This window comes from Anabrus simplex, chromosome 8 (genome assembly GCF_040414725.1).
Source record: "Anabrus simplex isolate iqAnaSimp1 chromosome 8, ASM4041472v1, whole genome shotgun sequence".
Taxonomy (NCBI): Eukaryota; Metazoa; Arthropoda; class Insecta; order Orthoptera; family Tettigoniidae; genus Anabrus; species Anabrus simplex.
In genome coordinates, this window is record NC_090272.1 from 221,698,756 (window position 1) to 221,842,934 (window position 144,179).

A 144,179-nucleotide genomic window follows, 5' to 3' on the forward strand; every position below is an offset into this window, starting at 1 on the left:
TACTACTTGTTCATCTATTGTCCCATTTAATATCACGGGGCGAGTTGGCGGTGCGGTTAGGGGCGCGCAGCTGTGGGAGATAGTGGTTTTGAATTCCGCTGTTGGTAGTCCTGAAGATGGTTTTCCGCGTTTTCCCATGTTCACACCAGGTAAATGGTGGGGCTGTACCTTAATTAAGTGCACGGCCTCTTCCTTCCCATTCCTCGGCCTTTCCTATCACGTCGTAGCCATAAAAGCTACTTGTGTCGGTATGACGTAAGGCCAATTGTAAAAAGAAAAGTAAACTATTTAACTATTCCCACTCAGTGGTATCAATGAACGACTGCATGAATTGGTGAGAGAATTATATCATGATAGAATTGCGTCCGTGCATGAATAAAGAAACACTCTTCTCACCCAGTGACGGATAGCCACCAACTGGGGAGAGAGCGTTAATTAATACACTTCTCACCCAGTGACGGATAGCCACCAACTGGGGAGAGAGCGTTCATTAATGAATGAATGAATGAATGAATGAATGAATGAATGAATGAATGAATGAATGAATGAATGAATGGATTCAAGTATAATATTATTATACCCTCTACATAATATTGCTTACAACTTTAATAGAAACACCACCAAAATATCCACTGACTTATATTACGTGTTAAAATTCGCCCACTGAAAAAGAGTAAAAATCTAGATTTACTGGGAAAACCGCCGTGTTTGCAACACTGGAGATGAAGCGTGGATATGTTCTTCGAGTAAGCGGAACGTAAATTTTAATGAAATAAAAATACATAACCAGGAAAGAATACTAATCCTGTTTATGCAAAAGAGCTGGACAAAATAATAATAATAATAATAATCATAATCATAATAATCATAATAATAAATAACGTAAAATAATGAGAAAATTCATAGGACACAGAATCAAAGATGGAGTATATTTTCTACAACCAAATGCGGAAATATATACGAGATTCTTCAAAATTACGGACACAACGCGCATGCGAAGAAAACAATTCCTGGACACTTAGAAACAATGGACACAAACAGACTGACTCGCACAATTTACACATTCTTAAAGAATAAAACCACTGGATCAAATTTAAAAAAAGAAACAGAGAAAGGCTTGAAGGAATTAGGATGACCAACTCTACTGCACCGAGATGAAATTAGGAAAATCACACTCACGCGGGTTTTTCAGGATGAAAGACTAACCGACATGTATGGTCCCTGCAACGAAAACACACCCATTCATTACGTATGAAACAATACTGGGCTAAAATAAAAAGCTGACAAATTGTCATTCCGCCTAGTCCTAATTGACCCATTGGCGAATAATAATAATAATAATAATAATAATAATAATAATAATAATAATAATAATAATATTTCATGGTGTGGGTTACTGTGGTCTCGTCCTAGTTCGTGAACCATGGGCAACGGCTGACTGGCCTAGTAAGTGGTCCTGAGAGTCGGGATACCAGTTGCTACGGAATGGGAGTGGGCGGCTCGGACATATTCTGAATCATGGCCCTCCTTGGGTTCAGGGTATGCCATTCGCCGATGGTCCCTAACCTGTTAGAGGAGATCTCCTCACTTGGATTACAGCATGTGTAAGTAGGGTAGCATCCTGCTTCATGAATTTATACCGAGCTCAAAACGTCTCTCCAGATCTTCTGGAGCCTCTGATAGAATAACCATGTCACTGCCAAATCTCAGGATTTTGATTTCCCACCCTTCCATTGTGATTCCCTTTCCAAATTCCTTTTTTTTTTTTTTTTGAGAAATTGCAGAATGCTATGGAAAAAATATTGGGGAAGGAGTACAGCATGAAAATAAATAAGTCCAAGACGAAAATAATGGAGTGCAGTCGAATGGAGGAAATTTCACATTAGGAAATGAAGTTGTAAGGAAGTAGATGAGTATTGTTACTTGTGTAATAAAATATTCAATGATGGTAGAAGTAGGGAGGACATAAAATGCAGACTATCAAAAGCAAGGAAGGCCCTTCTTAAGTAAATAAATACCGAGCTCGATAGCTGCAGTCGCTTAAGTGCGGCCAGTATCCAGTATTCAGGAGATAGTAGGTTCGAACTCCACTGTCGGCAGCCCTGAAGATGGTTTTCCGTGGTTTCCTATTTTCACACCAGGCAATTGCTGGGGCTGTACCTTAATTACGGCCACGGCCGCTTCCTTCCTACTCCCAGCCATTTCCTGTCCTATCGTCGCCAGAAGACCTATCTGTGTCGGTGCGACGTAAAGCAACTAGAAAAAAAAAAACCTCTGCTCACTTCGAACAGTGATATAGGAATCAGAAGGTTATGTTTTCTATGACTTTCTCCTGAAGCATAGCAGTGTATGGGAGTGAAACATGGACGATAACTAGCTCAGAAAGGAAGAGAATATAAGCTTTTGAAATGTGGTGTTACAGAAGAAAGACGAATGTGACGTGGTTAGATCGAATCACGAATGAAGAGATACATGAATAGAATTGTTGAGGGAGATTATTTGGACTAAATTTGAACAGACGAAGATACAGAATGATAGGACATATCTTAAGACATCCAGGACTTCATTAGTTAGTTTTTGAGGGAAGTGCAGATGGTAAGAAAGGTAGGGGTATACCAAGGTATGAATATGACAAGTAGATTATAACAGACTAGCAAGATACCCGTGCTTCGCTACAGTATTATACTGAAATTTATAATTGAATGCTTACTGTTTTAGATATATAATCCGCCGAAATTCGCGATCTGACTCGTTTTCTGCGAGAATCCACCAAAATTCCCGATCTGACTCGTTTTCTATTATTTTACAGCACGTTTCCTTCCATTTTTCAATCTTCCTTTCCAGCAATCGATTTCGTACTTCCCGGGCTAGGCTCAGGTATTTCTCCCGGTCAGTTGGGTCCGTACATCTTTGCCATCCTTTCCTTTAATAATTTTTAATATGGATAAAATCCTTTAGGAGATCCGGCGTGGTGTCATATTGGGTGCCTTGGCGGCACTGAACCCGCGGCCGGACTGCATTCTTAGTCATTACCCGTCCAGGAGCCGTTACCAGCGCGGTCCGCACATTTGACGACGGTCCGGAACATTATTATTATTATTATTATTATTATTATTATTATTATTATTATTATTATCACTATTATGTGTTGCTGGAATGGCTGATGACAGGGACAACCGGAGTATCCGGAGAAAACCTGTCCCGCCTCCGTTTTGTCCAGCACGAATGTCACATGGAGTGACCGGGATTTGAACCACGGGACCCAGCTGTGAGAGGCCGGCGCGCTGCCGCCTGAGCAACGGAGGATCCTTATAAGTACATTAATAACAGTAAAATCAATTGGTCTCACCTCCTTCTACACCTCACCACCGTTAAGTTTATTTACCGCCATCCCCCCCCCCAAAAAAAAAGATAATTAAAAGAAGGCTTGTTTCTTTATGTTTAAGGGAGATTCCAAACACCAATGTTCACGTCTATTACCTTCAGTTTTGAGATATAAGTATCCCCATAAAAGTAATTTACTTTTTTCACTTCATTTCACACTATTCCCCCCCCCCCTAAGTGAACTTTCCCGCAAAAAATATTCGTTTCTTTAATAGTAAAGGATCTTCTAAATACCAATTAGCACGACTCTAACTTCTTCAGTTTTTGATTTATGTGTCCTCATGAAAGGAATTCAACTCCTTTACACTCCCACCCTCCGAGATGGTTTCCCGCCCAAAACGCGTTTTTCTTTGTTTTTAAAGGAGATCCAAATACGAATTTTCACGTCTGTAACAACTTTAGTTTTTATTAGATGTATGTATTCTCATACAATTAAGCCAATTAATTATTCAATTCTTTCAACCCCCCCCCCCCCACTTTGTTGGATTTTCCGAGAATGCGTGTTTATTTACTTTTAAAGCAGATTGAAAATATCAAATTTCTCGTCTTAACATCTTCATTTTTGATATATCAGTAGCCTAATTAAAAGAATTCAACACCATTTTCAGTCACTTTTACCCCCCCCCCCCCTCCACCCAAGTGATATTTCCGAAAACTAAAAATACACGTTTTTTTATGTTTAATAGAGAAAAAAATACCATTTTTCACTTCTGTAACATGTTAAGTTTTTTTAGATATACTGTAAAAATTCTCATTTTAAAATTTCACCCCTTTTGAGTTCCCCTTAAGTGGAGTTTCCAAAAACAAATCACCTATATTTCTTTACATTTACAGGAGATTCCAAACACCCACTTTTTACGTCTGGAACATTATACGTTTCCAAGATATTCTGTAGATATAGTCTTTCAAAAAATTCACCCCAATATGTCACTCCTGTTTAACCGCCATTAATTGGATTTTCCAAAAACGAAAAAATACGTGCTTCTTTACTTTTAAAGTAGATCCCAAATACCAATTTTCAGGTCTGTAATATCTTCAGGTTCTGAAATATAAGTAGCCTCGTTAAAGGCATTCAACCCATTATTCACCCTTTTACACCCTTCCTATTGGGATTTTCCGAAAACAAAAGAATACATGTTTCTTTATTTTAAAGGAGATTCTAAATACCAATTTTTACATCTATAAACTTTAAAAGTTTTGAGATATAGATACACAAATTTTAAAATTTCACCCCCATTTCACAGCCCCCCCCCCATTAATTGGATTTTCCAAAAACAAAAAAATATGTGTTTCTTTTTTAAAGGAGATCCCAAACACCAATTTTCAGGTCTGTAATATCTTCAGGTTTTGAAATATAAGTAGACTCATGAAAGGCATTCGACCCTTTCTTCAACCTTTTCCACCCTTCCTATTAGGATTTTCCGAAAGCAAAATATATGTGTTTCTTTATTTTTAAAGGAGATTCTAAATACCAATTTTCACATCTATGACCTTTAAAAGTTTTGAGATATAGATACACTCATTTTAAAAATTCACCCCCCTTTTCACCCCCATTATTTGGATTTTCCAAAAACAAAAAATACGTGTTTCTTTATTTTTAAAAGAGATCAAACGTACCAATTTTCAGGTCTGTAATATCTTCAGTTTCTGAGATATAAGTAGCCTCATTAAAGGCATTCAATCCATTTTCACCCCTTTTCAACCCTCCTATTGGGATTTTCCGAAAACAAAAAAAATACGTGTTTCTTTATTTTTAATGAAGAATGTAAATACCTATTTTTACATCTGTAAACTTTAAAAGTTTTGAGATATAGATGCACTGTTTTTAAAAATTCACCCCCCTTTTCACCCTCCCATTAATTGGATTTTTCAAAAACAAAAAATACGTGTTTCTTTATTTTTAAAAGAGATCAAAAGTACCAATTTTCAGGTCTGTAATATCTTCAGTTTCTGAGATATAAGTACCGGTATTCTGATTAAAGGCATTCAACCCCCTTTTTTACCGTGTTTCACCCCTCCTATTGGGATTTTCTGAAAACAAAAAAATACGTATTTCCTTATTTTTAAAGGAGATTCTAAATACCAATTTTTACATCTGTAAACTTTCAAAGTTTTGAGATATAGGTACACTCATTTTAAAATTCCAACCCCCTTTTCACCCCGTTAGCGAAGGAATATCCAAAAATCCTTTCTTAGCGAGCACCTACATCTTAATATGAATCTATGCCCAAAATTTCATTTCCTTATGTCCAGTAGTTTTGGCTCGGCGATGATGAATCTGTCAGTCAGTCAGTCAGTCAGTCAGTCAGTCAGTCAGTCAGTCAGGACAAGCTATTTTATATATTGTACCGTTTTCATCGTCCTAATGTCGGAATGAAGGTCGTCATACGAAGCTATAAGTTTGCCATGCACGGTAATGATCGCGAATATTACGTAATTGGGTCATACGTCACAAAGGAATGCATATATTAAGTAAATTAGGCCGTGATTTCGAAATGTATACATTTTACGAGCGTGTATATAATCAAGAAGGCCGTGCACGTGACGGCAAAGATATTTATTTGATGAATTAAAGATGCCTAGATCACGGACCGAGACGGAAAATTGTCAAGGATCCATGCGGCCGTGATAAAATAATAGAAGGTTTTTCAATATTGTTAAAACAAGAACAAGAAGCTGAACAAAGAAAAATCCGCAACGTAAAATCGAAATAAATTTATCCTCAAGAAATATAGCCAGTCTTCGTGTGAATAGAAAGGAGATATTATACAAGTTACCGAGTGGAGAACTCGCGAAGTGAGAGAACAAATTGGAAAACAGACATTCACAACGGAATATCGTGAAGAGAGTTAGGAAATACCCTAACAGTAGTCGAAGTGGATATTCAAGTCCGTACAAGCAACCAAGTTAAATATTACGAAGTATAAATTGATTAGCCGAACAGAAAAGAGAATATTTACAGAAATAACTTGCAATAATTTAATTGTCAAATTGCCACTAAAGATTAATATTGAAGTATTGTTTTTAAAACCTGACATTAATTACAAGCCTGATATTTATTCCTGAGAGTATGGATATGAAACTAATTCATGGTTTGGAAATGTTTCTTTCTGTTATGATTGACGGCAACATCATGATGCAAGGCTAAACTGGATATGGAGCCGGCTGTCTGACGGATACCGCCCAGCTGTAACTGCTATTCCGAGTCCCGAGTCACAACTAGATGGTGACGTAGCAGAGGATGAAGCTGTACGACGCAATCCCTAGATGACAACATCCAGTCCGAAGCCGACCATCTAACGTCAGTGATCACAAGATAAGTTCCAAAGAGATATTTTATTTTCTTGAAATTGATATGTAGTAAATTTGTAATGATAGTATAGTGTATATTTGGTACGTTGTTTAACCTAGTTCTTCGTGATAAAATCACAGACGTTGTTATCTTCGAAATGAAATTGTCCATGTTGAGCTATTATTACTAACAGGGGAATAGGTACTTCTTCCAGATTCTACAATCTATGCCATAAGATAGGAATGCGTAAAACTAAACCAGGAGAGTTTTGAAATGTAATTTCTAACCAGTATGGGATAAAAACTTCGTATTTAAAGTGACGTAACCTTAAATATATTCTTGAAGAAGATAGTTGGTTTACGTGTAACCTGAATGTGTTTACCGATACGACGCAATGAAATGTAAGTAGATATTAACTTATTTGATTTATATGTGCATTTCATTTTTAAGCTAGCGTGTTTACGCATATGATATATGAATTTTAACCCAAAAGAGTACCATTGTAGTAATGTAATGCGATGTTGGAATGATTTGCCGTCATGTTGGTGATGATATATGTTTACAGAGAGAATTTATGATTTGAATGGCATGTTTATGTGCAAATGTGAATAATTATTCGTCGCGATATGTTTATGAGATTGAATTATATGTGATGATGGTAATTAATCGTAGTAGACGGAGAGATAGATATATTTATGAGTAATTTTGGCGGTAAATACGACGTAAGATGGGCCGATGGTGATGATTACCATTTGCGGCAGAATAATAAAATGGTTATGAGTGGTATATAGGGTTAATAGTACACGCGTACGATGTAATACACCGCATATTTCGTATATTTAGGTTACCATACACTGTCTTCGGAAGAAATATCCAAATAGGAAATAAATGAAGGGATACTTGTCGTCTTCATAGTTAATTTATACCAACGTTGTACTAAATATTACTGGAAGTTTGTGGTCAAGAATGAATTTGATTCAAATAATAATCCCATAATTTAAAATCTTTAACGCAATTACATATAAGAGTTAACCAAATGCATTCCTACGGAATTAATGATACCCGATTAATTAATGCTAAACCCTAAAACATGTTTGGTACAATTGCTATTAGAAATACAATGATAATGAAACTTTGAACGATACCTACATTTATTTAAGATGTTATTTGAATATTTTAATCTAATGATACTTTCGAGGAGACCAATATTTTTCAATTTAAGAACAAAATATATTTGAAATAGCCATTTTTGGGCCAAAATAATTTGGAACTTACTTGTGATTACTAACGTTAAGACGCCAAAAAGAGTGAATAATGAAATAATGTTGATATGATAGTGACGAAAATAAGAATTTTTTTTTCTCTTCAAATTATTTTTATTAATTTTTTTAATTACCAGTTGATTATGTATAAAAGTAACAAGAACTGCTGGACTTAAATTAAATAATGCTATTAAGAAATTTAATTAGGATTAGGGACTCAGACTTATTTTTCAACCAAAAGATTTCTTTATTATAGAAGAAGAAGAAGATAATTGATAATGATAAATATTATTTTCTTTTTATGATTCCGGAATCAAGAAATAAAATATAGATTTTCTAATTTAGAGGTTATTATTTTAGGAGATAGGCTGATATTATTAAGATTTAGGTAATTTTTGAATTAATCCATTAAAAATATATATATATTTTTTTTCCACTTATATCCGGATGACTGGACTTGGAAAACATAATAATGATTTTGGATGATGAATGGTACCGAGAATAATTTGTTGGAAATGTGGTGCTTCGGTTGACCTCACGTTAATATAGTATTTTTCGAAAAAGTAATTTAATTATCCCTGAGAGGTGTCACGAGGCAAAGTAAGGATTACCACATCATATATTCTGATGGGAGAATTCTAAGTTACGATTTCGCTAGAATTTTATGAGGCGATAACTGCGTATTTGATGAATATTTAAAGCGAACTTAGCCAACGACACGTTGCATCAAATTTATTATGCATTCATCCATTAAATGAACTATTAGAGTGATGGGAGATTGAGGGGAAAATAGCCGGAGCAATCGTTACCCAAGTTAATGTTCATATTAAAAATGATCGTCCAATATGGTGTAAGGATGAAACCACCCCTCAGGATGGTGCAATATATAGATGTAAGATGTAGTAGTTCGTAAAAATTAAAAGATTAACACAGATAGGGTGGCATCGAGGCTGCATCAACCCAGTCTATGGAACAGTAACTCAAACAACAACAAAGCCACTGATAGCTGAAGGCACTCTGCTCTGTTGAGCAGCAAATGTGCTCGGTTGTTCTTAAAATAAAAGTGAATGTCTTTCTATACAGAGTATGAAATAGTGGTCTAACAGGTATGAATTACAATTATATTTCACCCGCCTTCTGTACTCCATTTGATATTTTGTCCCAGATTAGAGCATGCGCCAGTCAGCCGGGGTTTCTAAGGCTTACGGAAATTTAAAAAAAAATGCTAAGGACAAATACAGTAGAGATAATACGCGACACTTCCAGATTTAGCCTTGTTAAAATGGGAGACAAGTCGCAAGTGGCGCTCCTAGTGGCGTGAAATGAAAATTCGCGCTAAATTCAAATATCAATGGAAATGTATATACGGAAATGGATAAATAATTTAAGTGTTGCTAAAATATTACCTTCAAATCTGCTAAAGCAATTCTGGATACATGAATGAAGAATTATTTAACAGGTTATTATTTAAAGACTGAAATTAGACATATAATCAAGATGTGTAATGGACTGCTGTGAAAGGGCTTGATCATTCATTTATGCATTACTTTTTTAGATTTAGCATACCTGCCTGAACTTTCACAGTTAGATTTGGCTTTTTTCTTATTTAAAAGCACTGTACATCACATTAGGACACTTGTAAATAAAAATATCGGCACATTCCTTACACAGATGATTCAATGAATTTACATTTAAGAGCTGGACAATTTTCCTTTTAACTTGAAGCCTACTAACAGAAAGAAAATCTATAAATTTAGCCGCAGAAATATTCAAAATTTCCCTATAAGCAATACTTGCCATTACATTAGGGTAAAGAAAATTTGTATCATCATCATCAAATTTCTTAAATCACCCATATTTTCTTTAGTGCTTGACAACGCATTACGGCATTCCAAATGGGGTAACTTGGAACACAACCAGCCACACACATACGCATATGCATTTTCCTGAAATAATTCAAAACCCACAGATCACACCTACAACACATCGGTTGCTGCACTAATACAATAAAATAAGCTTATTATACTTTAAGCCAGTTAAAATATGGGTTGCGCAGGTCAGAAGTTTAGGAAGTAGGCCTTCCATAAAAATATATTTGTAACTGAAAGAATATATATACACTGACTGACAGAGCAAATGCAACACCAAGAAGGAGTGGTCAGAACTTTATGCCAATAGCAGGGTAGACTGACGTCACTGAGGTATGCTCATGATGTGAAACGCGCCGCTGTGCTGCGCACGTAGCGAACGAATGGGACACGGCGTTGGCGAATGGCCCACTTCGTACCGTGATTTCTCAGCCGACAGTCATTGTAGAACGTGTTGTCGTGTGCCACAGGACACGTGTATAGCTAAGAATGCCAGGCCGCCGTCAACGGAGGCATTTCCAGCAGACAGACGACTTTACGAGGGGTATGGTGATCGGGCTGAGAAAGGCAGGTTGGTCGCTTCGTCAAATCGCAGCCGGTACCCATAGGGATGTGTCCACGGTGCAGCGCCTGTGACGAAGATGGTTGGCGCAGGGACATGTGGCACGTGCGAGGGGTCCAGGCGCAGCCCGAGTGACGTCAGCACGCGAGGATCGGCGCATCCACCGCCAAGCGGTGGCAGCCCCGCACGCCACGTCAACCGCCATTCTTCAGCATGTGCAAGACACCCTGGCTGTTCCAATATCGACCAGAACAATTTCCCGTCGATTGGTTGAAGGAGGCCTGCACTCCCGGCGTCCGCTCAGAAGACTACCATTGACTCCACAGCATAGACGTGCACGCCTGGCATGGTGCCGGGCTAGAGCGACTTGGATGAGGGAATGGCGGAACGTAGTGTTCTCCGATGAGTCACGCTTCTGTTCTGTCAGTGATAGTCACCGCAGACGAGTGTGGTGTCGGCGTGGAGAAAGGTCAAATCCGGCAGTAACTGTGGAGCGCCCTACCGCTAGACAACGCGGCATCATGGTTTAGGGCGCTATTGCGTATGATTCCACGTCATCTCTAGTGCGTATTCAAGGCACGTTAAATGCCCACCGCTACGTGCAGCATGTGCTGCGGCCGGTGGCACTCCCGTACCTTCAGGGGCTGCCCAATGCTCTGTTTCAGCAGGATAATGCCCGCCCACACACTGCTCGCATCTCCCAACAGGCTCTACGAGGTGTACAGATGCTTCCGTGGTCAGCGTACTCTCCGGATCTCTCACCAATCGAACACGTGTGGGATCTCATTGGACGCCGTTTGCAAACTCTGCCCCAGCCTCGTACGGACGAACAACTGTGGCAAATGGTTGACAGAGAATGTAGAACCATCCCTCAGGACACCATCCGCACTCTTATTGACTCTGTACCTCGACGTGTTTCTGCGTGCATCGCCGCTCGCGGTGGTCCTACATCCTACTGAGTCGATGCCGTGCGCATTGTGTAACCTGCATATCGGTTTGAAATAAACATAAATTATTCGTCTGTGCCGTCTCTGTTTCTTCCCCAACTTTCATCCCTTTCGAACCACTCCTTCTTGGTGTTGCATTTGCTCTGTCAGTCAGTGTATATATGCAAACACGGTAGTCACTTACATTTTCTTGTCACGAGGGAAACGGAGGAAAAACCGCAAATCCTTCTGCATTTCATAGTTATTTCAGCCAAACGCAGCACATATCTTTCCACTCATATTGGCGGGAGATATAAAGGAATGACACACGCTATTATCTGCTTATGTCAACTTAATGCAAACGCATAACTAACCCCAAAAACTTCACAAACAAACGTGCTCTTACGACAGTATCAATAACTCTCACGTCAGTCCGCTAGATAGAGCTCTAATCGCTGTCCCTCGATATCACGCAGAGTGTCGCGTATTGTCTCTACTGTATTTGCTAAGCACCAAGGACTTTTGAAACATTAAGGACAGGCCCGCCTTTACTTTTTGGTACGGCGTGGTCGAGTCTGCAAGAAATACTGATCTGACGTCCCCAGCCCCCTCACCATTCATTGAGAGCTCCGTATCATGCTGCTACAGTGTGTAAGGGAAATTAGTCTCCCGTTTTGAGTGCGTGAGTCGAATTCAAGGAATCCTCCACAAGTTATTCATAGTGACGTTCACATAAGGATTGCGAATTAAAGAGCCATACATCCGAGCAGTCTGCGTCATGAGCTGATTATCTTCTATCGGGCATTATCTCATGTCAGGCGCTGATTTGTTCTCCTCTTTGAGATTAAACCCTAAAGTAATTAACATTAAAAACAAAACAAAAATGGACAATAATCACGGAAATATATATGCAATTTCATTTTTTCAGCATTCCTTGTTGAGCAAGTTTCCTATTGTTAGTACTACGCTTCTTGTGGGCCTTGTCTGAGGGTTGTCTCTAGGCTTGCTAGATTTTAAACATTTCAAAGGAGACCTTTAATAACGGTACTACTGTGGATATACGAAAACCTTAATAATGTACCGTTTTTATACTATGTAGGTTAAGTGCATAACTAATAAATAAAGGATTATTTTTTCATCGCCTTAATCAAATCAATTATATAATTTAAAATAATAATAACATGTAATATTCAAAAATCAATTAGATAACATACTGAGCTCATGCTGGTACGCTCATAAAAAGATACTGAGTGATTAGAACGGAATAATTGTAAAGGCTACTTGATGCAATTGAAGCACCGAGGTCCAAGGACTTCAGAAGTCCAGACCCAAAAGGGACAACGAAAGCAAGTTGAGGTTTTGTTAGGCACTGACAATGAGGCTATAAAACTTTACGGCCCGGAGACAATGGAGACAGGACGGTGCGCTCGACCCAAGGAAACAATGTTTTAGAAATCTGGTAGAAAAACTTTGCAGCCGAAAAAAGGAGATGTCTTGAAAGGAGTGTAATAAGAAGGGTTTCTTTAAGAAAATTAAGATAGGCCGGAAGACTGATCGTAAAACTACACTGTACGAAAAATTAAACCATTCGATACACTCACCCCATGACGGAGCGGAGGCGATAAAACTACGACAGAATTGGAGATATATGGTACAGTGGAACGAATATTGAGAGTTGAGCTTGAGGAGAGTGGGGACACCATTGCCTTGCCAGAGTAACCAACCAATGAGATGGGATCAAAGGAGCCAGAGTGGATACGATTGGAGTACACGTAAGAGCCAGATACAGGGGAAGTAAAGGAAACAAGAGCGGAGAGATTTTTAAAAGACAGAAGCTTGTTATTCTGGAGGCATTCCATTGGTATTCGTACTGGCATTCTGAAAGTTGTAGCAATGGAATTTCCATTCTCAGTTCTTGATAGTTGCAGTGTTAAATCATGCATGTGCAGCGTTCGCATAGGCTCTTACTGACTCAGTCTTAGCCGAAATCTGGAATCATTCTCGAACTTATTCTCAGAAGCATACTTAGTATTATTTTATGCTGTACGGAGAGTGTTATTCGGGAATCAGTTATGAAGACAATATTAAAGTATTCACACAGCTCGTATAAAGATTATTCGGAAGGTTCACGGTGTAGTCGCGAGGTATTCGAAGCAGCGAATAGGTGCAGAGGACATGATATCAGTATGATTGATATGAGCAGGGCATATTACGCGTGCATCCGAGTAGTGGGAATTTGAGGCTCCAGCAGCATCCACTTTCACCCGGCCTGCGCCTCAATTTCCATCTTGGATAAATTAAACTAAGCTAACCTCACACCTCGGCTAAGAGTAGGGGCTTAATCTCACATTCTATGTGAGAACAGGGGCCTAACTTCATACCCTAGCTGGTTCTTAAACTCACATTTTGGAGGGGGTTACACTTTGGCGGGGCCTTAACCTCACACTTTAACCAAGAGCATTGCTTAAGCTCATACTGTTGCCAAGAGTAGAGGCTTGACGAAGACGCCAGGCTTAACCTCACGGTGATCACGCGTTAACTGAATCTAACCTAACACAACCCAACCTAACCCAACCCAACCTTACCTAAGCCAATTGCTAGTTGCTTTACGTCGCACCGACACAGATAGATCTTATGGCGACGATGGGACAGGGAAGGGCTAGGAGTGGGAAGAAAGCTGCCGTGGCCTTAATTAAGGTACAGCCCCAGCATTTTCCTGGTGTAAAAATTGGAAACCACGGAAAACAATTTTCAGGGCCGCCGACAGTGGGGTTCGAACCTACTATCTCCCGAATACTGGATACTGGCCGCACTTAAGCGACTGCAGCTATCGAGCTCGGTTAAACCAATTGAACCTAACCCAACCCAACCTAAACTAACCGAACCTAAACTAACCCAACCTAAACTAACCCAACCTAACATAACCTAGCCTAACACAACCCAACCTAACATTACATGACATAACCTAACCCACTTAACCCAGCCTAACCGAACTTAACCCAACCTAACCTAACCCAACCCAACCTAAGATAACCCAGCCTAACCTAACCCAACCTATCCCAACTTCGCATAACCCAACCTAACATAGCCCAACCTAACCTAAACCAACCCAACCCAACCTAACCCAACCCAACCCAATCTAATATAACCTAACCTAACCTAACCCAACTTAACCCAACCTAACCTAACCCAACTCAACCCAACCCAACTCAACCCAACCTAACTCAACCCAATCTGACAAATCAGGATATTATATCAGTATGATTGACATGAGCAAGGCATATTACGTGTGCACCCTGGTAGTGGGTATTTGAGGCTCCAGCAGCATCCACTTTCAACCGGCCTGCGCCTCAATTTCCACCTTGGATAAGTTAAGCTAAGCTAACCTCACAACTCGCCTAACAACAGGGGCTTAAACTCATACTCTATGTGAGTGCAGGGGCCTAACTTCACACCTTGGCTGGGGCTTAAGTTCGCACTTTGGAGGGGCGTACACTTTGGCGGGGTCTTAACCTGACCACGCGTTAACCTAACCTAACCCAACCTAACCTAATACAACCCAACCTAATCTAACGTTAGCTAAAAGTGCAGGCTTGTCGTGACGCTGACCACGTGTTAACCTGACTGGCTCTTCTTCAACTTATTGTTGTTCGCGCTTTGCAACATCGCAGTTATGATATAAGTACGACATCTACACCACTAAACCTCCAACTACCACTGTTTCAACTACCTACGTCACAGCACCAGATAAAACTCTCTACCGTGAAGCCAAGTTACAGTCCAGACAATTCGATGCAGGTTCTTGGTAACGACAGGATGATGTAATGTTGTACAACGTGGTTAGTTGCTACGCATGCATAGAAGTGGTTGGATAAGTAGTTGGAATCTATTGAACAGCAGATTTGCAATCAAATTAATTAGTCCTAAAACATGTCACACCTTAATTTTAAAATAATAAAAGCAACTATGTTAAAAAGATAAGATATTCTATAGTAGATGTCGTTACAGGTTATAGTGTTGCATCCGGCTGCAACGTTGGTAGTCGAAAGTATAGTTGTGTAGATTTCGTACCTACATGATGTAATTATATGAGCTAAGGATGTGAACAAAGCGTAGTACTAGAAGAGTCCTACAGGGATGACTAGAAAAAAGGCGTTATAAGTAGAACGTTTTTAAAATGAAATGAAAATATTGATTTACAATCGATAAGGTCATACTCGTTGACATCACAGATGTGCTGAGGATTACCATCCCGATTTTTCAAAGATCACGTGCGTTTATCTCGATGTTTTGAGGATCACTGTATCGTTACTAGCTCCTCACATGCTGACGATCAACTGGAGGTGGAGATGACCCACAAACTGTACTGATGCAGATCGGAAATCGTGTTTAGGCCTGCGAAGCTGACGAGGAAGCAAAGGTTGAGGCTAAGGAAGGCCAAGGCGGAGGAGGAGGAGGAGGAGGTTAAGGCTCAAGCCTAAGGCTGAGGTGGAGGATGGGGATAAGGCTCAGGCTAAGGCGAAGGACAAGGATAAGGCTCAAGGTACGACTAAGAAAAAGGCTGAGAAGGAGGAGAAGGTTCAAGATAAGGATAAAGAGGAGGAGGCTAATTATGAGGGGGAGGAGGAAGAGGAGTTTGAGGCTCAGGCTGGGTAGATCATCACTAGATTCCCACCTGCTCCTCCTGGGATTCGAATCTCCTCTCCTCAGTTGACTCTCGAGGCTGAGTGGACCACGTCCCAGGTCTCGTACCACTTCTTAAATTTCGTGACAGTGCCATCCAATCCGGGCCTCGGTGATGGCAGCAAATCTCACTAACCACTACACCACAGAGGTGGACGTAACTTAAATCTAGGGCTTCATAAGAGTGAGTTCAGAGCATTGCTTGTTAAAATTTGTTCCATGTAGTGTGTTTTCTGATATGAGATCTGGAGTCCTGTTGTGGAAGCAATTTAATGGAGTTTTGTTTCCTGTCTGTTACAGTGCAACGCTGCTAAACCATCAGCGAAGGCCAAAGACTGTAAATTAATTTTGTTTTCACGTAATCTGAGTGCTCAGCGAAGTACAATCGCGCACTGACTTCTTTTCCCAAGCTCTAATAACTTTTTCCAAAACAAGCTTAAACAAGGTTATTATTATTATTATTATTATTATTATTATTATTATTATTATTATTATTATTATTGTTGTTGTTATTGTTATTAAAATTCAACTTAGCCCTCTTCATAGAAAACCAGGAGTACGCGTACTTCCGTGGAAAAGCATTGCACTTGACAGGTGAAGCACTCGGTTCAAGCAGTAACTAAGACATTCCTAGAGCATCACTGCTTGTCTACAGCTCAGTCCCGTTTCTTGATACGAGGCCGAGATGAGGAGAGATGAACTTATACGCCATGTTTTACGACCGAATGCCTTTCCTGACGACAACCTCAGATGTCGAAAAGAACCAATGAGGACTGAATTAATGGATAGTCCTTGAGCTGGTGCCATGTGCTTAGTAATATTATTATTTATGGGATGGTGTGTATAAGCATTCAAGGGATATCTTAAGTGGTCAGCGATGAAAAATCCGCGCTGTGGTCTGAAACAATGATGTGTTCTTGAGGTGATGCAGGGTGCTAAGCGATATTATCATGCATGAGATAGTGTGTATAATTTAAGTGTGTAGAGGGATGATTTGAGTGGAGGTCTGGACATTCTTCTACCATTACGTTGCTAATAATAATAATAATAATAATAATAATAATAATAATAATAATAATAATAATAATAATCGTAATATATTGTTTTTGTACCACTAACTACTTCTCTTTAAAAATCACGAGAATGGTAGGACTTTGAAACCTGAGTCGCATAATAGTAAAATCTGTACGAACAACAGCAAGCTGAAACTGAAGTGATGATCGGAATCGGAGCAAGCGAAAACACAAGGAAGGCAGTGATACAAGGCTGCTCCCTTTCCCCTTACATATTAAATTCGTACACAGACAAGCTATAGCAGTGATGAAAAATATTCCCACTCGTACATGTTCCCCGGTACAGCGAAAAGCATAGAATTGTGGATAAGTTTTGGGCTTGAAAAACGAGGAAGCGAGGGTAGGTTCTTTGATTTTCCCCCTCTTAGTAGCTTGGTCTACCCACAGGTTAGATAAAGAGTTCCGATAAATCGAAAGTAGAATGAGTGTGTCTGAAAAAGAATTGTAAGGCTCGTAATTTGTAAGAAAACACAAGACATCCTAGATCTTGTGAAAAGTTGTAATATTCATTTAAAAGTATTATTATTATTATTATTATTATTATTATTATTATTATTATTATTATTATTATTATTATTATTATTAGCGTATTCTCCCAATAATGGAAGACGTTAAGCAAACAACTCAATCAAGCTTTCTTTGGGTTCTTCTTGTTCTTCCAATAGGCTTTCATTCTCTCTGAGAAGGCTTGTTTACGTTCATCCGACCATTTCGGTCTGCACTGTTTTTGCTTTGGTTGCTCTGATGTAACTTCCCACTTGTTGACTTTGTGTCTGAAGGTGTCTCTTTCTAAAATGTCTGTTGCACATATGTTTGCGTTTTTGAGGTCCTTTCGAAGTTCGTCCAGCCAAGGTGTTGAATTCTTAAGTGAGCTAACATAATTTATGCCCGAGTGCACCAAGCTCGGTAATTATCAGCCTTTACGAAACCGTGGTAAAACTTTTACCGTGGTATTGTCGTAAAAGCAGTGCACCATTACTATCGCCCGGTTTCGTTACCGTGGTTTCTAGACGCTTGATTTTCTCGCTATTATTCCCCTCGGAAGAAATTCGAAGTAGTATTCAGGAAGCGGTGATCATTTCGATAGTCACTTGTCTTTAGTTTATCCAGCCGGCAGTGATCGTTTCGACAGTCACTTGTCCCTCGTGTTTAAATTTTGTGACAGCGCAAGCAAGTTATCGACTCCTTAAAATGGAAAGTAATGTTCGACATGTTTTGAATGTTACATCGGAGTCCTAAAGACATGGAAGGGGACCTCCTTTTCCACACACAAGATTGTCTCTCGACAACATTCCTTGTGGCAATATGGGCTCTGTTATATCGTTGTTCTGCTGGGGAGGTGGGATTCTGAACAGGTGTAAGGAGGAAGGATTTACATGGGTAACCTCCATCACCCAAAATATAGCCATTAGCTATTTCTCTCGTCTCGAGACGCGCTCTCAGCCGAGAATTGTGAAATATTGTGCTAACATGAGTCGACCCTGGCCATCTTGCTACAATATCTCGTATCATGAGGTTCGAATCGCTCACAGTTTGCACGTTTAGCGAGAAATAACCTTTCCTATTTCTAAATACCTCCCCATTTTCACCTCCGGGAGACTGTATTCGCACATGAGTGCAGTCCAGCGCACGCAATACACCAAGGAACCCAGCTATTGTATGAAACCCATCCATAACCTCTCTTTGTTCCCGCTGCGTAAGTGAAAGTTGAATGAACTGTGGCGATAACGACGCAAGTATTATGCGGCATACAGTTGTCTGTCAACATCACAGACGTCACCGATCACTCCTTGAAATGTTCCAGTTGCATAGAACCGCAGCGCTATTAAAAGACGATTTCTAGGCGACATAGGACAGTTTCTCCCAGTCGGGCATTCCAATTGTTCACCATTTAAATCTTCTCTGGAACGAAACATCGCTTAATTCTTCAAATAAATCGCGTCTCTCTTCTATAATTCTCCCTTCATTTCTTTCAAACTGATTAAGATACTGGAGATATAACCTATAGTTGTTAAGCTCCATCTTGGAATCTTTAACCACAGAGCACAAATAAACTTTACCGCGGTTTTCTTAGTTAACCGCTCGCTCACGCGCGCTAAACATTATACCGCGGTAAAATGTCGGTAAACTCGAAACCGAGCTTGGTGCAACAGAAATACGACTTTACCCTGGTAAAATTGTGAAGTTTACCGCGGTATTCTCTTTACCGAGGTTGGTGCACTCGGGCATTAATATTCTTTTTGACAGTCGATTTTCTGGTAATCTTGTTAGGTGTCCAAAGAATTTCATTCGTCTTTTCTTAATGTCAATTTCAATGTTTGAAACTTTTTCTGTTGTTTTGATTGATTGTAGCCTGTAACCATCTTGGGTATATCTTGCTCCTAGGATTTTCCTGATGATCTTCCTCTCTTGCTTTTTTATTTCTTCTAATTCTTGTTTACTGTTAAGTGACAATGTTTCACTTGCGTAAAGGACTGTTGGTTTTATGACTGTGTTGTAATGCCGAATTTTTGTCTGTCTTGACATGCATTTTTTGTTGTAGATGTCTTGAACTAACCCTAATGCCTTCTTGACTTTTTGGAGACGGTTTTGCTGTGAGATCTTCTCAAGGCCTGTCGGTTCGATGAATTCTCCGAGGTATTTAAAGTACGAGACCCGGTCGATTTTACCGTATTTTGTTCTCAGGCTCGTGATATCTGTCTTTGAACAGAAGAATTTAGTTTTCTCAAATGAAATCTGTAGTCCCACTTTTTCTGCAGATTCCTTAAGTATCTCAAGCTGCTTGATGGCAGTCTCCTCATCCTCTGTTAAAATCGCCAGATCGTCCGCAAATGCAAGGTATGGTACGTAAAGGTGGTTTTTGGGAAAGCCCAATCGGATCGGTTTCCAAGATTCACGTTTCTTGAGTTCCTTCCCCCATTCTTCCATAACCTTGTCTAGGACGACGTTGAACAGAATAGGAGAGAGTCCATCACCTTGTCTCACACCTGTTTGAATGTCGAAGGGTTCTGAAATTTCTCCCATAAATTTCACTTTAGATTTTGTGCCCGTTAGTGTTTGTCTTATGAGTTCTAGGGTTTTGGGATCTAGTCCTCTCTCTTCTAGAATTTGGAATAGTGAGGGTCTGTCTATCGAATCATATGCCTTTTTGAAATCTACAAATGTGCATACTGTAGGCTTTTGTCTGAGGGCTCGTAGTTTAAGTATGGTTTTGAGGTTGAAAATTTGTTCTGGGCATGACCTGTTTGGTCTGAATCCTGCTTGAAATTCTGATAATTTGGGTTCTAATTGTTGTTGTGTTCTATGCAAGAGACAGGCTGATAGTATTTTGTATGTGACTGATACAAGAGAGATTCCTCTGTAATTGTTTACGTCTAACTTGCTGCCTTTTTTATGTAGTGGATGGATTAGAGCAATCTTCCAGTCATCCGGGAGCTTTTCGGTTTGCCAAATGTTTTGGATTATTTGTGTAATTTCTCTGAGTGAATTTGGGCCTAAATTTTTCAGAAGTTCAGCTACAATTCCGTCTTCCCCTGATGCTTTGTTGTCTTTAAGTTTCTTGATATGTGAATAAATTTCTTCTTGAGTTGATGGTGCTGAATTTTCCGGTATGATTTCTGGCTGTACTTTCGGGAATCTCTTTTTGGGTTCTGGACAATTTAAAAGCTGTGAAAAATATGTAGCTAATTCTTGGCAGTTTTCCTTATTTGTCAAGGCTAGTTTACCATCGTGCTTCCGAAAGCAAAGTTTCTGTGGGGAATATCCTTTAATTTGGTTCGCAAATGTCTTGTAGAAATCGTGTGTGTTGTAATTTTTGAAGTTGTCTTCAATTGACTTCAGTTGGACATTGATGTATTTCCGTTTATTTTGTCTTAAAATCTTGGATACATGTTTGCGAACTTCGAAGAATTTCTTCTGTGTTTCTTCTGATTTGTTACAATTGTAGTTTTGAAATGCCTTTTTCCTTTCTTCTAGTGCGGTCTCACATTCTTGATTCCACCAAGGATGTTTTGGTTTCTTGCGAAGAGGGATTAGGTCCTTCGCCGTTTCGATGATTTTAGTCTGGAAATTCTCCCAGCTCTCTGCAGGTCGTTTTTCCCATTCTTCTGAAATTTTGGAGTCCTTGATTTTGTGCAGATCAAATTTTGGAATCACCGATGTTTTCCTGTTGAATTTCCCTTTGGGTGTGAATTTAATTTTGATTCTGCTTAAATAATGATCCGAATCGATGTTAGCACCTCTGCGCACTTGCACATCATGAATTTCCTTTTGGTAATCGTATGATATTGCCACATGATCAATCTGAAATTCTCCTAAATGATGGATGGGTGATCGCCAAGTTTTTTGCTTTTTGGGATTCTTCCGGAGTGATGTTGACATAATTTTGAGGTTATTTTGTTGGCATAACTCAATGAGGCGTGTGCCATTTTTATTGGTGAATCTGTGGGCTGGATAGTCTCCCATTGTCCTCCTGTATTTGTATTCTCTGCCAAGCTGTGCATTGAAATCACCGAGTAGAATTTTCACATCATTTTTAGGGATTTTGGCCATTTCTGTTTCAAGTTCTTCCCAGAATCTTTCTGTTTTTTCAGGCTCCTTTTATTGTCTCCATTTGTTGGTGCATGCACATTAATAAAGGTGTATTTTTTGTTTGTATGCCTGATTCTTAAGGTCATAAGCCTATTGTTGATGGGTTTCACCTCTATTACTGAATCCAAAACTTTTTTGTCTACACAGAAGGCCATTCCTAACAATGCTGCTCCTTTACCAATTTTCTTGTTTGTTCCACTTTTGAAGATCCTATAATTATTGTAATCCATCGTTTCTGAATCAGTGAAGCGTGTTTCTTGTAGGGCCAGAATTTGGATTTTCTGCTTTGTAAGTTCTGTTGTGAGATTGTGCAGTTTTCCTGTTTGAATCAGTGTCTGAATGTTGAATGTGCCAATGAAAGTGTGAGTCTTTCGTGGAAGTTTATCAGAGCACTCCGACTTGCTCTCTCGTATTCGCCCAAGCTCCCCAGAATCCGAATGCTTGGTTGCCACTTTAGAGTGGGTGGATTGTCCACCTGGGGTAATTTTGTCTTTACTTGTACGAGTCATGTCTGCTTGTAAGCAATCTTCTAGCTTTCGCTAGTGGTGTAGAACCAGGGATTGTTAGTTCCTGGAGCATATTTACAGCCGCACCTCTGGTGATCAGACGCTGACCACTTGCCGCTTGCTACAAGTCAGACGCGAAGTGGATTTCTTTCGGTTCTTCCGCCCTCTCTGCCATTAGGATATGTCCTCTTCTGCCGTCGAGGCCGTTGACCATTTCTCTGTTTACCTCAGTTGATCCGCGGGTGCTTATTTGGCTAAGCCTTATTCACACCTGTCCTGCATATCTACAGGAGCTTCCCCTATCAGCCATATGGGACGCGCCGTGTCGGGGTTGAGGCCCCCCACCCCAGTACCTAGCTCCTACTCATTTCAGAACCAGACCCCCACGTATTATTATTATTATTATTATTATTATTATTATTATTATTATTATTATTATTATTATTATTATTATTATTATTATTATCAACATCATCATTTGTTGCCACACCTGCAGTGTAGCGATGGCGTGCCTCATTCTTATTTCAAGGCTCTGGGTTCGCTTTCCGTCCCGTTGAAGTGTTTAAAACCTGGACGGAGGAGTAGAGCGGGGTTCAAGCTCTTCGTTACAGGAAGAGAGCACACAGTGAAAAGATGACACATAGACGAACAGTGGTTGCTATGGTTACAACTGTGTCGGGAAACAGATATCGATAATTCCAAATCGACACCCCAGCCCCAAAACACATCCGTATTAACAAACACTGAGATGACAACGACAATAAGCAAGGCCATCGGAAGCTGCGATGCTCAAATAAATATTGGCGATTCACAAATTGTGAAGGTGAGCCAATTTCGTTACCTAGGAAGCACTGTGACCAGTAACGAAATAAGGATCCGTTAAAGGAGTACGTTCATAAACATGGAAACAGGGAAGACATTTGTGAAAGCTTTGTCTGGAGTGCGAACACTGGAGACTGGGGAAACGAGAAAGAAGGAAATTGGAAGCAATTGAGATGTGGCTTTGGAGAAGAATGAGCCGAACTAGTGGTCACAGAAATAAATAACAGTCAGCTTCTCCAAGAAATAGGTAACTCGTGATATTGGAGGAAGGAAAGCAAAGACTGTGGGTTACATTTGTTGACACAATGACTTCCTTTACAAAATCTGTGAAGGAAGAGTGGAAGAGGATGAACAAGAAAGACGCTACCAGAATGATCTTCAGCACTTATTTAAAGCTAAAGTGAACTGGCAGCCTTTAGAGCATGAACGAATAACGGTTTTACTGTTTTCAGCTACGCCAAGCTGCCGAAATTTTGTCTGAAATGAGTTCTTTTACGTACCAGTCAGTATAACGACGTGAGGCTGCCATATAGTGTTGGCTACTGAATGCATGATTCGAAGCAGTGTATCGATTCATTCAAGTGTCCGAGTGAATCGATTCACATGAACGGCGAGCTCACGGCACACGATTCAGCTTACTCCCAGCGGACAGTGCTGAGTGGCGCACTCACTGGACGTTGACGGGGAGCCGAGCTTCCGCTGCAGCGAGACAGTGAATCATGGCACATCGAAAGAATCGTGAACGAGCGCGGCTCAGTGAGACACATGATACACACGGCTCTTTATCGGCTCACTGGACACTGGCGGAGAGCCGAGCTTCCGCTGCAGCGAGACATACAGTGAGCCATGCTACACTGAAAGAATCGTATGCTATAATGGACTCTCGAGCTCAGCTCATTTGAAAATAATACCCATTTGCATTCACTGTCCTCTTCTTACAGGGAGGTTTAAATAATAGATGGATTTATTTGCAGTGTTAAAAAGGTAGTCACAACATAATTCTGAAGTAGCTAGTAAGTAGGTAGGCTATTAGGTTATACTATTTATTAGTTTAATGAATCTTAGTATTATAACTTAGTTGACATTTGACAATTAAACTCGACTCTAGCCTGCCCTATGACTATGAGTCATGCTCTTGACCACTCAAAAGTACCTGTTTTATATTGGGAAGAACGGCTTAGTATTCTCTCAGTTCATAAGTCACATCGTTGCACAAGACTTCAATCATATGTGGACAGACGCAATAACAGTGTGTTGAATCAGAAAACCAGCGAGCTACTGTACATCTCGGGTAGCCTATACAAAATATGACGATTGAAAACAACCATCAGCTGATAGAAAAATACTTTTTTAAAAAATGACTGAGCGAGTTGTCGTGCGGTTAATATCGCGTGGCTATGCGCTTACATTCGTGGGATGGTGGGTTCGAATCCCACCGTCGGCAGCCGTTAAGATGGTTTTTCCGTAGTTTCCCCATTTTCACACCAGGAAATGCTGGGACTGTACCTTAATTCAGGCCATGGCTGCTACCTTCCTAACTTTTCCCACCCTGCGTCGCCGGAAACCTTCGTTGTATTAGAGTAACTAGCATTTTTTCTAAGAAAGGAGTTCATAGTATGAAGACCAGATGGCAGCTGCGAGCACTGAATGCTGTTGCTGCTGTCTTACCAGCACATACTACACGGATGCAGTAGGAGCGGTGACCAATGAGCCGTGAATCGGATTCAGTAACGTGAACGGAATCAAATGAATCGATTCAGTAAAATGAATCGAATGTCCCATCACTACTGCCATACAGTATATTAGCACCTTCAAACATCACCGCACTGAGCCGGGATCGAACCGACCATCTTGAGCTAAGAAGGAGGCCAGCGATCAACAGTCTGTGCTTTTCAGCTCGGTGTTCCATGACATCTTCAGCTTACCGAAAGAAACATCCCGCGTTTCACCACTGCTGCTTATATATAGTTCATTTTTTTCTGGTCTTGATTTATTAAGAGCTGACATCATATTGTATTTCAACATACACTAACACACATATCGAAAATACCCCCCACTTAATAAAAACACACTGTTATGCCTTGTTTCAAACGTTGACCCCACACAGAGAGTTTATCTTAAGCGCGTACTCATGTGTCAGTGACGTCATCCTGGGTTTATAAAAGTCAATGTTCGTTGCAAAAAAAAAAAAAAAAAAAAAAAAAAAAAAAAAAAAAAAAAATGACCTCACACAGAGAATATTTTCTAGTTGACTTCTACACCTCATGCACACGTGGTAGGCGCATCTCGTTCCCTTGTTTTGTATAGTAGCTTTTTCTTTCTTTCTTTCTTTCTTTCTTGGCTTTGCCCAGTCATCCGCTCTTGTACTTATGTAGATTAGGCCCAGTTTCTCGGCCGGATCTTCTTCATTATCGAGTATTTCTGTGACAGTCGATGGCGTGATGTGCTCTGTTGATGAAGATAGCTACTGAGACCATCAGAAACAGCCAGTCCTGTAGTCAAAGGAATTATTCAGTTAATATCATGGCGAAAACCTGGTTATCGGACCTAGGCCCTTTGCAACGAAGGCCAACACGCTTACCACTAACCCGAGGGTCATGAACTTCTACAATAATTTAAATTATTATTTTGACTGGACACTAAGGCTTATTGCCTCATTCTTCATCCTTTTCTTGAAGTAGCTGTGCAGAGGTCGACAATGTTGTTACGAATACAATATTATTTATTTTATCGAACTTAATTCTAAGATGGCCTAAATTAATACACACAGTTACATACACACTCCACTAAGTCTCCGCCTTCTCCACAGCAGGAAGTCCATGTCCTGACTTATAACGTAGAGCCTGGATTTCCATGCAAATACATGTTTTTATATAAGCTGGTTACACTTATCGAACTTTGCAGATATTCGTTTTATGGCTTAACGATTCCAAATAACCTTTCTTTCTCCATGCATGTTTGTGTGTTTTGTCCTTTTTAGGAGAAAATTCGTGCATAATGCATATTTTGAATATTTTGGATTTAATAACGAATATTTAGACGTTTAGTATTGCATAATGTGACTTTTCTTCTGACTTTGGCGCATATATAATGCTGGTGTGCAGAATTTGGGAACTTTTTCCCACGTTACACAGCATGTCTATTATTGAGAGTCGGAGAGAATGTGTTCCTGGCATCCTATATAACAACCAAAGTTAGTACATACGGTGGAGGTCCTATAATCAAATTAATCAAACACTTTCTTACCTGTTGCTTCAGTAAATATTGACGTAAGCCGGAAGTGCCTAAGTCGATCTCTGCAATTCTTAGGAATAAGGTGTCCCACTTATATATTTTGCTATAAATGGAACCTTAAATTGTCTGGTTTTCCCGTGATGTCCACACAAACAGACAAATATACAAATGAGATAAACTTTGAACAGAACACATTGTCACGTCCCAGCCCTGACTTACACCCCTTCAGTTCTTCTTCGAGTCAGACCAGTGGGCTCCAAGCCGGGCTAGAGGACACAGCAAGTATTTTGCGTGTATTGTGCTTTGGTCTGGTTTAGCCTTAACCCTTCTGGAACGAGAAACGAGAGACTTCCGCCTCTATCCGAGCCCCGAATATTATATTATTCAACTATCAATATTTAGGAAAGGAGTCTGGCGGCGAACAGTGAGTCAATAATGGGAGTAGTTGGACTGTGGTGGCCGTAATGTTCTCTGTCATCAGTGGCCCACCGGAGTCAGAGTAAGCTGCATTTCAGAATTATTGTTTTTTGTTTCGGTGACCCACTAGAGTAAGAGTATCGTCTTGTAAAGGGCGGAATAATGTGTATGTACTGCGTTGGAGTACTGTGTGTGTATACTACCGTAGATCGTAGACCGCCTTGAGTCAGTATGTGGAACAGCTGACGTGCGTAGAGTTGGAGCGGCGTCAATTGTTGTTGCTGTGATGAATATTGTAGTGCAAGTTAGCACTGTTCAGTTGTCGCTGTTCAGTTTTCGGTGTTAAGTAGTTCACTGTGTGGAGCGATCACGGGAATTTACTGTGTTGCCTGTGTGAGGGGCGGACTTTCTCTGTAGTCGAGCCGAGGAACCGTTGCCGTGTTTTGTGGTGGCCATTGGTCCTGTGTTCGAGCCTCTGTGCAAGCAACTGTCGTGAGGGAAGACACTAAGCTTGCAGCAGTGGAAGACAAAGGTTGGTTATCACTGTTATCAGCCAGAACACGGATTACCTACTGTGAGGAAGACGGAGACTTAGTGGAGTGTGTATGTCACTGTGTGTATTAATTTAGAACATCTTAGAATTAAGTTCGATAAAATAAATAGTACTGTACTATATTCGTAGCATTTTCGATAACTACACAGCTTCTTCAAGAAAAAGAAGAAGAATGAGGCAAAAAACCTTAGTGTCAAGTCAAAATAATAATTTAAATTATTGCAGTTCATTATTCTTGGGTTAGTGGTCAGCGTGCTGGCGTTCGTTGCAGAGGGACCTAGGTTCGATACGCGGTTTGGCCAATAATATTAATTGAATAATTCCTTTGACTACAGGACTGACTGTTTCTGATCGTCTCAGTAGCTATCTTCATCAACACAGAGCACATCACACCAGCAACCGTCACAGAAACACTCAATAATGAGGACATCCCTCCACGTAGGATTAGAGTATTAAATAGCATCCAGCCAAGAAACTGGGCCTAATCTACATAACTACAACCTCGGATGATTGGGTAAAGCCAAGGAAATAAGAAGAAAGAAAGAAAGAAAGAAGGAAAGAAAGAAAGAAAGAAAGAAAAAACTATTATGCAAAACCAAGGATCAAGAGAGGCCTACCACGTGTGCATGCGGTGTAGAAGTAAACTGGGAAATATTCTCCGTGTGAGGTCGAATTTTTTTTGCAACGAACAATGACTTTCTTAAACCGAGGATGACGACACTGACACATGCGTACGCGAGTGAGATGAACTCTCTGCGTGAGGTCAACGTTTGAAACAAGGCATAACAATGTGTTTTTGTTAAGTGGGGGGTATTTTCGATATATGTGTTTGTCAGTGTTGAAATACAATATGATGTCAGCTCTTAATAAATCAAGACCCCCAGATGAACTATATATAAGCAGCAGTGGTGAAACGCGGGGTTTTTCTTTCGGTAAGCTGAAGATTTCATGGAAAAGCCGAGCTGAAAAGTACAGACTGTAGAACGCTGGCCTCCCTTTTAGCTCAGGCTGGTCGGTTCGATCCTGGCTCAGTGCGGTGACGTTTGAAGGTCCTAATATACTGTATGGCAGCCTTGCATCGTTATACTTACTAGTAGGTATGAGAACTTCTTTCAGGCAAAATTTCGGCAGCTCGGTGTCGCTGAAAGCAGTAAACATTTTATTTGTTCGTTGATTCTCTAAGTGCTGAACCTTTTCGCTGCAGAGTTCCATCTTGAGCAGTTCACTTTAGCTATAAATAAGAGCTGCAGATCATTCTGGTGGCCTCTTTCTTGTTCATCCTCTTCCACTCTTCCTTCAAAAATGTTGTAAAGGAAGTCATTATGTCTAAGATCGTAACCCACAGTCTTTGCCTTCCTTCTTTCAATATCATGAGTTACCTATTTCTTGGAGAAGCTGGCTGTTACTTTTTTTCTGTGACGCACTAGCTCGGCTCATTCTTCTCCCCATCCACATCTCAATTGCTTCCAATTTCCTTCTTTCCCGCTTCCCCAGTGTCCAGTGTTCACACTCCAGACAAAGCTCTTCACAAATGTCTTCCTTGTTTCTATGTTTATGAACGCACCCTTTAGCAGATGTTTCTTGCTTTGGAAGACTTTCTTAGTCATGGCTCTTTTCTTTTTCCTTTAATGGATCCTTATTTCGTTACTGGTCACAGTGCTTCTGAGGTAACGAAATTGGCTCACCTTCGCAATTTGTGAATTGCCAATATTTATTTGAGCCTCGCACCTTTGGATGGCCTTGCTTATAAACATTGCCGTTGTCATCTCAGTGATTGTTAACACAGATGTGTTTTGGGGCTGGAGGGTCGATCTGGAATTATCGATATCTGTTTCCCGACACATTTGTAACCATAGCAACCACTGTTCGTCTATGTAGCGTCATTTTCTCACTGTGCGCTTTCTACTGTAACTAAGAGCTTGAGAAACCCCGTTCTGCTCCTCCGTCCAGGTTTCAAACACTTCAACTGGACGGAAAGCGAACCCAGAATCTTGAAATAAGAGTGAGGCACACCACCGCTCCACTGCAGGTCAGCCTACAGATTACGAGCCTTACTATTCTCTTTAGACGCACTCATTCTACTTTCGATTTAACGGAACTCTTTATCTAACCTGTGGGTAGACCAGGCTACTAAGATAGGAAAAAACAAAAGGATGTAACTTCGATCTCTCGTTTTATAAGCCCAAAAACTTATCCACAGTTCTATGGTTTTTTGTACCGGGGAACATGTACGAGTGGGAATATTTTTCACGACTGCTATAGTTTCTCTGTGTACGAATTTAATATGCAAGGGGAAAGGGAGCAACCTTGTATCACTGCCTTCCTTGTGTTTGCGTTTACTTCGATTCCGATCATCACATCAGTTTCAGCTTGCTGTTGTTCGTACAGATTTTAGTATTATGCTACTCAGGTTTCAGTAAAGTACTATCTTTCTCGTGATTTTTAAAGAGAAATAGTTAGTGGTACAAAATTTATTATCTTTCTTTTTTTGCTAGTTGCTTTACGTCGCGCCGACACAGATAGGTCTTATGGCGACGATGGGACAGGAAAGGGCTAGGAGTGGGAAAGTAGCGGCCGTGGCCTTAATTAAGGTACAGCCCTAGCATTTGCCTGGTGTGAAAATGGGAAACCACGGAAAACCATTTTCAGGGCTGCCGACAGTGGGGTTCGAACCTACTATCTCCCGAATACTGGTTACTGGCCGCACTTAAGCGACTTCAGCTATCGAGCTCGGTACAAAAATTATTATTATTATTATTATTATTATTATTATTATTAACAACAACTTAATGTTAGAAGAAAATCCAGAGATCCGCTCAAGTCATCCCTCTACACACTGAAATTATATACACACGATCTCATGCATGATAATATCGCTTAGCACCCTGCATCACCTCAAGAACTCATCATTACTTCAGACCACAGCGCGGCATTTATTTATTTATTTATTTATTTATTTATTTATTTATTTATTTATTTATTTATTTATTTATTTATTTATTTATTTATTTATTTAATCGTATGGTGATTTTATACAATATATATACAGAAGGCAAAATCAAACTTTAAAGTCCATCCTTCTCAGCCATTCAGTTAAACCGGGTGTGAGAGCGAACAAATAATCAGGAGTGCCAGGGCACGAACGAAGAGGACAGCGTCGGACCAAGTACTCAATCGTCTGTTCTTCCAGGTTACAGTCACACATTGGTGATCTGATCCAACCCCACTTGTACCTGAAATAATTGCAACAAAAATATCCAGTCCTTAACCTGTTGATACGACACCAGAGGTTCCTGTACCCCTGGATGTTGTAAGAGACTACTAAGAGGGGAACAAACGGTCTACTCGCTGTCTCGTCTTCCAAGCCCAGATACATATTCATTATCCTCTGCGTTTGCATGTAAAAATTGACATACAGTGAAACCCAGTTGTGGCGTATACTGAGGGCTACCAAGGCTATCAGTGAAGCCCAAACCTCAAATGCGAGCGATGGAAATCTAAAGCACATTATATTGTAAGCATCTGACACATTGTTCCATTTGCAAACCTTGAAAGCAATGAGAAAACACGCCGCACGTATTTCTGAGAACAAGGCGTCGGAGACTGATATTGCAGCCTAGACTCTCGTCCCTTCCCATCGACTCGCCTCACGCGGCTTGCTGCTGTCTGCCTACAGGTGCGGGGACCGGCGGAGGATAGCTGTGCTAGGCTTCGGTCCGTCCAATGAGAAAACACGCCGCACGTATTTCTGAGAACAAGGCGTCGGAGACTGATATTGCAGCCTAGACTCTCGTCCCTTCCCATCGACTCGCCTCACGCGGCTTGCTGCTGTCTGCCTACAGGTGCGGGGACCGGCGGAGGATAGCTGTGCTAGGCTTCGGTCCGTCAGATCGCCACTGCTATCACCATGCGTTACTCATCGTATATACTTCCTCACCTCATCCTTCTGTCTTAAACATATAGATAACGGAGTGCTGGTATTTCACTCCCGTTTACTTCTACATCCTTGTACGAAGACACTGCAGGTCTGCTGTTATAGGAGTAATATAGTTTTCTTTGTATTGGTAGATCTGCTAAAATGGAACGCAATCTTTCAGGTTTAGAGTTCTCTTTTGTTGCTTGGAATCGAACCCGTGATCATGGGCCGGACACTAGCACTGATCTTCCGAGGAAGATAATTAACCATTGAACGATGGGTACGACCGCTATACAATTCAACATTGTTATTTAACGATTATGATGATGATGTTAATAATAATAATAATGGTGCATGGAATCTACACAGGCTTGGTGGTGACCTAATAAGGATAAAATGAATGGCGAAGACGTCATAAACACCCAGTTCTCAAGGCAGGGGAATTAACAGTATGAGGGGGTTGATTCTGAAAATTGAACCGGGGTCGTCGGACCAAAGGCAAGCATTCTATCCATTTAGCCTCAAAGCTGGACTTCAATTTGCTAAACCTTAGGCTACCAACTCGATTGATCAGGTGCTGAGTATTGGCGGTGGCAGAGGCCAGGGCAGTAGCTTGTGAATCAGCCTTGACAACGCAGCGGGCAGCTCCGTTGGCTGTTGGATGCAGCCCAAAATGCTTAAGGCTTGATGCTCCCTAAACCAACTATCGAAAAGGGGTAGCCTAAGTCTAGTGGTAGCCCACGTCTTGATACCAGCATACGCCACTGAAACCCAGATATCTCGAATCACCTCGGGAGCGAAATTTTATTTCGAGATATATAGAATATCGTTTGGAGCATATATAGCACATAATTGAATCGTATGTATCTACGGGCTTATACTGAATACATTATTTTTAACAGTATTTAAAAATATACAAACCCTTCTTTTTTGCTAGTTGCTTTATGTCGCACCGACACAGATAGGTCTTATGGCGACGATGGGACGGGAAAGGGCTAGGAGTGGAAAGAAAGCGGCCGTGGCCTTAATTAAGGTACAACCCTGATGTGAAAATGGGAAACCACGGAAAACCATTTTCAGGGCTGCCGACAGTGGGGTTCGAACCTACTATCTCCCGAATACTGGATACTGGCCGCACTTAAGCGACTGTAGCTATCGAGCTCGGTTATACAAACTCTATATCACGGCATCACTTTAATTATAACCCTTATTATAGTAACTTTTTAGAAGACAAGATACAGTACATACAGTGGTGAAACAAGAAACTTACCTCCATTAACACCTTTGAAAAAAATCTGTGATTCTCTTCTCTTTGTTACGGTTACCCGTTGAAACTTGTGCATTCAAGAAGACCAGCAATTGTCACTGCGGGGCAACTCATTGCGGATGGATTTGACCTAAATGAAAGCTGGAAGCATGAGTGGTCAACAAAAACATTGCGAACAAATGTTCACCATCTTGATCCCACAAAGAAGCCAAACAGGGACCTTTTGGGCGATGGGAACATTGGAAGGGACAGAAATGAAAGCGGTCGTGGCCTTAAGTTTGGTACCATCCCGGTATTACCCCGGTGAAGAAGTGGGAAACAACGGAGAGAATCCAACCCTGCTCTACTCGGTTGACCTCCCGAGGTTGGACCTCGTTCCAGCTTTCGTACCAATTTTCATATTTCGTGGCAGAGCTGGGAATTGAACCCGGCCCTCCGGAGGTGGCAGATAATCACGCGAACCACTACACCATAGAGGCGGACAAATTATTTATTTATTTATTTATTTATTTATTTATTTATTTATTTATTTATTTATTTATTTATTTATTTTTGTCCTAGACGTTAACAATGTTACATAGACCAGGACAACAAGTATCTCAGCCTTCCTAAGTTGTATTAGTGCTTATTTTTTGCGTTACCACTCTTTATAGAGTTATCCTACAACTACAACGTCCGTTTTGAATGAATGGTATCATGAATGACTACATGAATTGGTGAGTGAATAATTTCATGATTGAATTGTGTTCGTGCATGAATGAATAAACACTCTTCTCACCCAGTCACGCGGATAGCCACCAACTTGGGAGAGAGCATTAATGAATGAATGAGTGAATGAATGAAATGAATCGAATAAATCGAATAAATGTCTCAGCCTACTACTGCGGAACCCAGCAACTAAAGAGAGAACATTCCATTCCATCCTGAATGAATGGATTGACCTGTCACATTATTATAGACGCTACGTAATATTCCATAAAGCTTTCGTGGAAAACCACCAACATATTCACTGACATAAGCATACTGCATACTATGTGATAAAATTTGCCCAAAGAGTAAATAACCTAGATTAACAGGTAAAACCACCGTGTTGGCAACACTGGTGGCAGAGCGTGGTCATTTTCCTCGGGTAAGCGAACGCGAACTTTTATGAAATAAAAATATAGAACCAGAAAAGAATACTAAGCCGACTTACATAAAAGAGATAGAAAGAAGAAGAATATAACAAAATCAATCTCAGGCACTGCAAAACTCAGACAGCACAACATTGTGCTAAATGCAGGAAGCTTGTATTTGATTGAATGCATTTCACTGAACATGAAGGGCTTACTACAAAACATTAAGAATAAAGAGAGAAAAATCTTGAAGAAAATACTAGGGCCTACGAAAATGGAACAAGAAATTCGACTGCGATCAAATGTGGAATTATTATACAAAAAGACAGAAAAAATCACATCATTTAAAAAGAGAAGGCTTTGTTTCTACGGACACATGAAACCCAGGAGAACAACTGTAACGGTTCAAATCCCGTTACAGGATGATATCTGTATTTTTATTATTTTATTATTATTATTATTATTATTATTATTATTATTATTATTATTATTATTATTATTTTATCTGTGATATGATTACTATTATTGCTATTATCAGTCTTATTCAATTCAATTTTGCAATGCTTGTCGCTTGCAGGATTGTACTTAGATGTATGCATATACACGTATGTGTAGAATAACACTCAAGACATGTATAGTGAGAATTATTATATATCAGATGTGGGATATGACATTGCTATATTGTGCAATACTGCTGACATTTCTGTCAAGTCATCGCCACGTCATGGCTACGTCATCGAGCTCACTTAGCCCTGAGCTCTGTTCCTTTGATTTTCTTAGGGAGCCCCAGGGCATTTCACAATTACATGCAACAGTTTGAGGCGTTGTGGGACTAGGTCATTGTTATTTTTGGAGGTTACGTAGCTGTGCCATGCAACGTCTATAAAAGGTGGCTGCATATTGTAGCGTCAGTCATTAGTTAAACGGAAGCAGTACAGTGAAGAAGCCAATATGGATAAGTGAACAGTCATTATTCAATTGGAAGCAGAGACCACAGTTGGTCGGAGAGTGAACGAAGATGGAGTGGCCTCAGTCAGTCAACGGGAGTCATTAGTTGTGCGGAAGCTGAACAGTGAAGAAGTCAAATGGATAAGTGGACAGTCATTATTCAATTGGAAGCAGAGACCACCGTTGGTCGGAGAGTGAACGAAGATGGAGTGGCTTCAGTCAGTCAATGGGAGTCAATAGTTAAACGGAAGGTGAAGAGAGAAGAAGTGGATGGTGAACTGATGGACACACTTGCAAAGAAGTGATACCATACAGACTTACAAAGAGGTCATATGATATGGAGAAGAAGCAGTCACATGGATACATCACCAAATTAGGCTGACACATCTACAGTAAACACCAGATTTAAGGAATACGTCGTAATTACACTCAAAGTGTTGAAGGTACAGTCAAGTGAAACAGTGAGGGATATATTTTGTATAAATTGTTAAATGTCCGGTCAAGAAGAATTCAAATTCATGCCTAGTTTCTTTCAGTTGCAATGTCATAATTTCATATTCTCATCTGTTTTATCACAACAAGACTCACTATTTTTATATATTATTTAAAGAATATATTTTGTTCTATCAAACGAATTCATAGTTTTATTTCAATGACAGTAAAATATCTTAACCTCAAAATTAATGGGGAAACCTAACGTCAATCTCCTTTTCCCAGAACTTATATGGTATGTTGTCAAAAGTAAGCTTATTACCCCACACCCTAGAGATAGTCAAGATTCTCATTCTATTATTGCTGCACTGAGTGGTAGCTGGCGCCCTTCAAATACCGTATGTGTAAGTAAGCAGGTAAGAAGTAAGTGTGAGTCCAGGGTTCGACGATTGTGTATTTTATTTAATGAATGTTAATTTTCATGTTAAATGAAGATATTCAGATTTTTCAATTAAAAAGCAGTTTTATATCTTCTTAAAAGTAGTCAGCGAGTTAGGATAAATCTCACAACTCAGAAAATTCTGGAATATATGGAGGGGAGGAAGACACAAATTATACTTGGCCTAAAAGAGGACGTGGATGGAGCATACAATAGGAAGAGCATCAACAAAATTACGGGATTCTGAGATGAAATGATCAACCAAGATCACACGAATAGGAAACGGACCGGCAACACCTGGTCGCAAGAACGTAATGATGTCCATTCCGAACGGATAAAGAAACACTGGACTGACCGAATGAAGATTAACCAGAAATGAATGCTGATTAACGTAGTCCATGGTACACCACAAGGGGAAAAATCCACAGCTCTAATCCTTCTAGGGATACGAGCTACGAATTTTAGGTAAATAAAATATAATAAAGTATGAGAATGTCAAATGAAAATTGAAAATCCACGGCCTGTTTCCAGTCATTCGACCGGGTGAGAAATGGAATGAATGAAGCCCCATCTAGCGGCGAGGATAGGAAATGTGCCGGCTGCCGAAGCCTGTCGCACTCCTCAGGGACAATGTTTAATGACTGTGAGATGAAATGAAATGTTAATGGAGAGTGCTGCTGAAATGAAAGATGACAAGGAAAACTGGAGTACCCGGAGAAAAACCTGTCCTGCCTCCGCTTTGTCCAGCACAAATCTCACATGGAGTGCCCGGCATATGAACCACGGAACCCAGCGGTTGAGAGGCCGGCGCGCTACCGCCTGAGCCACGGAGGCTAATATTCAATAATAATAATAATAATAATAATAATAATAATAATAATAATAATAATAATAATAATAATAATAATAATAATAATAATAATAATAATAATAATAATAATAATAATAATAAAATGTAGAACAATTTTTAATTCATGTACATATTGCAATATTCTCTGAGAAGTTCAGGTTACTCCGGTAAGAACTCTGTTGCAAAGAGAATTTTATGAATGGCAAAGAGCTGGAAAAGTGTGAAGGTACACTGAAGAAAATAGAAATTGCAACACCCAAAAGGAGTGGTGCTACATTGGTGCAATTGAACATGCAGGACGAGTGTTCGGTTGTGATTCGATGATTACACTTTCAGGTCCCTTTGACCGCAAGTTTGGACAACAATCCATACAGGATGTGCCCATCAGGAGCTGCAATACGTACATTGATGAATTCGTCGAGACATGGAGTCAATAAGGCCCTGGATCGCTTCCTGAGGAATTGTGGCCCATGCTTGCTGCACTGCACGGGTCAGTTGTTCCAGAGTTGTGGGTGGCTGAGGACGGTTGGCCAGTTGTCGACCCATCATGTCCCACACATGCTCAATAGGACTGAGGTCTGGGGATCTAGCGGGCCATGCTAAGGTTGTGATGTCGTGGAGAGCTTCTCTGGAGATGAGTGCAGTGTGAACTCGGGCATTGTCCTGCTGGAACATCCCATTAGCAATGTTCGCCATCATAGGGACAACCACTGGATTGAGTACCCTATCAACGTACTGTCGAGCAGTCATAGTGCCCTCAACAAACACTAATTGTGATTTCACATTAAAGCCAATAGCTCCTCAGACCATAATGCTTGGTGTTGGCCCTGTGTGCCTCTCGACAATAAGATCTGGGCGGCTCCTCTCCCTGGTACGTCGGCGCACACGATTCCGGCGATCACTGCGGGCAAGACAGAAGCGCGATTCATCACTAAAGACGACCCTATGCCATTCAATCAATCAATCAATACTGATCTGCATTTAGGGCAGTCGCCCAGGTGGCAGATTCCCTATCTGTTGCTTTCCTAGCCTTTTCCTAAATGATTTCAAAGAAATTGGAAATTTATTGAACATTCGTAGACCCACGCCGATCTTTCCCGACACCAGGCCAGCCTTACACGTTGCTGTTGTGGGGTCAATAGAACACCTTCTGCTGGGACACGGGCTCGTAAGCCAGCTGCACGCAGGCGATTACTAACTGTTTGTTGTGTAACGTGGGGTGTCACAGCTGCTCGAATTTGCGCTGCTGTTGCATGGGGTTCCATCTGGGCCATCCGAATGATGCGGCGATCCTCTCTCACAGTTGTCTGTCGCGCTGGGCCTGTGCCAGGTCTACGAGTGTGGGTACCTTTATTTGACTACTGCTGCCGTACACGTTGTACCGTAGATGCCTGTCGGCCAAGATGTGCAGCGACAGTCCTCAGCGACAATCCAGCCTCACACAGCCCAATTATCCGCGCCCTCTCAAACGACGACAGTTGTTGATAGCGTGCTCCTCTCTGTCGTCGAGGCATGTTTGACGGGGAACAGTTCACTGCACAGACTGCAAGTCAACTACGCTACACCAGAGTCCGTATACTGGAATTGATTCCTCCGCGACCAATCACGTGGGGAGACCTGTAGGAACAACCCAATGGGTCTAAAACTTTGATCGTTTACATACCTTGAAAATCAACACAAACGACCAATAACTTCATGGTGTTGCAATTTCCATTTTCTTAAGTGTGTATAAAAGCAGTTGAAAGTTTTAAGAAACACGCTTGCTTTAAAACTGCCCTGGGCTGTGAATTACTCTCTCAGATGTCCTTCTCCTCTTACGCACAGCCTAAAGATGCTCCAGTGGTGTTATTGAAATGCTAGTGCGAAAGAACTTCGAAGGTAAAAATGAAATGGCGTATGGCTTTTAGTGACAAGTTCGGCTCGCCAGATGCAGATGTTTTGATTTGAAACCCTTAGGTGACCTGCGCGTAGTGATGAGGATGAAATGATGATGAAGACGACACATACACCCAGTCCCCGTGCCAGGGAAGTTAACCAATTACGGTTAAAATTCCCGACCCTGCCGGGAATCGAACCCGGGAACCCTGTGGCCAAAGGCCAGCACGCTAACCATTTAGCCATGGAGCCGGACACTTTGAAGGTAATAATATCTGACAGTACGAGAAAAAGGGGCGTGGGCCTGTTCTATACACGCCGGACCACTATCACTTAAATCCGACATTTAGATATTTAAAATGGCGTTAGGGAAAAGCTGATGTCAGGATTTTGAAAGACGAAGAATGTGGGGATTTTTAAAGGTTAAAATTTTAAATACGTTTTTTTTTTCCGTCATAAAGCGCAACCAGGCACGACTTCCCGGAATTTTCGTGTCCATACAGTACGTATTTTCGTAACTCAGTGAAAACCTACTGAGTGTAAAAGGGGAGGTGGGAGGACGAGTTGTATCTGGTGGTTTTCAATCAGCTGTTTAGTGGGTAATCCTATTCCAATGTTGGCAACACTTCCCCTTTATCATTTGTTTGTGCCCGGATCTCCCTTCCTCCACCTGCTGAGTTGATGGAGCCCTTACCAGTGTTTACTTGTTTTATTTTCTGTCGCGACTGGAACAAAGACAGGATATTAATGGTTTAGATGTCCTCCAACTGCGACACCAGCTGTGCCATTGATACATTCTATTGTCTCAGTTGGGAAATACAAGTGCTCTGAAGCGTCTAAACCAGTATTTAAAAGAAGATGAACCTTTCGCTTCCCCCAATCTTGAACGAGCTGGCAGTCTGCTACTCAGTGCGCTCTTACAAGAAGTCATACAGGTGGACATTTTAATCACCTTATTTTCTCAGTATGAGAAATAATATTTCTGGAAATTAAGAAAGCAACACGACGCATCGTACGAAATTGTTGAAGAAAGAACATACCATGTTCTCTCCCTGTGTCAAGAATATCTATGTAAGTATGTTCAAGAAATTGATTCTTTGTTGTTATGTTATTAAATCAGTTGTGATTGATTGATTGATTGATTGATTGATTGATTGATTGATTGATTGATTGATTGATTGATTGATTTGTTAACTGATCAGTGGTACAGTGTCCAACTCGTGATGTCAAGTTAACGGGTTCGGTTCTGGCTGGAGTAGATGACTTTTGAATGACGACCAACAGTCATGGCACTCCATGTTTTTCATGTTTGAATGTCACACGACAAAACTAAACCATCTCTGCATCCGTAAAGTAGAATTGTACTCTCATTTTAAGATATCAGCACAATCAGAATTTCGAAAGTGGCAAGCAGGCCATCTATATGGCACCAATTAAGAAGGCCTGCTACCCGTTAGCAGAGGCTTTAAGATTATTATTATTATTATTATTATTATTATTATTATTATTATTATTATTATTATTATTAGGCCCTCCATGGCTCAGGCGGCAGCGCGCCGGCCTCTCAGCTCTGGGTTTCTTGGTTCAAATCCCGGTCACTCCATGTGAGATTTGTCCTGTACAAAGCAGAGGAGGGGCAGGTTTTTCTCCGGGTACTCTAGTTTTCCCTGTCATCTTTCATTCCAGCAACACTCTCCAATATCATTTCATTTCATCTGTCAGTCATTTAATCATTGCCCCAGTGGAGTGCGACAGGCTTCGACAGCTGGCACAATTCCTGTCCTAGCCGCTAGATGGGGGCTTCATTCATTCCATTCTACAGTGACTCTGTCTGTACAGTGTGGCCAACGAGTGCTTCATTCTGATTGTCTCCGCCATTTCTTAGCCAAACGTCCCGTCAGCTGATTTAAACGTGTGTATTCCTCACAGGGTAAGAACACTCTTTATGCGAAGTACGGGATACCTGTTTTAACCTTAATACAACCAAAAATATGTTTTTATTAAACACGGAAGATTATTTAGTATTAATAGTTTTGAAATGTGTTTGAATTTACGTATTTCTGAGGTGTGAGTTTTGAAGAAAATTGCCCCAGGTTTTTAAGCTTATGGATGCAGAAAGAGATCCGGTTTTCAGCTTTGAAAGTAGCATGTTATAAGACGCTCCAAGCAACTAGCAGAGTTGTCTCATGCATTATAATGGTAACAATAATAACAAAATGGGTTAGTATTTTTCTGGAGGCCAAGGCAGTAAATGTCAGATTTCTCCGTTAATATTTGTCGTATCGAAAAACTATACATAACGAAAATTGTTTAGAATATAATTTCCAATCTTTTACATTCCGTGTGATTTTACCGTGTAAGGAAAAATAACAAAGATTTTGACGATTATATTATTCACAAATTTCCAAATATCCACGAAAATATATGTTTTATCCAAAACCTGTACATAACAAAAGTTACAGGAAAGGTCACTCTCGATCATTAACTGTAAGTTTCACGTATTTTAACTTTATGAATTATCATGATTGATATATTCTCGAATTCAAACTTTTATAGCTATTCATCTCTTAAAGAACGTGTTTATAAGTGCCGCCTACATCAAGTCGAATTTTCCCATACATTATAATGATAACAACAGTAGTCCGACTTCGTGGTTTAATGGTCAGCGTACTGCCCTTCGGTTCAGAGTGTCCCGGCTACGATTCCCGGCCGGGTAGGGTATTTTAATAGCTCGGGCTTGGGGAGTGGGTACTTGTGTTTGTGTTTGTCTCAACATTCTCCTTTTCATATTAAGACAACATATCACACTACAAATCACCACAGAAACACGCTATAGTGATTACACCCTTCCATATAGGATTGGCGTCAGGAAGGCCATCCGTCCGTTTAACAGGGCCAAGTCCACATGTGTGACGCAGTTCCCACCCACAACCCCACTGTTGTGGAAAGAGCGGTAGAAAAAGAAGAAGTTAATGATAACAGTAATAAACTGTATTAGCAAAACCGATAGTAGCAAATATAATGTTTAAAATACAGCGGATATCTACCAGTTCTAACCGAACTGGGGCACAGAATTAGTCGCACATCACGGAGATCGAACCGCGGGTGGTCAGTAATTGAGTTCTGAATACAAGTACTCCGGGACCAGGACAACTGCTTGTTATCACCGAGCAACAAGTAGTATTTCCTCAAACTATAGGCCTATTGTATAGTGATACTAACATTTATTCCCCATTGTGGGGATCAAACCGTAGCCATCATTAAAGGAGCACTATACACACAACCACCCAGGGACCATGGCAGTTGCTTGTTTTCACCACTAAAGAGTAGCAGGTTTTCGTTATTATTTCGATTAGTACCACGAGTAAATGGTACGGTATATTATGTTAATATACGGTAAATATGGAGCTAGGTAATACAGTTTTGTCTACCAATCGGTTAACTAATCATATTATTTTCTATCTTCTGCGTGTGTTACGATTATATATATACCAGAAGGTCATCATCATCATCATCATCATCATCATCATCATCACCATCATCATCTGTTTACCCTCCAGGTTCGGTTTTTCCCTCGGACTCAGCGAGGAATCCCACCTCTACCGCCTCAAGGGCAGTGTCCTGGAGCTTCAGACTCTTGGTCGGGGGTACAACTGGGGAGAATGACCAGTACCTCGCCCAGGCGGCCTCACCTGCTATGCTGAACAGGGACCTTGTGGAGGGATGGGAAGATTGGAAGGGATATGCAAGGAAGAGGGAAGGAAGCGGCCGTGGCCTTAAGTTAGGTACCATCCCGGCATTCGCCTGGAGGAGAATTGGGAAACCACGGAAAACCACTTCCAGGATGGGTGAGGTGGGAATCGGACCCACCTCTACTCAGTTGACCTCCCGAGGCTGAGTGGACCCCGTTCCAGTCCTCGTACCACTTTTCAAATTTCGTGGCAGAGCCGGGAATCGAACCCGGGCCTCCGGGGGTGGCAGCTAATCACGCTAACCACTACACCACAGAGGCGGACCATACCAGAAGGTCATATATAAAAAAGTAAATTTCTAGTATAGTTTGATAATACTGCGTTGTATACTCTGATATGTAAAACCATGTAACCTGGAATATAGCAATGTTATCTTTTTAAATTTAAATTTAGGCTAATTTTACAGCCATCGCCTACATTATTCAAGACAATGACTGTACTATTTTATGCCACATGTATTATAATCTAAATGTTATTACAGGCCTACCTACCTACCTACATACCTACACAAGAGAATCTCTAACCTCTTCAATAATTGTGACTTGTAGGCCTATACCAATTTTTACCTAGATTTGAGGGCTGGTTCGAGGTCCACTCAGCCTATGTGATTAGAACTGAGTAGCTATCTGACGGTGAGATAGCAGCCCCGGTCTAGAAAGCCAAGAATAACGGCCGAGAGGATTCGTCGTGCTGACCACACGACACCTCGTAATCTGTAGGCCTTCTGGCTGAGCAGCGGCCGCTTGGTAGGCCAAGGCCCTTCAAGGGCTGTAATGCCATGGGGTTTGGTTTGGTTTGGTTTGGTAGGCCTATACTACGTACAATTCAGACTCTGAATATAACAAATATATTGACAGGCCTATACACGTAGAGAATAAGAAAAATAAGTAACATCTTAAAACATTGATCTAGTCTATTCTTTATTGAAACAATAATAATATCACTCTCCTTCAGCTATCAGTTGATTGAGTACTTGGCTGAAACATGTCGGCTGGACTGGACTTGGCCACACTCTACATATAGTCACTGTATTCCATTCCTGACGCGGTCGAATGACTGGAAACAGGCAGAGTATTTTCATTATTATTATTATTATTATTATTATTATTATTATTATTATTATTATTATTATTGTTATTATTATTATTATTATTATTATTATTATTATCATATAATTGTAAGCTAACTGAGTGGCAATGCGTATTGACGCGCCACAATTATGGAACCAAGCTCTGCATTCAGGAGACACGTGGGTTCGAACCCAAGAGTCAGCTGTCTTGAGAACTTTTTTAATAAGTTAGTTTATAGTCGCTGTAACCCCAAGGTCTTACTGCGACTTCTAATTCTAGATTTTACATTACATTACTGTAACAACTGGGTACAGAGTGAAGAACAAGAAAAATATAAGATATTTCGGTATTTTAAATTGAACAGTTAAATATTTCAATACAGTCCAGTGTCTTTGAAAAATTAGTGATTTGATTGCACAGTGAAGGAGATGAGAGTGCCTCCTTGGATACTGTGGTACTGTACAGTGAACAGTCTGTGATGATGGTGCTTCACAGTCAGCACACTATTGCATGTTGTGCAGATGGGAGGATGAACAATCTTTATTAAAGATGAGGGGTTCTCCGCGCGAGGACTTTAAATGTTTATTTTTTTTCCGGAAACGTGAAGAAAATTTACAAAAAATATTTCATAGCTCGTTCAAAAATGTATTAACTCTCAAACTGCGTCGTGAGGTCATTTAAGATACCGCTGAATTAAGTTGCCTTCCTGCCTTCGTGTGGTTTGGCTGTTGCCAGGCTAGCAAGGTTCCGCTCAGTTTAATACGTTTTGTAACAGTTTGATAATCCTTAGTGGGTTCCATATTCGACCCCACGACGCAGTTTATCTCGTAAATGTTGTCATGCGTGCTCGTTCATTGTAATTACTTTTGTGAGTGACTGAAGGAGTCTGTGGGTAAGTTATGTGACGGCGGCTGTCAGAGAAACTCATGCTTCAGTTACGGCCTTAATTTTTTGGAAATTATTGAAAATGAATTAAATATTGTCCTCAACGAGGATGCTGATAATAGTGAGCAAAGTGATCGCGATGATGACGATCCTGATATTCATTCTATACATAATTCTGCGTTGGAGGAACAGTTGGACTCAAATGAGGGATATTAATCATTACAATTACAGACCCCTGACACGGCCGGGAATCGAACCCGGGGCTAATCAACAGTTGTATATCTTGTACAAGAATGTGTTTCGACAATGGACTCTATCGCGTGTAATGCATATTTTCTATCAGAAAATATCACGAAGGAGTTATTGCAGCTTAAGAAACTGTTTTCCGTGGTTTCCCGTTTTCAGTTCATATTCATGGGCCGCAGCTGATAGTTTTCACATCGTTACCCCACTTTCATCTTTATTGTTTTTTTGCTAGGAGTTTTACGTCGCACCGACACAGATAGGTCTTATGGCGACGGTGGGATAGGAAAGGTCTAGGAGTTGGAAGGAAGCGGCCGTGTCCTTAATTAAGGTACAGCCCAAGCATTTGCCTGGTGTGAAAATGGAAAACCACGGAAAACCATCTTCAGGGCTGCCGATAGTGGGATTCGAACCTACTATCTCCCGGATGCAAGCTCACAGCCGCACGCCTCTACGCGCACGGCCAACTCGCCCGGTTCCTCTTTATTAGTTCCTCAACTGATGTGTGCAACCGTCCGTAAAAACATGCCATATGAATTCATCTCACCTCAACCCTGACCCAATATCAGGAAAGGAAGCTAATTTTTAGTCCACACCAAAGTTAATTAAAATAATTTCTCAGCATGTTAATAAACTTCTGTTAACAAACTTATTGAACATTGTGTCCACACCGAAATAGCTGTTTATGAGGTTACAATGGATAGGGTAAGGACGAAGAAAATACTTCCAGCTGTAGGCATTCATTATTTTAGTGAGTACAATTAGAGAAAAGCGTGGCAAAGAGAAGTGTTGAAAAGGCGAGTAGAGTTAAGTCTGGAGAGGACACTTACGACAGAACTTTTAATTCATTATGCAGCAGGCTTTCAAAATTTTATTGAGAATGCCCCCACATGATTTTCAGTTCTCGTTGTCAGTAATTGGGTGTGAAATTGCAAGTAATGATGAAAATTATCGGAAAGCCGGTTCCACTAATGACAGGCTAATTCTAAGATTCCTAGCAACTGGTGACATTTCACTTAAATACCTATTTGTCCAGAGCATCACAACGAACAATTTCAGTTATTGTGTCGGAGCTTTATACAACAATATCAAGAAATTGGTAAAGGTACGAAATAAATAAAATATTCATTTAACCTATCTAGTTAGAATGCTGTTATTTGGATGATATACACGTTAGGTTATTCAGCGAGGAGCGAAGCTGGAAATGAAACTACATTAGAACAGAGCTAAAAAGATATCATATAGAATTAAAGGTACTGTATATTAGAAATTTCGCTTGCGATTTGATAGTCAAATTTTAGAAGAAATAAGACATTATCTTATTCCACGCTACGAATTTGCGTGCTTTAATTGCGTACTTGCGCATGTGCGAACAGAATTGTTAACGAAATGTTTCTTTCACAAAAGTTAAAGAAATATTATTTTTCTACATGCTCGAAAAGTTTATGAACACGCTATTTTGTTTATTGGCATCCAAAATTGTTCATGAACATTGTTTATTAACAAAGTTAACTAAAAAAATGTCAGTATGGGTGCACCTTAAAGGATGGTGGAGGTGGGTAGACATCCGCGTACATGCATTTGTTGTTTCATCATTTTAACATGTACATTACACGTCAGACTGGAGATTCTTCTTTTCGCTCAATACATTCTGAAGTACAGTAAAATCTAAGGAACTGAATTTTTTCCGCGCTGTATACGCGATTCAAGTTCAAAAAGGTAGTTAAAAATCATAAGTGCATACCTCCGTAAGATAATCTAGTAGTATATTGATGTTACTTTGTGCGATGGCAGCTACTATGCCGGCCTGTGTGGTGTAGTGGTTAGCTGCCACGCCTAGATGGCCGGGTTCGATTCCCGCCCCAACAATCCTTCAAGTGGTAAACTCACATAAGGCGACGGTCGCGTACTTCCCTCTTCCTTGTCTCTCCCTTCCAATCTTCCCATTTTCCTATCCCCCCACAAGGCCCCTGTTAAGCATAGCAGGTGACACGCCTGGGTGAGGTATTGGTCCTCTTTCCCATTTTTATCTCGAGACCCAAAGTCACACGCTCCAGGAAACTGCCCGTGAGGCGGTAGAAATGGGATCACTCGCTGAGTCCGAGGGAAAACCGATTAGGAAGAAGAAGTAGTAGATACAATAATGACACTAACCACACAATAATATACACTAGTTCATCAGTTTTGACACAAATTTATTCTTGCTTAGAACTTCCTCACATTGAACAGTAGTAAGTTATACTCATTACACTGTCTGGTTGCATGGCTGGCCTTCTGGCCTGCTGGTCTTCGGTCCAGAGGGTTCCGAGTTCGATTCCTGGCCTGGCAGGGGATTTTAACCTTCACTGGCTAATTCCGATAGTTCGGTGGCTGGTTGTGTGTGTGTGTGCTGTCTTCAGCATTACAATTAATCATAGTAGGGCCTCATCGTCGTAGACGCGCGGGTCATCTATACAGCGTCAACTCGAAAGACCTGCAACAGGCCTCTTCGGAGCCCACACACCATTATTATTGTTATTATTATTATTATTATTATTATTATTATTATTATTATTATTATTATTATTATTATTATTATTATTATAAATTAAATGTTTTATAGAAATATCAGCAATATTACTACTGTACAGTACTTCTTCCAGTAATCCAGTACTGTACGCTGCGCACAACTATCCCTAGTAGCTCGGTTCTCAATTAAAATATGGGTTCGGCAAATAATGTCGAATAATTCCCCGTCATTTTTACTTAGCAAAATAGACTGAATGTTGTTTATGGCTGATAGGGTAAGTCGGTAGGACTTCACGTTACATAAACCATGCTCTTCATAATCTTCATTCTCGTCTTTATAGCTACCAATTTCTGTTCCTTTCCTTAGAGGTACTGGGTGTTGAATTGTTCGAAGTTTTCTAACGCCACTTCTGACTCAATGGACATGTAATGCTCTGGACTGGCATTGCCTTGGTTATAGTGTTCGTGAATTTCATTTAGCAAATATTATCTCGGTCATCTCAGATCCATTTGTAATACACATGTACTGAAAATGTTTAAGAAGGAAATTTACACATCCTTTCCGTTATAGTCGCAAACTTTCCTTCCGTTTCCGCGTCAGACAGGTTCCGCTAAACGCAGGTTCTACTGTAATTCCTAGATTTGCAATTCCGATGTTTATTTCTGTTTTTGTCCGGAACTTCTTTAAGTCTCTGGATAAAGTTAGACCGAGTTGTATTAAGTGCTGATAGACTTTCACCAATATTGCAGGCGATGGCTCACTCTGGAAAGGAGATACACAGCTGCAATATAAGCAGGCAGACGTTCATCCTGGAGAGAAGATCCACAGTTGTAATGTGTGCGGCAGGACATTTGCTGGTATCACACAAGTGAATTGCTAGTCATTATCAGGATCTTTGTTTAGGTGGTCGATTTGCAGATTGCCCTTAACCACGTGTATCACTATTTCGATTCTTACCCCACTTAATCCACTCTGTAGCACTTGCTAACACTTCCTCTTATTCAGAACGTTTGACGGCATCTCGCGAGTCGTCCAGATCTTACACCCTCACTCGAATTAGCTTTTATTTCACTCAGATATCACATCTCACTTCCTCACCAACATGAAGCACTCCATTTCCCGGACACGTGTGTGTCTCTGGATAAAGTGATTGTTGAATTGTTGGAACATACTTTTTGTGAAGTGTTACTTATAGGAGGAACACAGGCTTTTCAAAATCTAAAACAGTTGAATGTCTTTTCATCATCATCATCACCATCTACGTCTTCTTCTTCATCATCATCATCACCACCACCACCTTCTTCTTCTTCCTCCTCCTTCTTAAAGAGGAAAAGGTTTTCTCTCTAGTTCCTCTTCTTCCTCTATGATCTCCAGCACTTTTTCAGTCCTTTTTTTGGATCGAGCAACCATGCTCCTTTCTCCTCCTCCTCTTCAAAGCTGTATTCACGGCTGCGGTTTATCTCCTCCTCATGGTGAAGGCCGTGAAGACTATGAACATATTCTATCTCCATGTCTTCGTCACCACCTTGTTGCTAGAGGCTATGGAAGTATTCCATCTCCTCCTCCTCCTGCTGCTGTAGGCTGCAGCCCATCTCCTCCTCTTCCTCCTCCTCCTCCTCCTCTTCCTCCTTCTCCTCCTCCTCCTTCTGCTGCTGAAGGCTGCGGTTACAACTCATGTCCAACGGTACTTGAAATCGAGGAAAGCTCTGCTTTACCCGCACCACATTGCTGTTGAATAATACTCTGTTGAAAGTCAGAGATGATTTCATAATGTATTCCACAAGACCCTCCAGCATATGCACACTCAATCTCTTACCCCTACTCCTAAGCTCTACACGCTTTTTCACCAGCAGGAGAGCACAAATGATTAAACCGTGGGTGGTTGGCTTGGTGAGAGAGCGCTCTCCCCGAGAGCACACGTGCAAGCCAACAATGCTTCTAATTTTGTAACACCCCCTGTTTCTTAAGCACACCTGCAAACCACACCTGCATTCATTTAAACATAAGAGGTGAACGATGTTTACTCAGCGGGAGAGCGCACCTGGTCCAAAGGAGGTCACCTGCCACTAGCGCGCCCGCTGATGTGTAGGGGGGGGGGAATCCACGCCAACCGCGCAGGAGAGCCGCACCGGTCGCACTCCACACCCCACCCCAGCATGCTCCCGCAACCCGCGCGCGCGCGCACTAGCCCACCCACCGATCCGAGCACAGACCAGGCTCTCCGCCCCGTCCCCACCAATCAGAGCACAGACCACGCTCCCACCCACCCACCAATCAAAGCACAGAACACGACCCCGTCCACCCCACACCACCCCCCACCGACCCCACCATAAAGTGGATTAGAACCAGCGTACTACTCCTACTCATGGTCCCATCAAGCGACCACTGCTCGCTCGAACGCCTGCAAATTGCGCGGTATCGCGTGGTCAGCAAAACGAATCCTCTCGGCCGTTATTCTTGGCTTTCTAGGCCGGGGCCGCTATCTAACGGTCAGATAGCTTCTCAATTGTAATCACGTAGGCTGAATGGACCTGGATCCAGGCTTCAGATTCAGGTAAAATACCTGACCTGGCCGGGAATCGAAGCCGGGGCCACCGGGTTATAGGCACGAACATTACACGGGTCGGCTGCTAATAATAATAATAATAATAATAATAATAATAATAATAATAATAATAATAATAATAATAATTGTACCGGGAGGTACACCTCTACGCCGCGCATTCAAAATTAGCGCCTAAAAGAACTCCTCTATCGGTAAAACAGTGAAACTGAAACTACACCAACTTAGAACTTTATTCAGAAGATGTCACCACTAAAATATGATATCATTTTTTTATTGTGAAGTTTCCTGAACTGGCTGAATTTCTACTAGTTTTGTTTGCTATCCATCAAGAAATTTGGACATTCTTCCACAGATGTCACTACTAAAAACTATGACCATGCACCCTGGTGCTTTTGATTTAAAGAAGTCTTGTATTCATAAGTTGTTTTTACTGATTGATATTCATTTATTTTTGGGTTGGCAATATCTCTTTTTTATTCCCGTCAGTTTTGAATCTAGCCAATCCCTAATTTCTGTAATTAATTTTCTAACAATCACTGTCTTCTTCTTCTTTTCTTCGATTTTGAGTGTAACTTTGAAAGTACCCATAAACATGACAGGGTGTGGGTAGTTTAATCTTGAATGGTCTCGAACTTTCCTCGAAGGTTTATAAGCGGCGGATTTTCACGTTCGTTTCTTGGCCAATTGATCGTAATCTTACAAAGTGTGTGTGTCAAAGCAGGATGCGGGCAGCCGCTTTCATCAGGCAGCAGTACATCGACAAGATAATGGCCACATAACATCTTTATTTCTTGTTAGCTCCGCAGTTTAACCCGAGGGAAAGGTCCAAAATCGTTAACCATGTAACCTCCTTTTCTAAAAATGTAACTTTCTGCCGGCTAATGTAATAACTTCATAAAATCTTCAACTGTAAATCAGGGATAGAGAGTGATGTACCCTCTCGAGCTCCCCTTCATCTTGGTTTGAGGTACCACGTTTTTGTAATCTTTCGTTTCTGCAATGTATTAAAGTTACTTCTATACGAGTCACCTCAGCAGTTTGGGAATAGCACCTGTTTCATCGGCCTAGTGCCCTTTGGGTTTTAAGAGTTCATATCTAGAAGTGCAAGTACACGCCTCCATTCAATTCGTGTTTCGGGCCATTTACTTAACCTGTTCTTTTCCGCAAAGGCCCAATAGGTTCGGTACTAGATATACCTGTTTCAAATTTGTAAGTTGTGCCTTGATGGCGAGTGATTGTAATTTTCTGATATTGCCTTGAATAGGCTAGAAGAAACTGGGAGCCTGTTAGCTCTTTTTCAAAGAAAGATTTAGGAATGCCTCTGGAAGGCTAGATGTTGTAATTTTGGGAGCAAGTGCTCCATGAATTAGTGGGATTTCTGCCCTTGAGTAAATTTGTGATCTTTGTAAATTTGAGCGTGTAACTCAGGAAATGTTAAGCTAGGGGCTTAAAGCCCAAGGTGTTAAGGTTCTGAATCTTGGATTTTTTTACCAATCTGTTTAACTTTTGCTACTTGTTAAAAATGTCAAATTTTGATGTCTGAAAATATAACCTTCAGTTTAAGTTTTAAATTCTGTTCTTGACATTGTAGTTAGACCCATTCATCCCGGCACCTTCTTTAACCTCTTTCTGCTGCACGGGTAACCCCGGAACAACAACGACAACATCAATAATAATGATAATCATAATAAGACCGTCAGAGTTCCAGCAACGATAAATCGTTGTTTGGACATTGAAACTTTCTCCGCGCATTTAGTTTATTTCAACCTTGCAGATCCTCTGTGTCCAGTGCCGTCTCGTTAGAGGAAAGAATGTAGTTTTCTGACAATGTCTTCATATGTTCACTTGTTTCCGCAGAGTGAATGTTCAGGCTTCATGTTGTTTTTACCTTCAAAATGTAGTAACTTCGTAACTACTGTACTTTCTGCGTATTATTTATGTGCTTACCCTCTTGGACATGAACATTGCAGATAAATTGGGATATTCCATGTACGAGTTCAGTGGTTATGTTGTTATTACTGCACATGCGATTTGATCCCCCTGTGGGTGGGGTTGGTAGAATAATACCCACGAAATCCCCTGGCTGTCGTAAAAGGCGACTAAAAGGGGCCTCAGAGACTCCTGACTTGGGAACGTGTGTTGGTGACCTCCGGGCCCTTAATTGAGACCTGGGATTGCTTTCACTTATGCCAGGCTCTTCACTTTCCCCTATTCTCTCCAACCTTCGTTGATCCAAACTTGTTCTTTCGCGACCCCAACGGAATTATCTATGAAGGCTTAGGGAGTCTTTTACAGTATTTTCACACCCTTCGTGGCCTCGTCCTTCTCTGGCCGATACCTTTATTTTTCGAAGTGTTGCATCTCTTAGATTTGTACCGAGCTCGATAGCTGCAGTCGCCTAAGTGCGGCCAGTATTCAGTATTCGGGAGATAGTAGGTTCGAACCCCACTGTTGGCAGCCCTGAAAATGGTTTTCCGTGGTTTCCCATTTTCAAACCAGGCAAATGCTGGGGCTGTACCTTAATTAAGGCCACGACCGCTTACTTCCCCACTCCTAGCCCTTTCCTGTCCCATCGTCGCCATAAGACCTATCTGTGTCGGTGCGACGTAAAGCCCCTAGCAAAAAAAACAGTAATCACCACCACTACCATCATTTGAAATTTGAAATCCAAAGTTTTGTGTCAACACAACATAAGGAACGGATAAAATTATTTAGAGGTATCATTGTAGATAGATATTTATCAGTTGTAAATTTATATTATGTCCACCTCTGTCGTGCAGTGGTTAGTGTGATTATCTGCCAACCCCGAAGGCCCGGGTTCCATTCCCGGTTCTGTCACGAAATTTGGAAAATGTTACGAGGACTGGATCGGAGTCCACTCTACATCGGGAGGTCAACTGTGTAGAGGGGCTTCGATTCCCAACCCTCAGCCATGTTCGAATTGGTTTTCCGTGGTTTCCTACTTCTCCTTCAGGCAAATGCCGGGATAGTACCTAATAATAATAATAATAATAATAATAATAATAATAATAATAATAATAATAATAATTGAATGGCCTCAGCTACCATGTGCAGACATTTCAATTTGACGCCATCTGCCTGTCTGCTCGTCAATTTCGACGTTCTGTTTTACTCCAGGCCCAGTAGATAGCAGACCGGGTAATCCAAAACTCTCTTGGGCGTCTATTGAAGAGATTTAATGAATTTTGTTGGGTAAACACCAAGTGTGTCACGAGAGATCTTTTACACGCCGACATCGTACGACATGGAGTGTCGAATGGCCTTTTTTCCCACCCTTCAAAACTCTGACGACCTCTGCCGGGTTTGAACCCGCTATCTTCGGATCCGGAGGCCGACACTCTACCACTGATTCACAGAGGCAGCTAAGGCCACGGCCGCTTCCTTCCCTCTTCCTTGTCTATCCCTTTCAATCTTCCCATCAACCACAGTGACCCTGTTCAGGATAGCTGGTGAGGCCACCTGGGCGAGGTAGTGGTCCTCCTCTTCAGTTGTATCTCCGAACCAAATTCACACTCCAAACACTGGCCTTGAGGGGGTAGAGGTGGGATCCTGTGCTGAGTCCGAGGAAAAGACCAATCCTGGAACTTAAACGGATAATTAAATTAAAATATGAAATATTTATTTTTATTAACAAGTCGAGTAAAATTCACCTCAAAATATTGTTAATTTTAAAAACAAATAAAAGTTCTAAACTGCAACCTACAAATTGCTGTAAATCAGTGTGAATAGCCGCTTCAGGCTTGGATATTTGCATGTTGTACAAAAAACATTTCATTGTGGTTTCATTTACCATATAATATCCTGCACACTGCAGTAAAATAATCATTTTATGAAAAAGTGACATAGTAGTTCCGTTTTAGCCTAAACATTATAATAACTCAACAAGTGCCAAGTGATGGTCTATATCAGAGGCATCCAAACTTTTTTATTGTGTGATACATTTCAGACAGCGAATTTCTTTCGCGACATGCATAGTTCGTTAGTAACATTGAAATATTAATCATTATCAATAAGAACAGGATTTGATCCCAAATACTTGTGAAAAACATAAGGATATGCTGCGACCGCACGTGTACATATTTTTTTAGTTATACTTGGGGACAAACATGACGACCTCGCCTCACATCACTATTCTCCAGCGGTCGGTGTCTATTAGCGTCTTAGAGGACTGACTACGTCCACTGTAGCCGGAGTGCCAAATCATCTACAGTACTGCACTCGACACGAAGAAAGCGTAAAGACTGGGGAAAGTGGTTTGGCAACCTCACCTCACCAAACAAGGATCACTTAGAACTCGTTCACTCAGCAGGGTGTGATTGAGAGCGGGCTCCCAGTTTGGTTTCAGGAACTGAGGTCGTAATGTTTTTCCCCAAGTATGCAAATACATAATAAATAATAAAATAATTTATTTCTCTTATTAATAATTTAAACGGGCATATAGGAATGAACTCGATGGATGAAGCTGTACGCTTAAACTGGTTTCGGTGGTGGGGTCATGTGAGGCGAATGGTGGAGGATAGGTTACCTAGGAGAATAATGGACTCTGTTATGGAGGGTAAGAGAAGTAGAGGTAGAAAAAAAGGACGATGATTAGACTCAGTTTCTAACGATTTAAAGATAAGAGGTATAGAACTAAATGAGGCCACAACACTAGTTGCAAATCGAAGATTGTGGCGACGTTTAGTAAATTCACAGAGGCTTGCAGACTGAACGCTGAAAGGCATAACAGTCTATAATGATAATGTATTTATTTATTTATTTATTGCGTAATGACACATTATTTTCAATATATTATTAGATTAGCAAAATTTTAGTTCAGTAATATATTTCAATAACAGAAACGTTCTTTATCACTGAACTTAAGCAGTTATTTTATATTTCATTTGTTTCAATTCTAAACGATGCAATCTCCTCAAAATGCAGGCGGTATATCGACCGATTGATTGTGATCGACTGTTTGAACAACTCTGGTCAATCTGTTGTGCAGAATTGTGCACAACACGTTAGGGGTCTCTAAATGATCTTTACATTGAAACATAAGCTACAGATTCGATGTAATTCTGTTCGCATTATAATCCAAACAGCAGGAATATTCAGCCTGGGAAGGCCACAACCCGCACTACACACCGATAACACAGGTGTCCTACCACTGGAATGGCTAGGAGTTAAGCCGGCAACTTGTCCGTCCTCACCGTTAAGTGAATATGCATACCTTCCAGGCGTCCTAAATGGTGATAAGAAAGGACTTCCCTCCCAACCGGATATATTCCAGGGATTTGAGGGTGGTACTAAGAGACTTAAAAAACCTAGGTACCAGTTTAATTTGTAGAAAATATACAGGCAATCAATTAAGAGTGATACCTTTTGTTTGTTTGTTTTAGATTTAGAAGAGGGTAAATCAAAGTAAAGTGCTACTCTTATTCAGAAGAAGATTTCGATTTCGATACTTGAGGCAGAAATGTTTGAGCCATCGCAGCACGAGGTCAGTCTTAAATCTCGTATAAATATGGCACGCGAACGCTTACATTCTCCTCGTGTGAATCGAGATGAGGTAAGAAACAACCTTCAATAAAACAGTTTTGTTATGTGGTAGAGAAATTAACTATTTTCGTAAAACATCATGCGTAGGTAAAGTACTTTTTAACAATGCAACTATATAAACATTCAAATCAAAATTGTTTAAAGTAATATTTATGTATTTATACTTGACCTACATTTGTAATACTCACAGCCCTCTCTTACACATAACCACCGTCAATTCTAACATTCAACAATTTAAAATGAAAATAAAACTAATCATTATCATTTTGAACTAGCTCCAGTTACGCGGGTGCGGTAAATGATCGCTCTCCTTTTACTTCTGTCCATGTAGATGGCATATGCAATAACTTGCTGCAAGCAAGATCATTTCTAATTTAATCGATGCACATCTTCCTTCGCCGACCTCTTTCCTTCGATTTGTTCCTTAAACCACACTCTACTTGCTCTTTGTGGGTCCATTTTGAAATGACTAAACCGTTTCAGGCGGGATTCGGCACAGATGTCACTAAGGGATTTTCCACTTTGACAAGATGGCTTATCTCCTAGTTTCTTATATTTTTCCTCCTCGTTTTCTGAATCATAGTTCTTAAGAATTCCATTCCCACTGCCTGTAGTTTCCAGATATTTCAGTTGGATTAGATGCAGGTTTCTATTTGGTAGAAAGACACTTAGGCGTAAAGGCAACAAGGTGCTGGTAAAGTGTTTAGGATTGCCTTTTGTTTACACTATCTGATCAGAAGTATCCGGGTATCTACTTCTTACTGAAGACTAAGTTTGCTGGTAAAATATTCTCTAGTAGTCGCCATTAATATGATGTTGGTGCGCCTTTTTCCTTTATCACCACCTTGACTCTGATGGGAAGATTTTGCACCAGGGGACGGAATGTTTGCCTGTGATTGGCATCATATTCTTCACGAAGTCCCGTATCCAGAGAACGTGTTGATTTCGGATGGTGGGGTCTGGAAGAAAGTTTCCGTTCTAACTCATCCCATAGGTGTCCTATAGGGTTTGGATCGGGACTATGGGCGAGTCAGTCCACTTGAAAAATATCATTATCGTTAAATCATTGGCTCAGGAAGTCCGCTTTATGACTCGGAGCGTTATCATGCCGGTATAGGCAATGTTTATCACTGAACTGATTTTCTACGCTAGATAGTACGAAAACATTTAGACTGTATTGATCTTCTTCTGCGTTTACAGTCATGCACTTCTGCTATAGGAGGGCCGGGGAGTGCTTGCCTTGAGAAACATCCCTACATCACAATACCACATCCTCTAAACTTCACTGTTGGTACTAAACATTCAGGCAAATAGAGTTTCCCGGGCATTCACCATATCCAAATCCCCCCATCGGGTTGCAAAACTTCACGACATGATTCATCACTCCAAATTACCTGTTTCCACTGTTCCAGTGTCCAGTGTCGTCGCTCTATACACCACGCCAGGCGGGACTTTTTATTAGGAGGGGATTTATTTGGTTTATAGGCAGCTATTTGACTTGAAACAATATTATTCTTAGTCCCAGGTGGAGTCATAGGAATGGCTGTACTTTGAAACTTCCTGGTGTTTCTTTCTGCAGACAAGCGACAATTTTCTAGTACCACCATCCGTACAGTAATGTTCGTTGGTCGCTGGGTGTCGGTAAAATGTAGTCGATCAGATCGAGGTTGTGCTGGGGTTATTCACTCATGCTTCCACTTTACAGTTACGTCACTGACAGTCATTTTGAGTGCATTGTAGGGGTAGAGTTTTCGAAAATATGTATTCCTTTTACTATTTGCTTTACGTCACACCGACACATATAAGTCTTATGGGATAGGAAAGGGCTAGGAGTGGTAAGTAAGCGGCCGTGGCCTAAATTGTCATTTGCTTGGTGTTAAAATGGGAAAGCACAGGAAAGCATCTTCATGGCTGCCGACAGTGCGGTTCGAACTCACTATCTCTTGAATACAAGCTCACAGTTGCGCGACCCTAAGGGCACATCGTCCTCGCTCGGGTTTGTTGCTTATATGGCAAGTGATGATTACTGACATTGGAAAGACACTAAGCTCACCTGACCTGCCCTTGTTGCTGCTCCGTTGTCACACTGAACGGTACAAACCTCTCTGCCTTCTTTTACATTTTACGATGCATCACATTTTATTGTTTACTTTCGTGCTGTGGTGTCGGGATACATATGATCCGATAGTGCGGGTATAATGCTAAAGATATTGCTACAGAGGACGGTCGGAAGCAACGTAAACCAGGTATATGAGCGTTAGAGGATTGGTCATGCTGATTAATAATTTGAAAGTAATTCGATATCGCGCAGTTGTCATTCTGTCAGATGCTGAAGTCAGCCAATCAGATCGCTTCGCGGGCTTTTCGGGGCACTGTTGCTAAATCTTCACGTTACTTCAGAACGGCTTGAGAGTATGCCAGGAAATTAGCCTCAAACACACCGTTGGTTTCATCATTGCCACCGTAGCGCCCTTGCTTTCGTATTCAAACCCCTCCACTGGCAAAGTTTTATTCTTTAACTGGCGCTCTCTTGTCGGTATTAAGGTTCATATAGCTGAGACGGGCAACGCACACCCACCGGCATTCAAACATTTCGGCAAACGTTTCATCTCCTGGAACCTCGCTTGCCCAGCAAGGGTGATTTATGACGGTAGTGGGTGAGTAAGGTGGGTTGCAGCCACACCCCAGAGCATTTTTATTCTGGGTTGGTTTAAAGTTGGTAGCATTGATTTTTTCATCCTCAATGACTTTGCTTGTTTCTCTAGGAGGTAGTCATTTCCACTGTGACCTTCGGTCTGCGTGTTTGTCAGTTGTCTGCACACTGACAATGGAGTATCTTCGCACCCCACCTTACTCAAAGTGGTATCTTTTCTTGTGCAATGTCACTGAACTGTTTATCATTTCTGGACTGATTTATTTCTGTAGTACAGCAAGACAGTGATGACAAACATTTGTAAAAAGAAACATTCTGCTGAATGGAGCGTGTCTAAATGGCTTCATCATCCTTCGCCATAACCTAACAACGGCAGGTCAAATTTCAACAAATCTAGACGTGTTTTTATTGACATTAGGAGAGCAGTTGATGGTTCCATAGATCATCATCATCATCATCATTATCACTGGTGGTCTGCCTATCGGCAGGTCTTCGCATGAATTCTTCACGCTGTTCTGTCTTCAACCATTCTCTTTGTCTTCCAATAGCTTCTATTCACCTTTACACTGTCCACTAACTGATACCTCCTCCTTTCTCTCTTCAGTTCCCCTTGTATCTTCCCTTCCAGTGCCTCGGCTATTAAACAATTTCGTCGCAAGCAGTGGCCTAACCAATTTTATTATGTCTTTGAATGCATTCCAATATCGTTCTCCTTCCTTCAACCATTCTTTTTAATACTTCCTCATTCCTTATATTTTCCTGCCAAGCTGATTTTCTCCATCTTCCGCCAGATCCACATTTCAAATGCTTCTAGTCTTCTTTCTTCGTTCCATGGATGCAGAAACGAATTCTGATTAAAACTATCAAGAGCAGCTTGACAAGGAACTTCCAATCAGAGCGCTAACTCAAAGGCCTTCGCTACGCCTGTCCGAGGAGTAAAGAATACAAAACCAAAGTTTCCTGTGGTGTTTGCAATAGACCGGTATGTCAGGAACACAAAAAATCACCTGCAGGAGGCTCATTGGCTGAAATATCTGGAAAAAAACATTATTTCTGAAAAGTACATTTTAGAACCTTACTTTGCGACCATATTTTTACATTTTAAGTACTGGCTATAATTTTTAAATAATACAATACCCTTTGCATTAAATTGATAATATCATTATATTTAAACTTCAATGTGTTACCACCTTACTCATCCAGGGTTAAAACGAAATTTCACATTCTCCAACCGAAATGCTTACAGCTCTGTTGCCAATGAAATTATTATTAAATAGACTAAGTGGGTTTTTCATCTCAGGCAATTCGCACGTGCTTTGTTCGCAAGTCTTGTCATAAGTGCTTAATTAATATGTGTGAAGTGTATTTCTTTTCATTTAGCTTCAAGCAATAGTCTGAATGCCGTGGGAATTAAACCTGGAAATTAACGCACCGAAGGAGCTTGAATTAAATGTGCCAGTGCACGCAAACGATCCTCAACCGAGCACCAGTAGCAGTTAGTTCTCGAGCTGTCGAGTTTATTTGCCAATTCCTTCAGTCTTTCTTTCTTTCTTTCTTTCTTTCCTCCTTCTAACATCTGCGACCACAACACGGGTTATGCACGAAACAGAATATTTTGTCTTATTAATTTGTGGTGGGGTTCCTGGTCAAGTTTTTATATTTATATTTTGGTATGAAGAATAAATTAAATCGTAACATGTTTAAGTAACCGACTAAAATATGACAGTCTTGCTCTTGACAACGCTCACTTGCCTTTTAAACGAAACGCCCCCCTTGTGTCCATACTAACAGCCCTCGTTATCATTAAGGCGGGATACCTTTGGGGATCATAAGCTGCCGCCTGGGGATACGTTCGCCGTTCCAACTTTACAGATTTAGCAACACCGCCCAACAAAGACTACTTTAATTCACCCGGGAAGCGACCTAATTGGCTAAATTCATCAGCTGATAAAAATATAAGGGCGCTAGACGTCGAATCATATTTTCAAATTGTTTATCAGTAGGACCAACCTTCTAACGCTCGTATACCAGGTTCACGTTATTTACAACCACTCTGTATACTGTTTTTCTATAGCTAAATGAATAAATGAAAGAAGACTCTTTTGAGTAATTTTATTAAGTATGAAAATAATATTTGAATTATTATTTGTATGTAAGATCTTCTTCTTCTTGTATATTTATTTTGTCTTTTTACAGCTAAGTGTCCAACCGAAGCTACACAAGGCTTGTAGACAGAGTCATTGTGTTAATAACTCTAATATTCCTCTGGAAATATGCGATTGCAGTGGTGTGGTCATTAAGCCCAGTTACATAGGTAGGTTCGTTAAGCCTTATGTTTGGTTCTTCTACAGCTGCCCTGTCCCTTTATATTTACTAAGTGTTGATAATTCTTTTGCAGACATGGATCTTTACCTTAGCCGAGCTCTAGCTCGAGAATTCCTGCCGGATGTACGTCGACTCGTCATGCTGAGCGATCTCGAGCAACTCGTCACTATGGAGAATATGTTACATGTACTCGCTGCCTGCAAATTCGAACGACAGCAAATATTTAACAAAATGGAAAGGGAAGCGTACTGCATCTTCCTAGATCTAGCACACCTGATAAAGAACGCTGGTGGCCGTCATCTAGGAGTGTGGTTAGCAGAATGCTTGCCACGACATACTTTGCTCGCTATGTACAGGATTTTGCGGCGGTGCAGCTTGTCATAGCCATCATCACCGCAGCCGGAGGAATTAAATAGTTAGTCAACACCACCGCCATATGACGCCGTAGTTAGCTCCCCGCCGATGCCATATTGCGCTGATCTTCCAACATTTCCACCACAACTATCCCTGCTCGACACCCCTGAGCAATACTGTGAAATGGATGTCGAGGCAACACCATTCCTGGAATAAGAACAGCCAAGCAGCAGAAGGAGCAGCCCTACACAAAGGCCTTCACGCACCGTAGTACGATACCACCATCATCTTCATCATCGTAGTCTTAAAGGACGGATGCCAAAGTATAGGTTGTATTTTTGTGTGTGTTTTTTCGTTAGTATGTGAGCTCGCGTGATTTTGTACAAAACTTGTCAACTTCATTAAAAAAAAATATCATAAGAGGAAAGACTTACAAACGAATAATAATTAAAATCATTATGCCCATATTTAAAAATACTCAGAAAACGTCCTTCATTTACTTATTTATTTTACTATGGAAAACATTGTATAGCAATGTCCTTACGTTTTATCCACGCATTAAAAACAATAGGGAACCCTAACTACGTTACCAACATCTTGTCGCCTTAAAGCATACGTACTTTTCCTACGAAATAGATATCTGGATACTTTGTTATCTGAATCTCTTCACCGTAAAATCCATCAGCAGGTATTTTGTTGAAAAAATACCTAGACGCAAAGGTGACAAGATGATTCTAAAGTTGTTAGAACTTTCTGCTGATTATAATACATGGATTCAACGGAAGAATATTATTATATTAGTATACAGCTAAATAAATAAATACACGAAAAATGGTTTTTCGAGTTAATTTATTTTAATTGTATACATAAATATGTTTTTAATTTTTAAATATCTTTTTCTGTCGAGTTTAATATGAGGTTTATTCCTTTTTTTAAACAACTCGGGCACAAATGAAAAATGAAATGAAATCAAATATAAAATCTCTGACTCGGTAAATGAAGTTGAAATCGCGCTCACATTCACACAGGCTCACAGAAAAATAAATAAAATATTACACCTACTCTTCAGCGTTTGTACTTGAAGATGGCGATGGTGAAGGCGGTGGTAGTATCATTACACGTCGCTTGGGTGAAGCAGCCGTCCAGGTAAGCATTGTTACATCGTCGTTGGCGCTGCTTCGTTGTTGTTGTTGTTGTTCGTCCTCCTGCTCGACGTCCACGTGATTAAGTCGGTCGCGTGTGTCGAGCAGAGGCGGAAGTGGTGGTGATGGGGGAACGTCGGCGTGATGCGGCAGTGGAGAGTAGCGTACGATATCGTCGAACTTTGGCGGTGGTGATGTTGGCTGCCTTCTTATGTCCTCCGGCTGTGGTCATGATGGTGGTGTCAAGCTGTACCGCCGCAATCCCTTGAATATGGCCAAAAAGATCTGCCGTGGCAAGCATTCCTTCAACCAAACTCCGAGATGTCGACCTTTGCAAGTGTGTTAAATCTAGGAACACATAGTAGGCCTCCTTTTCTATGTGGTCGAATATTCACTGCCACTCGAACGTGCAGGCAGAGAATATATGCGACACACATTCCAAGGACAAACTGAAAACTGGATGCCATAGCCGAATCAGAGTGAGACTTTATACCAGAAGATAGCGAGCAGGTGTACTACTAATGACGTCACAGGTTTAGAATATAGTTGTGCTTAGCCAGCTTTCACCAGACGTCCATAAATGCCTGCAGGTCAAGAGGCTCCCTCTGTGATGACGTTCTTGCAATGTGAAGCATCGGCGTGGTCCTACAGCAGAGGCATGTGCTTCAAAAACTAAAATTACGGAGAAGCTCGCCGAGGTATGTCTTTTCACTGCTTATCAAGCACATACAATTCCTCTATAACTTCATTAAAAGTTGCAACTCTGTTCCTTAATTCTTGGTTGAACTTCTGCACGGACTCAACAAAAGCAGCATAGTCTTTCATTTGACTTAAATGAACATTGTCACCTTCAAAGTAGGCGTTATTTCCTACAGAAACAATATTTGCAAATCGCACACTTCGTACAATTTTTAAACTCATTATTCAGAAATTATCACTAATTATGAAATGAGAGCGCAATTCGTCACTGCTAATTTGTTGTGACTGTAATAGTTTCATTCCAACTGTCAAAGTTGAAGACGTTGTTTAATAAATCAGCTAAGTCGGTGGTTTTCTCTTCATTTTAGCTGCACTGTTTTGCAGTAGGATGTAGTGCAGACTGGACGTTGTTTTGTATTCTGTAGGTTCTGCAAGTCCACTTAACCTCGTATCTTTAAGGCGAACAGCTTCATCGTTAAGGATAAGCCCGGCTTTGAACGCGGACACGGAGTCGATAAGCGCTTTAAGCGTAGCGGTTATCTGTTGAGTAACTTCTTTAGTAGGTGCATGCTTTCGTAAATACATTATATTCATGGCATTAGCGTCGTGCTCGGGATAATATAGCAGCTGACTTATTGGTTTACAGTCAACAAGAATGTAGGTTACCGGAAAGCTGTACACTTTTTGTTAAGGCTTCAGGCGTTTTTCTGTTGTTTTTACTTGCCGTCTACATACAGAGTGTGCTGATATCTCGTAGGAATAAAGGGAAATAACATAATTCCAATACGTTATTACATTTAATTTAAATTTAAAATGCATACAAATACGTCAGTAAAACAATTATTAACTAGGGGACCCGTGCGAGAAATCTCACATATTCCTAAAGTATGTGGTGGAGTAGCCCCTTGGTGAACTAAGCAATACACAAATCAGTACAATATTAGACAGTCTTACTTACCACTTAAAGTAATCTTTGATTTTTTAACATTTACGGCATCCAATTGAACGGAAGCAAATGCAAGAGCATTGTTTTACTGACGAACGTTCCGGAAGTAATGTTTTGTTTTACTATCATTCTTTTCTTAACTGATAATTACATAATAACGACATAAAACAGGCGTCCCAAAGGCCAGAATGAGAAGTAGACAGCAATTATGGCGCGTTATTTCCTACAAAAACAATATTTGCAAATCGCACACTTCGTACAAGTTTTAAACTCATTATTCAGAAATTATCACTAATTACGAAATGAGAGCGCAATTCGTCACTGCTAATGTCCATTCCCTTTCTTTTTAACGCTCATTTGTCACGACTGGTTACTTCTTAGAGCCACAAAATGGATCTATACTACTGAACTAATATACTTGGTTACTTGGTGATCGAACTGCTGGCAGCGCGCATTGCTCGAATTCCCTCGCTTTATTTAAACAGCTGTTACAGGCGCTATATACAGCGTTTACACTATATCTGCTGTTAGTAAGGATATATTTTATTGAATAATACAGAGTCCTTGAACGTGTTAACTTGCAGAAATTAAGTATCGTGTCACACTAATCTTGTAACGGTGCACATAAGTATTGATGGAAGAGACTAATTTGTGCCATAATATCGCTAATAATAGTTATGTTTGATTCAAAGCGTTGCGTAGTACTACTGTAGAAAGATACTAGCAAATAGTGAAAATCTATAGCAAACGATGCTTTAATTTTTCTACGCAGTTCAACGCATACTCATCGACATTTTGCGTGTGTTAAAATTGCAGCAGTAATGAGGATAAGGATGTGTATCAATAGACAGAGTATCCGATGCTGCTACTAGTCGACCAACAGTCTTTGTCTAGTACTTCGTTAATAGCATCCTATATTAGATTCTCCTATGCATGTAGTGGCATATTGCTAATACTGGCGACGCGTTTGTACCGCATTATAACTTAATTCATAAGCAGGTTACGTATCAGCTAAAGCGTTTCTTAAATGAAATACTACGCGTGCCTTAACAATTAAAGTGTTCCTCAAACAAAACACTATGCACGCCTCGAACTGGACGATTGTTGGTAAAGCACGATTGAGTTCTTTGATGTCATCTTGAGTTAAGGAAGAATATACTTTCGGGAGTAGAAGACTCTTCCAATCTTCTTGCGGCTTCGCGGGAGCTGGTGTCGTCTTGCTAAAGTTTGCAAAAATTCTTGTTGCACTTCCAAAGGTTTGAAGTCTGTACCGCTGGACAAAGAACTCCGTTCCTGGAAGAAAATTGACCAAGTTTACAATTTGGAAACATGAAGCCTCCTGTAGATAATCCAATTTCTCCCGCAATTCAAGGTCCATGTCTGCAAAGAAAAAAATTACACTCAGTGAAAGGAATAAAAGAACGGCTGTAGACGTAGGACGTAGGCAGCAAAAGGCACTTACGTATATAACTATGTAACAAAGGTATGTAACGGAGTCTCAATGCCTGCGACGGTGCACTACCATTCTCGTAAGTGAAAGCTGGTTCGTAGGCATATTAAGGCGGCGACCCTGTCTACTGCTCCGTGTACCCTCTAGAAGAGTCCCATTCAGCTGAGAGCATATAAAACCTTGAATAAAGAGGAAAACTAACACGAAACAATGGTTTCTCGCAGAGTGAACACCAACAAACATCAAACACTCTATCCATCGTCAAAGTATACCTCTCGACAAAAGTCTCATTATGTAGAGGCTCTCCAGTTAAAAAGGTCTTAACGCAGCGGAGGCAGCTGCGTAATACAGTAGGATAATAAATTAACGATAAGAAGTCAATACTATAATAAAATAAGTCTAACTTAACACTTGCATTTTTATATTCGAGAGGATAAGCTATATTGCTACGATTATTCTCATACATAAGTCGATACTCTTTGAACGTAGTGTCTCTAGTTACAATAAATGTACTCATAACAGAAAATTTACAACAAATAGGTGAAGAAAAGATGAAAAAGCTGAACATAATTACTAGGGGTTACACGGAGCACGGAGACAAAGTTAACGTTCGAAGCTTAGAGATGAAGTAAATCAGACTGCGAAAGGCTACTGCTTTTACACTAGTAAAACTTCGAGTACAATAAGTAACTTTCACATAAAACCTCTGAACACTTGTCGCTTGGAAGATCTTTGTAGGGTTCGTAAAGACACGCGTGCATGACCTCCGTTAGGCGAACACAAAGGTAGGAATCAGTCGTACACAGTATACTTCTAACAGCACATGATACAATTAATATATAATTATTTACCTTTCTAACGCTCGATGAGCAGGCAAGCGGCGATGAAGTGCGGTAGTCGTATCAAGCGAAGCTCGTGCTCTACATCAAGCAGGTTGGATAACAGCTCCCTAGCTGCATCTCGATCCATAGTCACTTCCATAGGATTCATTGTCGTGACGGTGCGAAACTAAAGTGAGTGATGCGAAGCAGCTGTAGTAAGACTGACGTCATCGATTAGGACTACAGGGTAGCGAAACGTGGGTCGTACTGCATGTCTGCGAGTTTGAAGGTCAATCAATATCTGGTTAGCAGTGAAGGTCTTTGTATTGTTAATCCAGCAATTTCATGCAATTCTTGTATTACTTCATTAAGAGAAGCAACTGGGTTGATTAATTCATGGTTAAACTGTTGTAAAGTTTCATTAGAGGCAGCATATTCTTTCATTACTCGGATAGAAGGCATCTCTTTCAAAGTAAGCAGCAGAAGCTTGTTGCGTAAGACAATGGTTTCAGTCCAATTGTTAATGTTAAAGGCATTGTTCAATAAATCGGCAAATTCTAGCGTTTTCTCTTCTGTTTCGCTGCACTGATGAGCAATAAACGTACAAGGGTTAATATAATTTAATAAGCAATAAATGTTAGTAACCAATGTGTTAATAAGAAAAGTATTTTGAAATGCCTGTCGTAGCCCGACAAATTATGGAATAGGGCGAGAACGAACCATGCATGATTGTAACGCATACTACAAGTGTTATGCGCAGCCCCTCTAAAGTTGCCCGTAAGATGGTTATGATCCTTAAATTTAAAATCCGTTTTCGGGAAATGGCTTTTCGAACATATAGCACACATTAGCCGTTTCGAATGCTAGAGTTTCCTCATCTGTAAGAGGCTCTAGCGCGATTGGATTGGCACAGTGGTCTGCGATAGTTTTAACAAGCTTGCATATTTCTTCTACACACCGTGTAATGCAATCAGAATTGCGGCGAAGCGCATATCTGTAATACTCTCTCATAAATGGACAGTGCAGGTACTAGCAAATGATGTGTGGCTGATGCCTACTTATCGTTCTGAAAAGGAGTTACTACCTAGAGCAGGAAACTCAGCATAAACTTCTAAATAATGGTGCGACTTACTTGCGTTATTAAAAGAGGCTAAACAACTTCCGCAAACATAAGTTTGACATTGCGTTTACTTAAGGTTCATCCTACCAGTCGCGATATGTGCTTGATCCATTCAAGTGGTGCCTTGTTCGTGCGCTGTCTCCACGCTTGTGAATCAGAAAGAGATTAATGTGTCGTGTAAGATAATTGTGTTGCGTAATGAAAATTGGCACTAACGTAAATGTGGTGTTTCGTTCAGCTGCTCTAGATTATGTCCAATCACCATTAAGGTATTGAGCGTCATACACATTAATAGATATCTTGTTTTGCTTCTCAAACGGAGGTATATCCTGCAGTTCTATAGGCACAGCAATGTTCTTTAAGTTTAACACGCCAGTGTAGTGCGGATAAGACGCAGGTCCCTCAGTATGCGCAGTAGCAGGATACAGTGCCGCAACGAACAACCAGAAGAAACAGGCATTATCATTAGCTCGAACGATAACTATTGCATTGTGCTACCAATAACAGTCGGTATGGGAAGTTGACCTTTGTTTTGGCCTGAATACGTGTTATTGTTAACATATAACCACTGAATTCATGTAGGGGCCATCCTGAACCCCGTTCCTGAAATTGATCATGCTTTACAAGTTGAGACTGAACAACAAAATCCCTGTACCAGTCGGAAGGGAAAGAATTTCACAGCAGTTATGTGAAACAATGGTGTGTGAAGCATAATGTGAATCATTATTCAGCCTGTAGTCATCTGAGAGGAAGTGTGGTAGAACGATTTAATATGACACTGAAAGCGCGCACGTGGGTAAATAAGTTAGACAAGTTAGTCTATGACTACAACTATACAGTACACGTTACCGAACTAATGGTATGAAACTAGTACTAGTGAAAGACAATAGTTTATTGCGTACGGTGTACAAGGGAATGAAAAGGACTGATCGACGAGATGTTGTACGTATTTCTAAACATAAGCACATGTTTGAGAAAGGGTTTACGCCGAATTGGACGACCGAACTGTTTGCTATTAAAAAAGTGAACTGTACTTACCCAGTAACCAACCTGGTCGCAGACATTCAAGGTAACATCATTGCTGGTGGCTTCGACAGCGATGAGCTTCAGAAAACGAAGTATCCGAACACATACTCTGTAGAAAAGACACTTAAACGCTAAGGTGTTGGTAAAGTGGTTAGGCTTCCCTGCTGTGTATAATGCGTGGATTAAACGTAAGGATATTGCTACGTATTAGTTAACTCTAGCGAAATAAAGGAATAAGAACAGAACTTTTCTTTAACTTTGTTTATTGTTATTACAAAATTTTAGTAAAAAATAAAGAAAAAGTAACTATCTACTCTTCGTTATCTAACCTCGATCGATCGTCACTTAAATAGGATACATATCGATGCGACGTAAAGCAACTTACGGTGCGAAACTAAAGTGAATGATGCGAAGCTGTAGATGGAGATTTTCATACGGGCACGAACAGAGCAAGCAAAGTGTAGTAAGACTGACGTCATCGATTTGGAATATAGGGTAGCGAAACGAGGGTCGTACTGCATGTCTGCAGTCTGTCTGCCTGTATGTCCCTCGTTATCCGATGTCGAAGAAAGTGACAGCGATGAAGACGACGTTCGTAGCAGCCGCCGGAACGTGCTTGAATTACTATACGTCACGTACCTCGCCGATGGTTATTGGTCTTGTTGTTGTTGTTGCTGCTGTTAATAAGAAAAGTATTTGCGTTGCACTGATAATATACAAGCACTCTTTACATACTATAAAACAAAAAGTCCCGACACCGTAAATATTGAACAAGTAATAATGATTAAATGGTTGCACATAGGTTGTTTTGGTCCTTAAAGTTATATAAAATAGGGAAGTAATTTTTATTTACAAAACATTGTGACCCTTACATTGTCTATACTTACATATATATAAATATAATGTATTTAATGAAACTAAACATTGAATAGACGCTAAAAACAAACGATTTTATACAAAATGTGTTAGTGTTCTATATAAAAACTTACTAGCGCTATACACTATGACAATAGGTGACTGCAAGTGACATAGTTACATATCGTAGACGTTGCGTCTACTTTGTAAGCAATGAACGAAACAAAGTATTTATAAAACAATACAGAGGAAAACTAAAAAAATGTATACGAAGAGCTGTATAGTTACTCTTGTGAGGTGTATGATACAGCATCTTGTAAAGCGTAATGTTCCCATAGCAATGTAGTGATACCATCGTCTTGTACTTTATGCATATCATGGTAGAGAGATAAGGCAAGCTTGTTTTGACGAATAGTACATAGATTGTGTAGATAGGATTGAATAGTATATTGTTGTTTGCAAAGGTTGGTTTTATTAAGTAAGCAATCTTCATAGTCGTTGTCCAACTCGTTGGCAGAATGGTCAGCGTACTGGCCTTCTGTTCAGAGGGTCCCGGGTTCGATTCCCGGCCGGGTCGGGGATTTAAACCTTAATTGGTTAATTCCAATGGCACGGGGGCTGGGTGTATGTGTTGTCTTCATCATCATTTCATCCTCATTACGACGCGCAGGTCGCCTAAGGGAGTCAAATAGAAAGACCTGCACCTGGCGAGCCGAACCCGTCCTGGGATATCCCGGCACTAAAAGCCATACGACATTTCATTTTTTCATAGTCGTTCATGAGTAAGTGAACAGGCGTTCGAACTCCTTTAGCTTTGTGATTAAATTTGTCTTCTGTTTCGAAAGCATACATCTTTGCTCTGAGTCCGATAAATTTGGAAAGTACTTGTCCTTTAAGCTCACCCCTCATATACCGAATTTCTTTGTTGTTTCAGGGTTGGATACCGTATGGATTTTGCGCAGGATAATTACCTGTATCGAAATAACGAGGAATATCAGGTTTAATATCACGATAAAAGTCGTCTGTAGTAACTTTGTAGATACGACTGTCATTGTCCGTGTACACCAACGTGAGCTGACGTTCCTGAGGAAATTTGGGTTTCATGTACTCATAATGGAACTTGGCAAGGAGCACTTTTCCAAATCAAGGATAACCTAAATCAAGGATGTCTATCTAGACCTGTAAACGACTGAGTTCAATTGCCGCACAGTCCTCACTGAAAATGACTCATCTTTAGAAATTAGGTAGAGCTATGTGCTGTCCTGCCCATTGGTGCAGTAATTTAGCATCTCTGAACTTTCGTACGTTCATGAGTGTTCTTTTCATTAGTTCGTAGAGCATTGTTTCAAAGGAGGAAGCCCTTTGCTTCCTTTTGCTAGTGTTCACGTCGATACGGTGTACAACAGAATGAAAAAGACTGATCGATGAGCACATCTATTTAAAGTAGGAGGTGTTGTACGTATTTCTAAACATAAGCACTTGTTTGAGAAAGGGTTTATACCGAATTGAACGACCGAACTGTTTGCTATAAAAAGGTGAAGTATACTTACCCAGTAACCTAACTGCTTGCAGACGTTCAAGGCAACAACATTGCTGGTAGCTTCTACAGCGAAGAGCTTCAGAAAACTAAGTATCCGAACACGTACTTAGTAGAAAATATACTTAAACATAAAGGTGATAAGGTGTTGGTAAAATGGTTAGGCTTCCCTGCTGTGTATAACGTATGAATTAAACGTGAGGATATTGCTATGTCTCTAGCGAAATAAAGAAATAAGAACAGAATTTTTCTTTAACTTTGTTTATTATTAACACACAATGTTATTAAAAATAAATAAAAAGTTACAATCTAATCTTCGTTATCCAGTCTTGGAGAAGGTGACAGCGATGAAGGCGACGACGACCGTAGCAGTCGGCGCAGCCGCCGCAACGTGTCTTATGTTGCTCCTCGATGGTTGTTGTTGTTGTCGCACTCTAGCATCTACTAACGGTGGAAGAATCGGCGATGGCGGCGGTGATGGATTCACCGACAGGTCTTCACGTCCTGATAGGTCCTGCTGTGAAAAACTTTCCTGCTTCAGTACCCTCCGCAACGTGAGGAGGACATGCCTGGTTAGCGCTTCTATGGCATACAGCCCAAAGCAACGTTCATGTGAATCAGCGATCAGTTGCGCCAGGTCAAGTAAGTTATAATAGCTTTCTTGACTTATGGTCTGTAAGATCCTTTCGCGCTCTATCCTGCATACCGCGAGCTAAGCTAAGCTCCTGCTCTCTATCGAGCAGCAGCATTAGCCGCTCTCTAGCTGCCTCTCGATCGACAGCGACTTCCATTGGAGTTATTTTCCTGCCAGTGTAAAACTGAAGCAGCTGAAGACGGAATTACGGCCTAAATCTTTAGGTTGACAAGTGTGTATCGGCTGCCGCGTACTCTCAGTATCTGCACAGAAAACGAATGGCACAACTCCTTTGTTTTTCATTTGCTTAAATTCAGGAAACTTGTCCTTTTCCTGCGGCATAACTAATGCTTGAGAAGGAAACTCAGCATAAACTTGTAAATGATGATGCAACTTAATTACGTGTTTAAAAGAGACTAAACAACGTTAACAAATATAAGTTTGATATCCTACGTGTGCTTGATCCATGCAAAATGGTACCTTGTACTTGTGCTGTCTCCACGCTTGTGAACTGGAAGGAGATTAATGTGTCGTGTAGGATAATGGTGGTGCGTAATAAAAATTGGCACTAACGTAAATGAGGTGTTTCGTTCCGCTGCTCTAGATTCTATCCAATCACCATCAAGATATTGAGCGCCATACACATTAATAGAAAGCTTGTTTTACTTTTCAAACATAACTATATCCTGCAAATCTATTGGCACAGCAATATTCTTTATGTTTAACACGCGGTTGTAGTGCGGATAAGACGTACATTACAGGCATTATCATTAGCTCGAACGTTAACTATTGTTTTGTGGCTAGCAATAACCTTGGGTATGGGAAGTTGATGACCTATGCGAAGGCCTGAATACGTATTAATGTTAACATGTAAACTCTTAGTTTCATGTAGGGCCCATCCTGAATCCCGTTCCTGAAATTCATCAGCTTTAAAAGTAGAGGCTGAAAAACAATGTGCCTGTACCACTCGGAAAGGCTAGAACACAATAAAATAATTGCATTTCACGTAGTAAAGAGAAACCTTCCTATTTCACCGCTACTTGGCAACAAATGTAAGGTACGCAAGACGGTATTTACTTTTAGCGCGCGTCTCTGCAGAGAAAGTATAATATGCTTGCGAAACAGAGGGTAACATGCTTCAAGAAATGTAAGAGGATCTTTGTGGCAAACACCCGTACTGATACGTTGTTGAAAGCTATAGTTTAGTAGTAAACACGAACATCCTGAAGGTTGCGCGTAGAGTACATTTAAGCTAGTCTCGTGAAAAGTATAATCTCCTTCGAGCCTCAGGAGGAAGATGTTGTAATGTAGAAGCTAGAAAAATGTGTGGATTACTGCTCTCCCAAGCGTACACCATAGGCTCCAAAGTAACAAGAAAAAAATGTACTTAACTACTTGGTAATTCAATTGATAGCAGCGCGCTTTGCTTGAATTTTCTCTCTTTATTTGAAAAGCGGTTACAGACGCTATATACAGCGTACTCACTATATCTGTTGTTAGTAAGGACAGATTTTATTGCATAATACAGAGTTCTTGTACGTGTTAACTTGCAGAAAATAAGTTCCATGTCACACTGATCTTGCAGTCGTGCACATAAGTGTTTATGCAAGAGACTAATGGGTGCAATAACATCGCAAAAAATAGTTAATGTTGATTCAAAGCGTTGCGTGGTTCTATTGTAGAAACATACAAATAATTAGTGAAAATCTATAGGGAACAAGACTTTCATTTCTTCTACGCAACACACACTCATCGACGTTCTTGCTTGTGCTCGGATTCGAGCATCTCCTATGCGTGCAGTGACATATTGCACACATTGCTTGCTAATACCGACGATGCGTTTGTACCGCATTAGAACTTCCTTATATTCAGTTACGTAACAGCTACAGCACGTCTTAAATGAATTATTAGTATGCTTGCCTTAAGAAGGAAAGCGTTTCCCTAACACAACACTATGCACACCTCGAACTAAGCCCTCATAGACAATCGATGGTAAAGCACGATTTAGTTGTCGAACTTCATCTTGCGTTAAGGGAGAATATACCTGTGGGAGTAGAAGACTCTTCCACTCTTCTTGCGGTTGCTCTGCTGCTGTCTTGCTGAAGTCAGCAAAAAGCCTTGTTGCTCCTCCGAAGGTTTGAAGTCTGTACCGCTGAACAAGGAGCTCCGTTCCTGGAGGAAAGTTATTCAAATTTACAATTTGGAAACGGCTGTAGACGTAGGACATATGCAGCGAAAGACACTTACGTATGTAACAAAGTCTTAATGCCTGCGAGGACCCACTACGATTCTCGTAGGCGAAAGCTGGTTCGTAGGCTTTATTAAGGCGGCGACCCTTTCTACGTGCTCCGCACATCCCCTAGAAGAGTCCCATTCAGCCGGGAACATATAAAACCTTGAATAGTAGGGTATAAGCCAGGGGTCTAATCCAGTGCGGGTTCTATTCCAAAAAAATGGCCGCCCAAAATGGCGTCGCCGCGCAGTGTTGCCAACTGCCGAAAAATAAATTTCTCGTGTTGCCAACTTCGCGGCATAACATTTCCATTTTTAGCTGAAATATTTCCCTTTTTGTGTGGAAAATTTCCCTTGAGTGCGACGGTGCTGCTGCATGTGAGCGAATGATGGTACTAGGTGCTTGAGTGCGACGGTGCTGCTGCATGTGAGCGCATGTTGATACTAGGTGCTTGAGTGCGATGGTGCTGCCGCGTCGGGGCGTTCGTGCATACTCGTGGCGTGTAAGTCTTTGTATTTTTTTTATAAATGTTATTTTGGCATTTTATTTATTGTTTCTATATATTTTTATTATGATATATATATAAGGAAGGATGGGAGTGAGGAGGGGAGAAATGTACTTCGTGTTTTCCTGAAAAAAAAAAATTGTTCCCCTCTCTATCCTAGGGTTCGAACCTTGAACAACATGCCGAATGCATTTATACTTTCGTTATTTTACGCCTACAGCTAGGGAGGGAACCTTGTGAATAGATTAAAATCAGCCTAGATGTAGTAGTGCCCCGTACAATGGCTACATGTAAAATAAATAGTAGTAGCTTGTGTAGAAAGATTAGTTGTTATAAAGGTTTTGTCAGAGACGGGTGCGTAGGATGACACCGGCTAGTAGTAAAGATAAGAAACGTAAGCAGGGTGTGCGCTTCTTGAAGGCGAAGAAACGCATCCGAAGTGAGAACTTTTTCGAAAGTGACAAAGAAGAACGTTCGCCGTTAGTAGAAGATATTAAACGTGAAACACAAGGAAAACGCCAACTAAGTGAAGCTATAAAAAGCGTAAAAGCGAAATATAAGCTTTTAAGGGCTGGACAGAAGGCTGTCGATGAGGGTTTAGAACGGGTATTTAAACCTATTACTCAACCGTTAAAACCGTTAGCGGAAGCAGCAGAAAAGTTCGTTGGTAAAGTTCCTAAACGAGAGGAGGTGAAGTATAAAGATGCTTCGGTAGGTCATGCTTTCCTAGAGGATAGTAATAATGATGTTAATGATGATCAAGACAGAAGGTTTCCTGCCTATGAAAAGAAAGAAGACGAAGAAGAAGACGAGGGAGGTAAAGGAGGAAGTGTAAGACGTGCTGTACAAACTTCTGTATCTTAAGACTTACCTATCGTTGTATTACACAGCGAAAGGAGACGTTGACCACATTTATGGCATTCAACGGTTTGGCAAGAGGTATTTTCTAGGCCAGAAAGAGGTACAGTTTAAAGGTAACGATGTAATTATTGATCGTGTTAAGTTCCCTAGCACAATTGGATTGTGTGAGTTATTGTTTAACAAACATCCGAACGCCTCGCTTTGTGTATCAGCCGGACCTAAGAACATATAAGTACATTTTAGAACAAACGAATGTCCACCGTATAGGTCAATCTCCGAGAGGTCGGTTGAAGAGAGTTGGTGGTGATAAATTTGACAGATGTATGCTCGTGGTAGAACAGGTAAGAAAGAAGTAAAAAGTGAACATCGTGGTAAAGGGATGACGATGAAGGTGTTAATCAAACGTCTAAGAGATGTGCTCTATTGGAACGATCCGAATGAACTTGTGTCGCGCTTAGCATTGCTCCATGCGTCTAAGAAGGCAGGACACAATGCGCACCGGAATGTAATAACAGCAATTGAAGAAGAGTTGCATCGCTCCGCAAGGAAGAATCATAGACGTCGTCACGTAATAACGCATGGTTTAGATGACCTCCACCAACTGGATTTAGTAGAAATGTTGCCGTACGCGAAAGACAATAAGGGACATCGCTACATGCTTACTGCGATTGATGTGTATTCGAAATAAGGCAAAGAAGTAGCAGCAGTGATTGACATCATGTACAAGCATAGTAAGCGTTACCCTAGAAACATGCAAACAGACCAAGGGAAAGAATTTTACAACAGTTATGTAAAACAATGGTTTGTGAAGCATAATGTAAATCATTATTCAACTTATAGTAATCTGAAAGCAAGTGTGATGGAACGATTTAATAGGACCCTAAAAACGCGCATGTGGAAAATGTTTACAATTCAATGCACATACAGATGGGTCAATACGTTAGATAAGTTAGTCTATGACTACAACTATACACGTCACCAAACTATAGGTATGAAACCAGCACAAGTAAAAGACAACCGTTTATTGCGTACGGTGTGTAACAGAATGAAAAAGACTGATCGACGAGCACATATATTTAAAGTAGGAGATGATGTACGTATATATAAACATAAGCACCTGTTTGAGAAAGGGTTTACACCGAATTGGAAAACCGAACTGTTTACTATAAAAAAGTGAAGTATATTACCCAGTAACCTACCTGCTCGCAGACGTTCAAGGCAACAACATTGCTGGAAGCTTCTACAGCGAAGAGCTTCAGAAAATCAAGTATCCGAACACGTACTTAGTAGAAAAGATACTTAAACGTAAAGGGGATAAGGTGTTGGTAAAGTGGTTAGGCTTCCCTGCTGTGTATAATGCATGGATTAAACGTAAGGATATTGCTATGTCTCTAGCGAAATAAAGAAATAAGAACAGAACTTTTCTTTAACTTCGTTTATTACAAAAATTTAGTATAGTATAATAAATTATAAAAATGAACTATCTAGTCATCGTTACCATCCTGTTCTCCAAGGTTGGATAACGACGACCGTAGCAGTCGGCGCAACGTGTCTTATGTTGCTCCTCGATTGTTGTTGTTGTCGCACGCTAGCATCTACTAACGGTGGAAGAATCGGCGATGGCGGCGGTGGCTGTGCACCGCAAACCTCCTCGTGGGCAGGTGGCGGTGATGGAGTTGCCGACAGGTCCTCCTGTGATAAACTTGCTTGCGTTAGTACCCTCCGCAGCGTAAGGAGAACGTGCCGGGGTAGCGCTTCCAGGACATACGACCCAAAGCGACGGTTATTTAAATCCGCAACGAGTTGCGCTATATCAAGTAATTGATAATAGCGTTCGTCACTTAGAGTCTGTACTAGCCTTTTGCGCTCTATCCTGCATTCTGCGATGACGTGTGGCATTCCTTTTATGCTAAGTTTGTGCTCTATATCTAGCAGGAGCATAAGGCGCCGCAGGTACGCGAGCATCTCTCTGGCGGCATCCTGCTCGATATCCATGGTAGTGACTTACGGACAGTGTAACCTGAAGCAAGTGATGCGACGCTGCTAAAGACTCGCACGACACGTCTGTGTGTTTGAAGGTGGAACAATATCTATTTAGCGATGTAGGTCTTTGTATTGTTTTTCAAGGTGTGACATACAGTACGCACATGCAGTTCTTTTATTACTTCATTAAGAGTACTAACTCGGTTAAGTAATTCTTGGTTAAACTTTTGTAAAGTCTCATTAGACGCAGCATATTCTTTCAGTTGACCTAGATTGACAGCATCTGTTTCAAAGTACGCAGGAGCAACAGCACCTAGACGCTTGTTGCATAAGTCAATAGTTTCAGTCCAATTGTCAATGTTGAAGACATTGTTCAATAAATCGGCTAATTCTATCGTTCTCTCTCCTGTTTCGCTGCACTGTTGTGCGATAGGATGTAGGACGGACTGGACGTCCATTACCGTAGCAGCATCATTGTTTTCTGTAGGCTCTGCAACACCAGCTAACCGTTTATCCTCTGACAAAACGTCTACAACAGCCTTAAGTGTAACGCCTATCTGGTTAGTAACCTCCTTACTAGGTGCATACGATTGTAAATATTTCAGATTTAGAGCATCGGATTCATGCTCAGGCGCGAGCAGGTAACTAATTCGTTTCGCGTCGACGGAAATACACGTCTCCGTAAAGCTGAATACATTTTTAAAAGGCTCCAGCCGTTGCTCTAATTTTGCAAATGTTTCCTCTACATCTTGACGTATGCACGTGACGGTATCGACATAACGTTTCGTGACAGCATCCCTTTCATGTTCCTACTCGCCAAGACTGCTAATACATCGTTCGTTAGGATGAAGGACACCATCTTCACTGACATTAAATTGAGAGGTTAGACGTGTTTTAATATCACTAAGTACGAAGTGCATGCGTTCACTTAAAACGCGAATAAAAGTTACGATAGACGTTAGCACGGCATGTAAAGTACTGACTTTGTCTAAATGTTGGGACACAACGTTCTTTAATTTGTCTGTATGCTCTTCGAATCCTTTTAGGGTTACTGCGAACTCTTCTTTGTTTTGCGCATAGCTTTCTAAATATTTCTTAGACACAGCATCTTCGAGAGGTTCTGCAAGCTCTGTAATTCTAGTGTTTTTAACACTAAGTACACTGTCTTTAACATCAAACACATCGTGGAGAGAGGATAACATCGGCATGAGCGGATAGATAGATTCTACATGTTCCTTTAAGACGTCTATAGCATCTTGCAGAGGCTTAAGCGAAGACCGTAAGTGTTCTTCTAGATTAGCGAAGCAAACGATTCTAAATAATTATATTTTCGTTACGGCATTAGAGGTATCAACTGGGTCGGCGAGGTAGGTAAGTCTAAAGTTTTTTACACTAATGTTACCGTCTTCGACATCAAACGTGTCGTTCAGAGCGGTTAGCGCAGGCATAATAGGTGCAATGGTGTGTATATACTCTGATAGGCTGGAGAACGTCTCCTGCAGCGGGGCGAGAGATGATTTGAATTGTTTTTCTAAGTCCTTGACATTTTCTTTGGTGGCGGCAAACGATTCTAAGTAGGTTTTATTTACTGCGTCGTCATCTTCTTCAGGCGTTGGGAGCTGCAATATTTTGTGATGTTTTACATCAATGTTAGAGTCAGCAAGGCCTAGACGTTCCTCACACCGGTTATAAAACGTAGTAATAAGTTGAGATAACGTAGTGACGCTGACCATAAGATCGTCTACTTGCTGTCGAATGCCGCTACCTTTTCTTTCTTTTCATCTAGCATTCGGACGGCTTCCGCTACGGTGTCTAGGACATACTGCTTCGTAACCTTTTCTGTAGATAAAGTAGCGGACGGGATGTGTAAGGGCGATATTAGCCCGAGCATGTTACCGACGTATTGCTTCGTAGCGATGTCATTCTCGTTGATAGGTGAAGTTATAGTAAAGGATAGGTTATCACACACAGAATCCATGCTAATACCTATGTGCTTGCACCGATAGGCGAACAAGGACACTGCTTCTTCTAGGAGCTCGTTTAATAACCTGAGGTGTAGTTAGGTTTAGTTATGACGTCATAACGATGTATTCGTCAAGACGTTTCCTGTAACGCCCACGATTCATAGAACCCTCTTTGTTAATAACAACATAACTATATGGACTGTCGTCCCAACAATAAGCGCACAGGTTTTGAAATCGTTCGAAAGACATGTCTGAAGTGACGTGGTCGTCGTACACATGACGTAGGTTAAGATTATTTTGCTTAAACAAAATAATAAAATTAGCATTATCGCGAACAAGATGTTTAGGTAGGTGGGTATACGTTTGACATAGATAAATAACGTCGACACCACAGTGACGACCTAAGCTGAAGTAATTTTTAATAATAGCATCGCCGTGACATACAATGTCATCGAAAATGAAAATTGAGTTCTGCTCAGCTTTCTCGGGAGGCACTACAGCTTCATGTTCAGAAAATAAGGCATGTTTAATGTCTGGGATTGCGGAAAGAACCTTTCGAGGAAACATGTAAGCTGCTTGATTAAGCGTCTTTGAGTACACGTACAAAGCTTGAAATTTAAGACCATTCATGTGGGCCAGTAGCGTTAAGAGTAAAGTTGTTTTACCGCTGTTAGGGCCAGCGACAATACACCTTACGGTATTTGGTAGTAAGATACTATGGCGTGCTAGTGTAGGTAGATTTTCTTTCGGAAGAATATCGGTTACGGGCAGCGTCGTAGCTTGTTTTACTGTTTTAAACATGATGCACGTTTACGGTAATGCGAGAAACTGTAGACATAAATGACCACAAATAACACTATTATACGATTGAAATGGCATGTAATTATACAATTTTTAAAAGAACGCACAAGTTCTTGAGGAGGTCGCAAGTCGCCAAACGAATCAAAGTATTGCACTAACTGACCACTCTTTTTATAAGCGACCCAGTGCGAACCTTCGCGAGACTGTGGCTGTAAATTGACGATGGCTCGTTCCTTCTTCCACGGATATTTTGGCAGCGAATTACGCATATACACTTCTCGGAAGTATGGAATAGGACACTTTTTGGCATAAAACAGCAGATCGTAATTCGTTAATGCTCGCTGTGGTAATCTTACTTTCGCCATGGCTTTAAGTACAATCCTAATCCTTTCCTGTAAGGCGCTAAAAATAACCGTTTACCACCTCGAAGCGCAATGGCTTCTATCGTCTCATTATGCCTTTTTGCTGCCGACGCACGGTTCACGGCGCTCGCAATACTACCTGCTCCTCCAGATAAGCTTCCTAGAGCTGATAACCCAACGAAAATAGCAATCAATGGCAGAAAACCGCCGACTTTCGTTGGTACTGGTATAACACGCGTTGGCAGAACACTTGGAACGTCTTTTCTATTTTTAAGAGCATGCTTAGCAGCTCGTAAGGCAACGGTAATAGCATGTTCGATCGAACTGCTCGGCGTTAGGTGGCGAACGTCTTTTCTTGCTGCTTGCATGACATACTGCAATACTGTCCTCGACGTAAATCACTTTTTTATTTCCCTTCTTCTTTAAACGGGAACCAAATTTTGTTTTACCTTTCATACCTGCGACTGCAGCTAAGGCTGCGAGACGCTGCTTTGCTGAGGCATCTCGTGCTTTAACACGTGCCATATAGCCTTGAAGGCTAACACTTTATCGGCTTGTCTCCGTTTTTCCCCCATCTGTGTCTAAGTAACCAATGTCAGGTTCCTTGCAAGCTTTTCGTCTAGAGGGTTGATACCGACATCACCACGTTCTAATCGCTTTTTCAGGCGCGTCCCTGGGCCACAAAATTTATGGACAGGAAGATGCATTTCAAATGGCAGGTAGTCAGTAGCTTTGTTTAAAAGCTTGCCTACTAACCAACGACCATGGCGAAGTCTACTTCTATTCCACTTTTTTCTCTTCCTTCCTTTGTGCTGGTGAGCACTTTCGTTGCGTCTGTACACACGCATAGTGGTAAATTAAACGTCTAACACCTCTGTTATTTCTTTTATATATCCTTGCTTACAACAGCAACACACACTGTTGTGCGTGCACTCAGTATGGGTCGTACTGCTTACACATATACCCTAAGCGGTCTGGGACATGAGGTGAGTATAGACCTCTCTCAACCGTTGGATTTCCACAGCGCTCGCTATGAAGTAGCTTTGAAAAGTTTGTACACATCAAACAGTATACCGAATATTACATCAGAAAATAACACGTTAGTGTTACGTGACCCGACGACTAAAAAAGAATTACACAAACCTGTACTCGAACCAGGATCATATGAATTTAAGGAAGTGCTACAAGGACTATACGCACAATTTACGTTTCAAGTAGCAAAAGAAAAGAAAGTCGTCAAAGCAGCAGTACTCCACACGGAAGAAGATATTACGGTACCAAAAGTAATTAGCTGCGGTCCCGAACTTACTATGCGATTAAGCATAGCTACGATGCGTGTTACTATTGAGAGTAATTTTATAGTCGACCTAACGTGTGATAATTCCTCTGTGGATCCGTGGTAGAGTGTTGGCCTCTGGATCCCAAGATAGCGGGTTCAAACCTGGCAGAGGTAGTCGGATTTTTGAAGGGTGGAAAAAAGTCCATTCGACACTCCATGTCGTACGATGTCGGCATGTAAAAGATCTCTGGTGACACACTTAGTGTTTTCCCGACAAAATTAATTAAATCTCAGCCATAGACGCCCAAGAGAGTTTCGATTTACTTGGTCTGCCATCTAGTGGGATGGGCCTAGAGTAAAACGAAACGTCGAAATTGACGAGCAGACAGCCAGATGGCGTCAAATTGAAATGTCTGCACACGGTAGCTGAGGCCATACGATTATTATTATTATTATTATTATTATTATTATTATTATTATTATTATTATTATTATTATTATTATTATTATTATTATTATAGGCTTTACACGACGAACGCTTCAGCCGCACATTAAGCATATTTCCGACGAGCCAGTTTTAGCACAAAATGTAAGCGTTATTCGCGTAGAGTGTACCATGGCTCGAGGTGCGCTGTTAAATGGTACTCAAAACCACACGATTTATGATTTCTTTCCCTCTGTACCGTACGGATACAAAGTTATTGAACATCCTTCACCATTAGTATATTATCCTATCAACGCACGTACAGTTCGACTCGTTGACCAGAACGGACGTCCTATAGAACTTCAGCACGAAGAACTGTTTATAAGTCTCCACATTCGACTATGGCCGTAGTGTATTACCGTGCGCAGCACCCCCCTGTCGTCGAACGAACCCAAGACTGCAAGAAGAAGCCGGCAAGTAATCGACGTCTAACGAAAGCAAACAAGCGTATTCTGCAATCGTTAGTGTACATGTTAAACAAACAAGACTGTTAGCACCTTAGTATAAATTATTCAGCTACTACTATTTCAGTGTTACTAGTTAACAAGGAGGCATAATGTTGTCGAGAGTGTTACATGTTAAAGAGAAGCCTGTCTACGGTACAGCGATTAAACGTGTAAAAGAGCATGTTTATTACCCATACGTCGGATTCCAGTGCAATCTCAGAACCAATGTTTAGTAACTAGTCTATCGACCCTACACATTAAAGGCGTCTTGGCGGAGGAAACGACTCGAGCTAAGGGATCGGCAAGTTTAGAAAGGAATTTCGCTGCTTTTCTCTTCTCGGAGGTGATTTATGGATTAAATAGCATTGAAATTTGCCGAACGCGGCTGCTCGGACGTACGAGCACTATGAAAACACTCGCCTATTTTCAAAATCTCAATCCTATGCACCTACAGAACGCTGGTTGGAGTGCCATTATAGATGGAACTACGGAAGAATTTCATGTAGTGATACCATTATCGCACTTCTTAGGCTTTGCAGAAGACTTTAAATGCATGGTTATTAATTGTACACACGAGCTCGTGTTAATTCGCAGCAGTAATGATGCTAGCGCTGTGTACTCTGCCCGTGCAGCCGATAAATCTAGAATTATTATCGATAACATTTACTGGAAAATGCCGAGTGTTTCTCTGTCCGACGAAGAGCGAGTGCATGTGCTACAAACTATTAATACTAATTATCCACTCACGTTAGCTTTCCGCTCGTTTGAAATATACGAACTTCTCTCTATTCCTACGGGTGCAACGAAACATTCCTGGAAAATCAAGTCAAGAAACCAGAGAGAAAAGCCACGCTTCGTGTTATTCGCATTTCAAAGAGATAAAAAGAAGATAACGACACACAGTGCGAACTTTGACCATTGTGCGCTAAGTTTCAACTGTATTTAAACGATGTGTGTTATCCGTATGAACCATTACGATGTAACTTCCCTAAAAATGACATTGCTGATATATACGAAGCATTCCTAAAATTTCCGAAAACGTATTATCAAGTACAAGATATGTTCGAACCTTTCGAATCCGCTGCAATTACGCGAGCTCAATTCGCTGATGGGAATACAATTATCTGCATTGATTGTGCGATGCAGGATGAATCGATACGCTCATTATCCGTAGACATACGTGTAGAATTCGAAACGGGCGGTAACATGCCCGAACACACGTCGTTGTACTGTATACTCCTTCATGACAGAATAGTTACGAACAGACCGCTAAGTCAAGAAGTAGTAATCGAACGTTAGAAAAGTATAAATGTATTAATTTTTATCATAAAAGCATACTTTGTGCGATAGCTTCCGACCTATGGAACTATGTCCTTGTGTTACCTAACCGAGGTGATATGCACATGTCTTCGAGGTCGACAATTGTGCGAAATTAGCTTATACACGCACCTAACGTGCGAAGCCGACAAAGTAGACCATCTCTACGACAAGTGTGCGGGCAAGGTTATGGTCATTCAAAGTCAGGTGGTACGGTTTTATGTGTACGTAACTTATTGTTCTGTACGTATAAAAGCAGGCAGGAGGCGTTCACAGTATCATTTACTTCATCTCTACACTTGGCACTTCGCTTTGCCTACGTGCTCCGTGTACCCCTCTGTGTTCTTTTCCTTTTTGTACCTATCGGTAGGTAAATCGTATTTCTAATATGAGTAAATTTATTGTTACTAAAGACACTGCGTTTAAAGAGTACCGACTAATGTACGAAACTAATCGTAGCAACACAGACTATCGTATCGAATTTAAAAATACAACTGTTACATTAGACTTATTTTATTATAGTATTGACCTGTTATCAATCATGTATTATCCTACTGCGCCGCCGTTTACTAGCCGCAGCTGCTTCCGCTGCGTTAAGAACTTTTTAAATCGTGAGCCTCTTCGTCATGAGACTTTTGTCGACACGTATAAATTCACCATGGATAGAGTACTTGATGAACTTAGTTTCGATTATTGTTGGTGTTCACTCTGCGAGAAACCATTGTTTCGTGTTAGTTTCCCTTCCCGTGTCTATTCAAGGTTTTATATGTTCCCAGCTGAATGGGACTCCTCTAGGGGGTACACGGAGCATGTAGAAAGGGTCGTCGCCTTAATAACGCCTACGAATCAGCTTTCGCCTACGCGAATCGTAGTGCGTCCTCGCAGGCATTAAAACTTTGTTACACAGTTACATACGTAAGTGTCCTTTGCCGCCTACGTGGTACGTCTACAGCCGTACATTTATTCTTTCTAGAGAATGTACTTTTTTTCTTTGCAGACATGGATTTTGAATTGTGGGAAAAATTGGATTACCTTCAGGAAGCTTCCCGTTTCCAATTTGTAAATTTGAATAATTTTTCTCCAGGAACGGAGTTCCTTGTCCACCGATACAGACTTCAGACCTTCGGAGGAGCAGCGAGACTTTTTGCTGACTTTAGCAACACAGCACCAGCTCCCGAGCAACCGCAAGAAGAGTGGAAGAGTCTCCTACTCCCACAGGTATATTCTTCCTTAACGCAAGATGAAGTTCGACAAGTAAATCGTGCTTTACCAACAGTTGTCTATGAGGTCTTAGTTCGAGGCGTGCATAGTGTTGTGTTTGAGGAACGCTTTCCTTGTTAAGGCAAGCATAGTAATAAATGATTGAAGACGTATTGTAGCTGTTACGTCACCGACTTAAAAGGAAGTTCTAATGCAGTACAAACGCCTCGTCGGTATTAGCAACCAAGGTGTAGAATATGTCACTGCATGCATAGGAGATGCTAATACAGACGAAGCCATTAACGACGTACTGGACAATGACTGTTGGGCAACAACTAGTGGCATCGGATACTCTATCCATTTATACACATCCTTGTTCTCACTAGTGCTCGAATCTGAGCACAGGCAAAATGTCAGCTTAGGTCGTACCTATGGTGTCGACGTTATTTATCTATGTCAAACGTCTACCCACCTGCGTAAACATCTTGTTCGCGATAATGCGAATTTTATTATTTTGTTTATGCAAGATAATCTTAACTTACGTCATGTGTACGACGACCACGTCACTTCAGACATGTCTTTCGAACGATTTCAAAACCTGTGCGCTTATTGTTGGGACGACAGTCCATATAATTATGTTGTTATTAACAAAGACAGTTCTATGAATCGTGGGCGTTACAGGAAACGTCTCGACGATTACAACGTTATGACGTCATAACTAAACCTAACTACACCCCAGGTTATAAAGCAAGCTCCTAGAAGAAGCAGTGTCCTTGTTCGCTCATCGGTATAAGAGCAGAGGTATTAGCATGGATTCTGTGTGTGATAATCTATCCTTTACCATAACTTCACCTATCAACGAGAATGACATCGCTACGAAGCAGTACATCGATAGCATGTTCGGGCTGATTACACCCTTACACATCCCGTCCGCTACTTTATCTGCAGAAAAGGTTACGAAGCAGTATGTCCTAGACACCGTAGCGGAAGCCATCTTAATGCTAGACGAAAAGAAAGAAAAAGATGGCGGCATTCGACAGCAGGTACACGACCTTACGGTCAGCGTCACTACGTTATCTCAACTTATAACTACGTTTTATAACCAGTGTGAGGAACTTCTAGGCCTTGCCGACTCTAACACTGATGTAAAACATCACAAAATATTGCAGCTCCCAACGCCTGAAGAAGGCAGCGACGCAGTAAATAAAACCTACTTAGAATTGTTTGCCGCTAGCGAAGAAAATATCAAAGACTTAGAGAAACAATTAAAATCACCTCTCGCCCCGCTGCAGGACACGGTGTCCAGCCTATCAGAGTATATACACACCATCGCACCTATTATGCCTGCGCTAATCGCTCTGTACGACGCGTTTCACGTCGAAGACAGTGTAATTAGTGTAAAAACTGTAGACTTACCTACCTCGTCGATCCATTTGAAACCACTGATGCCGTACGAAAATATATTTAGAATCGTTTGCTGCTAGTAAGGAAAGCTTCACTAATCTAGAAAAAGCACTCAAAGTCTTCGCTTAAGCCTCTGCAAGATGCTATAGACGTAGAATCTATGTATCCGCTCATGCCAATGTTATCATCTCTCCACGATTTGTTTGATGTTAAAGATAGTGTACTTAGTGTTAAAAACACTAGAATTACAGAGCTAGCAGAACCTCTCGAAGACAATGATTCTGTGTCTAAGATATATTTAGAAACCTATGCGCTAAACAAAGAAGAGTGCGCAGTAACTGTAAAAGGATTCCAAGAGCATACAGACAAATTAAAGAACGTTGACTCCCAACATTTAGACAAAGTCAGTACTTTACATGCCGTGCTAACGTCTATCGAAACTTTTGTTCTTGTTTTAAGTGAACGCATGCACACCGTACTTAGTGATATTAAAACACGTCTAGCCTCTCAATTTAATGTCAGTGAACATGGAGTCCTTCATGCTAACGAACGACGTATTAGCAGTCTTGGCGAACCGGAACATGAAACAGATGCTGTCACGAAGCGTTATGTCGATACCGTCACGTGCACACGTCAAGCTGTAGAGGAAAATTTGCAAAATTAGAGCAACGGCTCGAGCCTTTTAAAAATGTGTTTAGCTGGTGTTGCAGAGCCTACAGAAAACAATGATGCTGCTACGGTAACGTACGTCCAGTCCGTCCTACATCCTATCGCACAACAGTGCAGCGAAACAGAAGGAAAAACGATAGCCTTAGCCGATTTATTAAACAATGTCTTCAACATTAACAATTGGACTGAAACCATTGACTTACGCAACAAGCGTCCAGGTGCTATTGCTCCTGCATACTTTGTAACAGATGCTGTCAATCTAGGTCAACTGAAAGAATATGCTGCGTCTAATGAGACTTTACAAAAGTTTAACCAAGAATTACTTAACCGTATTGGTACTCTTAATGAAGTAATAAAAGAACTGCATGTGCGTATGTCACACCTTGAAAAACAATACAAAGACCTACATCGCTAAATAGATATTGTCCCACCTTCAAACACGCAGACGTGTCGTGCGAGGCTATATTCATCATCAAGGACGTCCGTCTTAATACACCCGCTTGCTCTGTTCGTGCACCTATAAAAACGGCATCTTTAGCAGCTTCACTTGCTTCAGTTTTACACTGTAAATAAAATAACTCCAATGGACGTCGCTATCGAGCAAGATGCCGCTAGAGAGATGGTCGCGTACCTGCGGCGGCTAATGCTTCTGCTTGGTATAGAGCAGGAGCTTAGCGTAGAAAGAATGCCACACGTCATCGCGGCAAGCAGGATAGAGCGCGAAAGGCTCGTACAGACTCTAAGTGACGAACGCTATTATCAATTACTTTTTAATTTATTATTTAACTAATTTTTTGTAATAAACAATAAACAAAGTTAAAGAAAAGTTCTGTTCTTATTTCTTTATTTCGCTAGAGACAACTATTACATAGCAATATCCTTACGTTTAATCCATGAATTATACACAGCAGGGAAGCCTAACCACTTTACCAACACCTTATCCCCTTTACGTTTAAGTATCTTTTCTACGAAGTACGTGTTCGGATACTTCTTTTCTGAAGCTCTTCGCTGTAGAAGCTACCAGCAATGTTGTTGCCTTGAACGTCTGCGAGCAGGTAGGTTACTGGGTAAGTATACTTCACTCTTTTTTATAGTAAACAGTTCGGTTGCCCAATTTGATGTAAGGCCTTTCTCAAACAAGTGCTTATGTTTCGAAATACGTACAACATCGCCAACTTTAAATATCTGTGCTCGTGGATCAGTCTTTTGTATTCGATTGTACACCGTACGCAGTAAACTATTGTCTTTCATTTGTGCTCTTTTCACACCTATAGTTCGGTGACGTGTATAGTTGTAATCCCGCATTAACTTGTCTAACTGAATGACCCATCTCAAATACAATAGAGACAATACGCGACACTTACGGATATAGCCTTGCTAAAATGGGAGACAATTCGACGGTGGCGCTCCTAGTGACTTGACCTGAAAAAATTGCGCTAAATTCAAATATCAATGGAAATGTATATACGGAAATGGATAAATAAATTACGTCTAGAAAGAAACTGTTATTGAGATATTAACTTCGATTTTGCTAAAGCAATTCTGGATAAATGAATGAAGAATTATTGAAAAGGTTATTATTCAAAGACTGAAATTAGACATATAAACAAGGTGTGAAATGGCCTGCTGTGAAATGGCTTGCTCTTTCATTTATGCATTACTTTTTTAGCTTTAGCATTCCTGTCTGAACTCTTACGGTAGGATTTGTCTTTTTCTCATTTAAAAACATTGTATAATCACATTAAGACACTTGTCAATAAAAGTATCGGCACATTCCTTACACATATGATGCAATGAATTAACATTTAATAGCTGGACAATTTTCCTCTTAACATGAAGCCTACTAACAGAAAGAAAATCTATAAAATCCCGGCTTTAATCTGAGAAGAGGGATAAAAGAAAGAAAAGTATGAAAATGTTGTCGGTAGTGATGCTTTGAGGAATATTTACATACAATTAGAGTAACATACCCTTGGCTGTATAGTCGAAGAATTTTAAAGTCGCTGGCTTGGAAGTGATCTGAACAGATCTTATAATTCTTATATAAGCGTAACGTCCCTTCTTTCTTGTACACTTTATCCAAATCACTTCTGTGACATTTCAAAACCCACAGATCACACCTACAACAACACATCGGTATTGAGGGTTAACTGCTGCACTATACAATAAAATATGCGTATTACATTTTAAGCTAGTTAAAACATGGGCCGAGCACGTCAGAAGATTATGAAGTACTATAAAAATCTCTGTCACTGGAAGAATATATAAGCATACAAAATATTACTTACATTTTCTTGTCACGAGGGAACCTGAAGAACTACCGCGCATTCTTCTCTACTTCATAGTTACTGCAGCCAAACATAGCACATACCTTTCCCCTCATGTTGAGAGGAGATATCAAGGAATGACACACGCTACTATTTAATTATGTCAACTCACTGAAAACGCATAAATAACACCAAAAACTTCACACAAAAATACACATGCTCTTATGACAGAATCAGTAGTTTTCAGGTCTACTCGCTAGAGAGAGCTCCAATAGCTGTCCCTCGATATTTCGCTCAGTGTCGCGTATTGTCTCTACTGCATTTGCCCATCTGTACGTGCCTTGAATAGTAAACATTTTCCACATTCGCGTTTTCAGTGTCCTATTAAATCGTTCTACCACACTCGCTTTCAGGTCACTATGGGACGAATAGTGATGAACATTGTGCTCCAAACACCATTGCTTCCCATAACTGTTATAATATTTATCGTTTGAATATACCGATATCGATATATCGTTAATGATAACACAAGAGTCCAAGACCAACTACAATATCGTCAGACCTCTATGCATATACATTGAACCCATGACCTTTGTGTCATAAGGAACCAGAGTCCTGAAGTCATTACATGAGGTCCCATATAAATTACGAGTCGGGAGCTCTACCTACATTTTTTTAAATCGCTGACCAGGGACAGCACGTGGAATACAGGTGTTAGTTCTCATTCTCACGCTAAAGAAATTACGTCACCCGCACGTGCCAAAGGGACATGGATAGTGTGAACTATTTGTTCTAATAAAAGGTACATTTTAAAAAGAATTGGCAACGAAACTTCTGTAATAAATATTAGGAAATTGTAAGTGGAACAGTTTGCTCATTAATGATACAGATTTTAAACCACTAAATAGCTCCAGAAGGAAATTTATCAAACGACGCGCCTGTTCGTTCGTTCGAACTTGGTTACATGGACCAAGTATAGTGCCTATCTTATGAGGTAATTGAACAATTCAGTACGTTGAGAGAAATTCTTAAATGCTCATCAATAACATTGCTACTAAATTCACAACCTATGTGTTACAGTGACACCTACCTTTAATACAAACCTATCTACCCTTTGGACTTAGTCTTTCAAACGCTGGTTTATAAAATTACTCTGAAATATGTGGACTTGCCTCGAATTCAGTTGACACAATGTGTGATTTAAAGATGGCGCATCAGTAGATATAATGGAGAGTTCGGCAGCCTCCTCCTCCTCTGGCTCCCAGGGGCCCGCTTCTCCTCCTCCTCCTCCTCCTCCTCCTCCTCCCGGGGGGCCTTCCCAGGGGCCCGCTCCTCCTCCTCCTCCTCGGGGGCCTTCCCAGGGGCCTCTTTCTCCTCCCGCGGGAGATTTGAATTTGTAAACGAAGCCACGTGCTTTTTTGACAGCTGTCATCAACAACAACGCATCGCTAAACTCAGTGCTGCCATCTTGACGGGCCTAAACCTCAATGCTGCCAACTTAACCAAACTAGCGCGAGATTTGAATCGGTAAACAAAGCCACGTGCATTTTTGACAGCTGCCATCGGCTATCTTGCATCACAAACCACAGTACTGCACTCTTTAACTACTTACCTTTGAAATGTGGTGGCGGCAATTTGAAAAATTCCACGTGCTCTTGTTTGGAAACAAATCCGCGTGCATTTTTGACAGCTGTCATCCACCATCTTTAATCAAGAGAGCACCGTGCTGCACTCTTTAGTTACTTACCTCTAAAATGTGGTGGCGGCAATTTGAAATATTCCACATGCTCTTGTTTGGAAACAAACTCACGTGCTTTTTTGACAGCTGTCATCCACCATCTTTAATCAAGAGAGCACCGTGCTGCTATCTTTATCGTAATAGCGGGCAATTCCGTCAGCTGTCATCCGCCATCTTTAATCAACAGAATACCGTGCTGCTATCTTGCAGGCAATTAAAAAAATCCGTCAGCTGTCATCCGCCATCTTACATCGCAAACCTCAGTGCTGCACTCTTTAGCTACTACCTTTGAAATATGGTGGCGGATAATTTTAAAAAATTCTACAGCAGTCATCTCTCGACGCTAATTGCGCAAGATGGCGACTGTACATGACACCTTAAGGGTGCTTACGCAAGATGGTGGCTGCAAGATGCTACTATACGTAGGTTCTTATGAGACTCCCTTGGGATGCTTGCGCAAGATGGCGGCTATATATGACTCCTTATGAGACGCCTTAAGGGCGCTTGCTCAAGATGGCGGCTGCTCTTATGAGACGGCTTAAGGGTGCTTGCACAAGATGTTGAGACGTCCTCAGGTTGCTTGCGCAAGATGGCGGACACACAAAATGGCGGCTATACACGACTCCTTATGAGACACCTTAAGGGTGCTTGCGCAAGATGGCTGCTGCTCTTATCAAGAAACCTAGCCTAGAGACTAATGTGCCGTGCTAGTTCGATTCATTAAATTTGGGGCTTAAATGCAAAATGTTAAATATCTCGAAAACGGTGCATCGTAGAGCAAAACGGACAAAATTTTTCTGCCCAATATCTAGGTTCGCAGTATGAGGAACATGATAGCATAAGAAAAGGATATTCTAATGATGAGATCAACGGTTCGGTTCCTACTTAGTCCCTTTGGCATTTGCTCTGTTTTAGCTTGTATTGAAGCAAGTTTTTGTAACATGATCAGGTCTAGCTATAGTAAAGAGTATAACGTGCTGTGCCGGGTCGATTCATTAAATTTGGGGCTTAAATGCAAAATGTTAAATATCACGAAAATGGTGCATCGTAGAGCAAAAGGGGCAAAACATTTTCGCCCAATACCTAGGTTCACAGTATCAGGAACATGATAGCATAAGAAAAAAGTAGTCTAATGATGAGATCACCTACTTAGACCCTTTGGCATTGACGGCTATCTAATTCTACAAGTTGGCGGCTATACATGGCTTCTTATGAGACAGCTTAAGGGTGCACGCACAAGATGGCTGTTTCTCTTATGAGACTCCCTAGGGATGCTTGCGCAAGATGGTGGACACAAAATGGTGGCTATACATAGCTCCTTATGAGACAGCCTAGGGGTGCTCGCACAAGATGGCGGCTACTCTTATGAAGAAAGCTAGCTTAGAAGCTACTGCGCAAGATGGCGGCTGCTGTTATGCATGCGGTGGAGGGCAATTTGAAATTCCATGTGCTTGCAGCCATCTTTAATCAACAGAGCACCGTGCTGCTTTCTTTAGCTACTACCTTTGAATTGTTGTGGCGGCAATTTAAAAAAATTCTACGCGCTTTCTTGACAGCTGTCATCTTTAAAAAATGGCGGCTATACATAGACTGTTAAGGCCTTATCATTCTCCTCCTCCACCACCTCCTCCTCTACCTCCTCCTCCGCCTCCTACGTCAAGGCATAGCTTTATATCTCTATCGAACAAGTTTAAACCAGCATCGCGAAGGCAAGAGTGTGCAGCGATAACATCATTGTGCATGTTTAGACTTGCAGATCACAAAAGAAACATAACAAGACTAGAATTAAACACTGTACTCGATATCGTTAACCTCAAGATGTGATCAGAACATTGATTGATGTGTTCAGAACACTACATAAGCGATCAAAACTAGAATCGAACACTGAACTCGATACAACATGTGTTTAGAAGATGTTAGGGGATACCTTTGTTCTAAGAAGATCAGATTGAAACATAACAAGACTAGAATCGAACACTGTAATCGATGTTGTTAACTTCAACATGTGATCAGAACATTGTTTGATGTGTTCAGAGCAAAAGTACAATTTCAATTATTTGCATAGTGTAAAAAACAAAAACATGCTGTGCACATATCGCGTAGCTAACTCGCTCAGTAAACGATATTGCAAAAGTACAACTTCAATGATCTGCCTAGTGTAAAAATAAAAAAAACACTGTGCACATACTGCGTAGCCAACTCGCTCGGTAAACGATATAGCAAAAGTACAACTTCAAATGATTTACCTACTATCATTCATCTTGTGCGAAAATAAAAAACGACAGAAAAAAACTATATTGCGTAGCCAATTCGCTCGGTAAACAATAATCTGATTTAGTTACAATAGAAAAACATAGATTCAAACCCTGTTCTGTTATCGCAAACACGGAGAGTAAAATTAAACAGAACGATTGGTGCTATAAGAAATACATTGGTTACATTGAAGTCCCTAGCAGTCGAACAAGTTATCGCATAAACATGTAACATGAAATATCAGGCAATCTGTTGGCATGGGTTACAAGCATGTAGCTCATGCGGAAAGTAAAATTAAACAGAACGCTAGTGCTATAAGAAATACACTGCTTACATTTAAGTCCCTAGCTGTTGAACAAGTTATCACATAAACATGTAACATGAAATATCAGTCAATCTGTTGGCATGGGTTACAAGCATGTAACTTATGCGGAAAGTAAAAATTAAACAGAACGCCTAGTGCTATAAGAAATACGCTACTTACATTTAACAAGTTATCGCATAAACATGTGACATGAAATATCGGTTCGGAAACATATTATTTTAATCTTTTGGCATGGGTTACAAGCATGTAGCTTGTGTAGGAGAGGACTAGTATGCAAGATAATTGCAAAATGCTGAACCGAAAAAGTAATCGTGATAGGGAATGGAACCCAGGGGTTACGTCTTATTATAAGGGTAAGAGGATGAAAGGACTCTTCCTCTACCTCCTCCTCCTGACTGCGTCCTCCTCCTCCTCCTCCTAGGGCTAAAGGGCTAATGGGCTAAAGGGCTAAAGGGCTCCACCACCACCTCACTACACCCTCCTCCTTCCGGAAGGAGTTAGCTGAAGTTGGTACATTTTTAACAGTAGCAACACCCTCATCGATTGTTATTAGCAAGAACGCTTCTACGTTGTTAAGTGTAGCAAATTAAAATCTATTGGTAAATGGTTTTGTGTTCAGAACCGAAGGCATTCATACTATACATAACAAGGAATGGAACCCGAGGGTCACGTCTTATCAGAATTACCTAATAAAATCCCCGACCTATTAGTAGTGCGATGAGTTGCGTTTCCTAACAGAAATCAGTATCTGCTTGATTGTTTTAAGTGTTTGGAATACTGAACTTTTCAAGATGGCAGCAGTGAGGTTAGCGATGTTCTGTTGTTGGATTTTAAATTCCGCGCTACAACATGCATAAGGTGGCAGCCTTGGGGTTTAGCACCGTAAAGATGGCAGCAGTGAGGTTAGCGATGCTCTATTGTCCTTCAAAGTGAGGTTAGGGTCCGTCAAGATGACAGCTCTCAAGAAAGCACGTGGCTTTGTTTACCAACAAGTGCACTTTGTCGTGACGTTACGGTCACGTGGTATGCTACGTCAGCACGCAAAGTTCGAAATCTACGCCTACGTGGTTAACACTCTGCTATGTTCACAAGGTTTTTACACATAGTTATTCTTTATGCTTCTTTAGATCTTTTCTTATTTTCTTGCGAATGGTCTTGTTAAGATTTTTGTATTCTGCTGTATCCCTTAAGAACCAAAATGGAGAAATAGTCACAGATAGGCAAAACATTACTGAAGTTATTAGAGATTTCTACTACAAGCTGTATACATCAACCATTAATAAACCGCCAAGTGATAAACAACTAGCCCAGAATTATACACATGAAGTAACACCGGAAGTAACCACTGCTGAGATTGAAAATGCATTTAAACAAGTATGGAATAAAAATACCCTGGGGAGGATAGAATAACGAATGAAATGCTGAAATTAGGTGGAAGAGATCTGCTAGAAGCCGTGAGAATACTCATCAACAAGTGTATTAACTCTGGGAGAATACCAGAAAATTGGAAAAATGCTGAAGTGATACATCTCTCCAAGAAAGGTGATAAGGAAAATTTAGAGAACTATCGTCCTGTGAGTTTGTTATCACACCTTTACAAGCTCCTGACTAAAATTGTAACCAACCGCCTCACAAGAGAACTGGATTTTTATCAACCTGCCGAGCAAGTGGGATTTCGTAAAGGTTTCTCAACTGTTGAACACATCCAGGCTATTCGTCTTCTTCTTGAGAAAACCACTGAGTACAATATCAAGATTCATCTGGCCTTCATTGATTATAAAAAATGCTTTTGACTCAGTGGAGATTTGGGCTATCATGAAGGCACTTCGAAATGCCACGATAAACTCAAGCTATATTAAGCTCCTGGAAAACATTTATGATCAAGCAACAATGGTAGTCAGAGAGGACGAAGACCACATCACCAATAAAATCCCAGTTGGCAAAGGAGTTCGACAAGGTAACAGAATCTCTCCAAAGCTGTTTACCCTTGCCTTGGAAGATGTATTCAAAACCCTTCATTGGGATAATAAAGGAATACAAATCAACGGGTTATATTTGAACCACATGCGTTTTGCCGATGGCATTTACTCATAAGTGAAAATCTAGATGAGCTAGAAAGCATGATCCAAGAATTAAAAACCGCCTCTGCTAAGAATGGTTTGGAAATGAACATTAAAAAACACGAAAATACTAAGCCCAGACAGTCGACCACTTAAAATGGGAAACCAATGTATAGAAGCTGTCGATGAGTACATCTATCTTGGACACAAGATAAAACTTGGAAAAGACAACCAATGTGCAGAAATTCCTCGCAGAATAGGTATGAGTTGGACGGCATTCCAAAAACTAAGATTCATCCTCACGAACAAGGATGTTCCAACTAACCTGAAGTCCAAGGTTTATAATACGTGCGTGCTGCCAGTTACTACTTACGGTCTGGAAACGATGACTCTGGCGAAGGAAAGTGCTCGCAAGCTTCAGCGAACACAGCGAGCCATGGAACGACAGATGCTAGGGATCAGCCTTAGGGATACGATCCGTTCGGAGGACATCAGGAGAAGAACTAATGTAACAGACATCCTAGAGAGAGTAGCAAGACTAAAATGGCAATGGACAGGACACGTAGCTCGACAAGACTACAACAGGTGGACCTCTAGGATTGTTCACTGGAGACCATGGGAACACAAGAGAAGCATTGGAAGACCCCAGAAAAGATGGCTCGACGACATAAAGCTGTTGGCTGGAACACGCTGGTTAAAGTGGCTCAAGACCGAAGACGATTGAAGCATATGGAAGAGGCCTATATCCAGCAGTGGATTGAAATAGGCTAGAAAAGAAGAAGAAGTAGAAGACTATTTTCTCACAAAACACAGCGCTACTCACATATGTCGCAGCATCATGCCCTCAAGATCCAGGTTCAAGTCTAGTGTTTGGTGGTGTGAAAGTCGGTCAGAAATGTTAACAACATTACTTACTACGTAGTATCAGTCTCCTCAATCGACTTCAAATCGTAGTGAAAATATGCAGGTAAACCGTGCGCGTGCATCATGCAGATTCAACACTAATTTAACCTTTCTATCCTTTCCGACGTCTCGGAATGACAAGCTTTTCTTTTGATGATACTTATTTACAGCAAAACTATGTTACCATGCACAAGGAAAATTCTGACATAACACTAAAAAGAAACAATCCTAAGTTACTCCTGCTTTATCAGCCATATGGTACTGCCTAATAGTCCTACTTTTAAGACCTTCCTTTTTATCACATTTATTTTTAACTACGACAAAAACAGCTTCATGATCACTAATACCATCTATTACTTCGGTTTCTCTATAGAGCTCATCTGGTTTTATCAGCACCACATCCAGGATATTTTTCCCTCTGGTTGGTTCCATCACTTTCTGAATCAGCTGTCCTTCCCATATTAACTTATTTGCCATTTGTTGGTCATGCTTCCTGTCGTTCGCATTTCCTTCCCAACTGACATCTGGTAAATCCAGATCTCCCGCTACAATCACATTCCTTTCCATGTCGTTTCCCACATAGCTGATTACCTTATCTAATAATTCTGAATCCGTGTCAGCGCTACCCTTTTCCGATCTGTACACTCCAAATATATCAAGTTGCCTATTATCTTTAGAAATGAGCCTTACGCCTAGAATTTCATGTGTCTCATCTTTAACTTTTTCGTAGCTTACAAAATCTTCTTTCACCAGAATGAATACTCCCCCTCCCATCATTCCTATCCTATCTCTACGATACGCACTCCAGTGCCGTGAGAAAATTTCAGCATCCATTATATCATTTCTCAGCCATGATTAAACTCCTATTACAATATCTGGTGAGTATATATCTATTAAATTACTTAATTCTATTCCTTTCTTTACAATACTTCTACAGTTCAACACTAACAATATTATGTCATACCTGCGTGATTTCAAGTTCCCTGTTCCCTTATCTCTTACAGAATTATCGGCGTTCTCTAGTGCGGATGTTGTTAATGAAAAAAATAATTCAAATAAAAACGATCCACTTATGGTAAAATCGAAATATTATGCGGTAAATTGAATCAAACTTTCGGTATCGATATATCGATAAATGGAAGAAAAATACAGGCATTTCGTAGAGACCGATATATCGTTGCCATCCCTAGGCGTTCATGATGAACACAAATTTCTTCTAAAAGGATTTTAAGGCAAAATTCACATATATTACTTAGCGAAGATATGTGTTATATGCTGGAGTACACTGTAATTAAGATATTTTACCAAGTTATTTTTCAGCGGCTGCTGATAAAGTTTTAAACTGTTTTGTACCAGGTTTAAATACCCGTTCTAAACCCTTATCAATTGCCTTCTTTCCAGCTATTAAAAGTTTATACTACGCTTTCGCGATTTTAATAGCTTCGCTCAGTTTTCGACTTCCTTGTGTTTCACGTTTAATATCCTCCAACAACAGGAAGCATTTTACTTTATCCCTTTCGGAAAGTTTCTCACTTAGTACGCGTTTCTTGGCCGTGAACGGACGAGAATATTACTTACGTGTCTTGTCTTCATTGCTGCTTGGCCTAACATTCTTCGCATCCTTCCCGAACAATAACTAATTTTCCACACAGGACAAACCATTCACCTTCCATACCTACGCATACGTCTTCATACTCGCTAACTTCACTCTCTTTACTCATTCATATCGCTAGCTCAAGGTATTAAGGAGCTAAGCTTCAAATGTATCTAGCATACTGTTAAAAGTTCGATTCCTAGACCAGCGAAATGAATATTATTTTACAACACCACCTCCTTCTCCAAAAGCACTACAAGCTGCTAAGGTATGCAGAAGGTAAGCAGAATAAAACAAATGCGGTAATAATAATTAACCATTTCAAAGCATGGAAGGGCAGCTACTCCATCAACTACGACCTAACCATGCATCAACTACGGAAAGGTAAGTCAACAACATACGCCTCCACTTCCATCCTTTCGTCGTTCATTCAATCTGAATAATAATAATAATAATAATAATAATAATAATAATAATAATAATAATAATAATAATAATAATAATAATAATAATAATAATAATAATAATAATAATCGTAATCGTATGGCCTCAGCTACCGTGTGCAGACATTTCAATTTGACGCCATCTAGCTGTCTGCATGTCAATTTCGACGTTCCGTTTTACTCTAGGCCCACTAGATGGCAGACCGTGGCTGAGATTTTAACGAATTTTGTCGGGTAAACACCAAATGTGTCACCAGAGATCGTACGACATGGAGTGTCGAGTGGACTTTTTTCCGCCCTTCAAAAATCCGACTACGTCTGTCGGGTTTGAACCCGCTATCTGGGGATCCGGGGGCCGACACTCTACCACTGATCCACAGAGGCAGCTTAAAATAATTATTATTTATATCAATGTTCAATTTACCTATTTATCATTCATCACATAAATTCTTACACATTTCAATAACAATCAAAAATATTTACCATCAATCCATCACATTAAATCACCAAAGTAATAAACATACCACGCAAATAGTACACGCAAACGCTGCAAGGGAGCAGCACCATCGTCTCTGGTACTTTTTAAACCAATAGGTTATAGTATCACCAACGTCCACTGCGACGCAGCACAGTCGCGCTCTTACAAAACAAACTTTGCCAACAAAATAAGGATTTTTTGTCAAAAGTAATGCACCCGCTCACCTCCTGAGTCCCAGACTAGCCTTAATCTCAGGGGTGATCAGTTCGTAAAAGATGTTAAAAATGTTTAATCAATAACAATAAATATATATACTGTATATAGGTGCACCAAATGAACACAGGGATGAACGGGGCATGCAAATTAAGGTAAAGGGCGACGGCTCATTCATAGATACTAATTATAGACCCCACAATAGTACTGGGAAATGACAACTTAAGTTCCATGGCCATACTGGACTAACTACAATAAAAAGATATGAAAACTGTTTCCTATTGAAATTGCAATAAGGAGCAATTTATTTACTTAAATCGCACACAGCAAGTGATAACAATTAATACAATTAGAAATTTCCATCCTGAAAGAGAATACATACATTTGAATTTACGTCACTACACTGGTAGTGTGAAATATTTGGTAAATTCGCCCCGTGGGTTACTGGGGATCGAATCTACATCCGTATGAGTGGACGTTTCATCGCTGGAAATCTTCTTTCGAAGACGAAGTTATGAGAGTAACTATTTACTGTCATCTCCACGTTCCGTTGGATATGAGAAACTACCGGTATTTACATTCTAGTAGGCTGGATTCCCACTCTGGAAATGTTATCGTATCTAAAACGGGAATTTATTGTACGGACAAACTCTAGCCTATACTTCCAGATTCACAAACATGCCAGATGTAGCTCGTTAACTCAAAGCTTATCTGAATATTTACATTTGTCAATACGACAAGACGTACGGAAAGGTTCATTGCTATGCTCGCACAATGAAGACATGTGCCGTCCGTGGGTTATTCCGCACATACCGCCAACAACCTCCCATGTGGAAAACCAACATCTGGTTCCGACCAATTTAACACATGACGACTGTTCCTATCATAATATCTTCCTATGATTATTAAATAATTATCATTATCATTCTTTATCTGATCATTATCATATTCTGTGATTACCATCAATTATTTTACTATTATCATTAATTTCAATTATCATCCTATATTTGATACATTTATCATCCGGGATTATTTTATGCTATCCTTTGCAAACGTTCCAAACGAAGGGTCGTTTTTCCTCGTAATTAATCCGCACAAATTAATCATCAGTTTCATAATAAATTATTATTATTATTGTTATTATAACTCAATTTCACATGTTACACTACCGTTAGCGATATTTGTGGTTAATGCATAAGCTTTTACAATTTCGGTCTACTTTGGCACAAAGCAATTGATTTAAGAAAAGATTCACTTGGATTATTATTATTATTAAAATGGAAAGTTTTATATTTTTATTTCCACTCTCTAGAATTTAGTCACATATGTTGAGTCCCAATATGAACCACCTAGATCCGATTTACATCGATCGGGACACCACGGTTTTCAGAACCGCAACCTTCATTCTCGTACTGCCGTTAATTTTATGGGGACACCATGTCCTCCCAAGACACATCTCAAATCCCATGGCACATCGCGGCTGGCCAAATACATCCAATGCCTGCGATTGCTAAATTATTACTTCCTTTTCATTTGAAGTCCATTTATTCCACTAGAACTCTTCAAACATTTAATATACTAATTAATCCTCGGTGCGTGGATTCTGCCACTCATAACACCGAAATCGACATTATATCGTCTTAGGCATCGAGATTTATCTATTTCATCATCAAAAACAGTACGGCTCAATTCTCACCTCATGCCGGATTTTCGTCCCGCACGGCTTCCAATCTCAAAAATGGGCTCAAACTACTCTGGGCTTTCAACCTAACGTGACCATCGTATACACGTGCCTCTATCACTTCTAAACAAATTTTTATGGTTATGATAAAGTCCAAAAACGTGAAATCAACAATTTACGTAAAAATCAAATTTACTGCCCGAATTAAAGTCCTTTACGCCACATGTTATCTCTACATTGATTATTACTTTCGCCAGCGAACTCTCACCATTATTATTATTATTATTATTATTATTATTATTATTATTATTATTATTATTATTATTATTATATTTCATGACCTTCCGTACGCAAACCCAAATTTTACACACAGAACTGGGAGAAAGAAAACGAGCTGCTTGAATAAGTGGTATGTTCCAAGTTGTCAGCGGAGAGATGGCGTGGAATGACATTTGAAGACGAATACGTTTGAGTGGCGTCTTTAAAAGTAGGAAAAAATGACATTATGAAGATAAAGTTGGAATTCAAGAGGACAAATTGTGCAAATATTCATTTATAAGAAGGGGAGTTAGGGAATGGAATACCTTACCAAGGGAGAGGTTCAATAAATTTCCAATTTCTTTGAAATCATTTAAGAAAAGGCTAGGAAAGCAACAGATAGGGAATCTGCCACCTGGGCGACTGCCCTAAATACAGATCAACATTGATTGATTGATTGATTGATTGATCGATTGATTGATTGATTGATTGATTGATTGATTGATTGATTGATTGATTGATTGATTGATTGATTGATTGATTGATTGATTGATTGATTGATTGATTGATTGATTGATTGATTGATTGATTGATTGATTGATTGATTGATTGATTGATTGATTGATTGATTGATTGATTGATTGATTGATTGATTGATTGATTGATTGATTGATTGATATAAAAGTACACTCAGTGTTCCTTCATATTCATCTTCGATATCCGCTATTGTCTTTCTTCCACACCGTGTTTCTACCTATCTAAATTATTTCACTTTAAAAAAGTATGATTAATTTTTCAACTCAATTTGCTGTTATGAAAATGAAGAGCCTTTGCTATCCTATTCAATTTCAATAAGGTATGAATTAGTTCCTTGTTAAATATATACAAACTAGATTAACATCAACACACTACGGGTACTCGTTAAAATGAAAGTAGTGGAGAAGTTCTCTTTATTTCACTAGATGATGGAAAGCGAGGTGCGGTTTACTCCATCACTCCTCATTATTTGGGTGGAGTCCTGCCTTGTTAACCTTCAGTAAGAATACAAGTCACCGCTTGCTCTAACGAACATCCCGTTAGCCTTTCGCAGACTGATAACCTTCAGGTAGCTTCGAAGCTAGGTTTAGTAACATTCAATAAATGTGTCACTTTCTGGGTTCGTAGATGTATCTCACAAACTATTGAAGTTATAGAGCTGAAATTTTGCACAGAACTCTTAGGCAGACATTAAATTAATTTGCACCATTTTTAGTATTCTAGATGAAATACTTCCCATATTTATTTAGGACCAACCACTGAAAATGTTCAATACATTTTTTTGTGTATTTGGATTAAACATTTACACTGTAGAATTTTCACACACTAGAAATGCAATAATGCTCTTCTTTGAAGACCAAATTGTGGTGAATATCTATGAAAAGTTTAATTCCAGCAAAGTAGCCACGAAGTGAAAAAAAAATTGAATGTTACAAACACTCATTAAAAATGTATAACAAAAGTAACATTCGGGAAAGAACAACATATATGTGTTTAAAATATTTCGAAAGATGTAGTGACATTATCACAACAATTCTAACTTCCTGCATTAAAAACTTCACCGACGGGAGTACCATGAATATAAGCAAATATGGGTGCATTTTCTATGATGTTCACGAACAAGTCCACTTAAAGGTACAATCGAGGTGGGGAAGTCTATACTCTCATATTTACCAATTTTTAGCACATGAGCTATCCGGAATAAAACTTTGGCATTAAATTACCCTTACAGAATTACTAACATCATCATGAGACTTATACTATCGGCAAATATTCAAATTTCCAGATTATCTTTCTACCTTGCCTAATTTTTACTTGTCGCTTAAGTGCGGCCAGTATCCAGTATTCGGGAGATAGTGGTTTCGAACCTCACTGTCGGCAGTCCTGAAGATGGTTTCCCGTGCTTTCCCATTTTCATACCAGGCAAATGCTGGGACTGTACCTTAATTAAGGCCACGACCGCTTCCTTCCCACTCCTAGCCCTTTCCTCTCCCATCGTCGCCATAAGACCTATCTGTGTCGGTGCGACGTAAAGCCAACTCTAACAAAAATTCTGAGTATAAAAATCTACCTTTTTTCTTGATAGTTACTTTACGTCGCAGCGACACAATTAGGTCTTATGGCGATGATGGGAGAGGAAAGGCCTAGGAATGGGAAGGAAGCGACCGTGACCTTAGTTAAGGTACAGCCCCAGCATTTGCCTGGTGTGAAAATGGGAAACCACGGAAAACCATCTTCAGGGCTACCGACAGTGGGGTTCGAACCCACTATCTCCCGGATGCGAGCTCAGAAATGCGCGCTCCTAATCACACGGCCAACTCGCCTGGTAATCTATCTTTGGTCGCGGTTCCTAACACGCTGACATTTATTGTTATTTTGGTCACTCCTGGACGTTATTACATTCTTCCAATGACTGAAATAGCAAACTGCCCGTGAAAACTAGCTCGAACGCTAATTATTTCATTTTTGATACAAAATGAAATCCTAAATCACGCATAAAAACTACCTAAATTTTATCCTGATCACGAATTTTTATGTTGCATTCACTCCAAATTAATCGTTCGTCATTATCAACATTATAATAATTATTAATGCGACTCTAGCTGATGGTTACGCATTTACAGTTATCGTTAATATTCTAGTTTAAGAAATTAAATTAATAAAATCTCTATCGATCCGCATAATTTAATTAGTCTCAATTTCTCAATATTAAGATCTTAATTATTCTACATGAATCCAACTAAACACGACACTAATTTAACAGACCTTTGAAAACAGGTTTCTAAATCATATTTTCCTGTTGTCGTCTAACACCATTAATTGATAGGATATTATTTACAATTAAATTATAATCACAGCATTTCATACTTTTATTCGCATGTTACAAGCGGTAAGCTGGCCCCATCCTACTTTCAGCTCCTTGGGATGCGTGAACAAACACATATTCATCCCTTCATCATCCGGCATAGAATGCTGTTTTAATCCCATTTTTCGTATCTTCATAGCACTTAATTTTATGCACACTGTTATTTTAAATTTCACTTGACTCTTATCTTCTAGCTTAATCCTACGTACTTAAATTTCTAATGAACTTACTTCAGGCAACACGCCTGTCTATACTAGCCAAGTATTACTTTGCTCTACTATAACTCAGAGTTCTCGTAACCTCAGCTGTTTGAATATTCTTGACTTTCATCCCGATAGTGTAGTTCAAGGCCAAGTTCGTTGCCACCTCTTCTAAATGTTTGTAAATAAAGCAGCGTCAATGCTCCGCAATTTCCCCCGACCGGCTGAATGAAACAATAGTACGTGACCTTCCTCAATATTCCTACCTGGATCACTACTGTTACAAGGAATTCCCTTCTAGCTTCTAATAAAATGTCTTTAACCAGTGTTTTGAAACAGAGAGCCAATTCTTAAAGGTTTCTTAATGTTTCCTGCTCATATGTAACATCCTCACGTTCCAGTTCGTATGGATGCAGGTCAATTCGTGATATAGTTTTAATAGTTCTATCTACCATCATACCCTGAATTGTTCTTCGATTATAGGCCTGGTCAGGTTGCAAAATCGAGAGGGGAAGGGAGGGATTTCCCCCCGCCCCCCCACCGACGATTTTATCTGAAAGCCCGCCCACCGCAACTAAAATTGTCTGGAGATTGTTTCACTATAAAATAATGAGAAAAAGTAGAACACTTATAACTGATCACTGACATTGATGATTTTTACTGTGCATCTTCTTAATTCTCAATCCTAAGATTGGTTGGCAGCAATTCGTCTTCTCCACTCTTCTCTGTAATCCGCTAATCCCTTCATTTCCACATATGAGCCTGCTCCTACGTCATCTCTGATCTGTCTTGAATATTGCTGTCCAGGTCTTCCTCTTCCTCTTTTACCTTGAATCATTCCTTCCATGACATTAACTATGAAACCATTGTACCTATAGAGATGGCCAATTAACTGGTCTCTTCTCTTTCTTATTGTTTCTAAAAAGGATCCTTTTAACCTATTCGTCGAAGAACTTCTTCATTTGTGAGTTTTGCTGTCAATGAGATATCGTCCTCCAGCATCACATCTCAAATGCTTCCAGACGTTTCTTATCACATGCACTAATAGTCCACGTTTCTGAGCCATACAAGGCCACACTCCATACATAGCACTTAATAAATATCTTTTAGTCTCCACATTTAAATTCCTTGATGTAAGTAGTATCCTTTTCTTCTAATAGGCAATCTTTGCTTGGGCAATTCTGCCTATTTTCATAAAAACATCAGTAATAATTCAAATGACTTCCAGACCTCGAGCAATGAAACAACGCAGCAGTGGCAATCCGTACCTGCAGCCACGTTCCGCTCTGACAAGTCCATCTGAATCCCGGGCAAAAATGTAAATTACTTGAAGATCTTCCCTTTGGTCATCGCTCTAAGTAGCTCGAGCTTACACCAGTCCTGTACTTCTTTAATGTTATTGGCTTTACGTCCCACTAACTTCTTTTATGGCTTTCAGCGACGCTGAGGTACCGAAATTTTGTCCCGCAGGAGTTATTTTACGTGCCAGTAAATCTACCGACAGCTAACGTATTTGAGACCTTCAAGTACCATCGGACTGAGCTAGAATCGAACGTACCAAGTTGGGCTCAGAAGTTCAGCTCCTCAACCGTCTGAGCCACTCAGCACGACTTGTACTTCTTGGATTCCGATAGATATCAATAGCACAATATTCACTTAAGGGTGTACAAACCGACAAAGTGTGTTCAGTCAGCACTTAGCCCTGGTAGAGCAAGGTTCCACTATTATTTATTTATTTATTTATTTATTTATTTAGCGAATGATGAATAAAATATTATATACAATATATACAACTACTATGTCAAGTTCATAACTAAAGTTCCATGTCAAAATTTGAGAGCCAGAGAAGAGCTTCGTTTGAGACACAGTTTAAGTCCTCTATAGAGCCTCTATAACACGCAAAGGACACTCAAATGCAATATGATCCACTGTCTGATCCCCTTGTCCGCAGTCACATTGCGGTGATGTCTTCCATCCCCATTTGAAGAGAGTGGCTCCACATCTACCTTGGCCGGTCCTAATTCGATTTAGTATCCTCCACTGCCGTCTGGGAAGAGAAAAACCATCTGGGCACTTGCATGGGTTCTCAATGATGTGGTGATGTGGTAATGAGGATTGCTGTTGCCATTGTTCTTTCCAGGCGTCCGATACATTAAAGGAGGTGTCCTGTAAATTCATTGCAGTACGCCAAGAAGGGTGTCTGGATTTCAGTCGTTTAGCTGGGGAAGCTGCTATGTCAGAATGAATAGGGAGGTGAGGATTGTTTTCAATTTTCTTCCACAAGTTAAGCAGTGACTGTGATCTTCTCAGGGATGGAGGTGGTATGTGGCTTAGGATAGGAAGCCAGTGTGTGTTAGTTGGTCGGATGCATCCTGTAATGATACGCATTGCTTGGTTCAGCTGGGTGTCTACTAATCCAGTGTGAGCACTGTTAAGCCAGGTAGAGCAGCAATATTCAGCGACGGAATAAGAGAGTGCAAGAGCCGTGGATCTCAGGACTTGAGCATTAGCACCCCAGGATGTACCTGCCAGCTTTTGAAGGATGTTATTTGAAGGTTCCACTAATAACGTAATAAATCAGAACAAATCGCGCCTCATCTGTCCTTTCTTAAGAAAGGGACAGTTACTCATACGTTTCCCAGCTGAATAGAATAACTTTCTAATGTTTATCATTCTTGTTATAACAACAAAATTCAAACAGAAAGATGTGACATTTACATTTTTGCTGGGGTAGGGGGTAATTTACTTACAGGAAAATTTTATACCACCCCTCACCCGCCAGAAACTGCCTGAAGTAAGCACTAGTATCTAAGCCATTTGTTGTTTCCCCCTCACCCCTTCCATTTGTTTCTGATTTCGCACCCTGGGCTTGGTGTTTCTGACTAGTTCACTTACCGGCGCGGGCGTAGATCGTCACACATTTTCGGTGGCTCAGTTACAAAGTTTGAAAAACAACGAAGACTGACTTTCTTATATTAGCGCTCGGACGACTGAGCTACTGAATTCTGATGATTGACTGAGAGCGGTAGTCTGTTGTCCTTCCACTTTATATTTACGTGGGATTTTGGGGAGGTCTACATTTCTCTTCGCACGAAACCCGCGGAACTCGCACAGTAATTTACGCTATAATTCATATAATAGAGTTGCACCTGAATTGTCCGAGGAGTTCAGTAATACTTCTAAATGTTCAGAGTATTGGAATTCAACTCTAAATTTCGCTCGTAAGATGAAATTCACTAAATATTGATAACGTCCATCCTGTCATGTGATGTAAATGGCGATTTTTGGTTGGTTGAACGTAAACTGGAACTCTCCGCACTGCATTCTTTCTAAGTAGTGGGATGTGTTTGGATTCATTCTGTCTCTTACTTTGCGTTTTCTTTCTCTCTCTGACAATATTTGCCTCGCCTTTATCTTGAAGCGTTGGTTCTCACGAGAAGCGAACAGTGTGAACGAAACTGTTTCAGCAAGCTGCTGTATCGTGTGACAGTACTGTACGTGACGCATAGGAAACTCGAGAGCTAAAGTACTTTCTGTCCTGGCTCCAGTGTGTCTGTACGCTCAAGAAGCCTTTGTGCTGTTGGAAATCCATATAAAATACCACGTATATGCATAAATCTTTTCCTGTTTCACTAAGAGATAGCGCCAGAAAACAGTACGCAGCGTATGGATGTTACACATGCATCAGTTTGTTCGTCTGACATTAACCTACCAACACACACAAGTTGAGTCCCCCAAATTGTAGCGTCAGTGATCATGTCGACGATTGTATCTGAAAAAGAACCTTTGCGGCAGGCATGGTTTTTCTTATTTTATCAAGAGAAAAAGGCTTTGGAAAGTCATCGTTTACTGGTAGAAATATATGGTGACCGCGCTCCAACGATTAGAACATGTGAGACATGGTTTCGACAAATCGCTGCGACAAGAAGACCATGTTTTGTGTCTGGTGGGACTAGAGTTGTATTGTGTATTATGAACTCTTGAAGCCCGGCCAAACCGTTAATGCACAACGCTATCACCAACAAATGATTAATTTAAATCACGCATTGATCAAAAGACAACCGGAATGGACCAGAAGATATGGCAAAGTGATTTTGTTACACGACAATGCGCCATTTCACACAGTAAAACCAGTGAAGGGCACGTTGAAATCGCTTGGATGGAACATCCTTTCGCACCCGCCGTACTCTCCTGACCTGTCGCCATCTGATTGTCACCTTTTCGGATCAATGGGGCACGCGCTCGCAGAGCAGCACTTCAGCAATTTAAGTTGGAAAATGGCTCGACGAATGGTTTGCTGCAAAAGACAAGCAATTTTTCTGGCATAGTATTCATAACTTCACTGAAAGATAGGCGAAGTGTGTAGAAGCCGATGGTCAATATTTTAAATAAACAAAAAATGAATTCCCCTTAAAAATTATGTGTTTTCTTTGCCACAAAAACTGGCAAAAACTTATGCATACACCTGATATATAATTAATTCATTTTCCGTATTTTGACTCGATGCATGGGTGTATTAATGTGTATTTGAAAGACCAATTTAACCTCGAACATTAGTACCTTAACATAATAATTTCGCGAGAACGCTAACAGCTGTTGTTGAGTTCACCTCAGCCACATGCTGGATATCATTTTATATAATATTATACTATATAGTAATCTTGTTATTTTATATGAGTCTTCAGAATATCTCGAGAAATTGCGGACTGATTCGGACACAGTTTTGCAGAAGCAGTACAAGAAGAAAATAAATAAGTCCGAAATAAAAGTAATGGAGTGCAGTCAAACAAAGCCAGGTGATGTAGGAAATGTTAGATTAGGAAATGAAGTCTTGAAGGATGTATATGATATAATAACTAATGATGGCAGAAGTAAGGAGGATAGAAAATGCAGAGCAGCACAAGCAGGGAAGAGCTTTCTTAAGAAAAGAAATTTACTCACTTCGTACGTTGATATACAGTAGGAATTAGAAAGATGCTTTTGAAGACTTTCGTCTGGAGCGTGGGAATGTATGGAAGTGAAACATGGACGATAACTACCTCAGAAAGAAAGAGAACATAAGTTTTTGAAATGTAGTGTTGCGGAAGAATGTTGAAGGTAAAATGCGTAGATCGAACCACATATGAAGAAATATTGAATCGAACTGGTGAGAGCAGAGCAATTTGGCGGAAGTTGGAACAACCTGCCAGATTTATTTTCCTGCATTTGCCGCCATATATAGAAGAAACGCTTTTGGTAACGCTTTCAACTCCTCTGCCGTAAATCTATAGAGATTCATTTTACGGACGAAAAACTTGACAACAGTACGCTCGGTTGGATTGGCATCCAGACCCGCAAAACAACTCCGCTGAGATAACAGACATGATTACACCAACACTAGCTGATGCCTCACTAAAATCGCTTATACACTGACATTTGTTTTACATCAAACGTTCTCTACTTCCCGTCATGCATTGCGACACAGTCAAACAGATCCGGAGCATGTAAAATGCAATTATTATTATTATTATTATTATTATTATTATTATTATTATTTTCTTTCTTCGTTATGCCCATTCATAGAGCGCGTTTGAAGTTGTTAGTTGGTTTGATGGTTTGTGCCTTCTTATCCTCCCAAAATCTCTTCATGAATGCACTGTGTTGCATCTTGCGTTCTGTCGACCACTTCCTACCAGTTGTCTTTTTTGGTTTCTCCCTAAATTTATGATTGGCTACTTTGGTTCTAAAAGCTCCACGATTTTCCATGATGTCGTCTGTAATATTTATTTCTTGGAGGTCCGCCTTAGTTTCTTCTAGCCATTTTATTTTGACCTTCTTTGAGTTGATTATTATTATTATTATTATTATTATTATTATTATTATTATTATTATTATTATTATTATTATTATTATTATTATTATTATTATTATTATTATTATTATTATTATTATTATTATTCTCTCCAAGATGATTGGCCAATGACGGGCAGCCTTTCTCGTTGGCAGATCGGCGAGACAGTATTTTCCAAGCCTTTTACAAAGAGAAGATCAACACCTCGCAGCTGTATTAATAACCAATGAGAGATAGTGATATGGAATCTCTCCTTCCTCCTACTTCAGAACCAAACACATATTAACCATGCTGTTTGTTTCCTATCTTCCTCTACTTACCAGTGAAGGGGTTTGGGAGGTTTAAAACTGAAACTAGTTATTTTCGGCGCCCACAGTGTGGTGCAGTCGAGGATAGCAACTTCTTTGTACACAAATCTGTTTCCGTCTACCGTGAAACCTTGCACATCCACAATCAAGTAGAGACAACACTGAACAGGTTACATACTCACACCAGCACTGCTCTTTAACGACTGATCACTATCACAGCTATGGCGAACACTTAACGATCTTCTTCCGCAGTTGTCTTTGGTGCTCGTAACTGTCAAAACGTGCATTTTCTCTTAATGCGACCTGCAAAATAGCGAGCTATCTTCGAGCCTCAATTGCAATAATGCTCAGGTCAGTAGCGATAGTCTTATATTTCGGGCAGTAATTTTAGATACTCTGGAAGTCTCTGCTAAACAATTGCAAGCTGATTGGCAGCATAGTGAAAGAAAAACTCTTCAGGTAGGAAGAGTAATTCATCGTCTGTTAATTGCCACAGTAGTCCGGCCTTGTATTAGTATACACAGTGTATACAATGTTTTTCACCTGAGATGTTACACGGAATAAACCATTAAAGATATCGGTGTTCTGTTTTCATATAAGTAAATGATACCCAGGTGCTTGTAAAATAGTGTGCTACTTATTCTCATGGGGTGATTAATAACCCAGATATTGATACTAAATCCGTATTTTTGAATGGAACGGCACGAATACATACAGCTGGCCTAAAAGTTCAACTTCGTACAACTTCAAATATGCAAGTATTTTCAAAATCGGAAAAGTACTTTCTGAGATATAAATAAAAACTGCATTTGGGCTTTTGCGCGCCGCATCAGACATCGTGCGGTCGGCCAAGGACGTAATGGCACGCAAGCTGTTTCCTGGCATTGATTCCAGCCACAGAACGGATACCGTGCATGTGCTGTAAACTATCGTACATGTAATGTGATGTACCGTAATATACCCTGGGCGTGCAAAGTTGTTGTATGACTGGCGAACACACAACGGGGAAGGGTGATTAAAGTTTTTTTAAAAATTCGTGTGTAACAAGTAGCGCTCTGTTTGGCGTCTTTCGTCACGGATGGGAATGGAAAGGATTTGGAAAGGACGTCGACCGTGGCCTATTTCAAAGGTACCAATCCGGCATTTGCCCGGTGTTGAACATGGGAAACCATGAAAATCACTTTCAGGTCGGGCGAGGCAGGACTAGAACCTGTGCTCTCCAGAATGCTTTTTTAGGAGGAGCTCTTCAGGGTCCTGTGTTATGTTTATTTCTCACTTCATACAGTAGCATGTACTGTACACTCAAACCAGTGACAATTATAGCTTTCGTTATGTTCCGTTGAGGTCAAAGTAATTATATTACTCCTTTTAAAAACGTCAACCCTGCCTGTTTTGTCAGGAGTTCGCCTGTCACACATACTTTGCAAACCCATCACATACACGCTTACATGCCTGGTATCCATTCTGTGGCTTGAATCACACCCAGGAAACTGCTTGCGAGTCAATATGTCCTTGCCCGACTGCACGCCGTCTGATGCGGCATGCAAAACTGCGCATGCTGTTCTTATTGATATCTCAAAAAGGTTTTTTTGTTGCTATTTTGCTTTACGTCGCACCGACACAGATAGGTCTTATGGCGACGATGGGACGGGAAAGGCCTAGGAATGGGAAGGAAGCGGCCGTGGCCTTAATTAAGGTACAGACTAGTGTGAAAATGGGAAACCACGGAAAACCATCTTCAGGGCTGCCGACAGTGGGGTTCGAACCCACTATCTCCCGGATGCGAGCTCACAGCTGCGCGCTCCTAATCGCACGGCCAACTCGCCCGGTATCTCAAAAAGTAACTGACCTATTTTTAAAATACGTATATATTTGAACTTGTACGTTGCTGAAATTTTAGGACAGCTGTTTGAAATTGTGCCATTCCATTTAAGAATATAGAGTTAGTATCAATATCTCGGATATCAATCACACCATGAGAGTATGAAGAACATATTTTACAAGCCCCTGGGTATCATCTACGAATATGAAAACAGAATGCCGATATATTTAATGGTTTACACGTTATTCCCGTGTAACATCTTAGCTGAATAACCCTGTAGGTGACACTTGGCTAATATTACAACAGTCCGGATCAGGAAACTTACTTGAAAAAATTCACTTGTTGTGCTTATTGGATCAATGGTACGGATGGTGCCATTTTTCTAAAATCAAATGTTTTACAAGCGTAGTCACTCTAAGCCTCTACATTAGCTCTGCACTTCGTTTTCATTTGTGTGAGAGCATGAAGGGTACCCTCACATCCATCCACGTACATATTCCCCTGTGGGAGGGGGCAGAAGAATAACACACGGTAACCCCTGCCTGTCGTAATAGGTGACTAGAAGGAGCTCTCAACTTGGGAGCGTGGGTTGGCATCCATTCGCCCTTAGCTGAGTCCTAGTATTGGTTCCACTTACTTGTGCCAGGCTCCTCACTTTCATCTATCTATCCGACCTTCCTTGGTCAACTCTTGTTATTTTCTGACCCCGACGGTAATAGAGCACTCGATGAAAAAGTAGTTGTACTTCCTCTTAAAACAATAATCACCACCAGCACCTGTGATATATTCATGGTACTTCATGGAGCTAAACATGCCACTCCATTTGATTCTCCACCCATATAATATTTCAGCTTAACATTCACATACTCTCTGCCTTGATACTTCGGCTAGTTCTTTTTCCTCAAGAGAGCGCAGGTCATGTTCATTTTCAAAGAAGAGATTTCTGATCCATGAGATTATCTCAACCAGAAGCGGAAAATATGGTCTGAGTGTTCATAAGCAATTCCTAATGTCTCATTATTATATCACTTACATTGCCTCCTAGTATTTATTCTTTCGCTGCTAACCTTTACCATCCATCGGACAAATTAAGAGTTATATATACTATAGACGCCTTTGCTGGCAGGACCTAGTGTTTACAGTGCACTATGTCTTCTGGTATAGGCTAGAGCAATTTTGTTACTTTCATAGATCTGTCTCTGTCTTATCCTTGGCTTTGGCAATATGAAAGTGACTGAGGTATGAGCGATGCTAATAATGCCATTCCTTATGCAGCCAGTCCCTGCTATGAATGGTGTGAAAATGTTGCTCATAGGGTCGGTTGGTGTATGCATTTCAGTGGGCATGGCAGACTAATATGTAATAGCAACTCTGTAGTGTCTATGTATGATGTACCATGTAATTTCTGTTAACGCTAATATCATACCCCGCTTCTGTGGTGTAGTGGTTAGTGTGATTAGCTGCCACCCCCGGAAATCCGGGTCGATTCCCGGCTCTGCCACGAAATTTTGAAACGTTGTACGAGCACTGGAACGGGGTCCACACAGCCTAGGAAGGTCAACTGAGTATAGGGGGGTTCGATTCGCACTTCAGCCATCCTCGGAGAGGTTTTCCGGGATTTCCTACTTCTTCTCCACCGAGCGAGTTGGCCGTGCGGTTAGGAGCGCGCAGCTGTTAGCTTCCATTCGGGAGATAGTGGGTTCTAACCCCACTGTCAGCAGCCCTAAAGATGGTTTTCCGTGCTCTTCCCATTTTCACACCTTAATTAACGCCACGGCCACTTCCTTCTCCTAGCCCTTTCCCGTCACATCGTCGGCATAAGACCTATTTGTGTCGATGCGACGTAAAGCCAATGTAAAAAAAACTTAAAGCAACGGCCGCTTCCTTCCCTCTTCCTTGTCTATCCCTTCCAATCTTCCCATCCCTCCACAAGATCCCTGTTCAGCATAGCAGGTGAGGCCGCCTGGGTGAAGTACTTGTCCTCCTTCCCAGTTTTATCTCCAACCCAAAGTATCGCCCTCCAGGACACTGCCATTGAGGTGGTAGAGGTGGGATCCCTCGCTGAGTCCGAGGGAAAAACCAACCCTGGAGGGTAAACAGATTAAGAAGAAGAAAGAAAGACTAATATCGTATTAAAAACGAAAGAAAGAAAGAAAGAAAGAAAGAAAGAAAGAAAGAAAGAAAGAAAGAAAGAAAGAAAAAGAAATAAAACTATTTAGCCCAGAGGTAGGCAGCTCCTCGCACATCTCCTGTACATCACACTGCTATGTCCCGCCTCCGTAATCCCGCACATCAGTCCAATCCGCATGAATCTCCTGGCCAGAGAGAAGGCGATACCTTCTTGGTGGTCTTCAGGGACGTGAATGGAAACATTTAGAAGTTGATGATGATGGTACAGTATGTAGCATTATTGACTGTATATGAACATTTCCACACATGAACTGTGTTCGTAATGGATGAAAAGAATGTCAGAAATAGTAACGAATACTGTAAATTCCCATTAGCTCGATTTGGGAGGGGAAGAAATACGCACGACTTTTAGGGCAGCACTACATATTGTTCTGTTGCTTCGTAATTTTTACACTACGAAGTGTATAACAAAAGTTACATTTAATAGATATATGAGTACGATTTGTACAGATTTTGAATAACGAATATCAACAGCTGCAGTGTGTTCAGGAATTCAATCATAATAAGCAAGTCAATAGTTTCCATCTCCAGTGGCTTCATCTTGGAAGATGTATTGCACCATACGCAGCAAGATACCATACAGGAGATAATTACTGGCCAGTCAGCTTGAAATGTGTTGTTTATAAGCTCCGGAAAAGCAATCTTACTAACTGGTTTGATAGAAGGTAGCTCGGGTTCAGAAAAGGTTATTCCAGTGAAGGACGACTAGTAGGATTCCAGCAAGGTATTTTAGACTAGGACTGTAGCTCTATTAACCTGTCCAAGACGTTTGATAGGGTAGATCATGGGAAAAAAGGGACGAAAATCAGGGCTATTATAGTAGACAAAGGAATGGTTGAATGGGTGATTAAATTACTAGAAAATAGAACTTAGAGACACAGAGCAAGTTAAATGTTATCTCATGCTATATTGTTTAAGAGAGGGTCCCCCAGGACACTATTATTGGACATTTATGGTTTTTCATATACGGGATCTTCCGAAATTATAGGTGGACCAAGCAGTTTTTGTAGAGGACACTGAAACTAGGAGAAAATTCCAAATGAGCATAGGTCCAAAAACCAACCTTTCCAACATATGACGTAATCACATGGACAACTGTTTCTAACAAAGAGATGGTCGACATTCTTCTCATGAATGAACGTACGTGTAAGGTGCCATATCAACTATTCTTATGTTTGCCAGGACGTTTCTCCTTGTGTCGGTGTACTCTATTCACTCCTGCAGTTTGTACGTATAATTTTGAAACACTCTATATAAATTGTATGAATTGAAATCGGGCTGGGTGGCTCAGACGGTTGAGGCTCTAGCCTTCTGGCCACAACTTGGAAACTTCGAACCCGACTCAGTCCGGTGGAATTTGAAGCTGCTCAAATACGTCAGCCTCAGGTCGGTAGATTTACTGATACGTGACAGAAATCCTGTGGGACTAAATTCCGGCACATCGGCGCCTCAGAAAAGCGTAAAGGTAGTTAGTGAGACGTGAAGCCAATGTCATTATTATTATTATTATTATTATTATTATTATTATTATTATTATTATTATTATTATTATTATTATTATTATTATTATTATTATTATTATTATTATTATTATTTAAAGGTTTGGAATCACAGATAAGGCTATTTATGTATGGTGTTATACTGTATAGAGAAGTAAAGTAGTTGCAGAATTGTGAGCAACTGCAGGGGGCCCTAGAGAGTATTGTGAAATGGACAGCGGACAACGGTATGATTGCAAACCGGGTGAAATGTCAGATTGTAAGATTCATCAAGAAGAATGTCCTCTAAGTTTTAATTACTGTGTTGTTGAGGTGGTAGTACCTCGCGGGGAATACTTTAAGTACCTAGGTGTTAAGGTAAGGAATTATCTTCGTTGGGGTAATCGTTTTAATGAGGTTCCTAAGAAAGATGTCTTCACATGGTTATGTATTTACGGGTTGTAGTAAGGATGTAAAGTCTCTGGTAAGACCCCAAGTAGAGCATGGTATGGCAGCTGCACTAGGACTGCTTAATACGACGACGGGAGAAGATCCAAAGGAAAGGAGCATGATTTGTTCTGGGCGATTTCCGACAATGGAGTTGTGTTGCAGACTTGGGAGTACGGAGACGAGCTGCTCGACTTTGTGGTATGTTTCAAGCTTCAGTGGAGAGATGGCGTGGAATGTTGTTAATAGACGAATAAGCTTGAGTGAGCTTTTAAAAGTAGGAAAGATCATAATATGAAGATAAAGTTGGCATTCTGGAGGATAAATTGGCGCAAATATTCATTTATAGGACGAGGAAGGAGTAAGGGGTTGGAATAAATTATCAAGAGAAATGTTCGACAAATTGCCGAGTACTTTGAAAACATTTAAGAAAAAGCTAGGAAAACAACTGATAGAGCATCTGCCGCCTGGGCGACAGTCCTAAATGCACGTCATTGATTGATTGATTGATTGATTGATTGATTGATTGATTGATCGATTGATTAATTGACTGATTGATCGATTGATTTATTCATTGATTGATTGATTGATTGATTTATCGATTGATTGATTGATTGATTGATTGATTGATTGATTGATTGATTGATTGATTGATTGATTGATTGATTGATTGATTGATTGATTGATTGATTGATTGATTGATTGATTGATTGATTGATTGATTGATTGATTGATTGATTGATTGATTGATTGATTGATTGATTGATTGATTGATTGATTACGAAGACGTGAGGGGCATACATACTAAGACACTGTGCATTCTGATGAGGACTCTGCAATGGAGGACAATCTTATTGAACATTATAGGCCCACTGACCGATATATTTTTCAGCCAGGAACGTACTAAGTCCCTTGAAGAGGCAAAAAAAAAAAAAAAGCCTCAAGCCCTCTCAGCGCCGATCCAGGATGACCTCCAGACCGAAACCTTGCCGTTTTCCGACCCAGACTACTCCTCACTCCGGGATAAGTCAATCACTGATATCACTTATTTGAGTGTTTCTTTGACAAAGTATAAAATCCCACTAATAGGATAATATGTCAGCTGTTGAAGTTAGCTCAACAGAACAGACCTGTGCAATGTGTAGAAGCAATATTCTACTTGTTCGTCCGACTCCATGGCTAAATGGTTAGCGTGCTGGTCATTGGCCACAGGGGTCCCGGGTCCGATTCCCGGCAGGGTCGGGAATTTTAACCATAATTGGTTAATTCATCTGCCACGGGGCTGGGTTTAGGTGTTGTCTTCATCATCATTTCATCCTCATCACGACGCGCAAGTCGCCTACGGGAGTCAATCGAAAGACCTGCGCCTGGCGAGCCGAACATGTCCTCGGACTCTCCCAGCCATACGCCATTTCATTTTTGTTCTACTAGTTCCACGGTGACAGTTAATTCAACGCATGTGGTATTTTATGATCAGTTGTAAATAATTATCTACAAACATACTATATTTATAAAATCTGATGTGAAAATATTTTCTCTGAATATATTTTTAGGTCATTTTTAATCCGGGGGAAAGACCGAAGGGTTCACATGATACAATTATGTAACTTCATTATATAATCACATAAGGGACTTGCGGTACCGTATGATACCAGGCTATTATTGACAACCCACAGAGTTAATTTACAATAAAACAGCTTTTCTAGGCTTCCCTTAAATGAATATGTTCGGATTTGATAAAATAAACCAGTTAACAGAAAAATAAAAACTTCATTCTTACCGGATTAAGAATAAATTAAATGCTAACGTATCTAAATAGTCGACTCAGAATATGACAGCAATGCTTAGTCTCCCTTTAAACGATATGTCCCCTGTGTTTAGGGGAAACAAACCGACAGGGAACCTCAGAGAAGACGCTGCCGTCTGGGGACCTGTTGGCCGTCTAAACTTAACACAATGTATACGAGAGAAGTAAACAGGGTAATATTAAATTTACTAACTACATAGCCTATTTTCTCACGAACTACTTCATGAAATTTAACGAAAAATTTGCGGGTTACTTATTCATGATTCGCGTACTTAGCTACTTCTCTAGTTTGAATGAAATACATATTGTAGGAGTTAGGATAGAATTTTTTCTGTTGTATCTTTTTTTACATTTTCCTTAACATTTTTGTGTGCATTTTACTGCAAATATATAAGGTATCTCTATCATTCTGGAGGTGTAGTAGAAGGGCAAATGAGCAGTGAAAAACCGAAGTGTATCTTTAATAGTTTGTGAGTAAACTGGTTATTTGTGTGGAAAAAGAAGTTACGATCAAGTTGTAACAAATTATAACTTGATCACTAGCACAACAGCACACGATATACAAGGAATATCGCTCACACAACGTAAACAAGAATAACATGTTATGCAAGCCTTCTAGACCTTATGGTTACTGACATACTAATTTTTAAATATCCAGTGGTTCATGAGATCCTAAAAATGCGCCATGCACTATATTAAATTAAATTAAATATGCGTACCCTCTCTAAAGAACCAGAGAAACAAGGAAATGCCATTTGGTCCTTGTTTCAATGACGGTGAAATCCTGACATTCACCTCCCCGCGGTAGAGAGGCGGCTAACGAATGAAGGGACCGATTATCTCCCGATATAAGGAGATCCCCTATACCTAGTGCCAACAGTCTCTTTGAGAGTGGATGAGCGGGTATGGGTAAGGGCACTCTATTGTCCTGGGGACAAGAAATTGTTCCCAAAGGCGGAGGAACCAGTTTGGTCAACGGCATTAGGATGCAGAAGGCAACGGGAAACCACTGCATTAAAGATCCTGAGAGATATTCCAGTTAATCCACATGGCATGGCTGCAACGTCAAGATCGGAGCCCGCCGTGTGGATCGTCTACCTCCGTTTGGAGACGACGGCTTAAGAAGAAGAAATATGCGTATACTCAGCCAAATTGAATGAATCGTACTCCAAATTTAATCAACAAATTCCAAATATTGTTCTTGCATTAAAAACAAAATTTTAAAATTTTCGAAAAATGACCTTTAATACTCCCCTAAATAAAGGCGGATGCTGTTACCGACACCATTCCTGTGTGGAGGGAAGTATTCACTATTGCATGTTCCTGTGGTGGTTTCTAGTATGAAGGGTTGTGTGTATGTGAAGACGAGAGAATTGGGACAAACAAAAAAACCCAGTCCTCGAGCCATAGGAATTGCTCATAAGGAGTTAACATCCCCCGGGGATCAAACCCAGGGTTGTCTGATCCGAGGGTACCCCATGGAGGCAGACACTGCTATGCAAGGTATTTCAATTATTATTATTATTATTATTATTATTATTATTATTATTATTATTATTATTATTATTATTATTATTATTATTAATTCTATCCCTTTTGTACAAACTATACTGGACTCAGGATTTCTTATCCATAAGTTAAAAGTGACAGACATGAAGGTAGCGGGAATGATCGCAGATGCAAACAAGTGGAAATAATGGCAGGAGGGTACTCGGAATGAAGAGATCAAGGCTAAGTTAGGAATGAATTCGATGGATGTACGCATAAACCAGCTTCGGCGGTAGGTTAATGTGAGGAGAATGGAGGAAGATAGATTACCTAGGAGAATAATGGACTCTGTTATGGAGGGTAAGAGCAGTAAAGGGAGACTAAGACGACGGTGATTAGACTCATGTTCCAACGATTTAAAGTTGCGAGTTATAGAACTAAAGAGGCCACAGATCTAGTTACAAATAGAGGATTATGGTGGTGATTAGTAAATTCACGAGTCTTGCTGACGGCACGCTGAAAGGCATAACAGTCTATAACGAAATTGATTGCATGTTATTAATATTATTTCTATCCCCTTTTGTATACTCTGGCTTAGTATTTTTTTTCTGGTTGTATATTAAACTAACGGTGGCGGAAGTAAGGAGCACATAAAGTGCAGACCAGCACAAGTAAGAATGGACTTTCTTAAACAAAAGAAATTTGCTCACTTCAAACTTTGATATATGAATTAGAAAGATGTCTTTAAACATACGTGTTCGTCTGGAGCGTGGCTTTGTATGGAAATAAAGCATGGATGATAACTAGTTCAGAAAGAAAGAAAACAGAAGCTTTTGAAATGTCGTGTTACAGATGAATGCTGAAGGTGAGATGGTTAGATCGAATCACGAATGAAGATATACTGAATAAAATCGGTGAGAAGGTATAAACATGACAATCTGAAGGGCTGACGTAGGATGTAATAGTTACATAGAAATGAAGAAGTGAACACATGATAGGGTGGCACAGAGAGCTGAATCAAACCAGTCTATGGACTCAAACTACAACATTATTATTATTATTATTATTGTTACGGAGTTATCCGTGGTAGTTAGAGGTGAAAGAAGGTGCTAGGATGAATAGGTCTCAATCTACGAAATTAAAGTTAATTTCAAATTTGAACCAAACCAAACCAAACCCCATGGCACTACAGCCCTTGAAGGGCCTTGGCCTACCAAGCGACCGCTGCTCAGCCCGAAGGCCTGCAGATTACGAGGTGCGTGTGGTCAGCACGACGAATCCTCTCGGCCGTTATTCTTGGCTTTCTAGACCGGGGCCGCTATCTCACCGTCAGATAGCTCCTCAATTCTAATCACGTAGGCTGAGTGGACCTCGAACCAGCCCTCAGGTCCAGGTAAAAATCCCTGACCTGGCCGGGAATCGAACCCGGGGCCTCCGGGTGAGAGGCAGGCACGCTACCCCTACACCACGGATTTAAAATTTGACAAGGTTATATTTCCTTTTCAAGATCAAGAAATAACAAATATAACAGGTACTTAGTAGCCTAGCAACAAATCGAGAATGTACAATTACAGTGGTTACAGGATTTGGGCTCCGAGAGCCAGACACACAATTCTTGAGCTATAAGCCCAACTTAACCCATATACAAGATTCAACAAAGGGGCAGAAAACCCCAATCATGCCCAGGAGCTCTTGCTCCCAATTACACAGTAAAGCCTGCTCGAGGCACACAGAAACCAAATTTAAGAAAGAGCAACCCGCTCTCAAAGTTCAAGCCTATCAAAGCCCACACCAAACTCTACTTTCAAGTTGTCCTCTAAGGACATAAACACAGGGGTAAAAATACCCAACCTACTGAGGCCGATTTAGTAAATAAACAGGAGAATTACAAGGCCCCAAAATACAAACTTGAGTGGAGGCGAAACTTGCACTCCGAATATACTTTATTAAAACCTAATTTGGCCCTAGGCCGCTTATGCAAGGGCTAATCCCATACTAAAGAGGTGACTTATATAAGGAAACGATTTACATTACATTAGAAGGGAAGAAACGGTTGTGAAAAATAAGTTCACCTCAAAGCAATATGAATGGGAGCTCGAGAGGGTTAAGCACTCTCTATCCCCATATGTAGTTACAGAGGCAGAATTTAGATCAAGAGTCTTTTACATTTTAGAGGAAGGTTACATAGTAAAAGGTTTCGAACCCGTCCCGAGAGTTAAACTGCTGAGCTAGCAAGAAAGAAGTTATAAGACGGCCATTACCTGGTGGTTGAACTGCTGCCCGAAGAAAGAGGCGCATCCCGCCCCCTGCTACATAATTTACACACTGATAGATGTTGCTGAAGTGGCGCAGAGACCCGAAAATCAGCAGTTTATATACCCTCGCGGAACATTCGAGACCTTTCAGGAATGAGAACACCCGCCCACAAGCCTTTTATTGGGCGACCAAAAGATTACATGTCAGAAGTGAAGAAGAAAACCAGGATTGGTGGAAAATTAATTACAGAAATTACTCATTGGTCGAATTCAAAACTGGCGGAAAGTGAAGGGTTATACAGCCAACCTAAACAATGACTGAAAGAAATTTAACAAAGAACAAACTTATGAACACAAAATTTCTCCAAAAACACAGTTCTTTCACTTCGCACTAGGGTGCATAATTGTAGTCCTTCAGTAGTGCCATCTAGAAGAGAATGTTCACACTTCTTACTACAGGCAAAACAAAAATACATCAAAAACGACACCGTTCAGAACACTTCAAAATTTACAAGTAGGGACATCTTCTGAGAAACTAGGGAGTTAACACTGTAGTTAAAGTTCAGGCTTCCTCCAGTAGAGGAGTTTCAACTGGCGCAATGTTTGAATTAGCGGAGCGGAGGTGTACCGCCCGGTACAATTATTATTATTATTATTATTATTATTATTATTATTATTATTATTATTATTATTATTATTATTAATATTATTATTATTAATTCTTGTGGGTTTAATTTGTAGGTGGCCATGACTATATCATTACATGTATGAGAAGCTCTGTATTAGTACTTTTATAATTCTGTTTTTTCTGAATTGATATAGATTTGATGCTGTTGTTATGAAACTTAAAAGTCATCTTTGTAATATACACTTACTGGTGTCCTGAATTTTATAGTAGTTTTTTTGGAAAATATGAAAATTATGGTGCTGTGAAGGATTAGTGACAGTTGCTATGGTTATTATAAACAAGTCTTTTATATTCTTTGAAGATTGAAGTTTACTCATACGGTGAATATTTTAAAATTATGATATTTTATACACTTTATATGTATTTTATCTATATCATGAAGAACTTGGCATATTAACCTATTTGTTATTGTTCTGTATATTATCTAAAATTAACTTTATGTGGAATGCATAACCTCTCCTGGCATTGAAAAGGACAGTGAAATGGACAAAGATTGGAAGAAGAAAAATACTTTTAGATGTGCTACCTGGAATGTACAAGGTATCTCACACAAAGATGACCAGCTGGACGACATTCTCGCAAAAAAGACATTTTAATTGCAGCCATTTCAGAAACAAAAAGAAAGCTTCAGGGATCAAAAGAGACAGTAAATTATTTACAGTTTTACAGTGGGGTTGACAGAGATACTAGAGCACAGGCGGGTGTACTGCTCATGGTACACAAAAGATTAAGATCAACAATTGATAACTACACTTTTTGGAATGAAAGGATTATCCAATTAAGACTAAAACTATTCAGGGGTTATCTTACAGTTATAGGGGTATACGCTCCAGTGGAGGGCAATTCAAACGAAAGTGATGGGTTCTATAATGATCTGCAAAAGATAGTCAATAAAATTAACAAACAAGATATGCTACTATTACTGGGAGACTTTAATGCCAGAGTTGGTAGGCCTAATGAGAAAATTCAGAATCACATCGGAATCCATGGAGAAACAACCCGTAATAACAATGGAACGAAATTAATAGATTTCACTGTCTTCAATCAGTTAACGATTATGAACACAATGTTCCCACACAAGGACACCCACAAGTGTACGTGGTCTGCACGAAATCAGAAATCGATTATAGATTATATAATTTGTAATGGTAAATTGGCAGATTTAGTCTTGGATACAAGAGTCTATCGAGGCCCTGAATTGGAAACTGATCACTATCTATTAGTAGCACCTATTCGTCTGAGGCCTAGATGGTATAAAAGAAACACACAAACAACACAAGAAATTAAAACTTCTTACAAGGTTAACCTATTAAGAGACCCCAGTATAAAATGGCTGTACCAGAACAGACTTAATGAACTTACACAGATGACACCAGTTAGTGACAACGTGGAAATGGAGTGGTCTAATTTGTGTTCAATTTTAAAGCAGTCTGCTTTTGAGAGTTTGGGAGTTAAGAAAAAATGGCAGAGGAAAAAGGGTTTAAGAATCTGGGATGAAGAGATTGAAAAGGTTATTTCAGACAAAAGAAATGCTTATAAAATTTTTTTGTCAACTGGCAAATTAGAAGATAAAATAGAGTATCACCACAAGAGAGCAATAGCAAAAAGGGAAGTGCGGAAAAAGCACAGAAAGAGTTGGGAAAACTTTGTTTCACAACTGGAGACTGATATAACAAGACCACAACCACAGACCTATAAAATACTCAAGAAACTAAATAATGATGTAAAAGAAGACATACGCATTAATGCAATACCTCTAACGGAGTGGCTCATTTATTTCTGGAACCTTTGGAGAGGTTCAAATATTGAGCCATTTCTTCTGCCAACATCTCTTAACAAGTCTTCGGAAACCATTACACTCAAAGAACTGGAGCTAATACTCAGAAAACTTAGAAATGGAAAAGCATCTGGAGAAGATTCAATAAATGCAGAATTATTCAAGTATTCCACTGACATCTTCAAGCAAAGATTTCTCAAATTCATCAATTTAATTTGGAATGGCAACAGACCACCAGAGAATTGGCAAAAAGCTATAGTTATTCCTCTTCATAAGAAGGGCAGTGTGAAAGATTGTGGAAATTACAGAGGGATAAGTATACTCAACTCAGGTTACAAAATTATTCAGATATTATGAAAATGTGATTGGAAATGAACAACATGGATTTCGAAAGGGGCGCTCATGTGCTGATGCTTACTTTACCTTGAAAATCTTAGTCGAAAAACGCAGGGAATTTAACTTGGAAACTCACATAGCATTTGTTGATTTTAAGAAAGCCTTTGACCTAGTTAACAGGAACAGACTTCTTAATATCTTAGCAGAAGATAATGTCCCACAACAGTTAATAGATAACATATACAACATGTACAGTGACAACCTTATTGCAATAAAGTTAGGTAATCATCAGACTGAATGGAAACCGATCAGCAGAGGTGTGAGACAAGGTTGTGGACTTTCTCCTTTGCTGTTCATAATCTATATGAACAACATAATACAGGAATGGAGGCATGAAAGGCATGGATCAATCCCAGTCAGCAGATATCTCACACATCTAGATGCCATACTCTTTGCTGATGATGTTGCAATGGTAGCATCATCAGAAGATGATCTTCAGTGGTCAGTATTTAATCTACAGAAAGTCTCTTCAAAATTCGACATGATCATTTCACCACAAAAGAGCAAAATAATGGCCTTTAAGGGGAAGGACCCTATCCCGAGTAAAATCTGTTTAGATAATAAAATTTTGGAAAGAGTCAACGAATTCAATTATCTGGGATACAATTTATCTTACCAAGGAGAAATTGATATCTCTGCAAAAATAACCAAATTTACCAGAACAACAGGAATCATAAATCATATCATGAAGCCATCTCTTGTCCAGAAACACACTCGCTTACGTCTTTATAACACTTTAGCCAGACCAACCCTTTGCTACGGCAGTGAGGCATGGACAATAAGAACTCAAGACATTTCCAGAATTACAGCACGTGAAATGACATTCATGCGCAGATCAGCAGGCTATACGAAATGGGATCGTATAAGAAATGAAGATGTGCTTAAGGGACTGAATGTGAAATCAGTAATCAATTACATCTATGATTACCAAGAAAACTGGAAACGTCATGTTCAAAGGATGGAATCTGGAAGATACCAAAGGAGATCCTACGCTATCAGCCAAGAGGACAGAGATCTATAGGACGTCCAATGAAGCGATGGAAAGAAAATGCAAGACCGTAACGGGCCACATGGCCCAGTACTTGGAAGGATGATGATGATGATGATTAATTCTTGTGGCTATTTCTAGCCTGCTGCATTGTAAGGCAGAACCTCCAAAGAGAGAGTGCGGCATCTGCCGTGTATGGGACCTGAGGGATTTAGTAGTGGAGGATAGAGTTTTATGCGGTATGTAAATTGTAGAAAAGTTTGGGACAATACAAACACCCAATCCCGGAGCCAGGAGAAATAACCACTTAAGGTTAAAACCTCCGACCCGGCTGAGAGTCGAACAAACATATCAGTTCTTGCGTTTTGGTGGTTTTTAAGAGCTATAAACATTCTTGTGTTAACGGTTGAAAAATGTACTACGACTCAAAATCATCACATTTCTGTTCTAAATATGTTTTTAAGCTTAAATCTTCGAATTCCTACGTATTTCTTCAATTACATGTTTTTCAACTCCTCTCGAACCCCTTCTCATCCCCTCATCTGAAAGTGCTCTTCGAGATTTAATTTTATGTAAAATAATCATGTTCGTGCGTTAAACGATTTAAGAGCTATATATATGTTTGTGTTTAGGGTTAGGGTAAATATCTCGGAAACATTCTATACTAGAGCTCTTTTCGCCTCCCTATAAGGTATTATTTCCTTATAAACAGAGAGATCGGCAGCCAGTCTTAAAACCAGGCCTTAGATAAGGCCAGTCGACCGTAAAACTGCGCTTCATCCACCTTAGAGTCATAGAACATTTACTAGGAAGAAATGGGATAGGTGAAGGGCCCAGACGGGTTGGGGGACAGGCGCTTCGCCGGCATTTTGTGCACTAGTAGAGTAAAGTAGAACACACAAATTAGCCCCCACTCGATTAGACTACCTAAGTTAGTAAAGAGAACTGAAAGTCACGTTGGGAATAAAATACTTAAGAAGATAGATCATTTCAAGTATTTACCGGGCGAGTTGGACATGCAGTTCGGGACGCGCATCTGTAAGCTTGCATCTGAGAGATAGTGGGTTCGAAACCCACTGTTAGCAGCCCTCAAGATGGTTTTCCGTGGTTTCCGATTTTCACCTTAATTGAGGCCACGGCCGCTTCCTTTCCACTGCTAGGCCTTTCCTATCCCATCGTCGCTGTAAGACCTATCTGTGTCGGAGCGACGTAAAGCCAATTGTAAAAAAAGAAAAGCATTTCAAGTATTTAACACGTGTATATGCCTTTGTTGGCAGGACCTAGTGTTTACAGTGCTCCGTGTCTTTTGGTATTGGCTAGAATAATTTTGTAACATTCATTGATCTGTTTCAGTCTTATCCTTGGCTTTGACAACATGAAAGTGACTGAGGTATGAGCGATGCCATTCCTTATGCAGCCAATCCCTGCTATGAATGGTGTGAAAATGTTGCTCAAAGCGCCGGTTGGTGCATGCTTTTCGGTGGGCTTGGCAGGCTGATCATGTAATAGCAACTTTTGGCTCAGTGAGGAAAGCAACAGAAAACTACCTGATTTCTCAGTTCCCTAGTATGCCTCTTCAGTGATGAATTAGCCATCTATGACAGCTAATGGTGGAACTGATCCAACCAGCCTTCGCGGCGAGGACTGAACACATATTATTCTCCTAGGATGATAGAATAGCAAGTGGCATTGAATCAAGGTGCAGTAAAGCTAATGTAGTGAGCTCGCAGCTGCGATCAACAGTTTTCTGTAAGAAGGAATTAAGCTCCGGATGAAACTATCTTTACACCGGTATGTTTTCAGACCAACTTTGTTTTACGGAAGTGAAAGCTGGCTGGACTCAGGCTATCTTTTTCAAAGCTAGAATTAAAAGGCATAAAGTAGCGAGAATGGTAGCTGATACTATCGCGTAGGAACAATGGCTTGAGGATACTTGGAATGAGGAGATAAAGGCTAAGTTAGTAATGGACTCAACTGATGGAGTTGTATGCGTAAACAGGGTGCGGAGGTAGGGTCATGAGGCTAATCGCAGAAGATATGTTTCCTGGCAGAATAACGGACTCTGTTATGGAGGGCAAGAGAAGTAGAGGGAACAAAGACAACGACGGTTAGACTCACTTTCTAATGATTTAAAGACAGCAGGTGTGGAATTATTATGTCCGCCTCTGTGGTGTAGTGGTTAGTGTGATTAGCTGCCACCCCTGGAGGCCCGGGTTCGATTCGCGGCTCTGCCACGAAATTCGAAAAGTGGTAGGAGGGCTGGAACGGGGTCCACTCAGCCTCGGGAGGTCAACTGAGTAGAGGTGGGTTCGATTCCCAACTCAGCCATTCTGGAAGTGGTTTTCCATGGTTTCCCACTTCTCTTCCAGGCAAATGCCGGGATGGTACCCAACATAAAGCCACGGCAGCTTTCTTCCCTCTTCCTTGTCTATCCCTTCCAGTCTTCCTATCCCCCCGCAAGGCCCCTGTTCAGCATAGCAGGTGAGGCCGCCTGGGCGAAGTACTGGCCATCCTCCCCAGTTGTATCCCCCGACCCAAAGTCTAAAGCTCCAGGACACTGACCTTGAGAGGCGGTAGAGTTGGGATCCCTCGCTGGTCCGAGGAAAAAGCCGACCCTCGAGGGTAAATAGATTAAGAAAGAGAAAGCTAAAGCTATACTATTTGTTTTATGTCGCACCGACACAGATGGGTCTTATGGCGACGCTGGGACAGGAAAGGCCTAGGAATGGGAAGGAAGCGGCCGTGCCCTTAATTACGGTACAGCCCCTGCATTTGCCTGGTGTGAAAATGAGAAACCACGGGAAAACATCTTCAGGGCTGCGGACAGTGGGATTCGAACCCACTATCTCGCTGATGCGAGCTCACAGCTGCGCGCCCCTAACCGCACGGACAACTTGCCGGTAAGGGAAAGAAAGAAAGAAAGAAAGAAAGAAAGAAAGAAAGAAAGAAAGAAAGAAAGAAAGGAAGGAAGGAAGGAAGGAAGGAAGGAAGGAAGGTATGGAATTATACGAAGCCAGAGAACTGGTAACAAATAAAGGAATCTGGAGGCTTTTTAGCAGTATCATAGAACCTTGCAGGCTGAACATTGAAAGTTATCAAATCTATAATAAATGTTTTATTATTATTACTATTACTACACTTTCAAGAAGGGTTGCGTCAGCTTACCTGAAGAAAATTCACACGCTTGGCCACTTACAGTTGTGTCCTTCATGATCTCTTGGGTCGATGGCGTCGAGCTCTCCCACAATGATTCGGACAGGTGGAGGGAAAAAAAATATCCTTGAGTGACTCGACCAGTATTTAAGTGATCGTCCGCCTCACGGTCCACCCAGTCGTGCGCCAGCGAGCAGTCTCGTACTCATCCCGCAGTTACAACGCATCACAAAGGTGAATTCTTTATCAACATTAAATCATCAGATTAATAACCTACTTTTCGCAGAATTAGAATTAATAAATTGTTGAAGAAAAGAAATATTTCTTAATTTTGTTCACAAGTCACTTTACGTCGCACCCACACAGATAGGTCTTATGGCGAAAATGGGATAGGAAAGGGGTAAGGGTGGGAAAGAAGCGGCCGTGGTCTTAATTAAGGTACAGCCCCAGCATTTTCCATGCGTGAAAATGGCGAAATTACGGAAAACCAGAAGGATTTCTCCTATATCGGATGTAAGAAGAAGTGCAAATATTATTTTATAGAAAATTCATCATGGGGTATATGAGTTCCTATCGCATTTTCTGAAATGTAAGAGGGTATCACAAAGTAAATATGAATTGTAGTACAAAAGTGTTGAAGAAGGAACGTCTGAAGAATATCTGTATATGTTTAGGACTTTTCATACTGTATATAGAATATTCATCTCGTGATCCGAAGTTCGATTCTGGCTAGGGCTAGGCGACTTTTGAGGGACGGTCAACAATAACAGCTCTCCATCTCTTGCTATTTATATGCCGCTCTTAAAAATAAAATTATTAATAATAATAATAATAATAATAATAATAATAATAATAATAATAATAATAATAATAATAACCTATTTTTTAATATTTCGTTCTCCAACTTATCTCGTACGCATTAAGAGCAGCTTGCACTTGTACAAGTGTCTACTACTGTATTTAGGAATTATGGTCGGACGTCATAATTTTAATAACATTGCATTAATATTGCATAACTATTTACAATGTATTTATTATTATTATTATTATTATTATTATTATTATTATTATTATTATTATTAGTGAATTCTCCCAATATTGGAAGAGGTTAAGCAATTAACTCAATCAGTTCTTCTGTGCCAACGGCCGTAGCCGTGTTGAAACACCGGATCCCGTGAGATCTCCGAAGTTAAGCAACATTGGGCGTGGTCAGGAGTTGGATGGGTTGCCAAGCGCTGTTGGTGGGGGTAAGGGAATGGAGGAGCGGAAAGGAACTGGCCACCCTACCGCACGTAAACTCCGGCTCAGGAACACCTCTGCGGAGGTTCGGACCTGCCTTCGGGCAGAATAACCCTTACCTAGTTCTTCCGTGGGTTGTTCATTCTTTCCGAGAAGACTTGTTTACATTCTTCCGACCACTTTGTTCTATATTGTTTTTGTTGTCGTTCTCTGGTGTACCTTCCCAATTATTTACTTTGTGTCTAAATATGTCTCTTTCCAGAATATCTGTTGAACTTATGTTTGCGTACTTGAGGTCCTTTCGAAGTTCGTTAAGCCAAGGTGTTGAGTTCTTAAGCCAGGTTACATAATCTATTATCATTTTTGTCAATCGATTTTCTGGTAATCTAGTGAGATGTCCGAAGAATTTCTCTCGTTTATTCCTACTGTCTGCCAACGGCCGTAGCCGTATTGAAACACCGGATCCCGTGAGATCTCCGAAATTTAGCAATATTGGTCGTGGTCAAGATTTGGATGGGTTGCCACGCGCTGTTGGTGGGAGGTAACGGAATGGAGGAGCGGAAAGGAACTGGCCACCCTACCGTACGTAAAGTCCGGCTCAGGCACACCTCTGCCGAGGTTCGGACCTGCCTTCGGGCAGAATACACCCTTAACTTACCTATTCCTAATGTCATTTTCGATGTTTGAGAACTTTTCTGTTGTTTTGATTTACCTGTAACCGTCTTAGTTTTAACTTGCTCCTAAGATTTTCCTAATGATCTTCCTCTCTTCTGTTTTTGATTTTTTTTTTTCAATTTCTTGTTTACTGTTAAGTGACAATGTTTCACTTGCGTAAAGAACTGTTGGTTTTATGACTGTGTTATAATGCCGAATTTTTGTATGTCTTGACATGGATTTTGTTGTTGTACATGTTTTGGGCTAACCCATATGCTTTTTTTTTTCTTTTTTTTAGACGAGTTTGTTGTGAGATCTTTTCAAGGCCTGTCGGTTCGATAAATTCTCCGAGGTATTTAAAGTAAGGGACCCTGTCAATTGTACCATATTTTGTTCTCAGGCTCTTGATATCTGTCTTTAAACATAAGAATTTAGTTTTCTCGAACGACATCTGTATTTTTTTAATTTTTTTTTTTGCTAGTTGTTTTACGTCGCACCGACGGCGACGATGGGACAGGAAAAGGCTAGGAGTGGGAAGGAAGCGGCCGTGGCCTTAATTAAGGTACAGCCCCAGCATTTGCCTGGTGTGAAAATGAGGAAACCACGAAAAACCATTTTCAGTGCTGCCGACAGTGGGGTTCGAACCTACTATATCCCGAATACTGGATACTGGCCGCACTTAAGCGACTGCAGCTATCGAGCTCGGTGAACGACATCTGTAGTCCCACCTTTTCTACACTTTCTTTATCTCGAGCTGTTTGACGACAGTCTTCTCATGCTCTGTTAGTATCACCAGAATATCTGCAAAAGTGAGGTATGTTATGTAGAGGTTATATTTGGGAAAGCCCAGTCGGAATTGCTTCCAAAACTCAATTTTTTAAAGTTATTTCTCCCCTTCTTCCATATCCTTGTCAAGGACGAAATTGAACAGGAAAGAGTCCATCACCTTGTGTCACCCCTGTTTGAATGTCGAAGGGTTCTGAGATTTCCCCCATAAATTTAACTTTAGTCCGCCTCTGTGGTGTAGTGGTTAGTGTAATTAGCTGCCACCCCCGGAGACCCGGGTTCGATTCCCGGCTCTGCCACGAAATTTGAAAAGTGGTATGAGGGCTGGAACGGGGTCCACTCAGCCTCGGGAGGTCAACTGAGTAGAGGTGGGTTCGATTCCCACCTCAGCCATCCTGGAAGTGGTTTTCCGTGGTTTCCCACTTCTCCTCCAGGCGAATGCCGGGATGGTACCTAACATAAGGCCACGGCCGCTTCCTTCCCTCTTCCTTGCCTATCCCTTCCAATCTTCCCATCCCTCCACAAGGCCCCTGTTCAGCATAGCAGGTGAGGCCGCCTGGGCGAGGTACTGGTCATTCTCCCCAGTTGTATCCCCGACCAAGAGTCTGAAGCTCCAGGACACTGCCCTTGAGGCGGTAGAGGTGGGATCCCTCGCTGTGTCCGAGGGAAAAGCCGACCCTGGAGGGTAAACAGATGATGATGATGATGATGATGATGAAATTTAACTTTAGATTTCGTGCCAGTCCGTGTGTATTGTATGAGTTCTCGTGTTTTGGGATCTAGTCCCCTCCCTTCTAGATTTTGGAACAGTGAGGGCCTGTCGATCAAATTGCAAACCTTTTTGAAATCTAAAATGTGCATACGAGGGTTTCTTCTGAGAGCTCGCATTTAGAGTATGGTTTTGTTATTATTATTATTATTATTATTAATTATTATTAATTAATAAATAACACAATTTCCATGATTTTCTCAAGTTTTGTATGTCTTTCCTCTTTCACCACTTCTCCTTCCTCCGTTGACTTACTCGTGCTCGTTCTTGTGCCGAGAATACCCTGTTCTTCCTCGCTTTCTTGTCAGATCCTTCACCTCCGCAACTTTCCTTCTGAAGACTTCTCTGTTTCGTACATCTTCCGCCCTGATTCCACACTTTCCATCCTGCTGGACTTCTTTCACCCATGGGACTTGAGTTTTCCTGTTCTGCTGGAAAGTGAGAATGCTGTTGGCAACACTTTCTGGTTCCATTCTTTAAGAAAGCCGAGCTCCTTTTCTTTATTGTGCTGTGATATTTTCAAATCCTTTGTATAGATCTTGGTTTGGACTTCACCGGAAAGTACTCGTAAATTCATCTGTTGTTTTCCTCGGTCCAAGTATCTCCACGTCTGAGAGTCCCTTCTTGGCCATCGTCCCAGCTTCATATAAATATTGAGATTTGACTACAGTGTTGTAATGACTGAAATAGAATTATTATTATTATTATTATTATTATTATTACTCACATCGTTACGCCCTACTTAGGAGCTCGATTGAACCAGCTTAGCAGATGTGTTGGCCTTCTTCTTCTTCTTCTCCTAAAATCTCTTCATCCTCTCGCTGAGCTTTATCCTTCGTTCTCTCCAAATTATTGTGGCTCTGGTGTTGGGTTTGTCTTCAAACTGGTGATTCTCGATTTTCGTTTTGAATTTACATCTGTCCTGTACAATGTCTTCCGAGATGTTGATTTCCTGGATATCTGTTTCAATTTCACGAAGCCAGCTGTTCTCGGTTTTGGATGAAAAGGCCAGATTGATAATTCATTTAGTTAGTCTATTACTGTTCATTCTGATAAGGTGTCCATAAAATTTCAATCGTCTTTATCGAGAAGTGTGAGATTTTTTTTAAGAATGACAATATATTTCCTGGAGTGATTTTTTCCTTTGTATTCCCTCCATACAAACTGGGCCAAGAAAATTTCTTAAAATTTTCCTTTCCTGTATCTCTATGTCTTTGGTTAGAGACCCGCCACCAAAGATTAAGATTTCTGACGCATATAACGCTTCAGGTTTGATTACTTTATTATAGTGTCTATGTTTTGCCTTAAGAGCTATTGTTTTTTTATCGTAACTGTTGCAAGTGATCCTGTAAACTTCCTGTAATTTGGAAATTATTTCCTTAAATGATTCGCGGTTTAAACCAGAGGGCAGAATAATTTCTTCTAAATATTTGAATTGGTTCAGCTAAAAGATTTTGCCGAATTTAGTTATCATATGTTGTCCACCTAAGTATCGTGAAGCTTCTTCCATGTACTGAGTTTTCCCATACGAGATTTGAAGTCTTGTCTTGATGGCAATTTTATATAATTTTTCAATGAAATGAATTGCTTCTTCCCTGTTGTTGGAAAGGATTGCTGTGTCATCCATTATTATTTTTATTATTATTATTATTATTATTATTATTATTATTATTACCGAGCTCGATAGCTGCAGTCGCTTAAGTGCCGCCAGTATCCAGTATTCGGGAGACAGTAGGTTCGAAACCCACTGTCGACAGCCCTGAAGATGGTTTTTCCGTGGTTTCCCATTTTCACACCAGGCAAATGCTGGGGCTGTACCTTAATTAAGGCCACGGCCGCTTCCTATCCACTCCTAGCCCTTCCCTGTCCTATCGTCGCCATAAGACCTATCTGTGTCGGTGCAACGTAAAGCAAATAGCAAAAAATGTATATTTATTATTATTATTATTATTATTATTATTATTATTATTATTATTATTATTATTATTATTATTATTATTATTATTATTATTATTATTATTGTCTTTTGCGAACACCATAATATAGTTTTATTGACCATATGAATTCGTATTTTTCTTGATTTTATTAGGCTACTAAGTCATATTTGCCCCAAAAATCAATGGTATAGTAGCATATTTTTGTGATATCACAATTGCCTTTTTCGATCTTTAACTTTTATTTACGTGTTTTGAGCAGGAAATGGCCCCGAGTTGAAGGGGAACCATGACGGCCTCTTACACGGAGAACCTGGGTTCGACTGGCGATCTTGTCAGGGATTTTTAGCTGGATTTGAGGGCTGGTTCGAGTTCTACTCAGCCTAGGTGTTTACAACTGAGGAGCTATCTGACGGTGAGATAGCGGCACCGGTGAATAACGGCCGAGAGGATTCGTCGTAGCGACCACATGATTCTTCGTATTCTCCAGGTCTTCGGGTTAAGCAGCGATCGCTTGGTAGACCAAGGCACTTTGAGTCTGTAGGTGCATGGTGTTCGGTTTGAAACGGATAGTGCCATGAGATTTTGTTTGTGGTTAAATGAAGTTTGAAGGTGACAGGGTTCACGAGCGGTACAGAATGTACAAAATAATCTTCGCAATGTGGCCAATATGCTGCTGGTTCGTTTTCAGAATAGAAATATTTTCCAAGCAATTTTTGGACCATATTTAATTTATTTTGTATCGTTTTGCCAATGAATTTAAGTCATATTCCTGTCTTTTTATTGTATGCGGGCATTGTTCGACTCAATAGCTGAATGGTCAGCGTTGAGGTCTTTGGTTCAAAGGGTCCTGGGTTCGATTTCAGGCCTGGTCGGGGATTTTAATCGCGTCTGATTAATTCTTCTGACTCAGGGCCCTGGGTCTTTGTGTTTGTCCTAACAGGATCCTCTTCATATTCAGACAACACACTACACTACCAAACACCACAAAACACGCAAAAGTGATTACATCCCTCCATATAGGGTTGGCGTCAGGAAGGGCATCCGGCCATAAAACGGGGCCAATCTCCATGTGCGACACAGTTCGCAACCGCGACCCACAGATGAGGGATAAGGAGTAGAAGAAGGAACATCCGTATCTCTAGAGTTATTATGTCATAGAAATATGAGCCTTGATAATAATAGAAGAAGAAGAATCTATCTTTCTAGAAGGACACAATTTTTTGCGAATATTATTCAAACTCCTTAGGCATTTTCCGTCACGAAATTATGAATGATGTCTCAATGGAGTTGTAATCGAAAGCGTATTGGAAAAGTGTGACAGTCGAACTGACGAACGCAGTGCCACATCGGGGCGAAACGTTGGTAATTTCACGATTGGAAAGACATAACAATCTTGAATAATAATAATAATAATAATAATAATAATAATAATAATAATAATAATAATAATAATAATGGAAACTAACCCTTAGAAAACGACAAAATCTGACTACCAGAGAGGTCAGAAGGGCACGGTTGCTAGGTAACACTGTCTGGCCATCCATCCATACATTACATCACAGCCTGCACGGTAGCTAGATAACATAGTCTGGCCATCCATCCATACTTCACATCACATTCTGCATGGTTGCTACGTAACATTGTATGGCCATCCATCCATCCCTTACATCACAGTCAGCATGGTTGCTAGGTAATATTGTCTGGCCATCCATCCATACTTTACATCACAGCCTGCACGGTTGCTAGGTAACACTGTCTGGCCATCCATCCAAACCTTAAATCACAGCCTGCAGGATTGCTAGGAAATATAGTCTGGCCATCCATCCCTTACATCACAGCCTGCACGGTTGCTAGGTAACATTTGCCTGGCCATCCATCCCTTACATCACAGCCTGCACGGTTGCTAGGTAATATTGTCTGGCCATCCATCCCTTACATCACAGCCTGCATGGTTGCTAGGTAACATTGTCTGGCCATCCATCCATCCCTTACATCACAGCCTGCATGGTTGCTAGGTAACACTGTCTGGTCATCCATCCAAACCTTAAATCACAGCCTGCACGGTTGCTAGGAAATATAGTCTGGCCATCCATCCCTTACATCACAGCCTGCACGGTTGCTAGGTAACATTTGCCTGGCCATCCATCCATCCCTTACATCACATTCTGCATGGTTGCTAGGTAACATTGACTGACCATCCATCCATCCCTTACATCACAGCCTGCATGGTTGCTAGGTAACATTGTCTGGCCATCCATCCATACCTTACATAACAGCCTGCATGGTTGCTAGGTAACATTGTCTGGCCATCCATCCATCCATCCCTTACATAACAGCCTGCACGGTTGCTAGGTAACATTGTCTGGTCATCCATCCATACCTCACATCACAGCCTGCACGGTTGCTAGGTAAAACTGTCTGGTCATCCATCCATACCTCACATCACAGCCTGCATGGTTGCTAGGTAACATTTTCAGGTCATCCGTCCATACCTCACATCACAGCCTGCATGGTTGCTAGGTAAAACTGTCTGGTCATCCATCCATACCTTACATCACAGCCTGCACGGTTGCTAGGTAAAACTGTCTGGTCATCCATCCATACCTCACATCACAGCCTGCAAGATTGCTAGGTTACAGTTCCGTCACACATTTTGTTACATTAAAATATTTCGTTAGATAAATCTCCTGATGACGTCCAGTTCTAGGACATGTTTCTATAAATAAATAAATTGTACTTATCTCCTTTTAATCGAATGTAACAGAAATCACCTGACAAAGGAAAGATGGAGAACAAAAGTGTTCGAAGGGGAAATGCATCGCGCGTTCTATTCATTTTCAGTACCATTGCTTATGTAGCAACAGCTGTGAAATAATGTTTAGGATAGCTGATATTTGTTATTCATTTGTAGATCGCTGGTAGTGTGTCCGACTTACGATCCCTAGTTCCTGGGTTCGATTACGACATAGGACGGTCATTGGTACTCCATGTCATGGTTGCAGGCCTGTTAAAGATCTCTCTGGTGGCGCAGTGAGTGAAAGAAACTCTGCGATGGCATCCTTTATAGTAGAATTCCACTTTCATTGCTAGATAACAGCACAATCGGAATTTAGAAATTGGTTGGCAGGCCGCCTGACTGACTCCACTTTAGGAAGTCTGCGGTTCGGTAGCTTAGGCCATATGACTTTTATCTTTTTATTTTTATTATTATTGGCCGTGCGGTTATGGTTGGACAGCTATGAGCTTGCCTTTGGGAGATGATGGTTTCGAATCACACTGTCGGTAACCCTGAAAAATGTTTTCAGCGGATTCCCATTTTCCCAGGGTTTTACCTTAATTAAGGCCCAGCCGCTTCCTTCTCACACCTAGCCCTTTTCTATCCCACAGCCGCCATAAGACTTATCTGTGCCGGTGCGACGTAAAGCAAATTACATCGTTATTATAATTACGAGTATTATATTATACACATGCGAATATGCCCTGTAAGACTACGCAAAGTACTGAGAGGTGTATATTTGCCTTCCTTTGTGCCCATATTTATTTACTTCTCTTACGGTGGGCTTCCTTTCTGTCTTCAGATCAGGTTGTTCCAGTCTTGTTTGGTCTTTCCTATTGGACAAATTGCCATTTACGAATTTTGGATCTGAAGATCACCCTGTTTTGGACATTTGCTGGTATAATTCCTACCTGTTTCAAATCGGTTTTGATTTCGCCAATCCATTTCATTGTGTCTGTTTTGGCTTCACTTCTATCGTCATAGAATTCAACGATTTCTTTGGTAAGTCTGTATGGATTCATTCTTTTAAAAAGACCCTAGAATCTTAGCCTGCGTTTTCTAATGTCACTGTGAATATTTGTGTATGGTTTGATTTCCTGTCTGTCTCTAAGTCGGTATTGTTCGTCGGTGAGTTTTAAGCCTAGAATTTTTCTTACGATTTTGCGTTCCTTTTTCTCATTGTTTTCAACATCTGCTTTCCTGTTCAAAATTTGCGTCTCTGATCCATAAAGACATTCTGGTTTAGTGACTGTATTGTAATGTCTCAGGTTTGTGTGCTTGGAGATTTATTATTATTATTATTATTATTATTATTATTATTATTATTATTATTATTATTATCATCATCATGTAATTGCTGTTCAACATTTTAACAATTTTGTACCTTAGGTAGGGCTTCCTTCTTAACAAACGAAAATTCCTTCTTAAACTATTTTTGTACCGCTATGATGTCCATTTAGAGATATTTTTTGTTTGCTCAATAAAGTTTGAAGCATATCTTAGGTTGACATTGGCGATTTGTTGTTCCCATTCTTGTTCAGAACTGGTTCAAGGCTGTGTATGAAGTGTTTGTTGAATTGCTTGAACCTCATTAATTGTGAAGGCTTACTTGAAGGAATGTTTATAGTGCACTAGGTCTTCTGTTATAGGCTGGTTCTAATTTGTTCCTGTCGTTACCTGTCTCAGTCTTATCCTTGACTTTGACAAGTAACTGAGGTATGAGCGATGCTAGTAATGTCCCTGTTATATATAGTGTGAAAATGTCACTCGCACGGTCAGTTGGTACGTGCATTTCGATGGACTCGGTAGACTGATATGTAATAGCAACTTCTGGTTCGGTGAGGAAAGCAACGGCAAACTACCGATATCTCACTCCTCATATCCTTAGATTTCCTTTTCTGTGCAGCCTGGTCCATCTATGAGAGCTGATGTTGGAGCAGCTGAGGATGCAATCAGCCTTCGGGATGAGTACACGACATAAACACAGCCTACACCTGATGGAGTAAGAAGGCTTTTCATTGTTGCTTAGTGTCTGTTCTTTTAAGCTATATATTATACATACATATTATAAAATAATGCTCCCGGTACCCCTCTTTGTCCATGCGAGCTAATCTCCAGGACCACAGAGCAGATCTTGATGTGATTTTCAACGTTGTATGGAGCATTGATCGAGGAATGTTTGCGTGTATGAAACATTGTTCCACGGCAAATACCTGGGTGGAGGAGACACAGGCGGTTGTGTGGAGGTAGGCTTTACCATAGTACTCTTTGTATAGCAGCCATGATGAAAAGGGACTAGGTGGGGGCATCTTCAGCAGATATCTTGCACCAAGTGGCTACTGCTTCTTACCATGTTGGCAGAAACATAAAATATCCACTGGGAGGCCTCTGATCTTAAGACTAGCTAAATGTCTAATAAAATGAATAGTATGGATATGATGAGAGGCAGTAGTCTTATAAGAGTATAATGGAGCATTCAACACCTGTTCAACGTTCTCTGAACGCCGCTGCTAAAGAGAGTTGCTCGGCATGTATGCATCCGGGGGAGTCATTACACTCACACGTATCACATCATTTCACTAATTCCATTAACATTATTCACAGCTGTGTGCTTGCACCGGGGTGGGTGATGCCATGCCAGCTCATATGCACCCGTGTCAAGACTTGTCAGGAATTCTATGATCATTATTTACAGCTGTGTTCTCGCATCCTGCTTCTGTTTACGCAAGCTATCTGAGGCGGTTATATAAAATCCCCACAAATGCTGCATTATATCATTCATTTTTGGTGTTCGTGCTGTTGCTGCCTCTACTGCTGCTGCTCTTGTCCACTCTAACGTAACTACGTCTCCTTTTAAACATTTTATTATCGCTTCGCACACTACGCTAGGGACCACGTTAGTCCAACGGAAAAAATGTCTTATCTAGAATATTCCAACACTGTATTCGATCTAATCAGCGAACATCACGAATTGAATGTAGTGGTTTTGGCACTAGGTGCCGCCACCACAAACGGTTTTTTTTCTAGGGGCTTTACGTCGCACCGACACAGATAGGTCTTATGGCGACGATGGAATAGGAAAGGCCTAGGAGTTGGAAGGAAGCGGCCATGGCCTTAATTAAGGTACAGCCCCAGCATTTGCCTGGTGTGAAAATGGGAAACCATTTTCAGGGCTGCCGATAGTGGGATTCAAACCTACTATCTCCCGGATGCAAGCTCACAGCCGCGCGCCTCTACGCGCACGGCCAACTCACCCGGTGCCCACAAACTTTTAAATCGTCTCTATGATTGGTCATCGCTCAGGGTTAGACGAATAGTTTTCGAAGCAGAACAAATTACCACCATTGAGACCATTCGGAAGCTCTGTGGACATTATTCTCCATATTGGTGTGAATTATGTAAAAAACCGCACTTTAGTGTCAATTTTTCTTCAGGTATATATTTCAGCCTCTTCACTCACTCATTGTTAACTCAATCTACCTTCTACGACAGTATCATTACTGAGTCCTACGAACCAACACACACCGCGGAGAGTGAAGTTTTTAAAATTTAAGCACTACTAGGTTAACATAGTGATTTCACGTGTATATTTCTCCATTACCAGCGTATGTGTGTTAACAAGGGTGTTTCTCTTTTCAGGCCGAGTGCTCTGGACATTCAACAAAAATTTACATTCCTTGGAGAGAGTGACAGCACTAAGGCGAAGAAATTCTTCTTTGACATCTCATGAATTGGGTTATATTCGGTGCTGAAATGGGGACCGCTTAAGCATTGTCTCACCGTCCAACAACTACACATAAGAGGAAGAAGTCGACTGCTGGCTTTCACCTTCAAGGACTGTGAACTGTTAGCACATCTATACGTCGGATCATCAGTATTCTTAGAATCTGAGCATCGTAGTAATGTGGTTTTAAGTATTCTACAATTTTCTATTAAAATAATCATTTAAAACTCGAGAGTGAAGTAGTGCATTTTATACTTAACTCACTTTTTAATTATACTATCGTATCTTACTTTCATTTGCATAGGACAGTGATAATGTGTTACAACTACATCAATACATACTGAGAGTGATACAGAACTTAATACTGTACGTTAGTTACTACGTTATTCCCGATAACTGGGTTGAGATTAGATTACTAAATTCTTCTGCTAGCATTAACATAGTCTATAACAACCGTTATCTTTGTGTATCTAAAACACAAGGTCTCTAAACATGGCAAAACGCTTGCGTTTAGATGATCCTATCTCAGACAAGATTCTAACCACGGACTTTCTGGATAATTCCAAACAGCATATAGTCAGTGAGCTTAGACAGTGCTCTGACGGTATCGGCATAAATGTATGGACAGATGGTCTTGAAAATTTGCGTGAACAAACGCTCATTGAAAATGAGGATGAATTAGAAGCTTATTGGGTCGACTTAGTAAATATATTACGTCACCGTTCGCTGTCCAACGTAAACATACGCACGGAACAATGTAGCTTAACAGGAGAGTTGGTAAATTCGTGTTTCGGAGGGCGCATGTACACCTGTGTTATTCACAACACGAATTGTGCCTTCAAAGATCCGAACTATTTCCTTCACGCTTGTTTTACACGCTTTAAAAAGTTCATACAACAATCCTTAAGGAAGAGCGCTATCAAAGTGAACACATCGCTTGAGGCAGAACATATAAAACCAACGAGCCAAGAAGTCAAACGGTTCAACTTTGACACCAAGTACAAAATCATCACCGCGTCCACCGATCTCCATGAATGGTACAACAATCACGTAGTAAATCCACACCTGGCGAAACTCAGCGAATTTCAAGAACGAGGTTCTGGTTGGGCGTTGAGTGAACTATTGAACTTGTATGTGAACATCAACCATTACTGTGGTCTTCATGTAGGTGGTGCTGTCCAATTACCGAAAGCCATTATCAACCGACGTGCGGTGGTAAACGTTCAAAGTAACGATAACGCATGCTTTGCATGGTCTGTCGTGGCCGCTTTGCATCCAGTAAGAACAAATGTGAATAGAGTGCGATCCTACCCGCACTATAGCACCGTGTTAAATTTACAGGGAATACCGATGCCGATGGAGCTTCAAAATTTGGCACGGTTCGAGCGCCAAAATAATTTGTCCCTTAATGTTTATGGCGCTCAGTATGACAATGGGGATTGGGTTGTGTGTGGGTATACGGAGAGGAAAAGTCCTTTCACACTAGTACCAATACATATCTCCCGCAATCATCAACCGACACGTCACATTAATTTGCTCATGCTTCAGACAAGCGAAAATAGCTCTAGTGAATATCACTATGCGTGGATTAAAAACTTGTCTCGTCTTATTTCCTCAGAATTGTCTAAGCACATTGGTGCTATACACGTGTGCGAACGATGTTTGTCCTATTTTCATTCTCGATCCAAACTTGAGCAACACGTGGTGTCCTGCTCTCAGTTTCATCCAGCCACTTTAATTCTACCCACAGAGGCAGATAAGATCGTACAGTTTGACGCATTCAAACGGAAAGAAACCGTTCCTTTCGTCATTTATGCCGATGTGCAGAGCTACCTTAAGCCAATAGATGTAGTGGAGCAACCTAATGCTAAGACATCATCTACAGTATTCAAGAATCAATATGTGGCACACAGCATTGCTTACTATCTCCACTGTTCTTTTAACCAAGTGCAGTGTCGTTTTGAAATCTACCGCGGCGATGATTGTTGCGAGTGGTTCGTCAATCGACTGTGCGATATCGTCAAAATAATTAGCGGCTACTACTCCTCACGTTCCCCCACGGAACTGCTCACCTCTGAACAGCAACGCCACTATGATGAGGCGACTACATGTCATATTTGTGAACGACCTTTCGACAATTGTGAAGATTATAAAGTGCGTGATCATTGTTATCTGACGGGAAAATTTAGAGGACCGGCGCATAATTCATGCAGCCTTCAGTGCAGGCCTCCTGCCTATTTGCCCGTTATCTTTCACAACATCTCAGGTTATGACAGCCATTTTCTCATACCGGCTCTCCGTCAACGACGTGTATCTGTAGAAGGACGTACCACCTTGCTAAACCCCGGTAGTGTGACACTCATTCCTTCGGACGTAGAGCGGTATAAGTCGTTCACGAAACGCATGCCGAACTCTCTGCAACTGCGTTTTATTGACTCATTCAATTTTCTCCATTGCTCTCTCGAAGAGTATGTCTCGTATTTAAAACGTGAAGACTTGCGCATTACGCGATTTTACTTTCCCGATCCATCCGAATTTAGTCTGGTGCAACAAAAGGGTGTGTACCCTTATGAATACGTATCGGACATTAGTGTTCTCAACGAGACACAACTGCCTCCCCGGCAGGCTTTTTACAGCTCACTCACCAAGAAAACTATTGAAGAGGAACACTATGAGCGAGCGAAATGTGTATGGCAAACGTTCCGTTGTCGCACCCTTGGTGATTATTCCGATATCTACCTGAAGAAAAACGTGTTACTTCTTGCAGACATATTTGAGAATATTCGTATTCTCAGCAAGGAAACCTACGGCCTGGATTCGGCCCATTACATCACAGGACCTAGTCTGTCCTGGGATGCCTTGCTCAAGAAGACCAACGTACAGTTAGAACTTCTCACCGATATTGATATGGTTCATTTTATTGAGCAAAGCATTCGCGGAGGTGCAGTTTTCTGCTCTCATAGGTGTGCTAAAGCCAATAACAAATACATGAGCACCTACGATGCTAACCAACCAGATTCTTATGTCTTGTATCTGGACGTCAATAACGTGTATGGTTGGGCCATGATGCAGCCTCTTCCCATCAGCGACTTCTCCTGGGTGGATAACCCAGACACTTTTGATGTGATGCAGGTCGACGATCGAGCCGAAATTGGTTATATTCTAGAGGTCGACCTTCTATACCCTGAACACATTCACGATGCACACAAAGACTTTCCACTTTGTCCCACCAAACTGACATCGCCCGAAGGAACTTGTCCGAAGCTCGTAAGTACGCTGTACAATAAGCAGCGATACACGCTACACTACCGAACGTTGAAGCAATGTCTTCAATATGGGCTGCAGTGTTCTCGCATTCACAGAATACTGCAGTTTAAACAAACTCCTTGGATGCACCCCTATATCGAGCTGAACTCAGAGAAGCGGAAGCAAAGCACGTCTATGTTCGAATCACATTTTTACAAATTAATGAACATCTATGTCTTCGGGCGCACGTTAATGAACGTACGAAAGTTTCGCGACGTAAAAGTGGTTTCAGAATGGGGCGGGAGGTACGGAGCAGCGCGCCGTACTGCTCAACCCAATTTCGAGAAACGCGTTATTTTTAATGAACATTGTGCCGCTATTGAAATGAAGAGACTCAAGATTAAGATCGACCAACCCATTTATATTGGTATGGCTATTCAAGATTTGGCAAAACTTAAGTTAGCCTCATTCCACTACGAGTACATGAAACCGAAGTATCCGCACGCCGGACAACTCGTTCTTTGCTACACGGACACAGACAGTTTAGTTTATCTCATTCACACCAATGATGTGTACCGTGACATTCTGCCAGATGTTCCTCAGTGGTTTGATACCGGTGACTACAAGCCCGATAACCCTTACCACATGCCGAGGTGTAATAGTAAAGAAATTGGCTATATGAAGGATAAAATGAAAGGCGAAATAATCACCAAATTCACTGGTCTTCGAGCGAAAATGTACGCTCTCGAAACAGAGTGCGGTTACAAACATCTAGCGAAAGGGGTTAAGAAATCGGTTGGCCTCTCTATGGCTGATTATGAAGAGTGTCTACGTAACAATACTATTCTTACATGTCAACAGTACTCCTTGGGTTCGCACCTCTATCGAGTGTACACTGTGCGCCAAAAGAAGGTCGCACTCTCTTCTGTGGACGACAAACGTTACGTTCTCGGTGATCGTATTTCCACCTTACCGTGGGGACACTATCAATTAACAGAACAGTAGACCATCTTCCCCAACCAGACATCTTCTCTACTCATTGTAAAGAGTTTTATTGCATTTCGTGATTGTTTCACTTCTAATATGTATACATATTACAAGTTCTTGTTCACATTAAAATTGAAAGAGTGGTAGATCATCTATCTACCAGACATGCTACTGTACTTTATATTTAGTTTTTCTTTATTCATAATAAATATGTATGCAATAAATGTTCTTATTTCATTCCCCCCCTCACCTATCACGTTTTCCTATTGGCATTTAATTTATAACCTAAGTTTGTTGACCTCTAGAAAGCTGTAGAACAATGAAAAGAAAACTATTTCAGTAGGCTAAATAACCTCAAACCGATCTCCATTATACCTCCCATGAAATAGGCCATCTTTCGCCTGCCTGGTTTGAGTGGTTAAAATGCTGCGGTGATTGCATTCTACAC

At 40.6% G+C, this 144,179-nt stretch overlaps 1 protein-coding gene across 4 annotated transcripts; it reads left to right on the forward strand.

The window, feature by feature from the left end:
- Positions 1 to 38,904: 38,904 nt before the first annotated feature.
- LOC136879010 (uncharacterized) lies at positions 38,905 to 86,477 on the forward strand. 4 transcript variants are annotated; one of them, XR_011018642.1, is made up of 5 exons: positions 38,905 to 39,085; positions 54,442 to 54,611; positions 59,451 to 59,568; positions 59,653 to 61,773; positions 83,483 to 86,477. XR_011018642.1 is itself a non-coding variant. In XM_067152698.2 (4 exons), the coding sequence occupies exons 2-4, from the start codon at positions 54,519 to 54,521 to the stop codon at positions 59,961 to 59,963; spliced, it is 522 nt and encodes a 173-aa protein (XP_067008799.2). In that variant the 5' UTR covers positions 38,905 to 39,085; positions 54,442 to 54,518; the 3' UTR covers positions 59,964 to 61,792. The 4 variants fall into 4 exon arrangements, 2 of the variants coding, with proteins under 2 accessions (XP_067008799.2, XP_067008800.2); XR_010860881.2 differs by lacking the exon at positions 83,483 to 86,477 and adding an exon at positions 68,927 to 68,980; XM_067152698.2 differs by lacking the exon at positions 83,483 to 86,477 and having other exon boundaries at positions 59,653 to 61,792.
- The last annotated feature ends 57,702 nt before the right edge of the window (positions 86,478 to 144,179 follow it).

Coding starts and splice junctions, on each gene's coding strand:
- LOC136879010 (XM_067152698.2), top strand. CDS start 54,519: ATGTTTGAGCCATCGCAGCACGAGGTCAGTCTTAAATCTCGTATAAAT. Junction 54,612..59,450: donor CTCGTGTGAATCGAGATGAG/GTAAGAAACAAC, acceptor GTCTTTTTACAG/CTAAGTGTCCAACCGAAGCT. Junction 59,569..59,652: donor CATTAAGCCCAGTTACATAG/GTAGGTTCGTTA, acceptor ATTCTTTTGCAG/ACATGGATCTTTACCTTAGC.